We start from the raw sequence: 144,179 nt of genomic DNA on the forward strand, positions 1-144,179 counted from the left end.
GCTTAGGGGGGGATGTTGAGTTGAGGTGGTTTTCTTCTTCCACAAGGCTTGAGTTCCAAATGGAACCTTATTCCCTGTGTAGTGCATAGGGTTCCATTTGGAACTCAAGCCTTGATCTGAGGTAGGTTCCAGGCATCGCGTGACCGAGAGAGTGCAGAGCCAGATCACAGTTAACTGGCGTTGTCCTAGTCACTCAGGCTACAGTGAGCTCCAAAAGTATTGGGACAGTGACATTTTGTTGTTGTTGTTGTTGTTTTGGCGCTGTACTCCAGCACTTTGGATTTCAAATGATACAATGAATACGAGGTTAAAGTGCAGACTGACAGCTTTAATTTGAGGGTATTTTCATCCATATCGGGTGAACCGGGGGGGGGGTTTCAGATTATTTTGTGCCCAATAGAAATGAATGGTAAAAAATATATTGTGTAATTTAGGAGTCACTTTTATTGTAAATAAGAATATAATATGTTTCTAAACATTTCTACATTAATGTGGATGATTACGGATAGTGCTGAATGAATTGTGAATAATGATGAGTGAGAAAGTTACAGATAAATATGGGGCACTCAGAGACTGAGCCGGGCTCTTAGCCCTGACATGGGGCACTCAGAGACTGAGCCAGGCTCTTAGCCCTGACATGGGACACTCAGAGACTGAGCCAGGCTCTTAGCCCTGACATGGGGCACTCAGAGACTGAGCCAGGCTCTTAGCCCTGACATGGGACACTCAGAGACTGAGCCAGGCTCTTAGCCCTGACATGGGGCACTCAGAGACTGAGCCAGGCTCTTAGCCCTGACATGGGGCACTCAGAGACTGAGCCAGGCTCTTAGCCCTGACATGGGGCACTCAGAGACTGAGCCAGGCTCTTAGCCCTGACATGGGACACTCAGAGACTGAGCCAGGCTCTTAGCCCTGACATGGGGCACTCAGAGACTGAGCCAGGCTCTTAGCCCTGACATGGGGCACTCAGAGACTGAGCCAGGCTCTTAGCCCTGACATGGGGCACTCAGAGACTGAGCCAGGCTCTTAGCCCTGACATGGGGCACTCAGAGACTGAGCCAGGCTCTTAGCCCTGACATGGGGCACTCAGAGACTGAGCCAGGCTCTTAGCCCTGACATGGGGCACTCAGAGACTGAGCCAGGCTCTTAGCCCTGACATGGGACACTCAGAGACTGAGCCAGGCTCTTAGCCCTGACATGGGGCACTCAGAGACTGAGCCAGGCTCTTAGCCCTGACATGGGACACTCAGAGACTGAGCCAGGCTCTTAGCCCTGACATGGGGCACTCAGAGACTGAGCCAGGCTCTTAGCCCTGACATGGGGCACTCAGAGACTGAGCCAGGCTCTTAGCCCTGACATGGGGCACTCAGAGACTGAGCCAGGCTCTTAGCCCTGACATGGGGCACTCAGAGACTGAGCCAGGCTCTTAGCCCTGACATGGGGCACTCAAGAGACTGAGCCAGGCTCTTAGCCCTGACATGGGGCACTCAGAGACTGAGCCAGGCTCTTAGCCCTGACATGGGGCACTCAGAGGCCATAGCCGGTCTGTATGGGCCATTGCCCTTCTCCGCTCCACCATCACCCACCGTGACCGACATCTGCAAACGATTGCACCCCCTAATTATCCTCGGGTGAACCTCATGGAAAATGCGACACAAGCCATTGGAATGTAAACTCAACCCATTGAGAACTCCCATTGATGTTCTCTTTTGTTTTATATTTAAAACCAAATACTTTTAGACTTTTAGTAGTATTTTACTGGGTGACTTTCACTTTTACTTGAGTCATTTTTCGTTAAAGTATCTTTACTTTTACTCAAGTATGACTACTGGGTACTTTCTCCACCACTGCCTACTACCATACCCCGTTCAAAGGCACTTCAATCTTTTTCCACCACTGTGTAGAATCTATGCCAAGGTGCATTGAAGCTAGTCTGGCTCGTGGTGGCCCAACGCCCTATTAAGGCACTTCATGTTGGTGTTTCCTTTATTTTGGCAGTTACCTGAACCTCTTTTCAGTTTGCATTTCTCTTTGTTATTGAACATGTTTTTTTTTGGCAACGTGATTTTACAAGCGTCACGTTTTGGTGTGTGTGTGTGTGTGGTTCCCCTCGTGATGCTTGCACTGGCTGGCACTGGCTTGTCATGCAAAAGACACATAAGAAGCATAGTCCACTCTGATTTTGTGGCCTGATTGTTCATGGTACACTGACTACAAAATACTAAGGCGACCACAACAGCAAACACAACACGTGGGCACAATAGAACATTCGACCAAGGCTGCAGTACAGCTGTACTGGTTTGTGTCCCAAATGGCACCCTATTCCCTATCCCCTTGTCAGAAGTAGTGTGCTATTAAGTGTATAGGGTGCCATTTGGAAGCAAACCCGGTTATGTTGGCAACGTGCCTTCTCATCACAAAAAAGCTACTGATTTCCAAACCACTGCCAGAATCTTCCCAGAATCCAAAACAAGCAATTCTAGAGGAATGTGCACGGCACAACTATTCCAAATGCTGAAGCAATTATGGTGAGTCAACAGGGATGTTGAAGCCGTCATCAGAGCCTGCCTGTATACCCAGGCCAGTGATAAAACCTGCTCAGGCATTCAGACAGACAGGGAGGAGAGTGTATAGTACGGTGGTTGAGCTCTGCTACACCAACCACAACATGTGACAACAGAGACTGGTTAAAGACTGGAGTACAGGGGGTGAACAAGTCCAAGTAAGGGCTTCCCATGATCATGGTGTAGGTCTGGGTTAGAGCAGAAACCCAACCAGGTAGGGGTCTGGGTTAGAGCGGAAGCCCAACCACGTAGGGGTCTGGGTTGGAGCAGAAGCCCAACCAGGTAGGGGTCTGGGTTAGAGCAGAAGCCCAACCACGTAGGGGTCTGGGTTAGAGCAGAAGCCCAACCACGTAGGGGTCTGGGTTAGAGCAGAAACCCAACCACGTAGGGGTCTGGGTTAGAGCAGAAGCCCAACCACGTAGGGGTCTGGGTTAGAGCAGAAGCCCAACCACGTAGGGGTCTGGGTTAGAGCAGAAGCCCAACCACGTAGGGGTCTGGGTTAGAGCAGAAGCCCAACCAGGTAGGGGTCTGGGTTAGAGCGGAAGCCCAACCAGGTAGGGGTCTGGGTTAGAGCAGAAGCCCAACCACGTAGGGGTCTGGGTTAGAGCAGAAGCCCAACCAGGTAGGGGCCTGGGTTAGAGCAGAAGCCCAACCAGGTAGGGGTCTGGGTTAGAGCGGAAGCCCAACCAGGTAGGGGTCTGGGTTAGAGCAGAAGCCCAACCACGTAGGGGTCTGGGTTAGAGCAGAAGCCCAACCAGGTAGGGGCCTGGGTTATAGCAGAAGCCCAACCACGTAGGGGTCTGGGTTAGAGCGGAAGCCCAACCAGGTAGGGGTCTGGGTTAGAGCGGAAGTCCAAGAAAAGCTTGCTTAGTAGCGCAAGACAAATGTTACTTTGTCATGATGCAATCTTCTGAGAACTGGTTTTAATTGAATTGAGGCCTGGGTCTCCACTTATCTTGGTTTGCATTCAACTGAATAAGGATAATTTACATTACCATATTGGACCAGTTTTAATTACTCAAACTAAGTTAATGTAACGCTGAAAAATGAGAGTAGATCAAATAAGTATGCTTAAATCAAAACCATGGATGTTAAATGATGATCATACGGTCCCTTATTCGTAATAGTGTTTTATTTGAATTACTTAATGTGCAGCAAGGCAAAATGAAAACGCAGAAAGAACCCCTGGATCCTGACAGCAGGAATGACAGCTTGTGCCTTATGTTTTATATTTCTGTGTTTGTAATCTTTTAGTTCCAGATTTTTAACGGGTGAGGAGGGAGTGGGGCTGCAGCTGGATCAAATTCAAGCCTGGACGTTTGAAGAGAGTGAGAGAGAGAGAGAGAGAGAGAGAGAGAGAGAGAGGAGGAGGGGGGAGCTTTAGTCTGCATCCCAAATGGCTCCATAATTCCCTGTTTACTGCACTACTTTAAACCAGGGCCCATAGGGTGCCAATTGGGACATTACCTATTGTGTTCCTCCATATTGGGGGAAACCTGCCTGGTCGTAGTTGTCTTTAGCCAGTTTCCACTCTGTTCTGAATCCTCTAGCTAGCCTGGTAAATTAACAAGACGTCTACTGACAATGCAGGCACCGAAATACAGCATATGTAGGACACTGAAATACAGCATTATGCAGGACACTGAAATACAGCATATGCAGGACACTGAAATACAGCATATGCAGGACCCTGAAATTAAGCATATGCAGGACACTGAAATACAGCATATGCAGGACACTGAAATACAGCATATGCAGGACCCTGAAATACAGCATATACAGGACACTGAAATACAGCATATGCAGGACACTGAAATACAGCATATGCAGGACACTGAAATACAGCATATACAGGACACTGAAATACAGCATATGCAGGACACTGAAATACAGCGTATGCAGGACACTGAAATACAGCGTATACAGGACACTGAAATACAACATTATGCAGGACACTGAAATACAGCGTATGCAGGACACTGAAATACAGCGTATACAGGACACTGAAATACAGCATTATGCAGGACACTGAAATACAGCATATGCAGGACACTGAAATACAGCATATGCAGGACCCTGAAATACAGCATATGCAGGACACTGAAATACAGCATATGCAGGACACTGAAATACAGCATATGCAGGACCCTGAAATACAGCATATACAGGACACTGAAATACAGCATATGCAGGACACTGAAATACAGCATATGCAGGACACTGAAATACAGCATATACAGGACACTGAAATACAGCATATGCAGGACACTGAAATACAGCGTATGCAGGACACTGAAATACAGCGTATACAGGACACTGAAATACAACATTATGCAGGACACTGAAATACAGCGTATGCAGGACACTGAAATACAGCGTATACAGGACACTGAAATACAGCATTATGCAGGACACTGAAATACAGCATATGCAGGACACTGAAATACAGCATATGCAGGACACTGAAATACAGCATATACAGGACACTGAAATACAGCATATACAGGACACTGAAATACAGCATATGCAGGACACTGAAATACAGCATATGCAGGACCCTGAAATACAGCATATGCAGGACACTGAAATACAGCATATACAGGACACTGAAATACAGCATTATGCAGGACACTGAAATACAGCATATGCAGGACACTGAAATACAGCGTATACAGGACACTGAAATACAGCATATGCAGGACACTGAAAACGTGTGCGAGTCACAGCCAAGACATGTGAGCTCCACTAAGTAATGAAGGACTGGAGGTTTGTTTATTTTTTCCCACTCTGCCTCTTTTATCTTCCTTCTCATGAATCCCGTTGATGCAGAAAGAAAAATGGATGATTAAAGCTGGCAGCAATAAGAGGCTGCCATTAGCTGTCCTGTGAGTTAGCCAAGGATCAGGGAAGAGGGAAGTCAGACTTGAAGAAATCAAACATCAGATAAATCCATTGGTAGCTCAGCTCTTATGTAACTGGTGGTGAGCTTGCAAGAAAACAGAGCACATGTGTATGGTCTACTGTTGACAGTGAAAAAACAGAGCATGTGTGTATGGTCTACTGTTGACAGTAAAAACAGAGCATGTGTGTATGGTCTACTGTTGACAGTAAAAACAGAGCATGTGTGTATGGTCTACTGTTGACAGTAAAAACAGAGCTTGTGTGTATGGTCTACTGTTGACAGTGAAAACAGAGCATGTGTGTATGGTCTACTGTTGACAGTAAAAACAGAGCTTGTGTGTATGGTCTACTGTTGACAGTAAAAACAGAGCATGTGTGTATGGTCTACTGTTGACAGTGAAAAAACAGAGCATGTGTGTATGGTCTACTGTTGACAGTGAAAACAGAGCATGTGTGTATGGTCTACTGTTGACAGTAAAAACAGAGCACGTGTGTATGGTCTACTGTTGACAGTGAAAAAACAGAGCAGGTGTGTATGGTCTACTGTTGACAGTGAAAACAGAGCATGTGTGTATGGTCTACTGTTGACAGTGAAAAAACAGAGCACGTGTGTATGGTCTACTGTTGACAGTGAAAACAGAGCACGTGTGTATGGTCTACTGTTGACAGTGAAAACAGAGCACGTGTGTATGGTCTACTGTTGACAGTGGGGGCTGTTCAGTAAACCCAGAGTAAGGTGAGAAGTCAAGAAGAGATTATCAAATGAGAGAATAAATCCAGCTTGTTCTGTTGTTGAGACCGGGAATGAATCCAGCTTGTTCTGTTGTTGAGACCGGGAATGAATCCAGCTTGTTCTGTTGTTGAGACCGGGAATGAATCCAGCTTGTTCTGTTGTTGCGACCAGGAAAGAATCCAGCTTGTTCTGTTGTTGAGACTGGGAATGAATCCAGCTTGTTCTGTTGTTGAGACTGGGAATGAATCCAGCTTGTTCTGTTGTTGCGACTGGGAATGAATCCAGCTTGTTCTGTTGTAGAGACTGGGAATGAATCCAGCTTGTTCTGTTGTTGCGACTGGGAATGAATCCAGCTTGTTCTGTTGTAGAGACTGGGAATGAATCCAGCTTGTTCTGTTGTTGAGACCGGGAATGAATCCAGCTTGTTCTGTTGTTGCGACCGGGAATGAATCCAGCTTGTTCTGTTGTTGCGACCGGGCATCTGTGGGTGATCAGGGGCCGTCACACTGGAAGAAAACATGACATATTTACAAGACGCTGATCTTATGGTGTCCATAGTCACTGCAGTAAAAAACACCTACATCTAGACATTTTCACATTTCTTCATTGTTTTGTTTTTATACATTTATGGAGGATAAAGTAAAGTAAAGCTGGCTATACCTGGTTGTTTATTATCAGCATTCAATGGAAGCACAGACTGTGTCGTAACGCAACCTGTCACATTAATCAGCAACGACGTGTGTCAGAATGACACCTCTGAACAAAAGGGGTTGGGTGGGTGTAAAAACATGACGTGAGACACCTCCATAACGCAGGCTGAATGGTTACCAGACCAGGGCTGAGTCCCAAAGGGCACCTTATTCCCTTTATAGTGCACTACTTTTGACATTGGCCTGCTCAAAAGTAGCGCACTACATAGGAAATAGGATGCCATTTGGGACGCAGACCAGGATGTGACATAATGCCTTAGTACCATTGAGCGCCAACGCCCCGGCTGTTTCCCCTTGGCTAAAAGTGTCCCAAATGGCACCCTATTCCCTATGTAGTTCACTACTTTGGTCAAAAGAAGTGCTCCATAGGGAATAGGGTTCCATTTGGGAAGCATACTTACACAACCTCCCACAGAAATAAAGGGGCGTAATGTGATATCCGTCCTAATTAGGAGAAACCAAACGGCGTTCGTTCACGTTGCTGGGCATGGGACAGTTGCAGTAGTGGGACTCTCGTTCGCACCACAACTGAGGAAAGCCCCCCCCGAACTAACCACACACTGAGGAAAGGCCCCCCTGATCCATCCACACACTGAGGAAAGGCCCCCCTGATCCAGCCACACACTGAGGAAAGCCCCCCCTGTTTGGCCAGCACCACAGGAGTAGAGCTTGATCCATAAGAGTAGGACCTCTACATTGTGTCAGGAGCCAAAACCACAGGAGCAGAGATTGTTCCATGACGGTAGGACCTCTCCACTGTGCAAGTGTGAATATGTGAGGAGGGGAAAAGTGGCTTTTGCGACATGGCCCTGTGTTGCACCTTGGCCCTGTGCTGCGACTTGGCCCTGTGCTGCGACTTGGGACTTGGCCCTGTGCTGCGACTTGGCCCTGTGCTGCAGCTTGGCCCTGTGCTGGAGCTTGGCCCTGTGCTGCGACTTGGCCCTGTGCTGCGACTTGGCCCTGTGCTGCGACTTGGCCCTGTGCTGCGACTTGGCCCTGTGCTGCGGTGTAATGAGTGGGCCGGAGTGTACCATGTCATTTTCCACTTTTAACATTGTGTTCTCTCTGTCAATCAGGGAGGTGGTTTGAGACAGTGCCCTCCGTACCACCAACTTGGTGGAGTCAATCTTCGACTTTGCAGATGGTCTATGTACCACTCTGCAGTTCAAACTGCAGGCAATTAAAAAAAAACATTGGAGTAAAACAAGCTTGTATTGGGTTCTGAAGGGGTACGACAGTTGAACTAAGCTCAGGAACCATTTAAAAGTGATAAGAATACCATAAGCCGCCTCCAACGTCCAACCAGCTTCACAACCGCAGACCACGTGTTTAACCACGTCAGCCCAGGGCCTCCACATCTGGCTTCTTCACCTGCGGGCTCGTCTGAGTGGGCTGTGGAGTATTTATGTCTTTAATAAAGCCCTTTTGTGGGGAAAAACTCATTCTGATTGGCTGGGCCTGGCTCCCCAGTGGGTGGGCTTGGCTCCCAAGTGGGTGGGTCTATGCCCTCCCAAGCCCACCCATGACTACGCCCCTGCCCAGTCATGTGAAATCCATAGATTAGGGCCTAATTTATTCATTTCAATTGACTGATTTCCTTCTATGAACTGTAACTCAGTAAAATATTTGAAATTGTTGCGTTTATATTTATGTTCAGCGTAGATATCTTTGCCTTTTCAGTTTGATATTGTGTATTCTTGTTTAGCATTTTTCAAATTACCTTGCTAGTTACCTTAGCATTTTTTTAAATACTAGAATTGGCCTCTGGCATTGGTAATGAACCAGCTAACCTTAGGTATCTCCGTTGATATGAAGCCAGCTGCCACGATTGTTCTGTGCTATATACCGGATTGTAACCACTACTCCGATTAGCACACCTGCATTTTATCATTTTCTGACCTCTGTAATCGAGAGGCGCAAGGTAAGCCCTGTTTGCTAGCTGCTAACAAGTGATGTATATTCTTTAATAAATTAGAAGATAGAACTGGGTTAATCACGAACATTGAGTTAGAATTGTTTGTTACTGTGCAAGGAATTTTATTGGGGCATTTCACTGTGTGTGTGGGGGAGTAGAGGAAAACTGCCCTAGGGTCAAAGTGCTTGCTCTTACTTAAATCCATGGCTGCCTTTTGTCTCTCCCTTCAAACATTGTGAAGAGAGCGGCACCAGGGTTGAATAGAGTTTGGGCTAGACCTTTGTCTCCTTGGTATGTTCTTGATTGATTATAGCTTGAGGGGGTGAGATACAGGGGAGCGGGTGATTGGTTGGAGTAATAGTTCAGCCGTCCTCAGGGACAAAGGAAGTGGGCGGAGCAATAAAAGAGCGGGTAAACTGAAGAGGACTATATAAGATGGAGAAAGACCTTAAGAAGGGGTGCTCCTCTGCAGACGAGTATCGGCTTTGTTGGAAACTTTAATAGTCATTCCTTGGTGCAACAAAAACTCTGTAAGACCTTATTTGTAATAAAGTAGGGTGGTTATTTTCCACAACACAAGTTGTTTTGGTTAGGTCAAAGATCTGTGGTTAGCTAGGTGCTTATGAAAATGAGCTAGATACCCACCAACTGTAGTGACGTGTACAACCTACGTTACCTTCCTTACAAGTAAAAAGAAAACCAGCATAGGCTAGCATAATGACTGTTGTGACCTTTTTATTGACAAGTATGTAGTGAGCTAGCCAGCTAGTTCAGTCAGATTTGCTAGCTAACGTTAGGCCGGCACCATGGCAATGATAGTTGATTAGCTAGCATGTCACCACTTAGAAAAGTCTGACTACACGAACAGTGAGCTAATGTTAACTAGCTAGCTAACTAAATGTCGCCTGGTGGGCTAGCTAGTTAGGCACCTTGGTTGGCTAGTTAGCTACATTAGCTAAAGTTGGCTAGCTAACTCACAAAGGACTTGTATGCTCAATGTTTTCCCCATACAAAACACAAACGTATTAAATATGAAACAATATTGTGTAAAACATTGAACTTGTAGATGCATCGAAATTGACTTTATGTCCTCTTATCCCCATGTTTTAGACACGAGGCATGACATGCAGAACATCAGGCTCACCCCACTAGAAGCAGTGTGTGATCAACACCACCCTCAGCAAGGAGATCTGTTGGCAGTGATCTGCTCTCTCACTCTGGGGGGCAAGACATCATTTAAACATCACAGATATAACTTCCCACTGTGCTCATGATAAAATGCAATGTGAATTGTGTTGTATTACTGAAAGAAACTGTGAGGAGATGCACTCAGACGCGATTGAACTTCAGTTAACTACATTCCTTTAGTTGTAATATAACCTATTCTGGGAGCCTAGTGTGTGTATGAACTATGTGGAATATTTTTGGACCATTGGCTTCCCTGAAAACAGGTACTGACAGGAGGTGCGACGAGAACGCTGATCCAGTGGACCCTAAAAAAAAAAAACGATTGGAATAAAACCTCAAGGTAAGAACAAAAAATGATTTGTGTGCAAAAACTATTTACAAGATATTTAGATGTTCACTGTTGCCGTGCCAACTTTGGGAGCATGTGGTCCTTGAAAAACTCCTCTAGTCCAGCAACATGAGTCTGCCAGAGGTCAGAGGTCGTCACACTGGATGGGGACGGTGATGGAGGCGTTACCGAAATTACAGGCTAACAATGGACAGAGAGATAGGCCTGTGTGTTCATCTTATCATATTTCTCCAATGCCAAATCAGTGTGTCTTGTTTGCAACGAAACTGTAAATAATTAAATATGAGATGTCATTAGAGATCTGGGCATGGTACTTTCAAAAGGGGCGGCAGGTAGCTAAGTGGTTAAGAGCGTTGTGCCAGTAACCGAAAGGTTGCTGGTTCTAATCCCTGAGCCGACTAGGTGAAAAAATCTGTCGATGTGCCCTTGAGCTAGGCACTTAACCCTAATTGCTCCTGTAAGTCGCTCATTTAATATATATGTTTTGACCATGATAGTTTACAATCTAAGGTAACGCCAAGTAATTTAGTCTCCTCAACTTGTTCAACAGCCACACCATTCATTACCAGATTCAGCTGAGGTCTAGAACTTAGGGAATGATTTGTACCAAATACAATGCTCTTAGTTTTAGAGATGTTCAGGACCAGTTTATTAGTGGCCACCCATTCCAAAACAGATTGCAACTCTTTGTTAAGGGTTTTGGTGACTTCATTAGCTGTGGTTGCTGATGTGTATATGGTTGAATCATCAGCATACATGGACACACATGCTTTGTTTAACGCCAGTGGCAGGTCTTTGTTAAAAATAGAAAAGAGTAGAGGGCCTAGAGAGCTGCCCTGTGGTACACCACACTTTACATGTTTGACATTACAGAAGCTTCCATTAAAGAAAACTCTTTGAGTTCTATTAGATAGATAGCTCTGAATCCACAATATGGCAGAGGTTGAAAAGCCATAACACATAAGTTTTTTCAACAACAGGTTATGGTCAATAATATCAAAGGCTGCACTGAAATCTAACAGTACAGCTCCCACAATCTTCTTATTATCAATTTCTTTCAACCAATCGTCAGTAATTTATGTCAGTGCAGTACATGTTGAGTGCCCTTCCCTATAAGCATGTTGAAAGTCTGTTGTTAATTTGTTTACAGAGAAATAACATTGTATTTGGTCAAACACAATTTTTTCCAACAGTTTGCTAAGAGCTGGCAGCAAGCTTATAGGTCTACTGTTAGAACCAGTAAAGGCCGCTTTACCATTCTTGGGTAGTGGAATTACTTTGACTTCCCTCCAGGCCTGAGGACAAAGACTTTCCTCTAGGCTCAGATTAAAGATATGACAGATAGGAGTGGCTATAGAGTCAGCTACCATCCTCAGTAACTTTCCATCTAAGTTGTCAATGCCAGGAGGTTTGTCATTATTGATCGATTACAATCATTTTTCCACCTCTCCCACACTAACTTTACAAAATTCTAACTTGCAATGCTTTTCTTTCATTATTTGTTTTTTATTCATGAATAAGATGGCTCACTGTTCATTGTTGGCATTTACTGCCTAAGTTTGCCCACAAGTCTAGGTCCAAAAGACTTCTCAACAGCTTCTACCCCCAAGCCATAAGACTCCTGAATAGCTAATCATGGCTACCCAGACTATTTGCACTACCCCCCCCACCCCATCTTTTTACGCTGCTGCTACTCTGTTAATTATTTATGCATAGTCACTTTAACTCTACCCACATGTACATATTACTTCAACTACCTCAACTAGCCGGTGACCCCGCACACTGGCTCTGCACTGGTACCCCCCTGTATATATAGCCTCCCTACTGTTATTTTATTTTACTTCTGCTCTTTTTTTCTCAACACTTCTTTGTTGTTTTATTCTACTTTCTTTATTAAAAATAAATGCACTGTTGGTTAAGGGCTGTAAGTAAGCATTTCACTGTAATGTCTGCACCTGTTGTATTCGGCGCATGTGGCCAATAAAATGTGATTTGATTTGATTTGATTTGACTTTGCCAATTAAGTAATCAGTAAAATAATTGACAACATCAAATGGTTTCGTGATGAATAAGCCATCTGATTCGATGAAAGATGGAGTTGAATTTGTCTTTCTACCCATAATTTCATTTTTTTTTTCCATCATTCTTTATATCATTGATCTTGGCTTCATAATACAATTTCTTCTTCTTTTTGTTGAGTTTAGTCACATAATTTCTCAATTTTCAGAAAGTCAGCCAGTCAGATGTGCCGCCAGACTTATTAGCTACTCCTTTTGCACCATCTCTTTCAACCATATAGTTTTTCAATTCCTCATCAATCCATGGAGCCTTAACAGTTCTAACAGTCCGTTTCCAGACAGGTGCATGTTTATCAATAATTGGAAGTAGCATCTGGATGCTCCTTATTAATCACATCAGACCAACAAATACTTTTTACATCATCCACATATGAGTCACAGCAAAATCTTTTGAATGATCTCTTATACACTATTTTAGGTCCAGCTGTTGGAACTTTGGCTTTCCTGGATATAGCCACTATATTGTGATCACTGCATCCAATGGGTACGGATACAGCTTTAGAACAATGTTCTACAGTATTAGTAAAAATGTGATCAATACATGTGGATGAACTTGTTCCTGTAGTGTTTGTAAACACCCTGGTAGGTTGATTAACAACCTGAACCAGATTACAGGCACTGGTTACAGTAAGAAGCTTCCTCTTGAGCGGACAGCTTGATGAAAACCAGTCAATATTCAGGTCCCCAAGAAAGTAGACCTCTCTGTTTACATCACAGACACTATCAAGCGTTTCACAAATATTATTTAGATACTGACTGTTCGCACTTGGTGGCCTATAGCAACACCCCAAAAGAAAATGCTTTAGACGTGGCAAGACACTTGACATAAGATCTTCTCTAAGCATTACAGGGGTATGGCTCTGAATATATACAGCAACACCTCCCCCATAAGCATTTATGTCTCTTCTATAGATGTTATATTATTGTATTGCTACTGCTGTATCATCAAATGAATTATCTAAGTGAGTCTCAGAAATTGCTAATATATTAATGTTATCTGATGTTAGCAAGTTATTGATTTCATGAACCTTATTTATAAGGCTATATATACACTGCTCAAAAAAATAAAGGGAACACTTAAACAACACAATGTAACTCCAAGTCAATCACACTTCTGTGAAATCAAACTGTCCACAGAGGAAGCAACACTGATTGACAATAAATTTCACATGCTGTTGTGCAAATGGAATAGACAACAGGTGGAAATTATTAGCAAGACACCCCCAATAAAGAAGTGGTTCTGCAGGTGGTGACCACAGACCACTTCTCAGTTCCTATGCTTCCTGGCTGATGTTTTGGTCACTTTTGAATGCTAGCGGTGCTTTCACTCTAGTGGTAGCATGAGACGGAGTCTACAACCCACACATGTGGCTCAGGTAGTGCAGCTCATCCAGGATGGCACATCAATGCGAGCTGTGGCAAGAAGGTTTGCTGTGTCTGTCAGCGTAGTGTCCAGAGCATGGAGGCGCTACCAGGAGACAGGGCAGTACATCAGGAGACGTGGAGGAGGCCGTAGGAGGGCAACAACCCAGCAGCAGGACCGCTACCTCCGCCTTTGTGCAAGGAGGAGCAGGAGGAGCACTGCCAGAGCCCTGCAAAATGACCTCCAGCAGGCCACAAATGTGCATGTGTCTGCTCAAATGGTCAGAAACAGACTCCATGAGGGTGGTATGAGGGCCTGACGTCCACAGGTGGGGTTGTGCTTACAGCCCAACACCGTGCAGGACGTTTGGCATTTGCCAGAGAACACCAAGATTGGCAAATTCGCCACTGGCGCCCTGTGCTCTTCACAGATGAAAGCAGGTTCACACTGAGCACATGTGACAGACGTGACAGAGTCTGGAGACGCCGTGGAGAATGTTCTGCTGCCTGCAACATCCTCCAGCATGACCGGTTTGGCGGTGGGTCAGTCATGGTGTGGGGTGGCATTTCTTTGGGGGGCCGCACAGCCCTCCATGTGCTCGCCAGAGGTAGCCTGACTGCCATTAGGTACCGAGATGAGATCCTCAGACCCCTTGTGAGACCATATGCTGGTGCGGTTGGCCCTGGGTTCCTCCTAATGCAAGACAATGCTAGACCTCATGTGGCTGGAGTGTGTCAGCAGTTCCTGCAAGAGGAAGGAATTGATGCTATGGACTGGCCCGCCCGTTCCCCAGACCTGAATCCCAATTGAGCACATCTGGGACATCATGTCTCGCTCCATCCACCAACGCCACGTTGCACCACAGACTGTCCAGGAGTTGGCGGATGCTTTAGTCCAGGTCTGGGAGGAGATCCCTCAGGAGACCATCCGCCACCTCATCAGGAGCATGCCCAGGCGTTGTAGGGAGGTCATACAGGCACGTGGAGGCCACACACACTACTGAGCCTCATTTTGACTTGTTTTAAGGACATTACATCAAAATTGGATCAGCCTGTAGTGTGGTTTTCCACTTTAATTTTGAGGGTGACTCCAAATCCAGACCTCCATGGGTTGATAAATTTGATTTCCATTGATAATTTTTGTGTGATTTTGTTGTCAGCACATTCAACTATGTAAAGAAAAAAGTATTTAATAAGATTATTTCATTCATTCAGATCTAGGATGTTTAAGTGTTCCCTTTATTTTTTTGAGCAGTGTATATTCAGCAGTCTATTACTCAGTTGGTGTGTGTGTGTGCTGCGGGGTTGAAGCTACGAACCCATAGGCTTGGCTCTCTCATCCCTTCCAGGCTTCTGGACAATGAGCCTGTAATAGTGGATGTAAGCAATGTCCCCACGCGCTCTGGCAGCTTTCATGGCTGCGATAAGTTATTTCCTCTTCTGGCGCACAGCTTCAGCATTGTCCTTGTTGAGAAAGATGTACATTTCTCTCAAGTTGGCTCTTTCCAGAACAGCTACAGTGCCTTCCTATTTTGTTGCATTACAACCTGTAATTTAAATTGATTTTTATTTGGATTTCATGTAATGGACATACACAAAATAGTCCAAATTGGTGAAGTGAAATTAAAAAAATAACTTGTGGTGCGTGCATATGTATTCACCCCCTTTGCTATGAAGCCCCTAAATAAGATCAGGTGCAACCAATTACATTCAGAAGTCACATAATTAGTTAAATAAAGTCCACCTGTGTGCAATCTAAGTGTCACATGATCTGTCACATGATCTCAGTATACAGCTGAAGTCTGAAGTTTACATACAACTTAGCCAAATACATTTAAACTCAGTTTTTCACAATTCCTGACATTTAATCCTAGTAAATATTCCCTGTCTTAGGTCAGTTAGGATCACCACTGTATTTTAAGAATGTGAAATGTCAGAATAATAGTAGAGAGAATGATTTATTTCAGCTTTTATTTATTTCATCACATTCCCAGTGGGTCAGAAGTTTACATACACGCAAATAGTATTTGGTAGCATTGCCTTTAAATTGTTTAACTTGGGTCAAACGTTTCGGGTAGCCTTCCACAAGCTTCCCACAATAAGTTGGGTGAATTTTGGCCCATTCCTCCTGACAGAGCTGGTGTAACTGAGTCAGGTTTGTAGGCCTCCTTGCTCGCACACCCTTTTTCAGTTCTGCCCAAACATTTTCTATAGGATTGAGGTCAGGGCATTGTGATGGCCACTCCAATACCTTGACTTTGTTGTTCATTTTGCCACAATTTTGGAAGTATTCTTGGGGTCATTGTCCATTTGGAAGACCCATTTGCGACCAAGCTTTAACTTCCTGACAGATGTCTTGAGATGTTGCTTCAATATATCCACATCATTTTCCTTCCTCATGATGCCATCTATTTTGTGAAGTGCACCAGTCCCTCCTGCAGCAAAGCACCCCCACAGCATGATGCTGCCACCCCCGTGCTTCAAGGTTGGGATGGTGTTCTTTGGCTTGCAATTTCCCCCCTTTTTCCTCCAACATTCTCAAAAAATTATGATCTTTGTCCCCATGTGCAGTTGCAAACCGTAGTCTGGCTTTTTTATGGCGGTTTTGGAGCCGTGGCGTCTTCCTTGCTGAGCAGCCTTTCAGGTTATGTCGATATAGGACTCATTTTACTGTGGATGTAGATACTTTTGTACCTGTTTCCTCCAGCATCTTCACAAGGTCCTTTGCTGTTGTTCTGGGATTGATTTGCACTTGTCGCACTAAAGTACGTTCATCTCTAGGAGACAGAACGCGTCTCCTTCCTGAGCGGTATGACGGCTGCGTGGTCCCATGGTGTTTATACTTGCGTACTATTGTTTGTACAGATGAACATGGTACCTTCAGGCGTTTGGAAATTGCTCCCAAGGATGAACCAGACTTGTGGAGGTTTACCATTTCTTTTCTGAGGTCTTGGCTGATTTCTTTAGATTTTTCCATGATGTCAAGCAAAGAGGCACTGAGTTTGAAGGTAGGCCTTGAAATACATCCACAGGTACACCTTCAATTGACTCAAATTATGTCAATTAGCCTATCAGATGCTTCTAAAGTCATGACATCATTTTCTGGAATTTTCCAAGCTGTTTAAAGGCACAGTCAACTTAGTGTATGTAAACTTCTGACCCACTGGAATTGTGATACAGTGAATTATAAGTGAAATAATCTGTCTGTAAACAATTGTTGGAAAAATTACTTGTGTCATGCACAAAGTAGATGTCCTAACCGACTTGTCAAAACTAAAGTTTGTTAACAAGAAATTTGTGGAGTGGTTGAAAAACGAGTTTTAATGACACCAACCTAAGTGTATGTAAACTTCCGACTTCAACTGTATATACACCTGTTCTGAAAGGCCCCAGAGTCTGCAACACCAATAAGCAAGGGGCACCACCAAGCAAGCGGCACCATGAAGACCAAGGAGCTCTCCAAACAGGTCAGGGACAAAGTTGTAGAGAAGTACTGATCAGGGTTGGGTTATAAAATAATATCAGAAACTTTGAACATCCCACGGAGCACCATTAAATCCATTATTAAAAAATGGAAAGAATATGGCACCGCAACAAACCTGCCAAGAGAGGGCCGCCCACCAAAACTCACAGACCAGGCAAGGAGGGCATTATTCAGAAAGGCAACAAAGAGACCAAAGATAACCCTGAAGGAGCTGCAAAGCTCCACAGCGGAGATTGGAGTATCTGTCCATAGGACCACTTTAAGCCGTACACTCCACAGAGCTGGGCTTTACGGAAGAGTGGCCAGAAAAAAGCCATTGCTTAAAGAAAAAAATAAGCAAACACGCTTGGTGTTCGCCAAAAGGCATGTGGGAGACTCCCCAAACATATGGAAGAAGGTACTCTGGTCAGATGAAGCATGGTGGTGGTAGCATCATGCTGTGGGGATGTTTTTCATCGGCAGGGCCTGGGAAACTGGTCAGAATTGAAGGAATGATGGATGGCGCTAAATACAGGGAAATTCTTGAGGGAAACCTGTTTCAGTCTTCCAGAGATTTGAAACTGGGACGGAGGTTCACATTCCAGTAGGACAATGACCCTAAGCATACTGCTAAAGCAACACTTGAGTGGTTTAAGGGGAAACATTTAAATGTCTTGGAATGGCCTAGTCAAAGCCCAGACCTCAATCCAATTGAGAATCTGTGGTATGACTTAAAGATTGCTGTACACCAGCGGAACCCATCCAACTTGAAGGAGCTGGAGCAGTTTTGCCTTGAAGAATGGGCAACAATCCCAGTGGCTAGATGTGCCAAGCTTATAGACACATACCCCAAGAGACTTGCAGCTGTAATTGCTGCAAAAGGTGGCTCTACAAAGTATTGACTTTGGGGGAGTGAATAGTTATGCATGCTCAAGTTCTCTTTTTTTTGGGTCTTATTTCTTGTTTGTTTCACACAACAACAAAAAATGTGCATCTTCAAAGTGGTAGGCATGTTGTGTAAATCAAATGATAAAACCCCCCAAAAATTCATTTTAATTCCAGGTTGTAAGGCAACAATATAGGAAAAATGCCAAGGGGGGTGAATACTTTCGCAAGCCACTGTACCTTGTCCTTGAACCTCAGGAACTTGACCACTATCAGCCTGGGCTTGTCACATGGGCTGGTGGTGGGTTTTCCAGTCCTGTGGGCTCCACCTCAATCTTCCAGTGGTCCATCTTCAATTTCTCATAGATCATTTCCCTCACTTTGTCCTCAGACTCTGTCCAGGTCTCATGTGGAGATTCTGCATTTCCGTCCACAACCATGTTGTTACGCCTTGATTGTCCCTCGAGTCTGATTCATCCGTCATTGTTGTCATGGATTCACAGACAGAACTGATGTCCTCTCTCAATGATTTACAGATTGCTGTAATCTTGCCGTTCTCCTGTTACAACTCATCGAGCTGACCCTGGGAGAACTGCAAACTGTTCTTTAGGTCCTGGACCTCTCTGGTCAGGTCGTCCATTCTTTTATTAGTCTAATCCACCAGTATTCGGACAAAGCACTTGAAGCTATTTTCTTGTTGTTGTAATAATTGCTTGTAGAACTATTTTTGTTCGTCCTCGACAACGGCACTCCCGCCAGGCTTTGGTCGTTGTCATGGTAGCTAGCAACGTAGGTTACGCTGTTACTCCTCACAGTTACAGACAGGGCAGGTCACAGGGAAGATTGGAAACAACAAACAGCAGGGATCCACAAACCCGGGACAATCCGCAGTCCCCCCTTTGGAGTTGGTCCCCCCCTTTGCTGCTATAACAGCATCCACTCTTCTGGGAAGGCTTTCCACTAGATGTTGGAACGTTGCTGTGGGGACTTGCTTCCATTCAACCACAAGAGTATTAGTGAGGTCAGGCACTGATGTTGGCCGATTAGTCCTGGCTCGCAGTCGGCGTTCGAATTCATCCCAAAGGTGTTCGATCGGGTTGAGGTCAGAGCTCTGTGCAGGGCAGTGAAGTTCAAACCCTTTTCATGCTGAAACAGAAAAGGGCCTTCCCCAAACTGTTGCCACAAAGTTGGAAGCCCAGAATCGTCTAGAATGACATTGTATGCTGTAGCGTTAAGATTTCCCTACAGTGGAACTAAGGGGCCTATCCCGAACCATGAAAAACCCCAGACCATTCATTATTCCTCCTCCACCAAACTTTACAGCTAGCACTATGCATTGGGGCAGGTAGCGTTCTCATGGCATCTGCCAAACCCAGATTTGTCCATCGGACTGCCAGATGGTGAAGCGTGATTCAATGAGTCCAATGGGGGCAAGCTTTACACCACTCCAGCCGACGCTTGGCATTACGCATGGTGATCTTAGGCTTGTGTGTGGCTGCTCGGCCATGTAAACCCATTTCATGAAGCTCTCAACAAACAGTTATTGTGCTGACGTTGGTTCCAGAAGCAGTTTGGAACTCGGTAGTGAGTGTTGCAATGGAGGATAGATGATTTTTACGCGCTACGCGCTTCAGCACTCGCCGGTCCCGTTGTGTGAGCTTGAGTGGCCTACCACTTTGCGGCTGAGCCGTTGTTGCTCCTAGACGTTTCCGCTTCACAATAACATCACTTACAGTTGACCGGGGCAGCTCTAGCAGGGCGGAAATTTTACAAACTGACTTGTTGGAAAGGTGGCATCCTGTGACGGTGCCACGTTGAAAGTCACTGAGCTCTTCAGTATGGGCAATTCTACTGCCAATGTTTGTCTATGGAGATTGCATGGCTATGTGCCCGATTTTATACACCCGTCAGCAACGGGTGTGGTTGAAATAGCTGAATCCACTAATTTTCCAATACTTTTGTATTGTTTATTTCTGTATTTAATTTTCAATACATTTGCAAAAAATTTAAAAACATGTTTTGACTTTGTCGTTATATGGTATTGTGTGTAGATGGGTGAGAAAAAGATATATTTAATCCATTTTTAATACAGGCTGTAACAACAAAATGTGGAATAAGTCATGGGGTATGAATACTTTCTGAAGGCACTGTACAGTATGTCTAAACAGATGTTTAGTAGTTCGCAGCTCCTCCTTTAGTACTATTTTATTGTATTTTTATTTAACTAGGCAAGCCAGTTAAGAACAAATTCTTATTTTCAATGACAGCCTACACCGGCCGACGCTCGGCCAACTGTGCGCCGCCCTATGGGACTCCCAAACACGACCGGTTGTGATACAGCCTGGAATCGAACCAGGGGGTCTGTAGTGACACCTCAAGCACTGAGATGCAGTGCCTTAGACCACTGCGTCACTCGGGAGCCCAACTATAGATGTAGACACTTACATGTTCTACTCAGCCTGTAGTCATAACTGTTCTACTCAGCCTTTAGTCAGAGTAGCACTGACACCTACTGGCTGAGGTCATAACTGTTCTCCTCAGTCTTTAGTCAGAGCTGCACTGACCCCTGCTGGCTGAGGTCATAACTGTTCTACTCAGCCTTTAGTCAAAGCTGCACTTACACCTGCTGGCTGAGGTCATAACTGTTCTCCTCAGCCTTTAGTCAGAGTAGCACTGACACCTGCTGGTTGAGGTCATAACTGCTCTACTCAGCCTTTAGTCAGAGCTGCACTGACCCCTGCTGGCTGAGGTCATAACTGTTCTACTCAGCCTTTAGTCAGAGCTGCACTGACACCTGCTGGCTGAGGTCATAACTGTTCTACTCAGCCTTTAGTCAGAGCTGCACTGACCCCTGCTGGCTGAGGTCATAACTTCTACTGCGCATATAACGTTTTATGTTTTGCATTTCACCTTCTATAAAATAGAATGGCTTTAATTTTCCGAAGGGAATTTCAGTTGTGGGAAATTGGAAGACAGGTATACCAAACCTTTTTTTTTATGTACTCAGAGGACCATTATTAGCATGTTTTAACCACTCCAATATAAAGATCCAGTACATTAAAAAAATTGGAGGCCCCTTACACTTCAATGTGATGGAAAATATCTAGCAAAATGCATAGAATTAAAAAGGTATTGTCGGACATTGTTCATCCTAATCAGACAGGTTTTTTTACATGGACGATACATTGGAGATAATATAAGACAAGTACTGGAAACAATAGAACACTATGAAAAATCTGGGAAACCAGGCCTGCTATTCATAGCTGACTTTGAAAAGGCTTTTGATAAAGTATGACTGGAATTTACATATAAATGCCTGGAATATTTCAATTTTTGAGAATCTCTTATACAATGGGGTAAAGTTATGTATAGTAACCCTAGGTGTAAAATAATAAATAATGGCTACTTCTCAGAAATTATTAAACTGTCAAGAGGAGTAAAACAAGGTTATCCACTATCGGCATATCTATTTATTATGGCAATCGGAATGTTATCCATTAAAATCGGATCCAACAATAATATCAAAGGGCTAGAAATCCAGGGCTTAAAAACAAAGGTGTCATTGTACGCTGATGATTCACATTTTCTTTTAAATCCACAATTTGGATCCCTCCACAGCCTCATAGAGGATCTAGATAATTTTTCTAACCTCTCTGGATTACATCAGAATTATGATGTGTACTACTATATTACTATATTATTATTATGGGCCCTGTGTAGCTCAGTTGGTAGAGCATGGCGCTTGCAACGCCAGGGTTGTGGGTTCGATTCCCATGGGGGGCCAGTATGAAAAAAAAGGGGGAAAAAAGAAATGTATGCACTCACTAACTGTAAGTTGCTCTGGATAAGAGCGTCTGCTAAATGACTAAAATGTAAATATTACGTATTGGATCACAAAAAAAGACAACTGTTACATTACCGTGTAGTTTACCAATAAAATGGTCTGACAGTGAAGTGGACATACTCTGTATTCATATCCCGAAAGAAAGAAATGCTCTCACTACAATACATTTCAATAGAAAGTTTGCAAAAATAGATAAGATCTTGCTACCATGGAAAGGAAAATACCTGTCTATTTGTGGAATAATCACCCTGATTAAGTCTTTAGTCATATCCCAGTTTACGTATTTGCTTATGGCCTTGCCTACACCTAGCGACTTGTTTAAAAAAATGATATGAGCAAAAAATCTCATTTTATTTGGAACAGCAAGCCAGACAAAATTAAACAGGGCCTATTTATATAAAGAATATGAATTCGGAGGGCAGAAATGATTAAATATTCAAGCATTAAACCTCTCACTAAAGGCTTCAGTCATACAAAAGTCATACTTAAATCCGAACTGGTTCTCTAGCAGATTATTAAGAACGGCTCACCCCATGTTCAAGAATGGCCTTTTCCCCTTTATTCAGATTACAACCTCTCACTTTCGGATATTGAAAATGAAAATCATCTCCATAATATTGCTATTTTAAAACAAGTGATAGAAATGTCAGTTTAATCCACCAGAAAAGACATAACTATTTATTACAACAAATATTATGGTTAAACTCAAATATACTAATTCATAAAAAAACAATATTTAAAATAATAATACACAAGGTATAATCTTTGTAAATGATATCATGAATAGGACTGGTGGAGTTATGTCACACATGCAGCTAACAAAACAACAATGCATTCGGAAAGTATTCAGACCCCTTGACCTTTTCCACATTTTGTTACATTACAGCCTTATTCTAAAATGGATAAAATTGTTTTTTCCCCCTCATCAATCTACACACAATACCCCATAATGACAAATCAAAAACAGGTTTTTATAAATGTTTGCAAATTTATAAAAAATTAACTGAAATATCACATTTCAAATCAAATCGAATTTTATTGGCCTCATGCGCTGAATACAACAGGTGCAGACATTACAGTGAAATGCTTACTTACAGCCCTTAACCAACAGTGCATTTATTTTTAATAAAAAAGTAAAATAAAACAACATCAAAAGTGTTGAGAAAAAAAGAGCAGAAGTAAAATAAAATAACAGTAGGGAGGCTATATATACAGGGGGGTACCGGTGCAGAGTCAATGTGCGGGGGCACCGGCTAGTTGAGGTAGTTGAAGTAATACAGTGGGGGAAAAAAGTATTTAGTCAGCCACCAATTGTGCAAGTTCTCCCACTTAAAAAGATGAGAGAGGCCTGTAATTTTCATCATAGGTACACGTCAACTATGACAGACAAAATGAGAAAAAAATATCCAGAAAATCACATTGTAGGATTTTTAATGAATTTATTTGCAAATTATGGTGGAAAATAAGTATTTGGTCAATAACAAAAGTTTCTCAATACTTTGTTATATACCCTTTGTTGGCAATGATACAGGTCAAACGTTTTCTGTAAGTCTTCACAAGGTTTTCACACACTGTTGCTGGTATTTTGGCCCATTCCTCCATGCAGATCTCCTCTAGAGCAGTGATGTTTTGGGGCTGTCGCTGGCAACACAGACTTTCAACTCCCTCCAAAGATTTTCTATGGGGTTGAGATCTGGAGACTGGCTAGGCCACTCGAGGACCTTGAAATGCTTCTTACGAAGCCACTCCTTCGTTGCCCGGGCGGTGTGTTTGGGATCATTGTCATGCTGAAAGACCCAGCCACGTTTCATCTTCAATGCCCTTGCTGATGGAAGGAGGTTTTCAATCAAAATCTCACGAAACATGGCCCCATTCATTCTTTCCTTTACACGCATCAGTTGTCCTGGTCCCTTTGCAGAAAAACAGCCCCAAAGCATGATGTTTCCACCCCCATGCTTCACAGTAGGTATGGTGTTCTTTGGATGCAACTCAGCATTCTTTGTCCTCCAAACACGACGAGTTGAGTTTTTACCAAAAAGTTATATTTTGGTTTCATCTGACAATATGACATTCTCCCAATCCTCTTCTGGATCATCCAAATGCACTCTAGCAAACTTCAGACGGGCCTGGATATGTACTGGCTTAAGCAAGGGGACACGTCTGGCACTGCAGGATTTGAATCCCTGGCGGCGTAGTGTGTTACTGATGGTAGGCTTTGTTACTTTGGTCCCAGCTCTCTGCAGGTCATTCACTAGGTCCCCCGTGTGGTTCTGGGATTTTTGCTCACCGTTCTTGTGATCATTTTGACCCCACGGGGTGAGATCTTGCGTGGAGCCCCAGATCGAGGGAGATTATCAGTGGTCTTGTATGTCTTCCATTTCCTAATAATTGCTCCCACAGTTGATTTCTTCAAACCAAGCTGCTTACCTATTGCAGATTCAGTCTTCCCAGCCTGGTGCAGGTCTACAATTTTGTTTCTGGTGTCCTTTGACAGCTCTTTGGTCTTGGTCATAGTGGAGTTTGGAGTGTGACTGTTTGAGGTTGTGGACAGGTGTCTTTTATACTGATAACAAGTTCAAACAGGTGCCATTAATACAGGTAACGAGTGGAGGACAGAGGAGCCTCTTAAAGAAGAAGTTACAGGTCTGTGAGAGCCAGAAATCTTGCTTGTTTGTAGGTGACCAAATACTTATTTTCCACCATAATTTGCAAATAAATTCATTAAAAATTCTACAATGTGATTTTCTGGATTTTTTTTCCTCAATTTGTTTGTCATAGTTGACGTGTACCTATGATGAAAATTACAGGCCTCTCTCATCTTTTTAAGTGGGAGAACTTGCACAATTGGTGGCTGACTAAATACTTTTTTTCCCCACTGTATGTACATGTGTGTAGAGTTAAAGTGACTATGCATAAATAATTAACAGAGTAGCAGCAGCGTAAAAAGATGGGGTGGGGGGGGCAGTGCAAATAGTCCGGGTAGCCATGATTAGCTGTTCAGGAGTCTTATGGCTTGGTGGTAGAAGCTGTTGAGAAGTCTTTTGGACCTAGACTTGGCACTCCGGTACCGCTTGCCGTGCGTTAGCAGAGAGAACAGTCTATGACTAGGATGGCTGGAGTCTTTGACAATTTTGAGGGCCTTCCTCTGACACCGCCTGGTATAAAGGTCCTGGATGGCAGGAAGCTTGGCCCCAGTGATGTACTGGGCCGTACGCACTACCCTCTGTAGTGCCTTGCGGTCGGAGGCCAAGCAGTTGCCATACCAGGCGGTGATGCAACCAGTCAGGATGCTCTCGAAGGTGCAGCTGTAGAATTCTTTGAAGATCTGAGGACCCATGCCAAATCTTTTCAGTCTCCTGAGGGGGAATAGGCTTTGTCGTGCCCTCTTCACGACTGTCTTGGTGTGTTTGGACCATGATAGTTCGTTGGTGATGTGGACACCAAGGAACTTGAAGCTCTCAACCTGTTCCACTACAGCCCCGTCGATGAGAATGGGGGCGTGCTCAGTCCTCTTTTTTTTTCCTGTAGTCCACAATCATCTCATTTGTCTTGGTCACGTTGAGGGAGAGGTTGTTATCCTGGCACCACACGGCCAGGTCTCTGACCTCCTCCCTATAGGCTGTCTCATCGTTGTCTGTGATCAGGCCTACCACTGTTGTGTCGTCGGCAAACTTAATGATGGTGTTGGAGTCGTGCCTGGCCATGCAGTCATGGGTGAACAGGGAGTACAGGAGGGGACTGAGCACGCACCCCTGAGGGGCCCCCGTGTTGAGGATCAGAGTGGCAGATGTGTTGTTACCTACCCTTACCCGTCAGGAAGTCCAGGATCCAGTTGCAGAGGGAGGTGTTTAGTCCCAGGATCTTTAGCTTAGTGATGAGCTTTGAGGGCACTATGGTGTTGAACACTGAGATGTAGTCAATGAATAGCATTCTCACGTAGGTGTTCCTCTTGTCCAGGTGGGAAAGGGCAGTGTGGAGTGCAATAGAGATTGCATCATCTGTGGATCTGTTGGGGCAGTATGCAAATTGGAGTGGGTCTAGGGTTTCTGGGATAATGGTGTTGATGTGAGCCATGACCAGCCTTTCAAAGCACTTAATGGCTACAGACGTCAGTGCTACGGGTCAGTAGTCATTTAGGCAGGTTATCTTAGTGTCCTTGGGCACGGGGACTATGGTGGTCTGCTTGAAACATGTTGGTATTACACACTCAGTCAGGGACATGTTGAAAATGTCAGTGAAGACACTTGCCAGTTGGTCAGCACATGCTCGGAGTACACGTCCTGGTAATCCGTCTGGCCCTGCGGCCTTGTGAATGTTGACCTGCTTAAAAGTCTTACTCACATCGGCTACGGAGAGCGTGATCACATAGTCATCCGGAACAGCTGGTGCTCTCATGCATGCTTCAGTGTTGCTTGCCTCGAAGCGAGCATAGAAGTGGTTTAGCTCGTCTGGTAAGCTTGTATCACTGGGAAGCTCGCGGCTGTGCTTCCCTTTGTAGTCTGTAATAGTTTTCAAGCCCTGCCACATCCGACGAGCATCAGAGCCGGTGTAGTACGATTCAATCTTAGTCCTGTATTGACTCTTTGCCTGTTTGATGGTTCGTCTGAGGGCATAGCGTGATTTCTTATAAGCGTCCGGGTTAGAGTCCCGCTCCTTGAAAGCGGCAGCTCTACCCTTTAGCTCAGTGCGGATGTTTCCTGTAATCCATGGCTTCTGGTTGGGCTATGTACGTACGGTCACTGTGGGGACGACATCATCGATCCACTTATTGATGAAGCCAGTGACTGATGTAGGTACTCCTCAATGCTATCTGAAGAATCCCGGAACATGTTCCAGTCTGTGCTAGCAAAACAGTTCTGTAGCTTAGCATCTGCGTCATCAGGAGGATAGAGTTATGGTCAGATTTGCCAAATGGAGGGCGAGGGAGAGCTTTGTCTGCGTCTCTGTGTGTGGAGTAAAGGTGGTCTAGAGTTTTTTTTCCCTCTGGTTGCACATTTAACATGCTGGTAGAAATTAGGTAGAACGGATTTAAGTTTCCCCGCATTAAAGTCCCCGGCCACTAGGAGCGCTGCCTCTGGATGAGCGTTTTCCTGTTGACTTATGGCCTTATACAGCTCATTCAGTGCAATCTTAATGCCAGCATTGGTTTGTGGTGGTAAATAGACAGCTATGAAAAATATAGATGAAAACTCTCTTGGTAAATAGTGTGGTCTACAGCTTATCATAAGATACTCTACCTCAGGCGAGCAAAACCTCGAGACTTCCTTAGTATTTGATTTTGTGCACCAGCTGTTGTTTACAAATATACACAGACCGCCACCCCTTGTCTTACCGGAGTCAGCCGTTCTATCCTGCCGATGTAGCGTATAGCCCGCTAGCTGTATGTTATCCATGTCGTCGTTCAGCCACGACTCGGTGAAACATAAGATTTTACAGTTTTTAATGTCCCGTTGGTAGGATAACCGTAATCTTAGGTCATCCAATTTATTTTCCAATGATTGAAGATTGGCTAATAGGATTGATGGGAGCGGCAGTTTACTCGCTCGCCGTCTGATCCTTACAAGGCACCCCGACCTACGTCCACGATATCTCTGTCTCTTCCTCATGCGAATGACGGGGATTTGGGCCTTGTCGGGTGTCTGTAGGATATCCTTCGCGGCCGCCTCGTTGAAGAAAAATTATTAGTCCAATACGAGGTGAGTAATCGCTGTCCTGATATCCAGAAGCTCTTTTTGGTTATAAGAGACGATGGCAAAAACATTATGTACAAAATAAATTACAAATAACGCGGAAAAACACACATAATAGTACAATTGTTAGAGGGCTGTAAAACGGCAGCCATCTTCTCCGGCGCCATTCTTCTGTCTACATAAGTATTCAGACCCTTTACTCAGTACTTTGTTGAAGCACCTTTGGCAGCGATTACAGCCTTGAGTCTTCTTGGGTATGACGCTACAAGCTTGGCAGACCTGTATATGGGGAGTTTCTCCCATTCTTCTCTGCAGATCCTCTCAAGCTCTGTGAGGTTAGATGGGGAGCGTCGCTGCACAGCTGTTTTTAGGTCTCTCCAGATATGTTGGATCGGGTTCAAGTCCAGGCTCTGGCTGGGCCACTCAAGGACATTCAGAGACTTGTCCCGAAGCCACTCCTGCGTTGTCTTGGCTGTGGTCCTCTGTAGCTCAGCTGGTAGAGCACGGCGCTTGTAATGCCAAGGTAGTGGGTTCGATCCCCGGGACCACCCATACACAAAAAAAAATATATTATGCACACATGACTGTAAGTCGCTTTGGATAAAAGCGTCTGCTAAATGGCATATTATATTATTACTGGCTGGGCCACTCAAGGATATTGAGAGACTTGTCTTGAAGCCACTCCTGCGTTGTCTTGGCTGTGTGCTTAGGGTCATTGTCCTGTTGGAAGGTGAACCTTCGCCCCAGTCTGATGTCCTGAGCGCTCTAGAGCAGGTTTTCATCAAGGATCTCTCTGTACTTTGCTCCGTTCATCTTTCCCTCGATCCTGTCTAGTCTCCCAGTCCTTGCCGCTGGAAAACATCCCCACAGCACGATGCTGCCACCACCATGCTTCACCGTAGGGATGGTGCCAGGTTTCCTCCAGACGTGACACTTGGCATTCAGGCCAAAGAGTTCAATCGGGGTTTCTTCAGACCAGAGAATATTGTTTCTCATGGTCTGAGAGTCCTTTAGGTGCCTTTTGGCAAACTCCAAGTGGGCTGTCATGTGCCTTTTACTGAAGAGTGGCTTCCGTCTGGCCACTCTACCATAAAGGCCTGGTGGAGTGCTACAGAGATGGTTGCCTTCTGGAAGGTTCTCCCATCTCCACAGAGGAACTCTGTCATAGTGACCATCGGGTTCTTGGTCACCTCCCTGACCAAGGCCCTTCTCCCCAGATTGCTCAGTTTAGCCGGGCGGCCAGCTCTAGGAAGAGTCTTGGTGGTTCCAAAATTCTTCCATTTAAGAATGATGGAGGCCACTTGGGGACCTTCAATGCTGCAGACATTTTTTGGTACCCTTCCCCAGATCTGTGCCTCGACACAATCCTGTCTCGGAGCTCTACGGACAATTCCTTCGACCTCATGGCTTGTTTTTGCTCTGATATGCACTGTCAACTGTGGGACCTTATATAGACAGGTGTGTGCCTTTCCAAATCATGTCCAATCAATTGAATTTATCACAGGTGGATCATCTCAAGGATGATCAATGGAAACAGGATGCACCTGAGCTCAATTTCGAGTCTCATAACAAAGGGTCTGAATACTTATGTTAATAAGTTCTATTTTTAATACCTTTGCAAACATTTCTACAAACCTGTTTTTGCTTCGTCATTATGGGTATTGTGTGTAGATTGATGAGGAAATATTTTTATTTAATCCATCTTAGAATAAGGCTGTAACGTAACAAAATGTGGAAAAGTAAATTGGTATGAATACTTTCCGAAAGCACTCAAAATTACAACCATGTAATTGCAGCATTACTGCAAAAATGGAAGAAGCAAGTGGAAGGGGGTGAAAGTAAGGAACTTGCAAAATAGTTGGGAAGAGATTTTCGATGTACTGATTTCCATGGCACTTGGTTTATGAACTGACACACAAAACGACGCTGGGTTCAAAACTTAAGAGTTTTTCTATTTAAATTCTTATACAAAATTATTGCAACCAATAGAATGTTATATATATATATATAAAGGGAACACTTAAACAACACATCCTAGATCTGAATGAATGAAATAATCTTATTAAATACTTTTTTCTTTACATAGTTGAATGTGCTGACAACAAAATCACACAAAAATTATCAATGGAAATCAAATTTATCAACCCATGGAGGTCTGGATTTGGAGTCACCCTCAAAATTAAAGTGGAAAACCGCACTACAGGCTGATCCAATTTTGATGTAATGTCCTTAAAACAAGACAAAATTAGGCTCAGTAGTGTGTGTGGCCTCCACGTGCCTGTATGACCTCCCTACAACGCCTGGGCATGCTCCTGATGAGGTGGCGGATGGTCTCCTGAGGGATCTCCTCCCAGACCTGGACTAAAGCATCCGCCAACTCCTGGACAGTCTGTGGTGCAACGTGGCGTTGGTGGATGGAGCGAGACATGATGTCCCAGATGTGCTCAATTGGATTCAGGTCTGGGGAACGGGCGGGCCAGTCCATAGCATCAATGCCTTTCTCTTGCAGGAACTGCTGACACACTCCAGCCACATGAGGTCTAGCATTGTCTTGCATTAGGAGGAACCCAGGGCCAACCGCACCAGCATATGGTCTCACAAGGGGTCTGAGGATCTCATCTCGGTACCTAATGGCAGTTAGGCTACCTCTGGCGAGCACATGGAGGGCTGTGCGGCCCTCCAAAGAAATGCCACCCCACACCATGACTGACCCACCACCAAACCGGTCATGCTGGAGGATGTTGCAGTTAGCAGAACGTTCTCCACGGCGTCTCCAGACTCTGTCACATGTGCTCAGTGTGAATCTGCTTTCATCTGTGAAGAGCACAGGGCGCCAGTGGCGAATTTGCCAATCTTGGTGTTCTCTGGCAAATGCCAAAACGTCCTGCACGGTGTTGGGCTGTAAGCACAACCCCCACCTGTGGACGTCGGGCTCTCATACCACCCTCATGGAGTCTGTTTCTGACCGTTTGAGCAGACACATGCACATTTGTGGCCTGCTGGAGGTCATTTTGCAGGGCTCTGGCAGTGCTCCTCCTTGCACAAAGGCGGAGGTAGCGGTCCTACTGCTGGGTTGTTGCCCTCCTACGGCCTCCTCCACGTCTCCTGATGTACTGGCCTGTCTCCTGGTAGCACCTCCATGCTCTGGACACTACGCTGACAGACACAGCAAACCTTCTTGCCACAGCTCGCATTGATGTGCCATCCTGGATGAGCTGCACTACCTGAGCCACTTGTGTGGGTTGTAGACTCCGTCTCATGCTACCACTAGAGTGAAAGCACCGCCAGCATTCAAAAGTGACCAAAACATTAGCCAGGAAGCATAGGAACTGAGAAGTGGTCTGTGGTCACCACCTGCAGAACCACTTCTTTATTGGGGGTGTCTTGCTAATTGCCTATAATTTCCACCTGTTGTCTATTCCATTTGCACAACAGCATGTGGAATTTATTGTCAATCAGTGTTGCTTCCTCTGTGGACAGTTTGATTTCACAGAAGTGTGATTGACTTGGAGTTACATTGTGTTGTTTAAGTGTTCCCTTTATTTTTTTGAGCAGTGTATATATATATACAGTGGGGGAAAAAAGTATTTAGTCAGCCACCAATTGTGCAAGTTCTACCACTTAAAAAGATGAGAGAGGCCTGTAATTTTCATCATAGGTACACGTGAACTATGACAGACAAATTGAGAGAAAAAAATCCAGAAAATCACATTGTAGGATTTTTAATGCATTTATTTGCAAATTATGGTGGAAAATAAGTATTTGGTCACCTACAAACAAGCAAGATTTCTGGCTCTCACAGACCTGTAACTTCTTCTTTAAGAGGCTCCTCTGTCCTCCACTCGTTACCTGTATTAATGGCACCTGTTTGAACTTGTTATCAGTATAAAAGACACCTGTCCACAACCTCAAACAGTCACACTCCAAACTCCACTATGGCCAAGACCAAAGAGCTGTCAAAGGACACCAGAAACAAAATTGTAGACCTGCACCAGGCTGGGAAGACTGAATCTGCAATAGGTAAGCAGCTTGGTTTGAAGAAATCAACTGTGGGAGCAATTATTAGGAAATGGAAGACATACAAGAACACTGATAATCTTCCTCGATCTGGGGCTCCACGCAAGATCTCACCCCCGTGGGGTCAAAATGATCACAAGAACGGTGAGCAAAAATCCCAGAACCACACGGGGGGACCTAGTGAATTACCTGCAGAGAGCTGGGACCAAAGTAACAAAGCCTACCATCAGTAACACACTACGCCGCCAGGGACTCAAATCCTGCAGTGCCAGACGTGTCCCCCTGCTTAAGCCAGTACATGTCCAGGCCCGTCTGAAGTTTGCTAGAGTGCATTTGGATGATCCAGAAGAGGATTGGGAGAATGTCATATGGTCAGATGAAACCAAAATAGAACTTTTGGTAAAAACTCAACTCGTCGTGTTTGGAGGACAAAGAATGCTGAGTTGCATCCAAAGAACACCATACCTACTGTGAAGCATGGGGGTGGAAACATCATGCTTTGGGGCTGTTTTTCTGCAAAGGGACCAGGACGACTGATCCGTGTAAAGGAAAGAATGAATGGGGCCATGTATCGTGAGATTTTGAGTGAAAACCTCCTTCCATCAGCAAGGGCATTGAAGATGAAACGTGGCTGGATCTTTCAGCATGACAATGATCCCAAACACACCGCCCGGGCAACGAAGGAGTGGCTTCGTAAGAAGCATTTCAAGGTCCTCGAGTGGCCTAGCCAGTCTCCAGATCTCAACCCCATAGAAAATCTTTGGAGGGAGTTGAAAGTCCGTGTTGCCCAGCGACAGCCCAAAAAACATCACTGCTCTAGAGGAGATCTGCATGGAGGAATGGGCCAAAATACCAGCAACAGTGTGTGAAAACCTTGTGAAGACTTACAGAAAACGTTTGACCTGTGTCATTGCCAACAAAGGGTATATAACAAAGTATTGAGAAACTTTTGTTATTGACCAAATACTTATTTTCCACCATAATTTGCAAATAAATTCATTAAAAATCCTACAATGTGATTTTCTGGATTTTTTCTTTCTCATTTTGTCTGTCATAGTTGACGTGTACCTATGATGAAAATTACAGGCCTCTCTCATCTTTTTAAGTGGGAGAACTTGCACAATTGGTGGCTGACTAAATACTTTTTTCCCCCACTGTATACAGTGGGGAGAACAAGTATTTGATACACTGCCGATTTTGCAGGTTTTCCTACTTACAAAGCATGTAGAGGTCTGTAATTTTTATCATAGGTACACTTCAACTGTGAGAGACAGAATCTAAAACAAAAATCCAGAAAATCACATTGTATGATTTTTAAGTAATTAATTTGCATTTTATTGCATGACATAAGTATTTGATCACCTACCAACCAGTAAGAATTCCAGCTCTCACAGACCTGTTAGTTTTTCTTTAAGAAGCCCTCCTGTTCTCCACTCATTACCTGTATTAACTGCACCTGTTTGAACTCGTTACCTGTATAAAAGACACCTGTCCACACACTCAATCAAACAGACTCCAACCTCTCCACAATGGCCAAGACCAGAGAGCTGTGTAAGGACATCAGGGATACAATTGTAGACCTGCACAAGGCTGGGATGGGCTACAGGACAATAGGCAAGCAGCTTGGTGAGAAGGCAACAATTGTTGGCGCAATTATTAGAAAATGGAAGAAGTTCAAGATGATGGTCAATCACCCTCGGTCTGGGGCTCCATGCAAGATCTCACCTTGTGGGGCATCAATGATCATGAGGAAGGTGAGGGATCAGCCCAGAACTACACGGCAGGACCTGGTCAATGACCTGAAGAGAGCTGGGACCACAGTCTCAAAGAAAACCATTAGTAACACACTACGCCGTCATGGATTAAAATCCTGCAGCGCACGCAAGGTCCCCCTGCTCAAGCCAGCGCATGTCCAGGCCCGTCTGAAGTTTGCCAATGACCATCTGGATGATCCAGAGGAGGAATAGGAGAAGGTCATGTGGTCTGATGAGACAGAAATTGAGCTTTTTGGTCTAAACTCCACTCGCCGTGTTTGGAGGAAGAAGAAGGATGAGTACAACCCCAAGAACACCATCCCAACCGTGAAGCATGGAGGTGGAAACATCATTCTTTGGGGATGCTTTTCTGCAAAGGGGACAGGATGACTGCACCGTATTGAGGGGAGGATGGATGGGGCCATGTATCGCGAGATCTTGGCCAACAACCTCCTTCCGTCAGTAAGAGCATTGAAGATGGGTCGTGGCTGGGTCTTCCAGCATGACAACGACCCGAAACACACAGCCAGGTCAACTAAGGAGTGGCTCCGTAAGAAGCATCTCAAGGTCCTGGAGTGGCCTAGCCAGTCTCCAGACCTGAACCCAATAGAACATCTTTGGAGGGAGCTGAAAGTCCGTATTGCCCAGCGACAGCCCTGAAACCTGAAGGATCTGGAGAAGGTCTGTATGGGGGAGTGGGCCAAAATCCCTGCTGAAGTGTGTGCAAACCTGGTCAAGACCTACAGGAAACGTATGATCTCTGTAATTGCAAACAAAGGTTTCTGTACCAAATATTAAGTTCTGCTTTTCTGATGTATCAAATACTTATGTCATGCAATTAAATGCAAATTAATTACTTAAAAATCATACAATGTGATTTTATGGATTTTTGTTTTAGATTCCGTCTCTCACAGTTGAAGTGTACCTATGATAAAAATGACAGACCTCTACATGCTTTGTAAGTAGGAAAACCTGCAAAATCGGCAGTGTATCAAATACTTGTTCTCCCCACTGTATATGGGGGATACAACCATCCCAGCTCTGCAGATTTTGCTGTGAGGAGACAGAATCATTAGATAATTTGTTTTGGCTTGTTTTTGGTTGCAGGTTCAGGAATGGCTGAAGAATTGCAACATTTACCTGGAGCTAACTCTGTGAATAGCACTGCTGAGTAATTTAAAAAGGCATAGTCAATCGATCAATAATATAATAATAGCAAAAATGTTTATTTAATTTACAATCGGTAGAAACTATGAGAATAGAAAGGTTCCGAACTTTTGTGAAACATCATAGCACAGTTGAAAAATATATGGCAAATAGAAATCAAAACTGGATGGTGTTCAGAGATAGATGGGAGGGGTTAAGTGGAGCTGAAGGGTGGGACAAAAAATAATAATATAACTCATGTAAAATATACTGTGTCTGTAAAATGTATATAGGTTCAGAACATTTGTGAAACAGCACAGTTGGGTGGTCTTCAGAGATAGATGGGAGGGTTTGAGGGTTGCTGAAGGATGGGACTAAAAACAAGCAAAAGATAACTATTGTCAAATATACTGTGTCCGTAAAATGTATATAGTATGTATAAGCTGGAAGTAGAAGCCTAAGTGTTGTTGTCCATTAGTTTACTCCAATTAGGGGAGGGATGGTAGGGTTAGGGGAAAATAATAAAGGAAAATATATTTAAAAAACTATATATTTTACATACACTGAGGGAAAAAAGTATTTGATCCCCTGCTGATTTTGTATTTTTACCCACTGACAAAGAAATGATCAGTCTATAATTTTAATGGTAGGTTTATTTGAACAGTGAGAGACAGAATAACAACAACAAAATCCAGAATTTCTGGCTCCCAGGTGTCTTTTATACAGGTAACGAGCTGAGATTAGGAGCACACTCTTAAAGGGAGTGCTCCTAGTCTCAGTTTGTTACCTGTATAAAAGACACCGGTCCACAGAAGCAATCAATCAATCAGATTCCAAACTCTCCACCATGGCCAAGACCAAAGAGCTCTCCAGGATGTCAGGGACAATATTGTAGACCTACATAAGGCTGGAATGGGCTACAAGACCATCGCCAAGCAGCTTGGTGAGAAGGTGACAACAGTTGGTGCGATTATTCACAAATGGAAGAAACACAGAAGAACTGTCAATCTCCCTCGGCCTGGGGCTCCATGCAAGATCTCACCTTGTGGAGTTGCAATGATCATGAGAACGGTGAGGAATCAGCCCAGAACTACACGGGAGGATCTTGTCAATGATCTCAAGGCAGCTGGGACCATAGTCACCAAGAAAACAATTGGTAACACACTACGCCGTGAAGGACTGAAATCCTGCAGCACCCGCAAGTTCCCCTGCTCAAGAAAGCACATATAAAAGGCCCGTCTGAAGTTTGCCAATGAACATCTGAATGATTCAGAGGAGAACTGGGTGAAAGTGTTGTGGTCAGATGAAACCAAAATCGAGCTCTTTGGCATCAACTCAACTCGCCGTGTTTGGAGGAGGAGGAATGCTGCCTATGACCCCAAGAACACCATCCCCACCGTCAAACATGGAGGTGGAAACATTATGCTTTGGGGGTGTATTTCTGCTAAGGGGACAGGACAACTTCACCGCATCAAAGGGACGATGGACGGCGTCATGTACCGTCAAATCTTGGGTGAGAACCTCCTTCCCTCAGCCAGGGCATTGAAAATGGGTCGTGGATGGATATTCCAGCATGACAATGACCCAAAACACACGGCCAAGGCAACAAAGGAGTGGCTCAAGAAGAAGCACATTAAGGTCCTGGAGTGGCCTAGCCAGTCTCCAGACCTTAATCCCATAGAAAATCTGTGGAGGGAGCTGATGGTTCGAGTTGCCAAACGTCAGCCTCGAAACATGAATGACTTGGAGAAGATCTGCAAAGAGGAGTGGAACAAAATCCCTCCAGAGATGTGTGAAAACCTGGTGGCCAACTACAAGAAACGTCTGACCTCTGTGATTGCCAACAAGGGTTTTGCCACCAAGTACTAAGTCATGTTTTGCAGAGGGGTCAAATACTTATTTCCCTCATTAAAATGCAAATCAATTCATAACATTTTTGACATGCGTTCTTCTGGATTTTTTTGTTGTTATTCTGTCTCTCACTGTTCAAATAAACCTACCAATAAAATTATAGACTGATCATGTCTTTGTCAGTGGGCAAACGTACAAAATCAGCAGGGGATCAAATACTTTTTTCCCCCTCACTTTATATATATATATATATATATATATATATATATATATATATTTACGAAGAAATATATGGGGGATTGGATGCAGACAATTACATTGTTGGAAGCCACAATCTATCTGCAATATTAAAGCTGATCTACCCCCTAAAATAGAAAAAAAATATATATATATAAATATAAGTTGGATCAGAAAAAGATTAACAAATATGCACATGCTTTACAAGGTACAACGGTCATCATATTTACACTATTGTCTATTTGGAAGGAAAAGTCACGATAAAAAGTCTCACAAAAGGAACTTGTGTTTAAGACAATGTTTTTATTTTAAGCATAATGATAGAAGTAATATATAAAAAAAAACAATAAAAAAAAACAGGTAGACAATTACATTTTGTTTTGTTTTAAAACTGTGGTTGCATTTAACATATCTTTTTTTCTTAACCAGAATATTGTCATCATAATGGTTTATAGTCCAAGATTTTGGAATAAATACAAAGAGTTGCATCATAACGTGAACATCAGTCATAAACGCATTTTTACAGCACATCTACAACTATGATCATCTTATCCAGTGAACACCATCTACAACTATGATCATCTTATCCAGTGAACACCATCTACAACAGGGATCATCAACTAGATTTGAGCAGCGGGCCGATTTTTTGCTTGAGCGGATGGTCAAGGGGCCAGAACATAATTACAAATAATTTGAAGCTTAAATCTGTGTTTTTGGAAACTGCTTATAGAGGTTTGTTCTTTCAACAGTGTTTATAAATGTGTTTATTACGACCAGAGTTTGATATTATCATGTACACAGTTGGATAAAACAATGGTTTTTCTATCAGAACCTGATCTCACCTGAACAATTATAAGGACTATGGCCTGGTTTCCTGGACACAGATTAAGACTAGTCCTGGACTAAGAAGCAAGCTCAATGGAAAAATCTCCAGCGAAGATTATTTTGAGTCCATGACTAGGCTTAATCTGTGTCCAGGAAACCTCTCCTATAACTTGAATGGAGTGTGGCACTCTAAACTGTTTACATACCAGAAAGGTGCCGGAAATGGACAGGTTACCAAAATCATTTCCCCCCCCTAAAAACCCAGAGATTCATTTACATAAACAGTTGTATTTTTTTTCTCATATTGGTGTCTGTCCCCATTTCTTATATAATAGTTCATCAACAATGATATGTATAACAATAATTATGTGTTTGGAAATACAATGAATGTTAGTGTAGTAAATATCACAAGTAAAATGAAATGAAACAGAATATCTTTATATTAATCCACTCTCCCGCCCCATTTTACTCCAATACTCCTCTTCATTTGAATATAAATACTACTGCGCGTTGTCTCAGGGTAAATGAGAGAGGAGGTTAGCTGGAGGCCTTGAGCTCAGGTGGGGAATGTCAGGTAACAGGTAAGGTTACATCCCAGACCCATCCCTTTGCCCTGATGCCACTCCACTGACCCCTGACCCCTGACCCTGCCAACAGTGAGCTAGTCGGGGGGGATGAAATAAATAAAGATGTGAAAGATAGGAGGGTTGGGTCTCTCTTTTCATTTGGTGGCTTGCCAGATGATGATGCCCACTATGGTCAACACTATGGACAAGACCACAGCCAGGATACACATCTTCTTACGGGACTTTTGCTGAGGGGAGAAACAGAGCAGAGGGTTGGTGACAGTTGACGTGCAGAAACAGCATGGAGCCAATTCATTTAAATGTTACCTGTTACTGGGGATGAAACGCTCTATTTGACAGTTCAACGCTATGCGAGCCATTGTTTTCAAGCAGCAAACGCACAGCATGCTAGGTCGTGCTCAGTGGTGTAGTGGAGGGGATAAGCTGTATAGCCACTTATTTTTCAGTGGGCATTGCGTGTACTCACTTGTCAATCCCCACTGATGCGTATCAAAGTAGTGTAGTGCAGGGTGCACGCCGTATCAATCATGCACAACGTAGCCTACACAAATGCAAATCGGTAAAATGTTTGGCAATATATTGGTGTGAAAAGCGCGAGTGTGAAACCATAGAATAAGCTTATATTATTCAGCACCAGGTAATGTGGCTTGGGCCCGGCGCTGGTTGAACCGGCGAAAGTCGGACCAAAAGACTTCAGCACCGGACCGCTTCAGAGCTTCAGCACCGGACCGCTTCAGCACCGGACCGCTTCAGCACTGGACCGCTTCAGCACCGGACCGCTTCAGCACCGGACCGCTACGCACTCCGCTCTGTTCTGTTCTCAGACTCCTGACATTCACAAGGAGAACTGTGCATGTATCCCCATGTCACAAGAGTTCTACAGTTTAGACTCTTTGTTTTTCTTCACTATAGAAGAGCTTAGGGGACAGGCTATGGCGTTTAGACCAGGGTCCTGAGCTGAACAGATAGCCACCATTCCCCATCGTAGACTAAATAGCCTACAGAAATAATCTGGCAAAGACCACAGCCTAGAACAGAAAAGTTACACAAGAATAGTAATATCAGGGTAGAAATATGTGGAAACCATGGTGTATGGTAGTGAATGTACCCTAGACCTGGTTTTGTTTCCCATAAATCTCCTCTAGCACGATACAGAGATGACTGACTGCTCCCTTCAAGCGCTTCGTTGTAGGATACTGATCTCAGCAGCGACTAGCATCCGAGCCTTTAGCTGCTGTGACGTGTAGGAACTCCTCGAGTATCCCGTTCTCATGTAACGCACCACCACAGAAAGCTGTTCCTTTTCTTACCTCAGGTCCCTTAGCCTGACATAACAGCCATAAGGGATAGGCCTGTTATTTAATTCCGGATATCACGGTGGATGTATTTCTCATTGCCGTGATTGTAGGTCACTCAGAGTACGTCACTGTCTCTCATAATATTTCACACAGGTTGCCATTCCTACACCGGGCGGGCCATTTGGGAAATGAGAGTTTACCCACTTCTCGAGGCACCACTACACACCACTGGTAGACTACCAGTGCCAGTGCTAGGCATCAACAGCCAATCAAAGCACTATAACGATCCTCGATTGGTCAGCTGCACCATTATATAATCGTGCCATGATATCGCCGGGATATTTGCATAATGTTCTGCTTATTGTTCTGTTCACACTCAGTTCGGCGCGAGACGCTTTCCTTCTATTGAAAATGAATAGGCTCTCTCATTTTTAAAATCGGCAGCCATCGCTAGCTAGCAGTGGACACAGTGACTTACTCTGCAACAGTGATACTTCCTCTTACCTGATAGTACGCGGCCCTCTGGAGCTGTTCCGTCCCTCGGTCTACGTGGACCTCAGCACTCTCCACGTTGGCCTCTATGCTGTCTGTGGTGGAAACACAGAGGATTAGACACACAGGCTCAGCTTGTCACCGCCTCATGGTGCCTCAGCTTTGCTTCTTTAACACATATGTACATTGCCTTCAGAACGCATTCACACCCCTCTACTTTTTCCACATTTTGTTGTGTTACAGCTTGAATTTAAAATGGTTTAAATAGATATTTTGTGTCTATGACCTACACACAATGGCCCCATAATGTCAAAGTGGAATTATGTTTTTAGAAATTTGTACAAATTAATTAAAAACGAAAAGCTGAAATGTCTTGAGTCAACAAGTGTTCAACCCCTTTGTTATGGCAAGCCTAAATCAATTCAGGATTATTTTTTTTTAAGTGCTTAACAAGTCACATAAGTTGCATGGACTCACTCTGTGTACAATAATAGTGCTTAACATGCATTTTGAATGACTACCTCATCTCTGTACCACACACATACAGATAATTGTAAGGTCCCTCAGTCGAGCAGTGAATTCCAAACACAGATTCAACCTCAAAGACCAGGGAGGTTTTCCAATGCCTTGCAAAGAAGGGACCCTATTGGTAGATGGGTAAAAAAAAAGCAGACATTGAATATCCCTTTGAGCATGGAGTAGTTATCAATTACACTTTGGATGGTGTATCAATACACCCCAGTCACTACAAATATATAGACGTCCTTCCTAACTCAGTTGCCGGAGAGGATGGACACCGCTCAGCGATTTCACCATGTGACTTTTAAAAAATGACAAGAATTCAATGGCTGTGATAGGAGAAAACTGAGGATGGATCAACAACATTGTAGTTACCCCACAATCCTAACCTAATTGACAGAGTGAAAAGAAGGAAGCCTGTACAGAATACAAATATTTCAAAACACGCATCCTGTTTGCAACAAGGCACTAAAGTAATATTGCAACAAATGTGTCAAAGCAATTAACTTTTTGTCCTGAATACAAAGTGTTATGTTTGGGGAAAATCCAATACAACACATTACTGAGTACCACTCTCCATATTTTCAAGCATACTGGTGGCTGCATCATGTTATGGGTATGCTTGTAATTGTTAAGGACTGGGGAGTTTTTCAGGATAAACAGAGTGGAGCTAAGCACAGGCAAAATCGTAGAGGAAAACCTGGTTCAGTCTGCTTTCCACCAGACACTGGAATATGAATTAAACTTTCAGCAGTAGAGCTTGAAGAACTTAAAAAAGAATAATGGGCAAATGTTTTACCCAGAAAGACTCACAGCTGTAATCGCTGCCAAAGGTGCTTCTACAAAGTATTGACTCAGGGGTGTGAATACTTATGTAAATGAGATATTTCTGTATTTCATTTTCAATACATTTGCTACAATTTCATTTTTGCCATTATGGGGTATTGTGTGTAGATGGGTGAGAAAATAAATCAATTTAATCCATTTTGAATTCAGCAACAACAAAATGTGGAATTAGTCAAGGGGTATGAATACGTTCTGAAGACACTGTATATTCAAACATGACAATCAGCAGAGTGGCTAGAATAATACAGATGTTTTGGGGTCAGCAGTCTAACTTTAAGCATGTGCATAGAGGGAAACCAAATCTTATTTTTAGAGAGTTCAAATCATGTTTCAGAGCGGTGGTTTTTATGAAGGAAGTCACTGATTGGGCACTGGACTCCAGTACAACAACAGTGATTGGACTCACCAATCATCTCTCCCTGATCATGGATCATCACAGCTAGGTCCTTGAAGATCTGGTTCACATCCAAGATGTCAGACTGAAATAACACAACATAACTCAATAAAAAGGTCACGCTAAAACAACACAACTCAATAAAAAGGTAATGCTAAAATAACACAACATAACCAATAAAAAGGATATGCTGAAATAACACAACATAACTCAATAAAAGGTCATGCTGAAATAACACAACATAACTCAATAAAACGGTAATGCTAAAATAATGCACAACTCAATGAGAAAGGTAATGCATTCCTGTTTATGCCATGTGATGAGCCTAGGCATTGGTCTGCTCCCCAGGCACTGGCTGGCTGCACCCCTATTCCCCAGTGCATTAGTTTTGACCAGCGCCCCATTTAACAATGTAGGGAATAGGGTGCCATTTGATACCACCGTATCAGATTGGAGAGGGGGGGGGAGACAGAGAGAGACAGCGGGAGACTCACCTCCAGCTGTCTGATGTTGGTCTCTCTCTCCTTGATAAGCTCCAAGTCCTCTTCTGTTATGGCCTCCTCCGTCGTCTGTGTGGTTGTCTGACCCCAATCTTCTTGGCTACAGAAAAGAAAGAGTGAGAGAGAAAACACTTGTACGGAGATAAGGAGATACAAACAATATTTCAGAAACCAGGAACCATCCAGGAACCATATCCTGGAGTAGAAAAATATCAAAACAACCTCCTTTGAGAGAGAAGCTTGAACCTACTTATCAAAAGACACGAGCTGTTCCTCAGAGGTACCATCTTCAGCCTGACAGAGAGGAACCAGACATCACTTGAAGTTTGATCATAGAAAACCTGCCAATGGTATGACATAACTCAGCATTCCATCCATTTTTTCTATCTGCATTTTTCAAAGTCTTACAGAGAGACGGGAACCAGCTCTGGCTCTGGCCACAGACTCCTTCTCCTTCTCTGCCGCCTGGCGCTGTATGGCCTGGAAGTTGTTGAGGGCAGCGGAGAAATCACTCATCAGCCGTTCCTTCTGGATCTTCTGTTGTCTCTGTGGGTTGAGAGAAGAAGAAATGGTTTAATTCAAACACATTGTCACTGTGACAGAGTGGTGTAGGGTGGAGTTCCCCCTAGATACTGATCTTGGGTCAGTTTTGCATTTCCCCCACTAATGGGTAAGGTTAGGATAGGGGAGGAGAGGACGCTGATGCTAGATCTGTACCTATGGGAAACTTCAACCCGGAGCCATTCAAAACACACAAAGGTTACCCAAAGTCATTGTTGGGAAGTCCGTCCCACACACAAAGTCATTGGAACAGATACTGACCTGCTCCGAAGGTGCTGAAGATAGTGAGACGGCGCCCAGGTCTTTCAGGTGCTTGTTGGTCTCCTTGGCCAGCTGGTTGGTAAAGTGCTGTATCTGCTGCCTGAATGAACCGATGTCCAGAGTCAGTCAAGGAGATGGTCAACTCTCAGAGAGTAACATAGAACACACACACACACACACACACACACACACACGTTCTGTTCTGTATCCAGTGCATTCATATGTTTGTCAGTGTATGTGCTGTATGTATTGTGATGTCACGAGAGGCTGTGTCCTGGAGGGACGTTACATCCCCCTGAGGTGGCTGCAAACCCAGACAGCTATGGCTCCATCTGCTGGTATGGTCGGGAACTCCACCCCTCTATGGCCAATCTTCCCACGCAGCTGAAACAAATGAGGAGCTGATGAGCTGAAGGTTTGGGAAGGGAAGAGACACAGTCTCCAACCTGGGCTCTCTGGAGGACAAGAGTGCTGCACGTCCACTTCCATGAGGAATATAAGGATTTGGAGATACTTACCTTTGGGAAATACTCACCTTTGGATATATGCACCTGTGGAAATACGTGAGAGACATTTGGAAGGACTTTTTTGCTGGGTTGGCCACTAGCTGCAACGTGGACTACAGTAAGGCTGGGGAAAAGTTATCTGAGCGAGTGAGAATTATGATTTTGGATGTGGAAGAGACATCCCTGAACTGTTAACCCTTAAAGAGCCACAAGAGAACAGAATTTTGTTATATTTTCGTTAATTTCCCAAGACCTATAATAAAATCCTTGTTTTGTTTGAACCTTGTCTCCTTGCACTACTTGAGCAATCCCGCTGAAAGCTGTGTAGCCTCTCGTGACGTCACAGTATATTAATACATTTGTCACTGTATATATATGTACATTAATATGTTTGTCAGTGTATGTATGTACAAGCAAAAACATTTTGAGAAGACTTACAGACGGTCCTGCAGTTCGCTGGTGTCTTGCCTCGTCCCCAGCTGATTCACCATGCTCTTTATCTGAGCAGCTGGGGAAGGAGAAAATATACATCCTCTAAACTGTAGACTGTATATAGATACATCTAGCATAGATCATTACAAAGTATTGACCGAATGACCTTCATCACATCAACTCTTCTCTTTCTGCAGCAATACTTACTGTTCTGTGTGATCTTCTGGATGTTGGAGCTGCATGTCTGGATGAGGGTGTTGGAGTCCCGTGGCTGGGTGCGATACCCGTCTGCTTTACTGTAAGACATTGCTGCCAGTGTGGCGTGCTCTTAGGCCTCAGAGTGAAGACTGTTGGGGGGCTGCGTGGCATGTGTATCGGGAAAACTCTGGGAGAGGTCAAGTTGTTTTAGGTTTTGTTATCAAGACATCATTGAGTACAGAGATACACATAGGGTGCAATTTGGGACACAGCCTAAAAGTCCTTCCCAGCTGTTAATAATGGAGAATAGGCCATGATGTACATTCGGAAAGTATTCAAAACATACAGACCCCTTCCCTTTTCCCACATTTTGTTACTTTACGGCCTTATTCTAAAATGGATTAAGTTATTATTTTCCCTCATCAACCTACACACAATACCCATCATGACAAAGCAAAAACAGTTGGTTTTGTTATGTTTGCAAATTTAAATAAAATAAAAAAACAGAAATACCTTATTTACATAAGTATTCAGACCCTTTGCTATGAGACTCGAAATTGAGCTCAGGTGCATCCTGTTTCCATTGATCATCCTTGATATGTTTCTACAACTTGATTGGAGTCCTCCTGTGGTAAATTCAATTGATTGGATATGATTTGGAAAGGCACACACCTGTCTATATAAGGTCCCACAGTTGACAGTGCATGTCAGAGCAAAAACCAAGCCATGAGGTCGAAGGAATTGTCCGTAGAGCAATCCAAGAACCCGGTGGTCACTCTGACAGAGCTCCAGAGTTCCTCTGTGGAGATGGGAGAATCTTCCAGAAGGACAACCATCTCTGCAGCACTCCACCAATCAGGCCTTTATGGAAGCCACTCCTCAGTAAAAAGCACATGACAGCCCACTTGGAGTTTGCCAAAAGGCACTTAAAGGACGCTCAGACCATGAGAAACAAGATTCTCTGGTCTGATGAAACCAAGATTGAACTCTTTGGCCTGAATGACAAGCGTCACGTCTAGAGGAAACCTGGCACCATCCCTACGGTCAAGCAAGGTGGTGGCAGCATCATGCTGTGGGGATGTTTTTCAGCGGCAGGGACTGGGAGACTAGTCAGGATCGAGGGAAAGATGAACGGAGCAATGTACAGAGAGATCCTTGATGAAAACCGCTCAGGACCTCATACTAGGGCGAAGGCTCACCTTCCAACAGGACAACGACCCTAAGCACACAGCCAAGACAACGCAGGAGTGGCTTCGGGACAAGTCTTTGAATGTCCTTGAGTGGCCCAGCCAGAGCCTGGACTTGAACCTGATATAACATCTCTGGAGAGACCTGAAAAGAGCTGTGCTGACAGAGCTTGAGAGGATCTTCAGAGAAGAATGGGAGGAACTCCAAATACAGGTATGCCAAGCTTGTAGCGTCACACCCAAGAAAACTCGAGGGTGTAATCTCTGCGAAAGGTGCTTCAACAAAGTATTGAGTAAAGGGTCTGAATACTTATGTAAATGTGATATTTCTAAAAAACAGTTTTTGTTTTGTCATTATGGGGTATTGTGTGTAGATTGATGAGGGGAAAAAAACAATTTAAACAATTTTAGAATAAGGCTGTAACGTAACAAAATGTGGAAAAAGTCAAGAGGTCTGAATACTGTATGCACTGTATATACAAATATATGTGGACACCCCTTCAAAATGTAGGGATTCGGCTATCTCAGCCACACCCATTGCTGACAGGTATGCAATCAGCCATGCAATCTCCATAGACAAACATTGGCAGTAGAATGGCCCGTACTGAAGATTTTCAACTAAACTGTCTCTGGAAGCAACGTCAGCACACGTCGGGAGCTTCATGAAATGAGATTCCATGGCCGAGCAGCAGCACACAAGCCTAAGATCACCATGCGCAATGTCAAGCATCTGCTGGAGTGGTGTAAAGCTCGCGGCCATTGGACTGTGGGCGTCGCCCCAGTGATGTACTGGGCCGTACGCACTACCCTCTGTAGTGCCTTGCGGTCGGAGACCGAGCAGTTGCCATACCAGGCGGTGATGCAACCAGTCAGGATGCTCTCGATGGTGCAGGTGTAGAACTTTTTGAGAATCTGAGGACCCATGCCAAACCTTTTCAGTCTCCTGAGGGGGAATAGGCTTTGTCGTGCCCTCTTCACGACTGTCTTGGTGTGTTTGGACCATGATCGTTTTTTGGTGATGTGGACACCAAGGAACTTGAAGCTCTCAACCTGCTCCACTATAGCCCTGTCGATGAGAATGGGGGTGTGCTCGGTCCTCCTTTTCCTGTAGTCCACAATCATCTCCTTTGTCTTGATCACGTTGCGGGAGAGGTTGTTATCCTGGCACCACACGGCCAGGTCTCTGACCTCCTCCCTATAGGCTGTCTCATTGTTGTCGTGATCAGGCCTACCACTGTTGTGTCGTCGGCAAACTTAATGATGGTGTTGGAGTCGTGCTTGGCCATGCAGTCATGGGTGAACGGGGAGTACAGGAGGGGACTGAGCACGCACCCCTGAGGGGCCCCCGTGTTGAGGATCAGCGTGGCAGATGTGTTGTTACCTACCCTTACCACCTGGGGGCGGCCCATCAGGAAGTCCAGGATCCAGTTCCAGAGGGAGGTGTTCAGTCCCAGAGTCCTTAGCTTAGTGATGAGCTTAGAGGGCACTATGGTGTTGAACGCTGAGCTGTAGTCAATGAATAGCATTCTCACGTAGGCGTTCCTTTTGTTCAGGTGGGAAAGGGCAGTGTGGAGTGCAATAGAGATTGCATCATCTGTGGATCTGTTGGGGCGGTATGCAAATTGTAGTGGGTCTAGGGTTTCTGGGATAATGGTGTTGATGTGAGCCATGACCAGCCTTTCAAAGCACTTCATGGCTACAGACGTGAGTGCTACGGGTCGGTAATCATTTAGGCAGGTTACCTTAGTGTTCTTGGGCACAGGGACTATGGTGGTCTGCTTGAAACATGTTGGTATTACAGACTCAGTCAGGGACTGGTTGAAAATGTCAGTGAAACCACTTGCCAGTTGGTCAGCGCATGCTCTGAGTACACGTCCTGGTAATCCGTCTGGCCCTGCAGCGTTGTGAATGTTGACCTGTTTAAAGATCTTACTCACATCGGCTAAAGAGAGCGTGATCACACAGTCATCCGGAACAGCTGATGCTCTCATGCATGCTTCAGTGTTGCTTGCCTCGAAGCGAGCATAGAAGTTATTTAGCTTGTCTGGTATGCTCGTGTCACTGGGCAGCTCGCGGCTGTGCTTCCCTTTGTAGTCTGTAATAGTTTGCAAGCCCTGCCACATCCGACGAGCATCGGATCCTGTGTAGTACAATTTCATCTTAGTCCTGTATTGATGCTTTGCCTGTTTGATGGTTCGTTGGAGGGCATAGCGGGATTTCTTATAAGAGTCCAGGTTAGAGTCCCGCTCCTTGAAAGCGGCAGCTCTACCCTTTAGCTCAGTGCGGATGTTGCCTGTAATCCATGGCTTCTGGTTGGGGTATGTACGTACGGTCACTGTGGGGACGACGTCATCGATGCACTTATTGATGAACCCAGTGACTGATGTGGTATACTCCTCAATGCCATCGGAAGAATCCCGGAACATATTCCAGTCTGTGCTAGCAAAACAGTCCTGTAGCTTAGCATCTGCGTCATCTAACCACTTCTGTATTGAGCGAGTCACTGGTACTTCCGGCTTTAGTTTTTGCTTGTAAGCAGGAATCAGGATGATAGAATTATGGTCAGATTTGCCAAATGGAGGGCGAGGGAGAGCTTTGTACGAATCTCTGTGTGTGGAGTAAAGGTGGTCTAGAGTTTTTTTGTTGTTGTTATAAATTAGGTAAAACGGATTTACAAATACATTTGATTTTAGTGTGAAGCATGATGACATTACAACAGTATCTGTTAAAAGTAATGACTCCACACACTTATTTTGCAATCCATCCCGACCAGCTCAGAAATACCCTTAGTAGCAAACACTATCTAGCCATTTAGGACAATCATTGGGGAAATCGACTTTCTGTTCCTCACACCATTAGACAGGGGAGTTCCAGGGAACAAGCACCAAGTGAGACAGTGCCAGGCCAGTGTATTGAGTGACACACTATTTTGAAATAGCAGTTTCTCACTCCCAAAACATCATCAGACTGCCACATACCTACTCAATCTCTGGCTAGGTAGTTAGGCGATTAAGTTGACCACAAGCAAGCTTTAGACCTTGTTGCTGCCAGGTATTTCTTCAGAATTTAACTAGCTATGTATGTTTTGGTGGCTAGCTAGTTGGCTTGCTAGATGTTTTACAGCTGAAGTTAGCTAACTAACCAAACTTCCTTAAGCTTATGTAGCTAACTAGCCAACAAACTGACTGGCTTTCCACAAAACTAGACACCTGTTGTTTATTAATACAAAGTTAGTTAATGAGATGTTTCCAAATTGTATAATTTAATTGAGGAGTTGTATTGCCGACACAGGCCTGCTCTGATGACGCTGAAAATAGCCAGCTAGCAACGTTAGCTAGCTTGATTGCTAAAGTTAGCGTTGTTAGCACAGAGCCATCAGATGCGGAAATCGGCTCCCAGCAAATTGTAGAAACTTGTCAACAAAATGTGACTTTTTATTTCACAGCGAGTTATACATTAACGTAGGTTTAAACTGAAAATAACCCAATCTTACTTGTTTAGTGGGCTGTTGCACATACAACATCCGCTATGTTTCACTTTGTTCCTCCGTCAAGAAGCTAGCCTCCCAAAACTGCCAAATGACGTCATTACGTACAGACAAAACCGTTGGTTAGCGCAAGGCGTACGGTAATGAACTCGATATTCAATCAAATCTGTTTATAAAATGAGTTTTTAAAAAACAACTTTATTTTGTTAAAAACATTATGTACATACATAAAGTAAAATAAGATGAAGAGGCCTTTCACAACTGTTCCCAACTTTCACTCGGGAGCAGAAGAGGATTAGCTACAAAATCGTATTCAGAAACTAAACACACAAATTAGAGTAGGCCTCGTCATGCAAAATAATATCTCAAATCCTGTACACCCTGGGATTCATTCAATGGGCAGCCCATCCCTCCCGTTCAGTCACTGGGAAACCTTGTGACTCATGGTTTTCTGCTAATTGAAACAGCCATGCTGCGCCCTCTCACTTTGTGCAACAGAGACCCGGTGCACGTTCAGCAGTACACAACGTTTCGGAACGTTTAGATAGAAAAATACCTTGTACCTTGCTGAACTCTCGGCAGTCTATGGAAACAACTCGTGTCATTTTGGTCGGGAAATTTTGTAAGACATCTCTACCTGGCAACATGATACATATACAGTACCAGGCAAAAGTTTGGACACACCTACTCATTACAGGGTTTTTCCTTTATTTTTACTATTTTCTACATTGTAGAAAAATAGTGAAGACATCAAAACTATGAAATAACACAAATGGAATCATGTAACCATAAACGTGTTAAACAAATCAAAATATATTTTATATTTGAGATTCTTCAAAGTAGCCACCCTTTGCCTTGACAGCTTTGCACACTTGGCATTCTCTCAACCAGCTTCTTGAGGTAGTCACCTGGAATGCATTTCAATTAACAGGTGTGCCTTCTTAAAAGTTAATTTGTGGAATTTCTTTCCTTCTTAATGCGTTTGAGCCAATCAGTTGTTGTGACTAGGTAGGGTTGGTTGGTATACAGAAAATAGCCCTATTTGGTAAGAGACCAAGTCCATATTATGGCAAGAACAGCTCAAATAAGCAAAGAGAAATGACAGTCATCATTACTTTAAGACATGAAGATCAGTCAATACGGAACATTTCAAGTTTCAAGGTTTGAAAATGTATTCAAGTGCAGTCGCAAAAACCATCAAGTGCTATGAAACTGGCTCTCATGACGACCGACACAGGAAAGGAAGACCCAGAGTTAAATTCATTAGTTACCAGCCTCAAATTGCCAAGAAACACACGCAATGGACATGAGACCGGTGGAAATCTGTCCTATGGTCTGATGAGTCCAAATGTGAGAATTTTGGTTCCAACCTCTGTCTTTGTGAGATGCAGAGTAGGTGAACGGATGATCTCCGCATGTGGTTCCCACCATTTAGCATGGAGGAGGTGTGATGGTGCTTTGCTGGTGACACCGATTTATTTAGAATTCAAGGCACACTTAACCAGCATGGCTACCACAACATTCTGCAGCAATACGCCATCCCATCTGGTTTGCGCTTAGTGGGACTATCATTATATTTTCAACAGGACAATGACCCAACACACCTCCAGGCTGTGTAAGGGCTATTTTACCAAGGATAGTGATGGAGTGATACATCAGATGACCTGGCCTCCACAATCAACTGACCTCAACCCAATTGAGATGGTTTGGGATGAGTTGGACCGCAGAATGAAGGAAAAGCAGCCAACAAGTGCTCAGCATATGTGGGAACTCCTTCAAGACTGTTGGAAAAGCATTCCAGGTGAAGCTGGTTGAGAGAATGCCAAGAGTGTGCAAAGCTGTCATCAAGGCAAAGGGTGGCTACTTTGAAGACTCTAAAATAGAACATATTTTGATTGGGTTACTACATGATTCCATGTGTGTTATTTTCATAGTGTTGATGTCTTCACTATTATTCTACAATGTAGAAAACGTTTAAAATAAAGAAAAACCCTTGAATGAGTAGGTACGTCCAAACTTGACTGATACTGTACGTTTATTCCACCTTCACAAACACATATGGAAACAGAAGGCAGAGTAACACCACAGATAACACAACCACCTACTCCTCAATTGAGAAAAAATATTGTATCCCAAATTGCACTCTATTCCCTATATAGCGCAATACTTTTGACCTGAGTTCTTTGGGCCCTAGCTAAAAGCAGTGCACTAAATAGAGAATAGGATGCCATTTGGGACACGAGCTAAACTGCAAAGATGATGCAAAGCATAGCAAATGAAAACAGGAAGCTATTCTTAGGTACAGCATGTGCCAGGTGTCCACTGACTTTTATAAGAGGAGGCACAAAATAAAACTTGTCAATTAACACAAAAATAATGTCTGTAAGTAAATGGCAGTTATGGCCAAGGACTGGGGATGTGTCTTTAGCCTTTCAATGATCAAACATCTACAGAATATAATAGGAAAGTCCAAAGAACATGGCAAAATAGGATATTGCCATTCCATTGCATGCCTCAACAGTAGACAGGTTCTGGAAGGCTACTCGTGGTTCCAAAGGCCTGTTCAGAGGATTCCAAGGGTTGCCAGTGGCACTGGATAAGGGCATCATACAGTTCCTCACTGTGTTCCATAAACTTCCTGTTGGCTTCCACCACATCCAGCTCTGGGTTAGGATCTACAATGGAGGAAAAGGCTGGCAGTGATTATTTGTTGACTGCTGTCGTCAAAAGGTGGGATCTGAACCCCAGTCTTCTGTTAACCATTAGACCAAGAGGGGATACCCCCTTGGGTCGAGGAGCATGAGTCCGACTCCGCTAAATGACATATACTGGTAAATCCTCTGAACATGCAGGATATCAATCTAACTTAATTATGAAACACCTCAATTCCATCAAGTCAATGTCATCAAGAGCCTTTTAGATAAATTGGCCACACTAGTCCGGGGAAAAACAAGTAGGAAAAACCACCACCTACCTTCCAGACCATCATCTTCAACAACTTCATTTTCCTGAAAATGTTAAATGAGTTGGTTAATAAAATGATTGTGTATATTGAAAAGTTATAACTACATTAAGGAAAACACAAGGCATTAAGGTGTTAATATTGCATGTCTAAGTAGTAGTGCCGTTGAGCTACGTCACATATCCCCAGTAAAGGTGCCGTTGAGCTACGTCACATATCCCCAGTAAAGGTGCCGTTGAGCTACGTCACATATCCCCAGTAAAAGGGAAGCAGGGCAGCAATCTTACCTGTACAGGATTCTGAGTGTAATCATACTGGTTATAGTTGTAGCCGCCATAGTTGCCTCCATTCTGGTCGTAGCCCCATGAGCCCCATCCACCACCATACGGCTGCTGATTGTATTGATTCTGGTTGTGTCTGTAGCCTCCTCCATGTGACCCCCACCCCCTGTTGTCTGATTGATTATGACGCGTTCTGTGAGTGAGAGAGAGATAATTATTGGTAACCGAGGCATCGGACAGTGATTATTAAACCCATCTCTTTAGGAGTTGAAAAACGTATTTATTTTGGGGAAAGATACTCTGCTCAGGTCTTGCAAAAATCTGACCAACAAGGGGAATAGTCAAACAATATAGCTACAGTTTTATAGGCTATAAAAAGGTAGTTTGGAAAACGATTGGGTTATGCTACAACCCTGGTTTTTCGAATGGTATATACACACACACGCCATGTCTGGAGACGTCGTATAACATAGTAACACAGTGAGAACTGAAGTACAACTCACTTGTTAGCAGCTAGGCTCAGTCGTAGTGGTTTGCTCCCGAGCCCCACCGCTCCCTGACACTCCTCCAGCGCCAGCTTCTGAAGCCTCTGGTCTGGGAACTGGACGAACCCACAACCCCTGGAAACAAGAGAAACGTTCAGACAAGTAAATAACTAGAACGCTAGAGACCCGGGTTCGGTCCCGGGCTGTATCACAACCGGACGTGATTGGGAGTCCCATAAACCGGGGCACAATTGGCCCAGCATCGTCCGGGTTAGGGGAGGGTTTGGCCGGGTAGGCCGTCATTGTAAATATGAATTTGTTCTTAACCGACTTGCCTAGTTAAATAAAAATTAAATAAGACTGCTAAAAATTGTTAACCAAATTACGTTTTGAATACTTTTTTGGTAGTGGAAGAAGTTAAACATAAAATTGTTAGTGTAGAAGTTTTGACTATTATAAATAGTCGTGTAATAGTAACAGTAGATGTAATAATAATAATAATAATAATAATAATAATAATAATAATAATAATAATAAGCCATTTAGCAGACGCTTTTATCCAAAGCGACTTACAGTCATGTGTGCATACATTTTTGTGTATGGGTGGTCCCAGGGATCGAACCCACTACCCTGGCGTTACAAGCGCCGTGCTCTACCAGCTGAGCTACAGAGGACCATTGGAAATAGCCTTGTCAAATTGTACTCACATCCTATATTAAATCAACCTGGATGTATGGAAACCAGCTATAGTGATTATATAATATCCTCCTGGACTCACTTGGAGTTTCCCGTGCCGTCCAGCACCACCTTCCCCCCGCGACAGGATGGATAGCGGTTGTAGAAGAACTCGTACAGCATCCCGTCATCCACTTCAGGTGTGAGATCTCCAACGAACAGAGAGTAGAGTGGACTGCAGCGGAGAGAGAAAGGAGTTGTGTTCATTTCCAACGTTTCTCATGACATATAGTTTGACTTACAATCAAGCTTGTTGATATACCTGCTTTCTCCTTGCTTCCCAAAGGTGGCCCGGTTTAACTTGAATCTTCTAGCCTGGGAAGTACAAAAAGGCTTCCTTAAAAAACGCTCATTTACAATATGATGACACAATACATTAATTTATACAAGCGCTAATGAGGCAAATTGCATAAATATCTTGTTTGTCTCAGGCTACCAAAAAGCATTATGTATAAACTGCTACAATCTAGGTCTGCATCCCATTGGGCTCTGGTCAAAAGTAGTGAATTATTTAGGGGGATGTCGAGGGTGCCCTTTGGGACACATCCTAGAATCCATAACATCTAAGTAGTCTTGTTAAAATGGTATATTTACTGGTGTGGCTCCTGGTAGTGCTTTTCCATTGACTTTACGAAGACACCTCTCAGCTGTGGCTTCATCGGTCAGCTCCACGAAGCAGTAACCTGCTGCACCCCTACTGATGAGCAACACAGAGAAGGGATATCAGTACAATGTTGCAATCAAAAGGATTGCTTTTAACTGTGTATAGTGTGTAGCTATAATACAATGGTGTTAGCCTGGGTACCAGTCTGTTTGTGCCCTCATGCCACTCCTTGTCAGGTCAAAGGGCACAAAGCTCATCACTAAGCTCACGACTCTGAACGTCTCCCTCTGCAACTGGATCCTGGACTTCCTGACGGGCCGCCCCCAGGTGGTGAGGGTAGGCAACAACACGGGGCCCCACAGGGGTGCCTGCTTAGTCCCCCCCCCCCCCGTACTCTCTGATTACCCACAACTGCGTGGCCGCTCACAACTCCAACACCATGATTAAGTTTGCTGACAACACGACGGTGGAAGGACTGAACACTGACAACAATGAGACAACCTATAGGGAGGAAGTCAGTGACCTGGCAAGGTAGTGCCAGGACAACATCCCCTCCCTCCAGGTGCTGATCGTGGACTAAAAGGAAACCGAGGGCCGAGCACACCCCCATCCACATTGACAGGGTTGTAGTGGAGCGGGTCGAGAGCTTCTAGTTCCTCAGTGTTCACATCACTAAGAAATGAACATGGTCCACACACACCCAACAGTTGTGATGAAGGCACAACAAAGCCTCTTCCCCCTCAGGAGGCTGAAAATATCTGGCATTTTGACCAGAGCTCTGATCCTCAAAAAGTTATACAGCTGCACCTTTGAGAGCATCTTGACTGGCTACGTCACCGCTTGGGTACGGCAACTGCTTGACAACTGACTGCAAGGCGCTATAGCTGGTAGTGCGTACGGCCCAGTACATCCACTCGGGCCGAGCTCCCTGCCATCCAGGACCTCTATACCAGGCGGTGTCAGAGGAAGGCCCTAAAAATGGTCAAAGACTCCAGCCACCCAAGTCATTACTGTTCCCTCTGCTACCACACGGCAAGCGGTACCGATGCACCAAGTCTGGAACCAACAGGAACCTGACCAGCTTCTAACCCCAAGCCATTTAGGCCTCCTGAGTGGCACAGTGGTCTAAGGCACTGCATCGCAGTGCTAGAGGCGTCAATAGAGACCCGGGTTCGATCCCGGGCTGTATCACAACCGGCCCTGATTGGGAGTCCCATAGACCGGGGCACAATTGGCCCAGCATCGTTAGGGGAGGTTTTGGCCGGGTAGGCCGTCATTGTAAATATGATTTTGTTCTTAACCAACTTGCCTAGTTAAATAAAAAGAAATAAAAGACTGCTACATAGTTAACCAAATAGCTACCCAAATAAACTGCATGGACCCCCTTTTGCACTAACTCTTTTGACTCATCACATACACTGCTGCTATTGGTTATTATCCATGCTGTTGGCTAGTCAGTTTACCTCCATGTACATAGTGCCTTCAGAAAGCATTCACACCCCTTGATCTTTTCCGCATTTTGTTGCGTTACAGCCTGAATTTAAAATGGATAAAATTTAGTTTGTCACTGGCCTAAACGCAATACCCCATAATGTCAAAGTGGAAGGATGTTTTACACTTTATTTGACTAATTTATTAAATAAGTATTCAACCCATTTGTTACGGCAAGCATAAGTAAGTTCAGGTGTAACATTTAGCTTAAATAAGTAACATAAGTTGCATGGAGTCAGTGTGCAAAACATGATTTCTTTAACGACTACCTCATCTCTGTACCCCACACATACAATCTGTAAGGTCCCTCAGTCGAGCAGTGAATTTCAAAACACAGATTCAACCACAAAGATCAGGTGAGGTTTCCCAATGCCTCGCAAAGAAGGGCATGTATTGGTAGATGGGTAAACAAACATTGAACATCCCTTTGAGCATGGTGAAGTTATTAATTACACTTTGGATGGCATATCATAGGGTTGGGCGGTATCCAGATCCCGTCCTCTCATCCCGGGATTTACGGTATTACCGGCTTAGTACACAAGGGGACACAAAAAAATAAAACGCTAAAAAAGCCCATTGGCCATCTATTACCAGAAAGCTAACAAAATTAGTACAAGTAATAGCGATTTTCCATGGAGGCTGCTAGCTAAATATGCTAATGAAGTGAAAATGAAATGGAAAAACAATTGCTAAGACAGGCAATCCAGCTCATAAAAAGTCATACAAACAGTGCCTTCGGAAAGTATTCAGACCCCTTCACTTTTTCCACATTTTGTTACGTTCAAGCCTAATTCTAAAATGGATTATTATTTTTTTTATCCTCAATCTAAACCCCCTAATGACAAAGCGAAAAGTGTTTAGAATTTTTTGCAAATGTATATTAAAAATAAAATACCTTATTTACATAAGTATTCAGACCCTTTGCTACGAGACACGAAATTGAGCTCAGGTGCATCCTGCTTCCTTTGATCATCCTTGAGATGTTTCTACAACTTGATTGGAGTCCACCAGTGGTAAATTCAATTGATTGGACATGATTTGGAAAAGGCACACACCTGTCTATACAAGGTCACACAGTTGACAGTGCATGTCAGAGCAAAAACCAAGCCATGAGGTGGAAGGAATAGTCCGTAGAGCAATCGGGGGAGAAGGGCCTTGGTCAGGGAGGTGACCAAGAACCCGATGGTCACTGACAGAGCTCCAGTTCCTCTGTGGAGATGGGAGAACCTTCCAGAAGGACAACCATCTCTGCAGCACTCCACCAATCAGGCTTTTATGGTAGAGCGGCCAGATGGAAGCCACTCCTCAGTAAAAGGCACGACAGCCCACTTGGGAGTTTGCCAAAAGGCACCTAAAGGACTCTCAGACCATGAGAAACAAGATTCTCTGGTCTGATGAAACCAAGATTGAATTATTTTGCCTGAATGCTAAGCGTCACATCTGGAGGAAACCAGGCACCGCTCATCACCTGGCCAATACCATCCCTACGGTGAAGCATGGTGGTGGCAGCATCATGCTGCGGGGATGTTTTTCAGCGGCAGGGACTGGGAGACTAGTCAGAATCAAGGGAAAGATGAACGGAGCAATGTACAGAGAGATCCTTGATGAAAACCTGCTCCAGAGATATCAGGACCTCAGACTGGGGCGAAGGTTCACCTTCCAACAGGACAACAACCCTAAGCACATAGCCAAGACAACGCAGGAGTGGCTTCGGGACAAGTCTCTGAATGTCCTTGAGTGGCCCAGTCTCTGGAGAGACCTGAAAATAGCTGTTCAGCGACGCTCCCCATCCAACCTGACAGAGCTTGTGAGGAACTGCAGAGAAGAATGGGAGAAACTCCCCAAATACAGGTGTGCCAAGCTTGTAGCATCATACCCAAGAAAACTCAAGGGTGTAATTGCTGCCAAAGGTGCTTCAACAAAATACAGAGTAAAGGGTCTGAATACTTATGTAAATGTGATTTTAAAAGTTCATTTTTAATACATTTGCTAAAAATAAATAAAAAAAACTGCTTTTGCTTTGTCATTTTGGGGTATTGTGTGTAGATTGTTTCCCCCCCACCCCTCATCAATTTAATCATTTTTAGAATAAGACTAACGTAACAAAATGTAGAAAAAGTGAAAGGGTCTGAAAAATGTCCTAATGCACTGTATATAGGTAGGAGCTACAGATTGTCATTTTTGGTGAGTTGACTTTTACAAGCGAATGTGATCGAGAGACATTGTTCAAATGAACAGAACTACTGGCCCTGGAGCAGCCGGTGTTCTAGTGAGAAAGGAGAGGGCAAATAATACCAGGAAATGAAAAGATAGTGGCAGCTGTACAGATAACTCATCAAAAAGGGCTTTGACTTCTCGAACACGGCAGAAAGCAAACACAATATGATGCCCCGTCCACCTTTATTAATTCAGCCACTTACTTAGATAACTAGCAAGTTAAAACTTAGGGGGTCACGTTAAGGCAGAATTCTTCGTTTTTCACACAAGAAAAAAAAAGACAAAAACGCATAAGAAATATCTTGCGTTTTGTAAACGCAGTTCTAAAATGCTTCTTATTGTACTTTCTGCTCGGAATCAGACTAATTTTCTGCTTCAGTTGCATTTCTCCCCTGATGACAATTCACGAACGGGCCTTCTATCAACATATAGCGCTACTTTTCTCGGTGTAGCCTGCCTACAAGATTAACTTTAAGAAAAACATTACATGTAGCTGGATACATTCATTCTATGATAAACAGAAATATAAAACGGCCGTGCATAGCTTTTTCATTGTAAGCTCATTTAGCCTACTTGTGTGACTGCCAGCCAAATAGCGTTGCACTTCTATTGTCATCTGATGAAAATGAAGCTATTTTCTGCCGAATGTGTTGCACTTATGTATTTTCTGTAAAGGAAAACGAGTTGCACTTCCCTGAACACTCCATTGAAGCAACAAAAAAAAAAAACACTTGACTTTCAATATAAACCGCGACCCGTCAATACACACAGCTGGACTCACCCTCTCCCGCTTTCACCAGTTTACAAACAAACACGTGACTGGCTCAACTGTTCTGGGGAACTATGGTAAGCTTCATAATGGAAAATAAGAACGCAATCTGCTTTATCTCCTAACGCATTGCACTGCAGGTATTTACTTAAAAAAGTTGCTACAAATATTAAAATGTATAGAAAAACTTCAAATAAATAGTTTAAACGGTTAATTGCTCCTGTAAGTCGCTCTGGATAAGAGCGTCTGCTAAATGACTAAAATGTTAAATGTATTGAAAAACCATCCTGTGGCCATTTCCAAATACTCTGGTATACGGTATGTATGGTATACCGCCCAAGCCTAGTGTATCAATACTCCCACTTACTACAAAGATACAGGCGTCCTTCCTAACTCAGTTGCCGGAGAGGAAGGAAAGGATTTCACCACGAGGCCAATGGTGACTTTAAAACAGTTACAGGAGAAACCTGAGGATGGATCAACAACATCGTAGTTACTCCACAATACCAATCTAATTGACAGAGTGAAAAGGAAGCCTGTACAGAATAAAAAAAATATTCCAAAACATACACCCTGTTTGCAACAAAAGCAATAATGCAAAGAATGTGGCAAAGGAATTAACTTTTAGTCCTGAATACAAAGTGTTATTGTATTTGCCCCAACCATACAACACATTACGGAGTACCACATATTTTCAAGCATAGTGGTGGTGGCATCATGTTAAGGGTATGCTTGTAATCGTTAAGGACTGGGGAGTTTTTTGGGGGGGATAAAAAAAAGAAACTGAATGGAGCTAAGCATAAGCAAAATCCTAGAGGAAAACCTGGTTCAGTCAACTTTCCACCAGACACTGGGAGATGAATTCACCTTTTACCAGGACAATAACCTACAACACAAGGCCAAATATACACTGGAGCTGCTTACCAAGAAGACAGTGAATGTTCCTGAGTGGCTGAGTTACAGTTTTGACTTAAATCTACTTGAAAATATATGGCAAGACCTGAAAATGATTGTTTAGCAATGCTCAATAAACAATTTGACAAAGCTTGAATAATTTTTTGAAGAATAATGGGCAAATGTTGCACAATCCAGGTGTGGAAAGCTCTTAGCGACTTACCCAAAAAGACTCAAAGCTGTAATCGCTGCTAAAGGTGATTTCAACATGTATTGACTCAGGGGGTTGAATACTTATCTAAATCGTTATAAATTAGTATTTTATTTTTCATTTATACTTGAACTCTGAAGCATTTATTTGGGCTGCAATTTCTGAGGCTTGTAACTCTAATGAACTTATCCTCTGCAGTTTGTGTTTTATAACTGTTTTTATAATAGGGCTCCCTTTAAAAAGATACCCTAGCTCACAGGCCTCTAAATACATTTTAAACAGAATAGTTGAAGAAGCACGTGCAGTAGCTGATAGGGAAAACGGATCTGGCAACAAGAATAGGCTATAGTCTTGACCATTTGGGACCCCTTGGCTATTCCGCACAAGACAGGTTATAGCCAAGACTTAATAAAACATTTGTTTTGTCTCATTTATTGATCTGGATATAGCCTCTTCGTGACGCGGTTGTGCAAAGAGTGGAATTCACTAATACAACAGTCAAAATGCCTAATATAAGGCCTACAGTCCGTGCTCCCAAATACTAGAAAAGGTGTGATTCACTTGATTACATGATCACCACAGTAGCCCCACACGGCTATATAAATAAATTATGCAAATATATGGCCATTAAATAACACACAACAACATGGCGTATTTAGATAGCGGAATAAGCCGAAAGCATATTTACTTTCTATTTTGCAGCTCAGGCGGTTATTCTAAACAAGGCGCTGATCTTTATCATTCTCACAAGTAATTTTCTGAAGGCCCAAGCCTCTACTACGTCATCTACTGGTATAACGTCGTTGTCGAATGCAGTTCTAAAACAAGCTCTAGACTTGGAAATGAAACCGGAAGCTGCAAAGCTACTCTAACGTCTGGCCTAGAGTTGCTTGATTGACTAGCTAACTTCGACTAGCTACGTTCGGTTCGTGTCCTTTGCAGATGCCACATTACTGACAAAAGTTTGTATGCATAAAAAAAAAAAAAAAAGAGATCTGTAACCAAGTAAAGGGAGACGTAAAGTAATAATTGTACCGTGTAAATGTTCATTCATAGTCGTAACATCGGGTTTGTAAGTTTCCAGATCTAATTTACCGTGGCTGCCGCCACTGACAGCATCTTCTGACTGGGGGAGTTTTGTTAAGAGTTTCCCGACGCTTGCTCCAAACAATAACACGCATGCTTGTGGTAATTTTTTGGAAACATAAGGAACATATCAGCAAGAAATACATTTAACAAAAATAAGGTTAAATTACTACACACTTTTATAGGGTTAGTGCTCCCCCAAGGCTCTCTCTCCATGTTACATTGCGGAAGACATAAGCAGCTACCTGTGTTAATTAGCTAACTAGCGTCCTCTGAACACCGGTGTGTAAGCATAACTGGGGAGGAAGTGTAGTTGTCAACTGGAGGCAGACACAGCTTGTGGATCTGTGCAAAACTGCTACAGTAAGTGTATATTTCTTATTCGAAATATTCGTTATTGCTGATATGAAAGATATGGTGAATATATGTTTCGAAAACCGGTTTGAAAGCTATGATTTTTGACTTTTCTAAATTACATGGAGCCAAATGTGGGCGAATGTAACCGCTGAAACCCCTACATGCGGAGAAGAGGTTGGAGAGCTAGTGTAGCTATAGCCATACACTCAGGTCAAACGTCCTAGATAAAATACTCACCCGGTTACCTTGTTGCGTATAATCCGTACACTCACCACCAACTCCCCCATAGTGCCGAAGGCTCGGGTTATGAAGTTTTCGTCCATGTAGGGCTCCAACTACCAAACAAACACAGACAGACTTCATTATCATAACATGGTAAGGTTAGCTAACGCTAACTTAGCTAAGAGTTAGCTACCACATGTCCCTTGCAAATATTATAAAGGCTGTGTTTAGCTAGTAATTAGGTGTCAAATGTTCCATCTGCAACAAGTTAACGTAGCACTAATAAACCAAGTCGGTTAACTAGCTAGCCACCTAACGTTATGTAACTACTAGCTAGCTAGTATGCTAGCAAACATAACTTTCAAGTTGAAGCTAGCTAAACCTGGCTAGCTACTTAGATTCAACTAGCTACCTACAACCTGAAGTGTTAAAAATGTCGACTGAAATGGTTCGAGATACTCACGTTTCCCATCCATAGGGTGCTCATGTTTTAGACCTGAAGTTAAAGCTTTTATTATTTTTTACATTTAGTTGTTAATCCGCGAAATAACACGCATGCAGCCGTTTGCAAGTGTCGGAAGAGGCAACAGGGAAGTTTATGCGCACGCGCATTGAAAACAAGTACGACTGACCGCTCTAGCCTGGTCCCAGATCTGTTTGTGCCATCATACCACTCATGGCCCAAAAAAAAAAATTAAAAGATCAAATTGAACATATTTTTTGTTGTTGTAGTTTATTGATAAATCATCCATAAACCTCACATGGAATTACAAAGTGGGGAATAATGTGTGAATTGATAGTTTACATAATGTCTCACAGCAAGGTCATCACCTAGTTCTAGGACAAGGGGATAGGAGGGCCTATTTAGGTATATGACCATTCATGATGAAACAGGAAATTTGCAACTGTCCTCAAAATTACATTGTGAGTTAGATATTAGATATTTCACTTTGTTTAGGTTTAACTTTTTTTTTTCCTCCATCTGATTGGCTATAAGTATAACCACTTGATGTCAAGTTTTTAAAACTACTGTAGCAAGCTACTGATCCTGTCATATCTCTGAACCACTCAGTAACATATCCTTGCCAGCGTCAGTACTTGGGTATTTGTTCGTATTCAAATGGCCATTTATTTTCTTTTTACATTTTCTGAAGTTACACTGCACCAACTGGGAATATGGCCTTTCTACCAACCCAATATCACAGTGAGATGTGAAGTTTAGATAACTAGTTTCATAGTAACAGCCTGCCACTTATGTTTGCAAAATGTGAAAGTTATGAGGATTGACCATATTTAGGAATGTGTACAATTAACCTCAGTCAGTTGATTTACTGGCCAGGATCTTCAAAGCTAGCCTGGGTTCCAGTCTGTTTGTTAGGGTTTTGAAAACCAACCAAGATATGGTGATGGAGGGAAAAAAATTATCATGATTGAAAAATAAATCCACTACCACTACTAATCCATTGATGAATAGAACACAACCATATTCCAAAATAGAGAAATATTCAAAACATAAGCCCAAGATTGTTTCCAATCCCCATATAAAACAGAAATATTCACCAGGCAAATCATATGCCTTTAAATGCAGTTGTTGACTCACACGAAAGATCAGTAAACATTTCTTCTAAATTCTCATCCACATAAAAAAAAAAGCCCAGGCTAGCAAAGATCACTGCTTGATCTTTGCATTTAGTAGACTGCAACTAAGCACTTAGCATACAATCTCATTGTAAAATATACAGTATATATTATTACAAGGATATGTTAATGAAAACACAGATAACGATAGCTACTAGCTAACAGCAGACAAGCTTGAGTTGGTCCCCCTCTTTACGGTTACCACTGCCCAGCTAGAATAAAACATTAGTTCTAGCATGTCAACATGATTCTAAATTTAGCTAAAGCTTTAAAACTGCTTGTAGTGAATCACTGGCAGATTACAATAACACATTCTAAGGAGCAATGGAATTGCAATTTAGTTCTAAAATATTTACGCCATGACATCTCTACTTCTGTATTATCAATAAGTGCTCAACACTGCATATGCAAGATGGAAATCAGCACCGGAAAGCAGGCACAAAGGCATCGCAACATAAAATGGTCTACAATTCAATCTCTAATGAATACAGTAAGTCTAGAAACACCCTGAAAACCATTAATCATATTCAAAAATATTCAAGAGAATAAGGAATGATTCTTAAGTCCACCCCCTCACCCATGGAGAGACAAGCTTGTAAGGCAGTATCTAGATCAGTGTTTCCCCAACCCTGGTCCTCCAGTAACCCCAACAGTACAGATTCGTTGTAGCCCTGGACAAACACACCTCATTGAGGGCTTGATGATTAGTTGAGAAGTTAATTTAGGTGTGCTTGTCCAGGGTTACAATAAAAGTGTGTGCTGTTGGGGGTAGTCAGGGACCAGGATTGGGAAACACGGATCTAGAGCAGGGGTGTCAAACTCATTCCACGGAGGGCCAGTGTCTGTAGGTTTTTGGTTTTGCCTTTCAATTAAGACCTAGACAACCAGGTGCGGGGAGTTCCTTACTAATTAGTGACCTTAATTCAATAATCAAGTACAAAGGAGGGGAAAACCCGCAGACACTCGGCCCTCCGTGAAATGAGTTTGACGCCTGTGATCTAGATCAGTGTTTCCCAAACTCGATCCTGCCCCCCGGGTGCACGTTTTGGTTTTTGACCTAGCGCTACACAGCTGATTCAAATAATCAAAGCTTGATGATGGTTATTTGAATCAGCTGCGTAGTGCTAGGGAAAACCTTATCAAGAGCATAACAGTTCCAAAAGAATGTGAGGTCAACTAGAACACACTGACAAGACACGGCTATTATGACAGCTGGAAAATGCCCACCACATGACAACTATGGTATAGTGCAGGGCTCTCCAACCCTGTTCCTGGAAAGCTACCCTCCTGCAGGTTTTCGCTCCAACTCCAGTTGTAACTGGCCTGCTTCAACTTATCAACCAGCTAATTATTAGAATCAGGTGCGCTAGATTAGGGTTTGGAATGAAAACCTACAGGACAGTAGCTCTCCAGGAACAGGGTTGGAGAGCACTGGTATAGTGACTACTCTATAACCAACAATGAATGAACATTGAAAGATTTCTCACACCTCTCAGATCAAATACTATGTGCCACTTCACCATCACCAAGGTTGACCGACTACGCCAACCACCAACCCTCTCCAACACAGACAACAAAAAATAAATTAAACATAAGGTCAATACACGCCATGACTTAAGGAATGTGGGATAGGAAGGTGGCCAGAACTGAAGATGTGAGTGTCTGATAGGAGACTACAGTTTAGTGGGTTTAATGCCTGAAAAACAGGAGTTCTGGGTTACAGTAGAAACCCCAATAGAAACTCTAGGGCTACGTCCCAAATAGTACTCCATTAAAGTGCACTATATAGGGAATAGGGTACCATTTGGGACATAGCCCTAGGAGGACAGTGTGGAGAGCAGGTAAGTATAGAGTCAGAGCCTCGAGCAGCCGGGAGGAAGAAGAGGAAGAAGATGAAGAGGTATAGGGAGTCCGCTGGGCCGAGCTGCTTTCCACAAAAAAAAACACACACTCAGTCCATCTTCTCTTTCTGCACCAGTTTGGGGGCGTCCACAAAGTCACGGCCGTTGAAGACGATGACGGAAGCGGTGACGGCAGCAGCAGTGCCCCAGAACAACAAATACGCCAGGGTCTCAGTCCACGTGTCACCTGGGAAAGAGGGGGACACCACTCATGAGAACAACCAATATCAAGGACAGAAAGATAGTCAGAGACCATAACAAATACATTGATGTTTGTGACCAGAGATCAACACATTATAAGGATATAGACATAGAACACTAGGGCATGCTAGCTTGTTCTGCCTGAGGTTAATAGGGCTAGGGTTACAAGGCTCAAATTGACTTGTCAGAGGGAGATTTCAACAGTGGTTTTCTTACCAGCCATGAGGAGGCAGATGATACACATAGAGAACGCCACCACCATGATGATGGGCAGCTGCAAGACAAAGATACATTACTCATAGTTTGGGGGGAAGCAGAACTCAGTATTAAAATGGAGGCGAGGACCAGAGATGTAGTCATGTAAAGTGAACGACAAAACATGATGATCAGTCTGGTCATCCTGACTGGTGCCAGGACATCACAAAAAGGCCTCTGCCCACTTCTGACCCCGATGATACCTCTCTCCATCTCTCAGTAGTAATGGGGATGGAACTGACCGTGAGGAACTTCCAGTCCTTCTGGATGTGGAGTGGAGTGGGGCCGTCTGTTTCATCAACAGCATAGTTTCCAAGGAACAAATCAATGGAATCCTGGAGACAACACACATACCCTTTAAGGAACAAATCAATGGAATCCTGGAGACAACACACATACCCTTTAAGGAACAAAAGGGCTGACAACTAACACAGCAAAATATCGCCATGTCTCTGAAACACATGGATGAAGAATTATGTTCAGTTTTTGTAAAATTATGATTTGAGGAAAACAATAATTGGTCTATAGAAACAAACTTCTCAACTATACAGTAGATGTCTGATATAATAATGTATCACCTGACTACGTTATGTAGTTCACTAAATTAATTCATGTCATCTTTCTAGTCCTTTAAACTGAAAACCCAAAACGTACTTGTCTGAAGCCATCAGAGAAGTTGTTCTTGTAGTAACGAATGGCAGAGTTCACTCCGTCCATAACCAGACCCATCTGGGTCCTCTTCCCTGTCCTGATGGAGGACAGGAAACAACAACCATCAATAACATACGCTGTCAACACATGTCAAACTCTCCCAACAAGGACGAGCGATACAGTCACAAGTAACCAGACAGGCAGAGACAGTCTGCCATAATGTCCACATTGCAGTACTAATTGAATGGCATCAATCTGGTGTTGGGGAAATAACAACTATCAACCAACTACATCTCATGACCATGTACTTGTACACACCAAGCAGCTAGTACATAGACAGTCTGCATAGACATGAAACAAAAGTATCCCTCAAATTGAAGCCACACCAGGTGCAGCTGCACAACCAACAGTTGACCTTCAACCACACATGCATAGTGTCTGGAGACACGTAGGCTTGTAAACTCAGCAACAAAAAACGGCCCCTTTTCAGGACCCTGTCTTCCAAAGATAATTAGTGAAAATCCAAATAACTTCACAGATCTTCATTGTAAAGGGTTTAAACACTGTTTCCCATGCTTGTTCAATGAGCCATAAACAATTGATGAACATGCACCTGTGGAACGGTCGTTAAGACACTAACAGCTTACAGACGGTAGGCAATTAAGGTCACAGTTATGAAAACTTAGGACACTAAAGAGGCCTTTCTACTGACTCTGAAAAACACCAAAAGAAAGATGCCCAGGGTCCCTGCTCATCTGCGTGAACGTGCCTTAGGCATGCTGCAAGGAGGCATGAGGAATGCAGATGTGGCCAGGGCAATAAATTGCAATGTCCGTACTGTGAGACGCCTAAGACAGCACTACAGGGAGACAGGACGGACAGCTGATCGTCCTCGCAGTGGCAGACCACGTGTAACAACACCTGCACAGGATCGGTACATCCGAACATCACACCTGCAGGACAGGTACAGGATTGCAAAAATTGCTCTTCACTGACGAGTCACGGTTTTGTCTCAGGAGTGATGGTCGGATTCACATTTATCGTCGAAGGAATGAGCGTTACACCGAGGCCTGTACTCTGGAGCGGGATCGATTTGGAGGTGGAGGGTCCGTCATGGTCTGGGGCGGTGTGTCACAGCATCATCGGACTGAGCTGGTTGTCATTGCAGGCAATCTCAACGCTGTGCGTTACAGGGAAGACATCCTCCTCCCTCATGTGGTACCCTTCCTGCAGGCTCATCCCTCCAGCATGACAATGCCACCAGCCATACTGCTTGTTCTGTGCATGATTTCCTGCAAGACAGGAATGTCAGTGTTCTGCCATGGCCAGCGAAGAGCCCGGATCTCAATCCCATTGAGCCCATCTGGGACCTGTTGGATCGGAGGGTGAGGGCTAGGGCCATTCCCCCCAGAAATGTCAGGGAACTTGCAGGTGCCTTGGTGGAAGAGTGGGGTAACATCTCACAGCAAGAACTGGCAAATCTGGTGCAGTCCATGAGGAGGAGATGCACTGCAGTACTTAATGCAGCTGGTGGCAACACCAGATACTGACCGTCACTTTTGACCCCCCCCCTTTGTTCAGGGACACATTATTCAATTTCTGTTAGTCACATGTCTGTGGAACTTGTTCAGTTTGTCTGTTGTTGAATCTTGTTATGTTCATACAAATATTTACACATGTTAAGTTTGCTGAAAATAAACGCAGTTGACAGTGAGGACGTTTCTTTTTTTGCTGAGTTTATATTTTTCAGAGGTCAGCAGCACACTGACGTGCAATACCTTGTGAAGTCAGTCTTCAGGGCTCCCGTACCAGCGTACTGCTTGGCGCATGCATTGGCATTGTCAGCCCAAGCTAGCGAAATAAAACAGACAGACATTATTAGTGAGCAGAGAAATACCCAAATGCGGGACAACAGAATGATTTTGCGGGACAGTGTAGCCCACATGATACAAAGTGTTGGCACCACCAAAAATTCATGGGAAAAATGGGAATATGCATTTATATTTTCAATTACTTTTTCATGAGCAGATGCTGTTAAACTATATGGCCTTCCTGTATTTGTTTCAATCCAAGTAAAGATTTCCAAGTGACGTGCATTTGAGTTTTGGCTGCATGAGCATTTTTTTTTTGGGGGGGGGACTATTCAGCTAACCATCCTAAAATCTCATAAGAAATGAAAAAGGCGGTGTTTTTGGTATAACAGTAACATTATTATTATGTTATTATATTTGGTTCTGTTGTGTAGAACACTAATTCATCATTATGTGTTCTTCCTAGACATTGATTCAGCTTTGATCTAACTTTACTAAACCAGCACCACTGTGAGACACTCTAGCCTACTCTTTTGCCTCGCGCGAAACGTGATGATGCAGAAAGGAGACCACGTGCTGCTGTTTTATGAACGTCTGGGAATATTTGGCCAAGGAAACATTTCTGGTTGGTCTCAGGGAACGTAAAACAGTTAGGAAGGGAGGCTATTAAAAAACAGGATTGAGTGAAGTAGCAGCAAATATGTTGAATGAACAACTAACGAGCATGGAGAGCCTCACAAGTTTAATGAAATCACCATATATATAGATATATACAGCTGCGGAAAAAATTAAGAGACCACAGCAAAATTATCAGTTTCTCTGGTTTTACTATTTATAGGTATGTGTTTGGGTAAAAATTACATTTTTATTTTATTCTATAAACTACTGACAACATTTCTCCCAAATTCCATTTTTTTTTATTTTTTTATTTAGAGCATTTATTTGCAGAAAAATGACAACTGGTCAAAATAACAAAAAGATGCAGTGTTGTCAGACCTCGAATAATGCAAAGAAAATAAGTTCATGTTTATTTTTAAACAACACAATAGTAATGTTTTCACTTAGGAAGAGTTCAGAAATCAATATTTGGTGGAATAACCCTGATTTTCAATCAAAGCTTTCATGCGTCTTGGCATGCTCTCCACCAGTCTCTCACATTGATGTTGGGTGACTTTATGCCACTCCTGGCGCAAAATTCAAGCAGCTCGGCTTTGTTTAATGGCTTGTGACCATCCATCTTCCTCTTGATCACATTCCAGAAGTTTTCAATGGGGTTCAGGTCTGGAGATTGGGCTGGCCATGACAGGGTCTTGATCTGGTGGTCCTCCATCCACACCTTGATTGACCTGGCTGTGTGGCATGGCACATTGTCCTGCTGGAAAAACCAATCCTCAGAGTTGGGGAACAATGTCAGAGCAAAAGGAAGCACGTTTTCTTTCAGGACAACCTTGTACGTGGCTTGATTCATGCGTCCTTCACAAAGTCAAATCTGCCTGATTCCAGCCTTGCTGAAGCACCCCCAGATCATCACCGATCCTCCACCAAATTTCACAGTGGGTGTGAGACACTGTCGCTTGTAGGCCTCTCCAGGTCTCCGTCTAACCATTAGACGACCAGGTGTTGGGCAAAGCTGAAAATTGGACTCATCAGAGAAGATGACCTTACTCCAGTCCTCTACGGTCCAATCCTTATGGTCTTCTGCAAACCTCAGCCTGGCTCTTCTTTGCTTCTCATTGATGGGCTTTTTTCTAGCTTTGCACGACTTCAGCCCTGCCCCTAGGAGCCTGTTTCAAACCGTCCTCGCCGTGCACTTCACCCCAGCTGCCGTTTGCCAATCTTTTTGTAGGTCCCTTGATGTCATCCTACGGTTGTTGAGTGACATTCGAATGAGTTGGCGGTCATCCCGGTCAGTAGAGAGTCGTTTTCGCCCTCTGCCGGTCTGTAGCTTTGTTGTCCCCAATGTCTGCTGCTTGACCTTGTTCTTATGAACCGCAGTCTTTGAAATTTTAAGGATGGAAGCAACCTGACGATCACTGTATCCCTCTGCCAGTAAAGCCAGAATTGAACCCTTCTTTTCCTCACTCAACTTTCCTTTTCAACTCTTTTGGCATGGTCAATAGTAATTATTTGATTAATATTACTTTTGAGGTACTATTAGCACTGTTTTTGCCATCCAGCTGGTCCTATTGCAAGAGGATAGTGATGACCACAGCAGTGGTTTTTATACTTTTCCACGTTAAATAAGATTTGGTTCAGGTGAATCGCCTAATCAGTACCTAATTCAGTAGAATGAGGTGTGCCTGTGTTGGAATTCAACAGACGCTGGAATGGAATGGCTGTCATACATGTAGAGATGCTGATTTAAGAAATATTTGAAGTGGTCTCTTACTTTTTTCCACAGCTGTGTGTATGTGTGTATATATATATATATATATATATATATATATATATATATATATATATATATATATATATATACACACACACACACACACACACATACATACATACATACATACATACATACATACACACATATACACAGTGGGGAGAACAAGTATTTGATACACTGCCTATTTTACAGGTTTTCCTACATACAAAGCATGTAGAGGTCTGTAATTTTTATCATAGGTACACTTCAACTGTGAGACGGAATCTAAAACAAAAATCCAGAAAATCACATTGTATGATTTTTAAGTAATTAATTTGCATTTTATTGCATGACATAAGTATTTGATCACCTACCAACTAGTAAGAATTCCGGCTCTCACAGACCTGTTAGTTTTTCTTTAAGAAGCCCTCCTGTTCTCCACTCATTACCTGTATTAACTGCACCGGTTTGAACTCGTTACCTGTATAAAAGACACCTGTCCACACACTCAATCAAAACAGACTCCAACCTCTCCACAATGGCCAAGACCAGAGAGCTGTTTAAGGACATCAGGGATAAAATTGTAGACCTGCACAAGGCTGGGATGGACTACAAGACAATAGGCAAGCAGCTTGGTGAGAAGGCAACAACTGTTGGCGCAATTATTAGAAAATGGAAGAAGTTCAAGATGACAGTCAATCACCCTCGGTCTGGGGCTCCATGCAAGATCTCACCTCGTGGGGCATCAATGATCGTGAGGGATCAGTCCAGAACTATACGGCAGGACCTGGTCAATGACCTGAAGAGAGCTGGGACCACAGTCTCAAAGAAAACCATTAGTAACACACTACGCCGTCATGGATTAAAATTTGCAGCGCACGCAAGGTCCCCCTGCTCAAGCCAGCGCATGTCCAGGCCCGTCTGAAGTTTGCCAATGACCATCTGGATGATGCAGAGGAGGAATGGGAGAAGGTCATGTAGTCTGATGAGACAAAAATAGAGCTTTTTGGTCTAAACTCCACTCACCGTGTTTGGAGGAAGAAGAAGGATGAGTACAACCCCAAGAACACCATCCCAACCGTGAAGCATGGAGGTGGAAACATCATTCTTTGGGGATGGTTTTCTGCAAAGGGGACAGGACGACTGCACCGTATTGAGGGGAGGATGGAATGGGCCATGTATCGCGAGATCTTGGCCAACAACCTCCTTCCCTCAGTAAGAGCATTGAAGATGGGTCGTGGCTGGGTCTTCCAGCATGACAACGACCCGAAACACACAACCAGGGCAAATAAGGAGTGGCTCCGTAAGAAGCATCTCAAGGTCCTGGAGTGGCCTAGCCAGTCTCCAGACCTGAACCCAATAGAAAATCTTTGGAGGGAGCTGAAAGTCCGTATTGCCCAGCAACAGCCCCGAAACCTGAAGGATCTGGAGAAGGTCTGTATGGAGGAGTGGGTCAAAATCCCTGCTGCAGTGTGTGCAAACCTAGTCAAGACCTACAGGAAACGTATGATCTCTGTAATTGCAAAAAGGTTTCTGTACCAAATATTAAGTTCTGCTTTTCTGATGTATCAAATACTTATGTCATGCAATAAAATGCAAATTAATTACTTAAAAATCATACAATGTGATTTTCTGGATTTTTGTTTTAGATTCCGTCTCTCACAGTTGAAGTGTACCTATGATAAAAAGTACAGACCTCTACATGCTTTGTAAGTAGGAAAACCTGCAAAATTGGCAGTGTATCAAATACTTGTTCTCCCCACTGTATGTGTGCATGTGTGTATATATATATATATATATATATTTATTTCAGTCTAATACGGCTATTTACTTTTGTAGCTCTTCATCAGAAGCACGCTTTTTGTAAAGTAGTTAGGGACAAAAATCTACCTTTTTTTCTAAATTAGCAGGGTTTGAATTTGTTGACAAAATGCGGGACATTATTGTTTGGTTGCAGGACAAAGGGACAAAATGCGGGACTGTCCTGCACAATCCGGGACATGTGGTCACCCAAGAATAGTGTGAGAGGGACCACACAGAGCAACTTCATATGACACTCAAAAGCTGCGTTCACAAACTACCCTTAGCCCTGGGCTGACAGCCTCCTTAGCCCAGGGCTGACAGCCTCCTTAGCCCAGGGCTGACAGCCTCCTTAGCCCAGGGCTGACAGCCTCCTTAGCCCAGGGCTGACAGCCTCCTTAGCCCAGGGCTGACAGCCTCCTTAGCCCAGGGCTGACAGCCCTCTTAGGCCTGGGCTAATTTTAACTAAGGGGAAGCCCTTGGCTAAGAGAATGCACTGTGAAAAGGCCTAAAGTAGCTGCCATTCATGGGCTGTAGAGGGTGGTCACTTACCATTCTTGTAGATCTTCTCAAAATCAGCCTGCTCCTCAATCCGCTGGGCCAGATGCAGGACACCCATCCTCTGTGGACAAACACCAAACATAAGTCCATTTAGAAGAGGCTAGGGAACCAGGGACAGGGCTCAGTCATTCAGCTTGTTCTCTCAAATAAAATGCTCAATAATAAGCCAACTGTGTAAAACAGGAGCCACTGGTTGTCTTTGAGCAACCCTCTGCCTCCCACCTCTAACGGTCTCGTCAGAATGATGACCCCCCACAGTGTGTGAAACAAGGTGGCCCTCCTAGCTCCTACCTGTAGCTGGGACAGTATGGAGGTAAACTGGGGTACTCTTCCTGATCCATCGGAGTGTACTGCCTAACAACAACAAGCATATACCATCCACACACCTGTAGCTGGACCTGTATGGAGCGGCGGGCCAGCTCTGGAGGACTTCCTACCTGTAGCTGGGACTGTATGGAGCGGCGGGCCAGCTCTGGAGGACTTCCTACCTGTAGCTGGGACTGTATGGAGCGGCGGGCCAGCTCTGGAGGACTTCCTACCTGTAGCTGGGACTGTATGGAGCGGCGGGCCAGCTCTGGAGGACTTCCTACCTGTAGCTGGGACTGTATGGAGGCGGCGGGCCAGCTCTGGAGGACTTCCTACCTGTAGCTGGGACTGTATGGAGCGGCGGGCCAGCTCTGGAGGACTTCCTACCTGTAGCTGGGACTGTATGGAGCGGCGGGCCAGCTCTGGAGGACTTCCTACCTGTAGCTGGGACTGTATGGAGCGGCGGGCCAGCTCTGGAGGACTTCCTACCTGTAGCTGGGACTGTATGGAGCGGCGGGCCAGCTCTGGAGGACTTCCTACCTGTAGCTGGGACTGTATGGAGCGGCGGGCCAGCATGCTCTGGATGACGTTGGTGCGGTCCAGACAGTCCATGCAGTTACTGCGGAACGTCCCCTTCTGCTGGGACAACACCTTCCCCTCCGTGTCTACCATGAAGTAGCTGCAGGGAGAAGACAGAGAAAATACATCCACAGAACCAGTAACAGCACTGACGTTGGGACACCACCTAGACCTCCGCTACAGGGAGACAACAGAGGGGTCGTCATCAGAAGACAAGGCTAGGGTGTGAGTCCCAAATGGCACCCTATTCCCTATATAGTGCACTGTCTACTTGGGCCTCAATAGTAGGGTATAGGGTGCCATTTGGGATACAGCCTGGGAGAACACATATGCCCAGAGGAATTTCAGAAGTCACGTGACTGACTAATGTAATCACTGGCATTTGACCCTGAAGACAGACCAGAGATAAAGAGGAGAGGAGAGGAGAGGAAGCCTCTATGCCTATCCTCTGGCTAAAGGGGTGTAGACTAGCAGCTATGCAAAAGGAGTCAATAGGGAGTAATACCCGTATTCATCTTGTGTCTCAGCCACACTGTCCACCAGGATATTCAGACGATCCCATCTCATCCCACTGCACTCCTTGTGGAAGTCAAATGCTACGTACCTGCAGGCATAAGAAACAAGGAGTGGATGCGTTAGATCCATCCATTCATGCATCCATCTAAAATGTATAAATCATAGAGATGATAATAGGGTGGATGAGGGTGTTCAGGAGAGCGGTGGTCGGTTCCTACTTGATCATGCCGTTCTCCATGCCAGTCACCATCTTGGCAAAGGCTTGCTCCAGGGGCTTCTCTGAACCCTTCTGGTTGACCTGGAGGAAGAAAAACACCTCATCTTACACTGAACAAAAATATAAGAAAACGCAACATATAAAAGTGTTGGTCTATGTTTCATGAGCTGAAATAAAAGACCCCGGAAATGTTCCATATGCATAAAAAATGTATTTCTCTCACATGTTGTGCACAAATTTGTTTACATCCCTGTAAGTGAGCATTTCTCCTTTGCCAAGATAATCCATCCACCTGACAGGTGTGGCATATCAAGAAGCTGATTAAAAAGGATTGATAATTACTCAGGTGCACCTTGTGCTGGGGACAATAAAAGGCCACTAAAATGTGCTGTTCTGTCACACAACACAATGCCACAGATGTCTCAAGTTGAGGGACCGTGCAATTGGCATGCTGACTGCAGGAACGTCCACCAGAGCTGTTGCCAGAGAATTGAATGTTCATTTCTCTACCATAAGCCGTCTCAATGCTGTTGTAGAGAATTTGGCAGTACGTCCAACCGGCCTCACAACCGCCTGCCATCCCAGGACCTCCACATCAAGCTTCTTCATCTGAGGCATCATCTGAGACCAGCCACCTGGACAGCTGATGATACTGTGGATTTGCACAACCGAAGAATTTCTGCACAAACTGTCAGAAACCGTCTCAGTGAAGCTCATCTGCGTGCTCGTCATCCTCACCAGGGTCTTGACCTGACTGCAGTTCGGCGTCGTAACCGACTTCAGTGGGCAAATGCTCACCTTCGATGGGCCACTGGCACGCTGGAGAAGTGTACTCTTCATGGATGAATCCCGGTTTCAACTGTACCGGGCAGATGGCAGACAGGTATGGTATCAGGTGGGCTAGCGGGTTGCTGATGTCAACGTTGTGAACAGAGTGCTCAGCATATGTGGGAACTCCTTCAAGATTGTTGAAAAAGCATTCCAGGTGAAGCTGGTTGAGAGAATGCCAAGAGCGTGCAAAACTGTCATCAAGGCAAAGGGTGTCAATGTAAATCGTCCGGATGGCCATTAGATTAATTGTTCAGCAGTCTTATGGCTTGGGGGGGTAGAAGCTTTTAAGGAGATGCATAACTGTCTTCCCAGTCATGTGAAATCCATAGATTAGGCCCTATTTGAAATTGCTACATGTTGCATTTATATTTTTGTTCAGTGTATATCAATCTTTCTAATGCTTCTCTCTCACAATGCTGTGACAAAGGGATATGCTTTAGCCATTGTGAGGCTTAAAAAATGAAGGGGCCTACCAGGTTCAGAATGGTCTGCTTTCCATAGATGAGGACCTGGGAGTCAAAATGCCTCTGGAAGCCATCCATCTAGGAAGACAGTTGGGGGAAGAATTAGTTAATTGATGATTTGATAGACAAGAGCTGCAATAGATAAAAGGGAAACTGCCAGAAGATGTGAAAGCACTTACGTGATTGGTGTTCTTGCTGATCAGTGGTTTGGGCTTGTATTTCAGGTTGGGCCTCTGAGACCAGAAGAAGGGCATGGAGCCTCGTGTCTGTGGAGGGAAACAGACATTTAAAAATAAGCTCTTATTTCTCTGTGTTGGTTCAGAGTAGGGCAGTTGCGGTCATGAAGTTTTGCCAGGCGGTTATTGTCATGCAAAAGTCTGCCGGTCTCACGGTAATTGACATAAACACGTTCAGCATCTCCAGGCCTCCACGCATATAAGCTGAATACAAGCCGCTGATGTGAGCCTTTGGAACATCTACATTTTAAAAAAGTATAATAAATGAATTTAATATAAAACCATCAATATAAATCCATTATTTATTTTAGTCCGGTCTAAAGAAACATTATCATATGAAGAAAATGTATTTTTCGAAGAACAGAATATAAGTTGGCCTACTGTATGTTACCTGGCTATGCTCCATGCCATAGACTGTAGGCTTGTTCATTTAGCAGACAAGAAATGCTTATAAGTTCAATGCCATTATTTTATATTATATGATTTTATAGTAAGAAGAATATAATTGAATTTAGCTGAATAAAATCTAACGGCTATTTTTCCCATTCCGGTGCGCATATGAAGTGGCTATGTTGAGCGTAAAAGTGATCATTTGAAACAGGTCTTATGCACTAGATTTAGAGTTATTTGGCAACTTTAGTTGTTAATGATACAAACCTTAATGTCTTAGAAATTAAAACATATTATGGGCTACATGGTGCGACTATAGGCTATGGATGATTTGAGAAAGTCCTCGCCTCAGGCTGCACACGCTGCTCTCTCATCAAGTGATCAGATTTTTCACCCCATCAGACTATTCTCAATTGAATTCTCTTTACTAATATGTCAAATGTGGTTTGATTTAGAATGGCCCATTAACACATGGGCAGGAACGGGGGGCAGGATGAATAAAGACATGTCATCTGTATGCTCCGAATAGCGAATGGAGGCAGCACGTTTTCCCCACTAATCCGTTTTTTCAACGATGCGGGGTAGGCTACTTTTTATAGCGGAGCATGTGCTTAATATGAGCAGCAGAGAAATAACACTTTATTTCACTCCAGGCACCAACCACTGTTTGAGGAGCGACAGGTGATATTCTGCCCAGTACTCTGTATGCCATGGGCTCTCCAACCCTGTTCCTGCAGCTACCCAGTGCTTCATTTGGGAAACCCAAGTGAAACATTGATAGTAACATGTTTTCGCAAACAAAAACATATTTCACTAAACTGTTGACAGCCCCTCTGCACGCTCGAGAAAGGAATCAAGGAGAGAGAGGAGATGGAAACACATGGTGGTGAGATATTCTGTAGCTAAAAAGGTAATGGTTCAGCCTATTCATTATGAAAATATAAAAAATGCCCTATTACTAGGCTTTTCAAAATCAAATACAAAATTGCTGTTGCTGCTACTACTACTATTACTACTACTACCGCTACTACTACCACCACTACTACTACTACTGCTACTAACACTACTACCGCTACTACTACTACTAATAATAATAATAATAATAAGCCATTTAGCAGACGCTTTTATCCAAAGCGACTTAGTCATGTGTGCATACATTTTTACGTATGGGTGGTCCCGGGGATCGAACCCACTACCTTGGCGTTACAAGCGCCGTGCTCTACCAGCTGAGCTACAGAGGACCACTACCACCACTACTACTACTACTACTACTGCTACCACTACCACTACCACTACCACTACTACCACTACTACTACTACCACTACTACTGCTACCACTACTACTACTACTACTACTACTACTACTACCACCACTACTACCACCACTACTACCACCACTACTACTGCTACTACTACCACCACTACTACTACTGCTACTACTACTACTACTACCACCACTACTACTACTGCTACTACTACCACCACTACTACTGCTACTACCACCACTACTACTGCTACTACTACCACCACCACCACTACTACTACTACTACTACTACTACTACTACTACTACTACAACAGTGAGGGAAAAAAGTATTTGATCCCCTGCTGATTTTGTACGTTTGCCCACTGACAAAGACATGATCAGTCTATAATTTTAATGGTAGGTTTATTTGAACAGTGAGAGACAGAATAACAACAAAAAAATACAGAAAAACACATGTCAAAAATGTTATATATTTTTTTCCCCTCACTGTACCACCACTACCACTACTACTAACACTACTACTACTACTTCCAACACTACTACTACTTCCAACACTACTACTACTACTACTACTACTACTCACCTGTACGAATGAAGCCCTCCCTCCATTGTACAGGACTATTTGCTCCGTCTCCACAAAGTTAGCAGCGTGGCCCTCAGAATCGATACCTGAGGAAAAACGAATAATGATCACGAGAGAATGATTACGCATGTCCACAGGGCCATTACTGATTCAACATGCCAGTAATGCTGCTCAGTACAGTAGTATGGCCCCATCCCAAATAGCACCCTATTCCCTATATAGCGCACTACTTTTTACCAGAGCCCTATGAGCCCTGGTCAAAAGTAGTGCACAACATAGGGAACAGGGTGCCAACTGGGACGTGGCCACGTGTCTTACCTCTGACGTAGTACCTGACCCCAGCCCTGAAGCAGCTCCTTCTGGATATGAGGATCCATTCAAAGATCTTCCCGTTGACACGGCACGGCTTCATCACAATGACTGGATCAGGGTCATCAAGGACCTCACAGAATACAGCATCAGGCCAAAGGTCAAATTCTACTAAGGCAGCTTCCGAAATGGCACCCTATTCCCCATTTAGTGCACTACTTTTGACCAGGGCAGAAGTAGTGCATTATATAGGGAATAGGGTGCCATTTGGGACATGCCCAAAGCGGAGGATGCTATTGTACTTGTATTCTAAGTGGCGGATGTTTTTATTTTCTGACCTGGCAATGGCTTTCTAAAGTGGCCCCGAGGGAATTATTTAAGTTCCACTGAGTTGAAATTGGTTCTTGGAACACTCCGAGACCCATTCAAACTCTATGTTCTGAAGTGGGCCCATTGATTACTATTACACTAAGATCGGTGGGAGCAGAGCAAGACCATGGAAAGGATACATCCATGGACAACAGGGATCGCAAACCTGTGGAGCTGAAAGGGAAGAAAAGGTCACATTTAAAGAAAGGGATACGTCATCAGAACAAAGAACAAAAACTGTGGTCATCTACGGTGTGTTACAGTTCAAACACATAGTTAATTTTGGAGGGGTAAGGTTGATGTTATCTTCTCCATATTCTAATACACTTAACCTCTGGTACATTAGAATAAGAAAAACCAAAACGAAGACTGTGGACATTGTGTATTGTGTTATATGGCAAACGGAGGGGCAGGGGGGGTGTTGTGACGTTATAGTTGTCATATCACTCACCTCCGGCTGTGCAAGGAACTCTCTCAGGAGGCTTCCATTCCACACAAACCTCTGATCTGCCTAGAAACAGGAGAACCAACCAGTCAGTCACAGACTCAATCTAATTCCTCAATCTGTTCGTCAACCTGCAGTAAATTATCTCCACTCCATCCGTTTGAGGAGACAGTAGGCAGGTTTCCATTGAACCAGGTTTATCTGACAAAAGCAATGTCACAAAAAACAGCAACGTGTAACGGAAAAGGCAGATCTAGGAGAAACGTTCTAAAGATCGACAACATTTTCATCCCAGTCAACAGGGGTGGATTTTTATTTTGTCAAACTTTATTGTGAAAAATGATGGAAACAGTGTTTTTCGAATAAATGATTATTGCTTAATCATTTGGAAGGTACGCGGAGCACATGAGATCTCTGCTTAACTATAAAGCTCCACTCCACATTTAAATTCTAAATGCCTACTGCTATCAACATTTGTTCTACTACAAAAAGTGTTTCTTTGCAGGACAAGGATTGCCCTGACTTTCAAGAATGCCCGAATTGCTTCGCCTTGCTTTTTCTGGTTGGCTGGCAAGCGTCACCGTACAATTATTTCATATCTACAGGAGTACAAGTTCACCATGGCACGGACCGTGGCGATACGTTGGCACAAGAGAATAGTTAGAATATGGTAAATATTAGTACATTTTTGCATTCTATACATGCTGGCTTTCGCAGGCTATACCTGAGACATGAAACACATGTGTGAGGGCATACAGGCTGTCTCCAATTTATTAATGGTCCATTTTCCTAAATGGGTAATGGAAACCATTCAACCACTACATTTTTATTAGACGCTAGTTATTTTTGTGGTGTGACATTACGTCCAGCTGTTTTTAATTGACAAGATAGTTAAATGGAAATGCATCCTAGCAGGCAATTATCACATGTATTTTATATGCAAACTGGAAACATAGCTAGAGGCTTCATTCCAAATGCACCCCCGTTCCCTATATAGTGCATTACTTTGGAACATGGTCCATAGGGGACGGGATGGACAGACCGTGACGGTATGGACAGACAGTGACGGTATGGACAGACAGCGACGGTATGGACAGACAGCGACGGTATGGACAGACAGCGACGGTATGGACAGACCGTGACGGTATGGACAGACAGTGACGCCTGTTCCATCGCAAAACTACGGCACATGTTCTTCTCACCATCAAACCAGTTAGACAAGGTTTCAGTGGAGGAGAAAGTGAAGATACTGGACACAAGAGTAATGCCTCAGCTGAGACTGAGGGGGGTTGAAAAGGGGAGTGTGTGTGTGTGTGTGTGTTTACGTGAGTAAATGCATCTGTGTGTGTGTGTACACGAGGGCAAGGTGACTAGTGTGGTTTACATGCATGGCAGGAGCCCAAACACCACAGTTAATCTGGCAGTGACACTCCTCCAATATGGATGAGACCTGGATATCATCATCTAATGGGATGATACTCTCCGACCTCAGCCTTTGTGGTTGACTAGCTTGGTACGCAGTAGGAGGAAACTCTGGCCCTGTCCAAAAACAACTCTTATGCTCCTAAAATAAACACTTGATCTAGATTCTAAAGAACCGGTTAGTTATAAGCAATATGGTGGTAGCTGGACCTTGCCCTCTGATAGAGGTAGACAGTTTACCACACTGCTCATATCCAATCTTTCCAGGTCTACACAGGAGCCTAGAGGGCTAGGTAGGGTCGTTTCTGGACAAGGTTCCAGAGAAACAATAGTTCTCCCTCTCCTCTCCTACCCTCTCCTCCTCCTTTCCTCCCCCCTCCTCTCCTACCCTCCCCCCCTCTCCTACCCTCCCCCCCTCTCCTACCCTCCCCCCTCCTCTCCTACCCTCCTACCCTCCCTCCTCTCCTCTCCTCTCCTACCCTCCCCCTCCTCTCCCTCTCCTCTCCCCCCTCCTACCCTCCCTCCCTCCTCTCCTCTCCCCCTCTCCTCCCCCTCCTCTCCTCTCCTCCCCCCTCCCCTCCTCTCCTCTCCCCCTCCTACCCTCCCCTCCCCCCTCCTCCTTTCCTCCCCCCTCCCCTCCTCTCCTCTCCCCTCTCCCCTCCCCCTCCTCTCCTACCCTCCCCCCTCCTCTCCTACCCTCCCCCCTCCTCTCCTACCCTCCCCCCTCCTCTCCTCTCCCCCTCCTACCCTACCCTCCTCCTCCTCCTACCCTCCTCCTACCCTCCTCCTCCCCCCTCCTCCTCCTCTCCTACCCTCTCCAGCAGGCTCATCTCCTGGAAGTCGTGGCTGACGTTGGCCAGTCTCTGGACGGTGTGGGTCAGGTCATAGTCAGTGCAGAAGTAGAATCCATCTGTAGTCAGCACGTTGTTAATCATGGACAGGAACGTCTTGTTGTCTTGCGTCTGGAGAGAGGGAGGGGAGAAAATAGATTAGCTGGCTGGGCACAACTCATGACAGTGCAGTTTGCAGGAGTTGTGTGTGTGAAATGTGAGAAGAGGCTGTTAAGCCAGGGACGTTTCATATGAAATTAAACAGCATGCTTTACAAAACATTGAAGAAATCTTACTAGCTGACCAACAAACAAATTGTTATTGCATGGATGACATCTTTCACGTATTATAATAGCCCTCAGAGTTGATGGATTTCATTCTAAACCTTGTCCACTTCACCTCCCTCCCTCCCTCCCAGGGCTTTACTGCACGTGGAAGGTTAGGGTGCATAACCTCTAATGATCTCTGCGTCCCAAATGGCAGCCCCCTATTCCCTATCTGGTGCAGGTGTCTTACATCAGCTGCCGAGCAACCCCAGGCGTTAAGGCCCCTCCCTGCACATGTCTAATAGGATCTGTATTCTGGATGCTAAGCCGGTTAACCCACAGAGAGAAGGGGAGAGCGAGAGGGAGAGAGAGAGAGAGAAGACTGACATGAATGACTCTACGGCTCCGCCCACAACGATTTCTACTTTCTCCCGAAGTGTGCACTTCTCAATGGAGTCTTTCCGCAATCCCTCACATCCTATCTGCTTGTCTCCTTCTCAGCAGTATTGGAGAAGGTTCCTCCTCAAGTCTTCTCCAATGTGTTCTGAAGAAGAGGCTAGAGGATGCAAGGAAATAGAAATGAGAATGGTCCTATAGCTCCTCCCCCGGACGAGGCTGCAGCTTCCCTGCATGATGTCAGCACTTTATATCCTGTTTTTGTAAGTGAATGCAGTCTGCTGTTATTGTAAAGTGGAAACGTTTTGGCGCAACACTGGCTCAGCCGAGAAGTGGTAGGTCACACAAGCTCACAGAACGGGACCGCAGAGTGCTGAAGTCCGTAAAGATCATCTGTCCTCGGATGCAACAATCACTACCGAGTTCCAAACTGCCTCTGGAAGCAACGTCAGCACAATAACTGTTCGTCGCGAGCTTCATGAAATAGGTTTCCATGGCCAAGCAGCCGGATACAAGCCTAAGATCATCATGAGCAATGCCAAGCATCGGCTGGAGTGGTGTAAAGCTCGCCGCCATTGGACTCTGGAGCAGTGGAAACGCGTTCTCTGGAGTGATGAATCACGCTTCACCATCTAGCAGTCCGATGGACGAATCTGAGTTTGGCGGATGCCAGGAGAACGCTACCTGCCCCAATGCATAGTGCCAACTGTAATGTTTGGTGGAGGAGGAATAATGGTCTGGGGCTGTTTTTCATGGTTCGGGCTAGGCCCCTTAGTTACAGTGAAGGGAAATCTTAACGCTACAGCATACAATAACATTCTAGACGATTCTGTGCTTCCAACTTTGTGGCAACAGTTTGGGGAACGCCCTTTCCTGTTTCAGCATGACAATGCCCCCGTGCACAAAGCGAGATCCATACAGAAATGGTTTGTCGAGATCGGTGCGGAAGAACTTGACTGGCCTGCACAGAGCCCTGACCTCAACCCCATCAAACACAGAGCCCTCACACAAAGCTACAGACACACGAGCTAGCACACACACGTACATTGTAATATTGTTGTTTGATGGAATTATACATTTTGTACTGCAGATGTGTAGTGATGTAATAACATGATATAAATGTACGGTTTTATCTTTTGTTTTATATGTAATGTAAGTGCCTTAATGCATTTGGACCCCAGGAAGAGTAGCCGCTGCCTTGGCAGCAGCTAATGGGAATCCCTAATAAATACAAATACCTCATCAAATACCTTTGGGATGAATTGGAACGCCGACTGTGAGCCAGGGCTAATCGCCCAACATATGTGCCCGACTTCACTAATGCTCGTGGCTGAATGGAAGCAAGTCCCCGCAGCAATGTTCCAACATCTAGTGGAAAGCCTTCCCAGAAGAGTGGAGGCTGTTATAGCAGCAAAGGGGGGACCAACTCCATATTAATGCCCATGATTTTTGGAATGAGATGTTCGACGAGCAGGTGTCCACATACTTTTGTAGTGCATGTCAAATCTGTGTAGTTGTGATGTAAAAAGGTGTAAAAACAAAGTTTAATTTTGTCCTCCGAATAGGGGTGGTGGTGGATGCACCAAAAATAAAAAATAAAGTGTTAAACAAATCAGAATATATTTTATATTTGAGATTCTTCAAAGTAGCCACCCTTTGCCTTTGACAGCTTTGCACACTCTTGGCGTTCTCTCAACCAGCTTCACCTGGAATGCTTTTCCAACAGTCTTGAAGGAGTTCCCACATATGCTGAGCACTTGTTGGCTGCTTTTCCTTCACTCTGCGGTCCAACTAATCTCAAACCATCTCAATTGTGCTGAGGTCGGGTGATTGTGAAGGCCAGGTCATCTGATGCAGCACTCCATCACTCTCCTTCTTGGTCAAATAGCCCTTACACAGCCTGGAGGTGCATTGGGTCATTGTCCTGTTGAAAAACAAATGGCGTATCGCTGCAGAATGCTGTGGTAGCCATGCTGGTTAAATGTCTCTTGAATTCACTGCTTCACTGGTCTTCAAGGAGAGATACAAAAGCAATACATTGAAATGTAGACCTATATACACACACACCACTATGATTTATACCATATATATAGCATATTATATTATCTATAACATATTATCTATTCCATATTTTACTTCACATTTCAAATAGCTTCATACTGCAGTAGGATTGCCTGCAGGTTTCCATTGCTTCATTGATTATCAAGAGATCTGAAACCATTGCTTTGTATTGGAATGTAAATAAATCACTGACAGTGTCACCAACAAAGCACCCCCACACCATCACACCTCCTCCTCCATGCTTCACGGTGGGAACCACACATGCGGAGTTCATCCGTTCACCTACTCTGCGTCTCATCAGACAAAAGGACAGATTTCCACCGGTCTAATGTCCATTGCTCGTGTTTCTTGGCCCAAGCAAGTCTCTTCTTATTGGTGTCCTTTAGTGGTGGTTTGTTTGCAGCAATTCGACCATGAAGGCCTGATTCATGCAGTCTCCTCTGAACAGTTGATGTTGAGCTGTGTCTGTTACTTGAACTCTGTGATTTCTGAGGCTGGTAACTAATGAACTTATCCTCTGCAGCAGAGGTAACTCTGGGTCTTCCATTCCTGTGGTGGTCCTCATGAGAGCCAGCTTCATCATAGCGCTTGACGTTTTTGCGACTGCACTTGAACAAACTTTCAAAGTTCTTGACATTTTCCGGATTGACTGACCTTCATGTCTTAAAGTAATGATGGCTGTCGTTACTCTTTGCTTATTTGAGCTGTTCTTGCCATAATATGGACTTGGTCTTTTACCAAATAGGGCTATCTTCTGTATACCAACCCCACCTTCTCACAATACAAGTGATTGCCTCAAACACATTAAGAAGGAAAGAAATTCCACAAATTAACTTAACAAGGCACACCTGTTAATTGAAATGCATTCCAGGCAACTACATCATGAAGCTGGTTGAGAGAATGCCAAGAGTGTGCAAAGCTGTCATCAAGGCAAAGGGTGGCTACTTTGAAGAATCTCAAATATAAAATATATTTTGATTTGTTTAACCTCTTAAGGATCGGACCCTCCCCCCCACTTTCACCTAAAATGACATACCCAAATCTAACTGCCTGTAGCTCAGGACCTGAAGCAAGGATATGCATATTCATGATACCATTTGAAAGGAAACACTTTGAAGTTTGTGGAAATTTGAAATTAATGTAGGAGAATAACACACATAAGATCTGGTAAAAGATAATACGAACAAAAAAAAACATGCGTTTTCAATTTATTTATTTTTTCCATCATCTTTGAAATGCAAGAGAAAGGCCACAATATAATATTGCAGTTTAGGCGCAATTTAAATTTCGGCCACAAGATGGCAGCAGTGTGTGTAAAATTTCAGATTGATCCAGTGATACATTGCAATACTGGACTATTTTGTATCAAGTCTGCCCAAATGTGCCAAATTGGTCAATTGATATATTTTCAAGAACATAACTATAGAGAACATGCAAAAATGTTATGGTAATACCAACTGTAAGTTTACACACACCCAGGAATGTCATACATGATGGATCATTAGCTTATACACTAACTTTCACACATCTAGATGGCCGGGCGGGGTGGGTGTGGAGCCAGAGACAACAAGGGTTCAAACTGTTGAACCCAGTTCCTACATTTGAATATAAAAATTGATTTTATCAAACAAAACTATGCTACATTATATCTCTGGGACCCTTAGGATGACAAATCAGAGCAAGATTACTGAATATTAGTACATTATTTACCTTCAGAGGTGAATGTATCAAACCAGTTGCCGTGATGCGTTTTTTGTTGTTGTGCACTCTCCTCAAACAATAGCATGGCATCTTTTAGCTGTAATAGCTACTGTACATTGGATACTGCAGTTAGATTAACAATAATTTAAGCTTTCTGCCCATATAAGGCATGTCTATGTCCTGGAAAGTTTGATGTTACTTACAACAGTCATGCTAATCATGTTAGCTCAACTGTCCCGTATACGGGACACCGATCCCGTAGAGGTTAACAGTTTCTTGGTTACTACATGATTCCATATGTGTTATTTCATAGTTTTGATGTCTTCACTATTATTCTACAAAGTAGAAAATAGTAAAAATAAAGAAAAACCCTTGAATGTGTAGGTGTGTCCAAACTTTTGACTGGTACTAATATATATATATATATATATATATATATATATATATATATATATATATATATACACACATACATACACACACACACACGTGGGGAGAACAAGTATTTGATACACGGCCGATTTTGCTGGTTTTCCTACTTACAAAGCATGTAGAGGTCTGTAATTTTTATCATAGGTACACTTCAACTGTGGGAGACGGAATCTAAAACAAAAATCCAGAAAATCACATTGTATGATTTTTAAGTAATTAATTTGCATTTTATTGCATGACATAAGTATTTGATCACCTACCAACCAGTAAGAATTCCGGCTCTCACAGACCTGTTAGTTTTTCTTTAAGAAGCCCTCCTGTTCTCCACTCATTACCTGTATTAACTGCACCTGTTTGAACTCGTTACCTGTATAAAAGACACCTATCCACACACTCAATCAAAACAGACTCCAACCTCTCCACAATGGCCAAGACAATAGAGCTGTTTAAGGACATCAGGGATCAAATTGTAGACCTGCACAAGGCTGGGATGGGCTACAGGACAATAGGCAAGCAGCTTGGTGAGAAGGCAACAACTGTTGGCGCAATTATTAGAAAATGGAAGAAGTTCAAGATGACGGTCAATCACCCTCGGTCTGGGGCTCCATGCAAGATCTCACCTCGTGGGGCATCAATGATCATGAGGAAGGTGAGGGATCAGCCTAGAACTACACGGCAGGACCTGGTCAATGACCTGAAGAGAGCTGGGACCACAGTCTCAAAGAAAACCATTAGTAACACACTACGCCGTCATGGATTAAAATTTGCAGCGCACGCAAGGTCCCCCTGCTCAAGCCAGCGCATGTCCAGGCCCGTCTGAAGTTTGCAAATGACCATCTGGATGATGCAGAGGAGGAATGGGAGAAGGTCATGTAGTCTGATGAGACAAAAATATAGCTTTTTGGTCTAAACTCCACTCGCCGTGTTTGGAGGAAGAAGAAGGATGAGTACAACCCCAAGAACACCATCCCAACCGTGAAGCATGGAGGTGGAAACATCATTCTTTGGGGATGCTTTTCTGCAAAGGGGACAGGACGACTGCACCGTATTGAGGGGAGGATGGATGGGGCCATGTATCGCGAGATCTTGGCCAACAACCTCCTTCCCTCAGTAAGCGCATTGAAGATGGGTCGTGGCTGGGTCTTCCAGCATGACAACGACCCGAAACACACAACCAGGGCAAATAAGGAGTGGCTCCGTAAGAAGCATCTCAAGGTCCTGGAGTGGCCTAGCCAGTCTCCAGATCTGAACCCAATAGAACATCTTTGGAGGGAGCTGAAAGTCCGTATTGCCCAGTGACAGCCCCGAAACCTGAAGGATCTGGAGAAGGTCTGTATGGAGGAGTGGGCCAAAATCCCTGCTGCAGTGTGTGCAAACCTGGTCAAGACCTACAGGAAACGTATGATCTCTGTAATTGCAAACAAAGGTTTCTGTACCAAATATTAAGTTCTGCTTTTCTGATGTATCAAATACTTATGTCATGCAATAAAATGCAAATTAAGTACTTAAAAATCATACAATGGGATTTACTGGATTTTAGATTCCGTCTCTCACAGTTGAAGTGTACCTATGATAAAAATTACAGACCTCTACATGCTTTGTAAGTAGGAAAACCTGCTAAATCAGCAGTGTATCAAATACTTGTTCTCCCCACTGTATGTGTATGTGTGTATATATATATATATATATATATATATTTTAAACAGGGTGACGACTTCCATTTTCCATAATAAAATGCAATTCAGTGTAAACTTAGTCAGCCGTGTCGTTAGCCAGCGTTGTTCTGACTGTGTGCTATGGTGAATCTCTAAACTCCCCGGGGGAAGTTACAATGGTACCCTATTCCCTTTATAGTGTACTATAAAGGGAGTAGTATAGGGGAAAGGGTACCATTTGGGACATCACCTTATAGTCTCAAGCCAAGGCTGCTCTTTCAATTAGCACTACAGGAATAGCCAGCCTTGATGAATAATGTACATGGTCTGCTTCACTGAAATTAGACACTAACATCGTCACTGCGTGATTCCAACAGTAGGGGTTGGTTGTTGAAACAGGAGGTCCTCTAGTGCAAAGCTACTGTCTGTTAGCTGTACTAACGTTACTGTAGCTAGGTCCCCTCTAGTGCAAAGCTACTGTCTGTTAGCTGTACTAACGTTACTGTGGCTAGGTCCCCTCTAGTGCAAAGCTACTGTCTGTTAGCTGTACTAACGTTACTGTGGCTAGGTCCCCTCTAGTGCAAAGCTACTGTCTGTTAGCTGTACTAACGTTACTGTGGCTAGGTCCCCTCTAGTGCAAAGCTACTGTCTGTTAGCTGTACTAACGTTACTGTGGCTAGGTCCCTCTAGTGCAAAGCTACTGTCTGTTAGCTGTACTAACGTTACTGTGGCTAGGTCCCCTCTAGTGCAAAGCTACTGTCTGTTAGCTGTACTAACGCTACTGTGGCTAGGTCCCCTCTAGTGCAAAGCTACTGTCTGTTAGCTGTACTAACGCTACTGTGGCTAGGTCCCCTCTAGTGCAAAGCTACTGTCTGTTAGCTGTACTAACGCTACTGTGGCTAGGTCCCCTCTAGTGCAAAGATACTGTCTGTTAGCTGTACTAACGTTACTGTGGCTAGGTCCCCTCTAGTGCAAAGCTACTGTGTTAGCTGTACTAACGCTACTGTGGCTAGGTCCCCTCTAGTGCAAAGCTACTGTCTGTTAGCTGTACTAACGCTACTGTAGCTAGGTCCCCTCTAGTGCAAAGCTACTGTCTGTTAGCTGTACTAACGTTACTGTGGCTAGGTCCCCTCTAGTGCAAAGATACTGTCTGTTAGCTGTACTAACGTTACTGTGGCTAGGTCCCCTCTAGTTCAAAGATACTGTCTGTTAGCTGTACTAACGTTACTGTGGCTAGGTCCCCTCTAGTTCAAAGCTACTGTCTGTTAGCTGTACTAACGTTACTGTGGCTAGGTCCCCTCTAGTGCAAAGCTACTGTCTGTTAGCTGTACTAACGTTACTGTGGCTAGGTCCCCTCTAGTGCAAAGCTACTGTCTGTTAGCTGTACTAACGTTACTGTGGCTAGGTCCCTCTAGTTCAAAGCTACTGCCTGTTAGCTGTACTAACGTTACTGTAGCTAGGTCCCCTCTAGTTCAAAGCTACTGTCTGTTAGCTGTACTAACGCTACTGTGGCTAGGTCCCCTCTAGTTCAAAGCTACTGTCTGTTAGCTGTACTAACGCTACTGTGGCTAGGTCCCCTCTAGTTCAAAGCTACTGTCTGTTAGCTGCACTAACGTTACTGTGGCTAGGTCCCCTCTAGTTCAAAGCTACTGTCTGTTAGCTGTACTAACGCTACTGTGGCTAGGTCCCCTCTAGTGCAAAGCTACTGTCTGTTAGCTGTACTAACGCTACTGTGGCTAGGTCCCCTCTAGTGCAAAGCTACTGTCTGTTAGCTGTACTAACGTTACTGTGGCTAGGTCCCCTCTAGTGCAAAGCTACTGTCTGTTAGCTGTACTAACGTTACTGTGGCTAGGTCCCCTCTAGTGCAAAGCTACTGTCTGTTAGCTGTACTAACGTTACTGTGGCTAGGTCCCCTCTAGTGCAAAGCTACTGTCTGTTAGCTGTACTAACGTTACTGTGGCTAGGTCCCCTCTAGTGCAAAGCTACTGTCTGTTAGCTGTACTAACGTTACTGTGGCTAGGTCCCCTCTAGTGCAAAGCTACTGTCTGTTAGCTGTACTAACGTTACTGTGGCTAGGTCCCCTCTAGTGCAAAGATACTGTCTGTTAGCTGTACTAACGCTACTGTGGCTAGGTCCCCTCTAGTGCAAAGATACTGTCTGTTAGCTGTACTAACGTTACTGTGGCTAGGTCCCCTCTAGTGCAAAGCTACTGTCTGTTAGCTGTACTAACGCTACTGTGGCTAGGTCCCCTCTAGTTCAAAGCTACTGTCTGTTAGCTGTACTAACGCTACTGTAGCTAGGTCCCCTCTAGTGCAAAGCTACTGTCTGTTAGCTGTACTAACGTTACTGTAGCTAGGTCCCCTCTAGTGCAAAGCTACTGTCTGTTAGCTGTACTAACGTTACTGTGGCTAGGTCCCCTCTAGTTCAAAGCTACTGTCTGTTAGCTGTACTAACGTTACTGTAGCTAGGTCCCCTCTAGTTCAAAGCTACTGTCTGTTAGCTGTACTAACGCTACTGTGGCTAGGTCCCCTCTAGTTCAAAGCTACTGTCTGTTAGCTGTACTAACGTTACTGTAGCTAGGTCCCCTCTAGTTCAAAGCTACTGTCTGTTAGCTGTACTAACGTTACTGTAGCTAGGTCCTCTAGTGCAAAGCTACTGTCTGTTAGCTGTACTAACGTTACTGTGGCTAGGTCCCCTCTAGTGCAAAGCTACTGTCTGTTAGCTGTACTAACGCTACTGTGGCTAGGTCCCCTCTAGTGCAAAGCTACTGTCTGTTAGCTGTACTAACGCTACTGTGGCTAGGTCCCCTCTAGTGCAAAGCTACTGTCTGTTAGCTGTACTAACGCTACTGTGGCTAGGTCCCCTCTAGTGCAAAGCTACTGTCTGTTAGCTGTACTAACGCTACTGTGGCTAGGTCCCCTCTAGTGCAAAGCTACTGTCTGTTAGCTGTACTAACGCTACTGTAGCTAGGTCCCCTCTAGTGCAAAGCTACTGTCTGTTAGCTGTACTAACGCTACTGTGGCTAGGTCCCCTCTAGTGCAAAGCTACTGTCTGTTAGCTGTACTAACGTTACTGTAGCTAGGTCCCCTCTAGTTCAAAGCTACTGTCTGTTAGCTGTACTAACGTTACTGTAGCTAGGTCCCCTCTAGTTCAAAGCTACTGTCTGTTAGCTGTACTAACGTTACTGTGGCTAGGTCCCCTCTAGTGCAAAGATACTGTCTGTTAGCTGTACTAACGTTACTGTAGCTAGGTCCTCTAGTTCAAAGCTACTGTCTGTTAGCTGTACTAACGTTACTGTGGCTAGGTCCCCTCTAGTTCAAAGCTACTGTCTGTTAGCTGTACTAACGTTACTGTGGCTAGGTCCCCTCTAGTGCAAAGCTACTGTCTGTTAGCTGTACTAACGTTACTGTGGCTAGGTCCCCTCTAGTGCAAAGCTACTGTCTGTTAGCTGTACTAACGCTACTGTGGCTAGGTCCCCTCTAGTGCAAAGCTACTGTCTGTTAGCTGTACTAACGCTTACTGTGGCTAGGTCCCCTCTAGTGCAAAGCTACTGTCTGTTAGCTGTACTAACGCTACTGTGGCTAGGTCCCCCTAGTGCAAAGCTAGCTGTTAGCTGTACTAACGCTAGCTGGTCCTCTGTCAAAGCTACTGTCTGTGCTGTACTAACGCTACTGTAGCTAGGTCCCCTCTAGTGCAAAGCTACTGTCTGTTAGCTGTACTAACGCTACTGTAGCTAGGTCCCCTCTAGTGCAAAGCTACTGTCTGTTAGCTGTACTAACGTTACTGTAGCTAGGTCCCCTCTAGTGCAAAGCTACTGTCTGTTAGCTGTACTAACGCTACTGTGGCTAGGTCCCCTCTAGTTCAAAGCTACTGTCTGTTAGCTGTACTAACGTTACTGTAGCTAGGTCCCCTCTAGTGCAAAGCTACTGTCTGTTAGCTGTACTAACGTTACTGTAGCTAGGTCCCCTCTAGTTCAAAGCTACTGTCTGTTAGCTGTACTAACGTTACTGTAGCTAGGTCCTCTAGTGCAAAGCTACTGTCTGTTAGCTGTACTAACGTTACTGTAGCTAGGTCCTCTAGTTCAAAGCTACTGTCTGTTAGCTGTACTAACGTTACTGTAGCTAGGTCCTCTAGTTCAAAGCTACTGTCTGTTAGCTGTACTAACGTTACTGTGGCTAGGTCCCCTCTAGTGCAAAGCTACTGTCTGTTAGCTGTACTAACGTTACTGTAGCTAGGTCCCCTCTAGTTCAAAGCTACTGTCTGTTAGCTGTACTAACGTTACTGTAGCTAGGTCCCCTCTAGTGCAAAGATACTGTCTGTTAGCTGTACTAACGTTACTGTAGCTAGGTCCCCTCTAGTGCAAAGCTACTGTCTGTTAGCTGTACTAACGTTACTGTAGCTAGGTCCCCTCTAGTTCAAAGCTACTGTCTGTTAGCTGTACTAACGTTACTGTAGCTAGGTCCCCTCTAGTGCAAAGCTACTGTCTGTTAGCTGTACTAACGTTACTGTAGCTAGGTCCTCTAGTGCAAAGCTACTGTCTGTTAGCTGTACTAACGTTACTGTAGCTAGGTCCTCTAGTTCAAAGCTACTGTCTGTTAGCTGTACTAACGTTACTGTGGCTAGGTCCCCTCTAGTGCAAAGCTACTGTCTGTTAGCTGTACTAACGTTACTGTAGCTAGGTCCCCTCTAGTGCAAAGCTACTGTCTGTTAGCTGTACTAACGTTACTGTGGCTAGGTCCCCTCTAGTTCAAAGCTACTGTCTGTTAGCTGTACTAACGTTACTGTAGCTAGGTCCTCTAGTTCAAAGCTACTGTCTGTTAGCTGTACTAACGTTACTGTAGCTAGGTCCCCTCTAGTTCAAAGCTACTGTCTGTTAGCTGTACTAACGTTACTGTGGCTAGGTCCCCTCTAGTGCAAAGCTACTGTCTGTTAGCTGTACTAACGTTACTGTGGCTAGGTCCCCTCTAGTTCAAAGCTACTGTCTGTTAGCTGTACTAACGTTACTGTAGCTAGGTCCCCTCTAGTTCAAAGCTACTGTCTGTTAGCTGTACTAACGTTACTGTGGCTAGGTCCCCTCTAGTGCAAAGCTACTGTCTGTTAGCTGTACTAACGTTACTGTGGCTAGGTCCCCTCTAGTTCAAAGCTACTGTCTGTTAGCTGTACTAACGTTACTGTGGCTAGGTCCCTCTAGTTCAAAGCTACTGTCTGTTAGCTGTACTAACGTTACTGTGGCTAGGTCCCCTCTAGTTCAAAGCTACTGTCTGTTAGCTGTACTAACGTTACTGTAGCTAGGTCCCCTCTAGTTCAAAGCTACTGTCTGTTAGCTGTACTAACGTTACTGTGGCTAGGTCCCCTCTAGTTCAAAGCTACTGTCTGTTAGCTGTACTAACGTTACTGTAGCTAGGTCCCCTCTAGTTCAAAGCTACTGTCTGTTAGCTGTACTAACGTTACTGTGGCTAGGTCCCCTCTAGTTCAAAGCTACTGTCTGTTAGCTGTACTAACGTTACTGTGGCTAGGTCCCCTCTAGTTCAAAGCTACTGTCTGTTAGCTGTACTAACGTTACTGTGGCTAGGTCCCCTCTAGTGCAAAGCTACTGTCTGTTAGCTGTACTAACGTTACTGTGGCTAGGTCCCCTCTAGTTCAAAGCTACTGTCTGTTAGCTGTACTAACGTTACTGTAGCTAGGTCCCCTCTAGTTCAAAGCTACTGTCTGTTAGCTGTACTAACGTTACTGTGGCTAGGTCCCCTCTAGTTCAAAGCTACTGTCTGTTAGCTGTACTAACGTTACTGTGGCTAGGTCCCCTCTAGTGCAAAGCTACTGTCTGTTAGCTGTACTAACGTTACTGTGGCTAGGTCCCCTCTAGTGCAAAGATACTGTCTGTTAGCTGTACTAACGTTACTGTGGCTAGGTCCCCTCTAGTGCAAAGCTACTGTCTGTTAGCTGTACTAACGTTACTGTGGCTAGGTCCCCTCTAGTTCAAAGCTACTGTCTGTTAGCTGTACTAACGTTACTGTGGCTAGGTCCCTCTAGTTCAAAGCTACTGTCTGTTAGCTGTACTAACGCTACTGTGGCTAGGTCCCCTCTAGTGCAAAGCTACTGTCTGTTAGCTGTACTAACGTTACTGTGGCTAGGTCCCCTCTAGTTCAAAGCTACTGTCTGTTAGCTGTACTAACGTTACTGTAGCTAGGTCCCCTCTAGTTCAAAGCTACTGTCTGTTAGCTGTACTAACGTTACTGTGGCTAGGTCCCCTCTAGTTCAAAGCTACTGTCTGTTAGCTGTACTAACGTTACTGTGGCTAGGTCCTCTAGTGCAAAGCTACTGTCTGTTAGCTGTACTAACGTTACTGTGGCTAGGTCCCCTCTAGTGCAAAGATACTGTCTGTTAGCTGTACTAACGTTACTGTGGCTAGGTCCCCTCTAGTGCAAAGATACTGTCTGTTAGCTGTACTAACGTTACTGTGGCTAGGTCCCCTCTAGTTCAAAGCTACTTGTCTGTTAGCTGTACTAACGTTACTGTGGCTAGGTCCCCTCTAGTGCAAAGCTACTGTCTGTTAGCTGTACTAACGTTACTGTGGCTAGGTCCCCTCTAGTGCAAAGATACTGTCTGTTAGCTGTACTAACGTTACTGTAGCTAGGTCCCCTCTAGTTCAAAGCTACTGTCTGTTAGCTGTACTAACGTTACTGTGGCTAGGTCCCCTCTAGTGCAAAGCTACTGTCTGTTAGCTGTACTAACGTTACTGTGGCTAGGTCCCCTCTAGTGCAAAGATACTGTCTGTTAGCTGTACTAACGTTACTGTGGCTAGGTCCCCTCTAGTGCAAAGCTACTGTCTGTTAGCTGTACTAACGTTACTGTAGCTAGGTCCCCTCTAGTGCAAAGCTACTGTCTGTTAGCTGTACTAACGTTACTGTGGCTAGGTCCCCTCTAGTGCAAAGATACTGTCTGTTAGCTGTACTAACGTTACTGTAGCTAGGTCCCCTCTAGTTCAAAGCTACTGTCTGTTAGCTGTACTAACGTTACTGTGGCTAGGTCCCCTCTAGTTCAAAGATACTGTCTGTTAGCTGTACTAACGTTACTGTAGCTAGGTCCCCTCTAGTGCAAAGATACTGTCTGTTAGCTGTACTAACGTTACTGTGGCTAGGTCCCCTCTAGTGCAAAGATACTGTCTGTTAGCTGTACTAACGTTACTGTGGCTAGGTCCCCTCTAGTTCAAAGATACTGTATATAGGCAATTTCCTCAGACCTGTGGCTGTTTCCATGGGACTGTGCATTCTCTACTGACTGGCAAACACCAGGATAGATTCAAACCAAATTCTCCCTGTGTACTGACACAATGCAAGGTCCGATATGGATGGAGTGATAACATGCGACAACTATCAATGAATACATATACGGTATCTAGGAAGAGTTTCAAACAGAATCAACCGACTGGGCTGAGTATTGGAATAGGAAGTGGTAACGTTCCCGGCTAGTCACATACACGCTATTCCCCACCAGAGACTGGGGTTCAATCCCCACATCCACCCTTCCTACTGTTCTCTCACTTGCCTGTCTCCCCCTCTGTTTCGAACTATAGTCTAAAATGAAGCGGAAAAAAACTATCCCAAAAATGTGCATGAGTGTGTTTGTCACCTGGTTCTCAGTGAGGTGAAGCACAGTCTTTTTGTAGGAGATGACGTCAAAATCCACTGCCTTCCACACAGCGTGGCCCAGCAGGCTGCCCACATTCCTCTTCTTGGTAATGACGATCAGGTACATCCCTGTGAGAGGGGAAACCAAGGGTTAACATGGCAGCCTGGTCAGCACCACATATATAAACAGTGACGTGTTACATCTTGTTGAACAAGATGGAAGTTACTTCCAGATAATCTCTCCTTCCTTCCAAAGTGTACACTTGTTCACTTCCCACTGCTTTGAAGGGAAATTACTGCTACAAGGAATACGGTAGAACCTCCCACTAGCCCCGGCCTCCACCAATCCAATGTTTTTATAATATAAGGAATACGGTAGAACCTCCCACTAGCCCCGGCCTCCACCAATCCAATGTTTTTATAATATAAGGAATACGGTAGAACCTCCCACTAGCCCCGGCCTCCACCAATCCAATGTTTTTATAATATAAGGAATACGGTGGAACCTCCCGCTAGCCCCGGCCTCCACCAATCCAATGTTTTTATAATATAAGGAATACGGTGGAACCTCCCACTAGCCCCGGCCTCCACCAATCCAATGTTTTTATAATATAAGGAATACGGTGGAACCTCCCGCTAGCCCCGGCCTCCACCAATCCAATGTTTTTATAATATAAGGAATACGGTGGAACCTCCCACTAGCCCCGGCCTCCACCAATCCAATGTTTTTAGATTTGTGGAAAGTAGTAAACAAGTACACACTTCAGGAGAAAGGAGATATTGTTGGGGCGCACTGAGTGGTAGGCCTACATCTTGTGTGACAAGATAAGGACCAGCCCAGTGGTCAGGCTGAGGCCCTACCTGCCACCAGACGGACGGTCCCCATGATGCCACAGATGGGCCTGGTGTTCGCCGACGGAGGAACATCCTTCTTCCCTAAAGAAACAAGTAACAGGACAAACATCAGTGTTTCACCATAAATCATTTTTCAGTGTAATCATAAAACAACTCAAACCAGATATGAAGTATGTAGAAAAGATAATGGAGCTATATACACTACCGTTCAAAAGTTTGGGGTCACTTAGAAATGTCCTTGTTTTCAAAAGAAAAGAAAAAAAATTCTCCAAATTGATCAGAAATACAGTGTAGACATTGTTAATGTTGTAAATGGCTATTGTAACTGGAAACGGATGATTTTTAATGGAATATCTACATAGGCGTACAGAGGCCCATTATCAGCAACCATCAGTCCTGTGTTCCAATGGCACATTGTGTTTGCTAATCCAAGTTTATCATTTTAAAAATGATAATTGATCATTAGAAAACCCTTTTACAAATATGTTAGCACAGCTGAAAACTGTTGTGCTGATTAAAGAAGCAATAAAAATGGCCTTCTTGAGACTAGTTGAGTATCTGGAGCATCAGCAATTGTGGGTTCGATTACAGGCTCAAAATGGGCAGAAACAAATAACTTCCTTCTGAAACTCGTCAGTCTATTCTTGTTCTGAGAAATGAAGGCTATTCCATGCGAGAAATTGCCAAGAAACAGAAGATCTCGTACAACGCTGTGTACTACTCCCTTCATAGAACAGAGCAAACTGTCTCTAACCAGAATAGAAAGAGGAGTGGGAGGCCCCGGTGCACAACTGAGCAAGAGGACAAATACATGAGTGTGTCTAGTTTGAGAAACAGACGCCTCACAGGTCCTCAACTGGCAGCTTCATTAAATAGTACCTGCAAAACACCAGTCTCAACGTCAACAGTGAAGAGGCGACTCCGGGATGCTGACCTTCTAGGCAGAGTTGCAAAGAAAAAGCCATATCTCAGACTGGCCAATAAAAAGAAAAGATTAAGATGGGCAAAAGAACACAGACACTAGACAGAGGAAGATTGGAAAACATTTGTTATGGACAGACAAATCGAAGTTTGAGGTGTTCGGATCACAAAGAAGAACATTTGTGAGACGCAGACCAAATGAAAAGATGCTGGTGGAGTGCTTGATGCCATCTGTCAAGCATGGTGGAGGCAATGTGATGGTCTGGGGGTGCTTTGGTGGTGGTAAAGTGGGAGATTTGTACAGGGTAAAAGGGATCTTGAAGAAGGAAGGCCATCACTCCATTTTGCAACGCCATGCCATACCCTGTGGACAGCGCTTGATTGGAGCCAATTTCCTCCTACAACAGGACAATGACCCAAAGCACAGCTCCAAACTATGCAATAACTATTTAGGGAAGAAGCAGTCAGCTGGTATTCTGTCTATAATGAAGTGGCCAGCACAGTCACCGGATCTCAACCCTATTGAGCTGTTGTGGGAGCAGCTTGACCGTATGGTATGTAAGAAGTGCCCATCAAGCCAATCCAACTTGTGGGAGGTGCTTCAGGAAGCATGGGGTGAAATCTCTTCAGATTACCTCAACAAATTGACAACTAGAATAACAATGGTCTGCAAGGCTGTAATTGCTGCAAATGGAGGATTCTTTGACAAAAGCAAAATTTGAAGGACATAATTATTATTTCTATTAAAATCAATATTTCTAACCTTGTCAATGACTACATTTCCTATTCAAACTCATTTAATGTATGTTTTCATGGAAAACGCGGACATTTCTAAGTGACCCCAAACTTTTGAACGGTAGTGTATACATCTTTAAATATCATCTATGAGAACTAACAATAACCAAAATACAGACGGACAGGGAGAATCAACATTTCCGAAAAGGCCATGGAATGGGGCCCCCATTGATTTTGTAATAATGTTTGAGTCATACAGATAGCATAAGAACACAGCATAAGCCATAGCAAAATGTGTAGAATTGCAGGACATTTGCTTTAAAAACGGCAATTTCTTTTCTCAGCCCCATGACAAAATGTGTAGAATTGCAGGAAATTAGCTTTAAAAACAGCTAAATGCCTCTGCGGCCAAGAGGAGGGTCTATAAAATGTCGGTCAGAAACAGTGCCATTGGCCACGGCCACTATTCACAACTTCCTCACTTCAGGAACTCCATTAGCTCCCTATAAAAACCCTCTCGGCACTCGTACAGAGTATGAGAAGGAACCATTAAAGGGTCATGGCATGGTTAGAACCATGAGCAGGGGTCAACTATCTACATTGCAACTCAGAGCGTCTTCATGTTCATATTAACTGACAGGAATTCGAATGGAATTGACCCCCAACTCTGTTGACGCGCGCCAATCAATGGCAGTGTATTTCTGTTTTGTTTTGACACTCTTCCCATTGAAGCCACCAGGGTCGTATTCACTAGGATCCAAACGGAAACTGAAACAGGGAGCAACCTACCTGAATTAATCCAATAAGAAATGCTTGTTTTTGTTTCCTGATGCAAAACGTTTCGCTACGGTGTGCACTAAGTCTTACCAGTCAGGGTCATCTCATTGGACACCCTGTCGATGGCCAGAACTGCATCCGCCCCGTCATCACAGGCCTCAATATAGAACTTCTCTGGGGTAGTGTGCCTGTGGGAAGGCAGGGGGAATAATGAGGTTCAAGTATGTTGTGGAGTAGGACGAAGTACCTTGGGGAAACTTCACCCTGGAGCATGTTACAGAGAACGTCCAGTGACATGTTGGGTCAATAAAGAGCACCATGAGATGCAGCACATTAAAGAGATGTAACAATAACCCTGAGGTTTATTACAGGGCAGACAGTAAACTTAGATAATGACAACTGTGATTAACATAGGACTACAGTCTGTAGAAGCACTGTGCAGCATCGAAATCTAAACCGGAAGGACAATAGCTACACAGCGACTGTTAATGTTTTGCTTGCCAGTGCCACAGCGGTGACAGCAGACAAAGGAAATACCAGAATAAGTAACTTTCTGTCTCCATAGATACATGTTGCACTGCTTGTCCTATTTCTTGCTGAGGTTAGAGAGCATGGCATGTAATGACGTAAGCTTAATATCACAACAGATCAGCACCGTCAGATGTTGAAACAGGTTCGCTCAAGAGGACTGAGTATTGCCACTGTCTGTCTGCATTGAGGCAACACTCTTCTACACCACTGCCTGTCAGTGAGTATTGTACTGCATGAATCTCTTCCAATGATTAGGCCTAAAATGATGCATTCAGCAAGAGACTGAATGAAAAATTGCAACACTTGTCTTAGCCTAGGCCTGGTTTGACACACAAAGCAGAGTAGGCCTAGCCTACAAAAGCTCATTCACGCCTGTGCAAACAGAGAACATTTAGGCCTAAAAGGAACGGCAAAGAAGAACAATGTATTGTATAACAAAGGTGTTTCTCTGTCTCTGGCTATGATTGATTTCCTATTGCAGCATAAATGGGCTGAACAACTTAACCTGCAAGCAGGCTTGCTCAGAGCTGGAAAATCCTGCACCAGAAAAAAATGTGGCCTCCTTTCTGGGCTACAGTAAAGTCTGTAGAGTAGAGCGCCATCATGCACTGAGCCTTAAGTGAGGACTGAGGAGAAGTGGCTGCCAGACAAAAGCCTTATTGTTAGGGACTTTTGAACACATTCTCATGCCACAGGAAAGCCTTGGACAACCAGATATACTGCTGGCATAACAACCACTCCATATTGCCTGCTTGCACGACTTGACGTGATGTTGTGACTGAATTCAACAATCAAAAAGTAGGTTAGACCCTGTTCATGGCCCACGGCTATTGTTTTGGCACATACCTATTCTCAACAAGCTATCGGTGCCATCTCTGATACATCAGCAGTACTTTATGAGCACCGTTGTTCTGTTAATACATCTACTAGTGACTTCGCCCATTCCCTTGGAGCTGAGTAGACATGTCTTTTTGAGCCACTCAGTCAGGTATTCAGATCCCCACCCCAATGTTGCCCAATATGTCCTGTAAAGTGTCACACCCACTACAGCAGAGACAACACATTAAATTGAGCTTACACGACAAAACTGTCCATTTTTTTTTTTTTTTATGTAAAACTTGGACTGATAAAACCATTGGTCTGTTTGCCTGCCCTGTAGGCTACTCCGTGTACTGTATATCATATACTTGAAAGGACAGGCAACTGGTCATGCAACATTAATGGCATTTACTAGGTAGTTATAGACTGCATTGCCATTGGTTGTTGGCTTAGCTAGCATTCAGCAAGCAATCAGGCTAACTAGCTGATGTCAACCCGACTTTTGACAATCATGATAAGATAATGACACATGTCCACTGTACATCTCTGTGGGTGAAAACGCGGAACAGATATTGCTTATACTTGATTGGTGTCGTTTAATTACATTTAAAAGTGAAGCACAATACTTACAAATTGAACCTCTCGTAGGCAGTCGGCATCTTCACTTCTTGTAGCAGTCTGACCTCAGTGATCTTCTTCGGTGGTGTTTTAGGGCAGATTACACCGGAAATGGTGTAGCGCCGCCCACTACTGGTTGCGGGAAATAAATGAAAAACGTAAAAACCTCAGCAAACTCAATGCACTAAGGCAGGGTTCTTCAATTCCGGTCCTGGAGGGCCGAAACACCTCTGTTTTTCATCCTCTCCTTCTAATCAGGGGCTAATTCAGACCTGGGACACCAGGTGAGTGCAATTAACTACCAGGTAGAAATAAAAAACAGAAGTGTTTCGGCCCTCCAGGACCGGAATTGAAGAACCCTGGAATGGACCCACGACTTCTCTACTTGTAGCCCCACACTGAGCCCAAAACCTCAGCAAACTAAATGCACTAAGGTATTAGAGAGGAACAGGAAGAGAGAAGCCCAACTCGGCGGAAAATCGGTTTCCCTCCAGCAGATGGAGATGTTTCGTTGTTAAGCCCTCCAAGCATTGAGTTTTTGAATAGAGATCAATCGGTGTCGAATTTTGTAAACAAAAACAAAAAGGCTTATTTGATAGAAGTTTCGTAACGCTTAAGTTGTTACGAGTGTACTGATATAAGTAGGACACGTGACATCCCAGCAACTTTGAGAATAAACACTTTATTTCAGAGTTGTCTCGAGATGGCTATGCATATTCATGACATGAGGCTGGTTGAATACAGACGGTTGACGTCAACAACCTTCATCGAATATTCCGAAAAGGATTATAATAATGAGATGTATCCACCAATCCAAAGAACGAATAGACGGGCGCTAGACAGCCCGCCGTGCCGCTTTGTGGATAACGACTTCCATTGTTAGGGCGGAGAGACGTGTATTTTGTCAGTATATTCAAAAAAGGGGGGCTTGCCAGAGGGTGTGGTTTGTAGCCCTGTCATGGATATTTAGGGAGAAAATACGCCACCTAGTGTCGGAGGTTTAGAAATCTCAGAACTTTTCTATATTTTCCAGTTTATCTGGCTGTCACCTTGTACATATTTACCTGAAAACAAACGTGGAAATATAAACAGTACAATATTGTATCTAAACATCATTATGGTATATGTATGTATAACAACAGGGAGTATATGTGCTAGCCGTAAAACTGTAAGGACCCAGCCGTATAAATACAACGCACCCTCTCTCCAATCAAGTCGCTTGCTTTAGTCGTCAAGGGAGATGAGAAAAATATGCATTACATTTATGTCAGGAAAAATACAACCCAGATGGGTTGGCAATGCGTGTTATAAAGACGGCGAGTGTGGCTGAGCGGTTGCCCAAGTCACAAGAAGTTTGCAAGGTAAATTTACCAACTAGTTATCTACCTACTTTAGCTAGCTGAATCGGCCAACCTTAAAATCTATAAAGCAAGCTATGTGGATTGAGTGTAATCAAGGTGAGATTGTTAGATAACGCGAATAATTAAATGTGCCTGGAGATTGGAGTGTTTATGATGATTTACTAGACTAGAGTCTCTGATTTACAGTGATGTTCTTTCACAGTGTACTGACACACTTCCCTCAATGATGTATAACTACATATTGAGTTTAAAGAGAATTGAACTAACGCAACACGTTTGGTTGTCTCTCAGGAACGAGAGTTGCCAGCAGTGGTCGATCATTTCATGGTGAGTTTTTGTGGCATCTGGAGGGAGACCAATAATGCGAAGTCATGGAAGTTAGATCCATTGTTGTATGCGTACCGCCCGCAAAGGTCGTCAAGTGTACTCAGCATTAATGTCGAAGTCTCATTACATTTTGCATGTTAGAAAGGCCACATTTAACGTGTGAATGTGCTGCACGATGTTCCAAGAAATTTAGTTTGTTAACCATGGCATTTTGTCAGGCCAGTATTGGATGGCATTTACGAGTAAGTTAGATAACTAACGTTACTAGCATAACTCTGTTGCATCCTAGGTGGTCATCAGAATGGCTAACAATTAACCGAGTTATTGGTTAAATACAGTGGCGGCTGGCCGATAGAGGGCGCTAGGGCGCCGCCCCCTTAAATAAAATTATTTAAAAAAATAAAATAAAAAATAAATACAAATAATAATAATAATAATAAAAACATCAGTATGTCAATATTTGTGTGTTTGAAATATGGAATGCACACAGTAATATGTGTAAGATATGATAGAAAATCATATTCGCAACCTTTCCTCTGCCTGTCAAACGCCTCGTCAGCTCTGGGCGATACAGAAAGTGCCCAGAGGAGGCGGGTCTACGTAGCAGTTAAGCCAATTGCTAATTTAAGATATGAATGTATGACATAAAATGTAGCCAATCAGCGATCTTAAATCGAATCCAAGGAGGGCGATTATTTTATCGCCCCCAAGCTCGCCCTGATAAAATAAGGACCGGGCTCCAGTGGCGCCATTTTTACTAGACGACAATGGCGAGCGCAAACGCATACTCCTCCAAGACCCAACCCTAACTCGGTGAAATCTCTCCTCCAAGATCCGTTTGAGAGGAGAACTTTGTCAGAGAAAGTTCGGGTGAAAGAGCTGGGCCCAGATCAACCTGACCTCTCAATCAGACAGCAGGCTAGCGAGAAAGGGAAGCAGTATATGCGCGGCTTCTCCCGTAGCTGGTACACCAGGAAGGCTTGGCTAGCTGGGTGCACTGATGCTAATGCTTTATTTTGCTTTCCGTGCTTGCTTTTTAAAAACGACGGGTCAGATTCAGCATGGACAGGTACCGGAGTGAGGGATATGAAGCACCTGTCAGAGAAGGTAAAGAAACATGAGAACACCAGGGCACACATGGACAACTCTGTAAAGCTAGCTGTATTAGGAAGGGTGAACATTGCTACGCAGCTGGATGACGGCCACAGGATTGCGGTGAGGAAACACAATGAGGAGGTGGATAAAAACAGGCACATTCTATCCAAAATTATCGATTGTGTGAAGTTCTGTGGGGCTTTTGAGTTGGCCTTGCGTGGGCACGAGGAGACTGACTCTCGGACAACCCCGGCATTTTCCGGGGCTTAGTGGATTTTGTTGCCTCCCTCGACAGTGTGCTGGAGGAGCACCTGAAGACAGCTACCGTTTTTAAGGGCACGTCAAAGACGATACAGAACGAGCTGTTGGACTGTATGCTGTCAGTGCTTAAGGATTACATCCTGGAGGAAGTAAAGAGTGCTGATTTTATCGCCATTCAAGCTGACGAGACGACTGACGTTTCCACCCACTGCCAGTTGGTGCTTGTGATACGCTACATCGATGCTAAAAGTAACGTCCAAGAGCGTTTTTCGAGTTCATTTTGATCGAGAACGCAACCGCCCGACACCATCGCTACAGCGCTGCTGGAGAGGCTCAGCACCATACTCTCACATGGACAAAGGCCAAACTTATTGCCCAGGCTTACGACGGAGCAAGTGTGATGAGGGGAGCCACCGGCGGAGTGCAGCGTAAAATAGTGGATGTGTACGAAAATGCGCACTACGTCCACTGCTATGCACATCAGCTGAACCTCATCATGCAGCAGGCTACTTCACGCATCCCCAGGATCGGCACTTTCTTTTCCGACCTTGCAGGATTTTCTGCTTTCTTCTCCAGGTCTCCCAAGCGAACCACCGTGCTTGACGAAGTGGTTGCGCATAGACTCCCAGAGCCTCTACAACACGGTGGAACTTCCACAGTCGCGCTGTAAACACTGTGTACGAGTACAGGGATGACCTCCTAACGTGTTTCCAGACCATCAGAGACTCTGGGAACTTTGATGCCCCCGACTGTCAGAGAGGCGGGGGGCTTTGTGAGGATGCTCGAAGACGAGGCTTTCTGTTTTTTCCTGGCACTGTTCCACAAGATCATGCCAAATGTGGACATGCTTTTCAGCCAGCTGCAGAAGAGGAACATCGACCCTGTCTTCATTAAAGCACTTGTCCAGAGGTTCACAGACAGCATGCTAACAATCAGGTAAATAACTATATTTACTATTGGCTGATAAAGATGTTGTTAGAAAGATGAATAGTTCACTTACAACAGTTTAAAAGCCTAAATGTGTCTGGTCATCAAAGTGAGTGATTATCATAGAGCCGTCACAATTATATTTGTTTTAGTATTTTAAAAGGAAAGAGAAGACACAATCAGACGTTGATAATAATGCAGGAAAGTACTACACAGTTTGTAATAATTATTCAGGTGTCCACCAGGTCAATTTCTAGAAGAGGCCTAGTTGTTATTGAAGATTAACTTTATTGCTAAGTGCACAGCAGAACAAAATGATGTTGCATCCCTCTCACAAATGTAATAGAAAAAGGCTTTAAAACGTAATAACATCAGTTAATTATGTACATCACAGGTTAAAAGCAGTTACTAGACATAGTTTGTGTGTATATACACACTATCTGTCTGTCTGTCTGTCTGTCTGTCTGTCTGTCTGTCTGTCTGTCTGTCTGTCTGTCTGTCTATATATATATATATATATATATATATATAAGTCACTGGTTGTGTGTTGAGGGGGAATTACAGTGAGTTAAGAAGTCTGATTGCAAGTTATCAAATTAAACTTTATTTTTTGGACCTAGGGCCTCAATTCCCTCTTTGTGTGGGGACAGCGCATCTGACGAGCAGCAACAGCCCATCAAGCGACGGAGGATGCTGGGACCAGGAGAACAACAGAGGTTGGCTATAGAGGTAAGTTGTGATGTAATTGTCAGTGTTTCCCCCTATAACTTTTTTTCAGGCCTGGTAGTATGTAGCCAAAACCCTGAACAATCAGCACCTTGGTAATCATATACTTGAGTTGGACATAGGCATGTGTCAGTCAGGATCACTTGCATCAAAATAGCTTAATTGCAAATTAAAGCTGATGATGTATCTTTTACAGGTATGTGATACCATCCTGAGTCATGCCAAAGAGAGGTTCTCCTTCACCCAGCACCTCATCAGCGCAACACTATTGCACGGAGAGTTGTTCCCACAACACAGTGTGAAGTTCCCCGATACAGCGCTTGAAACAACCGTGGAGGCGTACCCCATGTTGAACAAGGCCAAGCTCAAAACCGAACTGTCCCTCATCTATGAGAACAGTGAGTTCAAGGCTTGTAGTGGTGCAGTGCCCCTGTACCAGTTCTTCATGGAGAACAACCTTCAGAGCACTTTCACAGAGACTGCCAGCCTCCTCAAGATCCTCATCACCACACCCATGACAACTGCTGAGTCAGAAAGGTGCTTCTCTACACTGAAAAGGATCAAGACCTTCCTGAGAAACAGCATGACACAGGATCGCCTGAACGCTCTGGCCATGCTCTCCATGGAGAAGAAACTTGTCAGGGACATTCCTGACTTTAATCAAAGGGTCATTGAGAGGTTTGCCACTCAGAAGGACAGACGGGCAAAATTCCTGTACAAATAAGATGACAGACACACACACACAGAGCAGCTCTGGCCGCATGTTTCTTTGTATATAGTTGACCTTAGCATAAAAAAATCCAGTTATATATGGTACTCTAGAAAGTCTTAATAGTGTCTTTGCTAATATTACTGTATATATGTTGTTTTGTATCAATTAATTGTTGCAGTTCTGGAGCACATTAACAATTAGTCACATTTAGTATGATCATAAAATACTGTATGCTATTCTTCCAGTCAAAGGTTTGAGTTCATCCACTTGATATCCATTTCTATATTATACATCCTTTTATACAGTGTAAGATTTCCTATAAACTTTATAATAATTTCATGTTATTGTCCACTTTCCACTCTGTTCTGACAGCATGCCTGTTGCGTTGCCTGTTTACTACCAATGGTGAAAAGTTCACTTTAAATGCAAATGAAAGGCTTGGGTTTGTGTAATATGTTTTTGTGTAAGAATGCCTCAACTTTTTAATATTGGCATTAAATAATTACTGAATGTTTCACTGAGCACTGCTGTCCTGCAGTTTGTGTTAAAATATATCGCGATGGTTACAGGAAAAAAAAAAGTATGGCACAGCCCCACCGAGAATATTTTTCACCAGCCGCCACTGGTTAAATATGATGATTCGATAAAAGACAGTATTTCGCAGCCGTCTTCATCGACCTGGCCAAGGCTTTCGACTCTGTCAACCACCGCATTCTTATTGGCAGACTAAATAGCCTTGGTTTCTCAAATGACTGCCTCGCCTGGTTCACCAACTACTTCTCAGAGTTCAGTGTGTCAAATCGGAGGGCCTGTTGTCTGGACCTCTGGCAGTCTCTATGGGGGTGACACAGGGTTCAATTCTCGGGCCGACTCTTTTCTCTGTGTATATCAATGATGTCGCTCTTGCTGCTGGTGACTCTCAGATCCACCTCTATGCAGATGACATCATTTTGTATACATCTGGCCCTTCATTGGACACTGTGTTAACAAACCTCCAAACGAGCTTCAATGCCATACAACACTCCTTCCGTGGCCTCCAACTGCTCTTAAACACTAGTAAAACTAAATGCATGCTCTTCAACCGAATACTGCTTGCACCCGCCCACCCGACTAGAATCACTACTCTCGGCAGGTCTGACCTAGAGTATGTGGACAACTACAAATATCTAGGTGTCTGGTTAGACTGTAAACTCTCCTTCCAGACTCACATTAAGCATCTCCAATCAAACGTTACATCTAGAATCAGCTTCCTATTTCGCAACAAAGCCTCCTTCACTCATGCTGCCAAACATGCCCTCATAAAACTGACTATCCTACCGATCCTTGACTTCGGCAATGTCATTTACAAAATAGCCTCCAACACTCTACTCAGCAAATTGGATGTCATCTATCACAGTGCCATCCGTTTTGTCACCAAAGCCCCATATAATACCCACCACTGTGACCTGTACGCTTTTGTTGGCTGGTCCTCACTACATATTAGTCACCAAACCCACTGGCTCCAGGTCATCTATAAATCACTGCTAGGCAAATCCCTGTCTTATCTTAGCTCACTGGTCACCATAGCAACACCCACCCATAGTATGCGCTCCAGCAGGTATATCTCACTGGTCATCCCCAAAGCCAACACCTCCTTTGGCCGCCATTCCTTCCAGTTCTCTGCTGCCAATGACTGGAACGAACTGCAAAAATCTCTGAAGCTGGAGACTCTTATCTCCCTCACTAACTTTAGGCGTCAGTTGTCAGAGCAGCTTACTGATCACTGCACCTGTACACAGCCCATCTGTAATTAGCCCACCCAACTACCTCATCCCCATAGTTATTTATTTTGCTAATTTGCACCCCAGTATCTCTTTGCACATCATCTTTTGCACATCTATCATTCTAGTGTTAATACGAAATTTTAACTATTTTGCACTATGGCCTATTTATTGCCTTACCTCCATAATTTAATACAGTCGCACACACTGTATATATATTTTCTGTTTGTATTTTTGACTTTGTTTTGTTTATTCCATATGTAACTATGTTTTTATCGCACTGCTTTGCTTTATCTTGGCCAGGTCGCAGTTGTAAATGAGAACTTGTTCTCAACTGGCTTACCTGGTTAAATAAAGGTGAATTTTTTATATATCTATATATCTATATCTCTATATCTGAATGGTTTTGCAAACTATGCTGAAATTTGACGTTTCTTTTGGTTATCAGATGAACCCCTGTTGACACTATACACATTCAAAGTTACAGAATGTTGGGTTCTACAGAATACCATGTGTTAACTCTTTCGCCATCTCTAACACAGCATGCTTAGGTTCCAGAAGAGGCTCGTCTCCTGCGCTGTGGGAAGAAGACATGGCTGGATCACAATGAGAACGCCAACTCCCCGCAAGTGTTCAGCCAATCGGTGAGAGTAATGCAGAGCAGTCAAATGGCAGTTGGATCCCATCAGTGTGTGCATTCATGATTTCCCAGACTAGTCTCTGAGAACATCGTGAAGTTAACTTCCCAGTGCTCTGGAAATGCATGCTGGGTATCATGCCATTTGAGGAAGTGCACGTTCCTATTGATTCTAATGCTTTTATTCCTTTCTAGACTGACAACGATTGATGGATACTTTCTGTTGCAAGTCTCTTACCCCTTGATGTGGAATGATACTTGCTAAGCATTAGTCTTCATTGAGGTTTAGTGACTCCTCGCCTCGGAGTACTAGTGGCTGTGAATAAATGCCCTAAACCGTAGCTAAATGTATTTATCCAAGTACATATTTTTGCTTGTCAGTGATGTTTACCACAGTAACATTTGAGTTAAACGCCCATGAGAATACTTTACATGCACTACCATCTGAGACATAAAAAGCAACATTGTTGAATCATTTGAAAGTCAGGTTGTGGCAAATATCTTATGACTTGCTGTGTTACCTTTCCAGGTTCTGCTGCTTGATGGCAGAGGGCATTTAATTTGTCCACTTGCTGCCATTGTGGCAAAGCAAGTTCTGCTGGGTGAGTTTTGAAGTCAAATATTTATTTTGATCCATTAATGCCTATCTAGTGACTGATCATTATCCAGTCCGAGGATTTCATGTCACTTGACCTGTGTAATTACACCTTGATATTGACCTAGCTATGTTTAACGTATAGCTTGCTACAGCTGTCGGTGATGCTGCTTAACCTACATTGCTTGAGTAAACTACTATGATAACTCACATTACCATCTGAGACAGTGGATATTATATAGTGGGCCTGTGTACTTGTCCATGTTTCATTACGTAATCATGATTTCTCTGCATGCAGGCCACAAGGTGGTAGTTGAGGGTATCAACGTATTTGGAAACTTTTAGTGTAACAAATGTAAGTAACTGACACACTGTATATTGTTAGGTTGACCTTTTTTTGGTGTAATTAATGTTTTTTTTAGGGATAATGCCTGTAGCGTCTATATTGTCTATGATTTGGGTTCCTGAATTAAACTGATGCTTTCTCGCAGCGCGCTGAGACACTGACGTGTGAAATGTCAAGAGTAGGCAGATCAAGTAGTCTTAAAAGGAGATTATATTCCTGTTCTCATATTGCAAACATCACTACTTTTTTTTAAATGTCTTTAAGGGTGACTGAGACATCAGTGGTCTGCATTTATGGTATCTATTCTGGAGGAAGACGATGCAAAGTCTTGTATGTTAGATCCATCTGTATGCATTACTGATGATTTCCTAGACTAGAGTCTCTGAATACAACATGAAGTTCACTTCACAGTGCTCTGATAAGGCATATCTGGTATCATGCCATGCAGAAAGTTCCAAGTGAATCCAACTTCACTAATTTCTTCCCAGTCTTAGACTGTGGGGTGGAGACCTTAATTTAAGGGGCCCTATGTTTTGGTAAGTAATGCACTTCTGCCTCAGGGCTGCGTCCCAAAGGGCACTATTCCGTACATGATGTACTACTTTTGACTTAAGGCCCAAAGGGGTGCCATTTGGGACAGCGGCTCCTTTGAGAACTCAGCCAGTGGGTTGTTCTGGTGTGAAATGACAACTTACTAGCGTTGCTGACTAAAGCATGAAGTTATTTCACAGTGCACTGACCATAATTGTAATTTGCTTAATATTGGGTGTTGCTGATGGTATCTTCTGACAGTAATTCTTGGCCATGAAATCGGTTGCAAGGCACATTGTAATGGAGGGAGTAACTGCTTCTTTTTCATTTCTTGAGGTTTGAAGTGTTGCTGCATTCTCCTGCCCAGACTGCAGATAACACCAGGATCACTTGTGTACGTTGACAGGTCAGTACAAAAGACAATTGTTTTCTTGCTGTGTCTTTTGTGATGAATATACTAGATGAAAGTGTCTGATTTACCATGACGCTCTTTCACAGTGCACTGACACATTGCAATTTGTCATAAGTTGTTCCTAATATCATGTTATGTGGTTGAAACTGAAATGTTGGTCTTTTTAGGCCTGGAGGATCTTGAAAACGATGGGAGATTCTTCAAGGGCTTCAGTTGTGAAATGAAATGCTTCTAAGTAAACATTTAGTTGATTGGATTGTAAACTTTGCTGTATCCTGTGCATATGACCAATATTAACTTGGATTTGATTCCCCAAAGTTGCCAAGGCAACAGTCAAGGAATGTTGGTGATATGACATGTCCCTGGACTCCTTCCTACCAGAGTTTTCCTAAGTAAAACGCTTTGTGTCAACTGCTGATGTAAAAAGGGCTATCTAAATAGAATTGTTAAAGTCCATTGCCACTAATCAAGTAATTTGTGCTTGCAGCATTTGAATAAAAAAATGAAGTCATCCTTGTACTGTGTATTTTTGTTTGTTTTTACTATGGGGGGGGGGGGTTTGTGATGGGGTTGGGCTTGCAAATTGTTTAGTATTATATCTAACACGCAACCATAGGTTTTATAAGGTTGCCCTTGTAAGAGGTTACTAACCAACACCTAAGTGTTCAATGTCGAAGTTTCACATGAAGACTAAATGCATCCTACATTTTTGAATGTAGTCTTCAAGCAGTAGGGAATTAAATATAGTTCCTTACAGTGACTAAACAATTGGGGGTATTTCACCGGCTGTGTAAATGCGAAGCATCCGGTTCGCGGTTCCCCTCACTACCAAATTTGGTGCTGGAGGAAGCCCAATATCATTGGGAGAAGATGGATTTTGGCCGAGAGTCTGCAAATTTTCTGATCGATTAAACATTTGATCTCCATACGGTTTAATTTCCAAAACTAGAATCTGTAACCAACAGTGGACTGGGTTTTGTAGACTTTAACCTTTGCCAAAGTAGAAAATAAAGGCGTGCAAGTGCTAATTGAGTTATTGCACGCACGCACTTCACAGATTAGGTGTTCCTAAAAGGAAATATGCAAATAAATGCTAGAACGCGCCAACAGGATCTCACTAGCCTGTTCTTGGCTTTGCCCACCTTGCTTGTTCTGCCCGCTATGATTCATTTGCTCCCATTGGAAACGAGAGGCTCTGGTGTATCTTGGGTTATTTATGCACATCTTTGGGACAGTTATCGTCCCTTTGCTGCTTTCACTCGGCTCGGAAGTATGCCAGCTATTTCCGGTTCCAGGTGCGTTCTATTGTATGCTAACCAGTTAGCAGCTTCAATTACTATGCAGCTAATCGGCGAGTTGGCAGTTTGGAATAAACATCTAGCTAATGTCGTATGGACACCACTGTAAAATATGCCAGTCGATTGAGTGGATACATCCGCAACGTTTAGATAAAAGTTAATTACATATGGTACGCAAATAAACCTATTTTGCCAATAAATTGTCGATAGCTAGCTACGCTACGTGGATGTTGTCGGATCTTGGCTAGCTAACAAACAGTCATTGGGGACAAGGTGAGCGAGTGTTGCTTTACCAACTCCACAATTTGATGCGAGTGACAACTGTCTAATAACTTAATTTAACAAGACTACCGTTTAGATAGCTAAACGTAACATTTGCTTGGAATTGTATTGTAGTAAGATTATCTAGCTCCTAGCTGGCTAATGTTAACAAAAATAGTAGTAGCTAACAAGTTAGCTGTGAATTTGTGAACTAATTTGTTAGCTAATTTATGAAGAGTTATAGCTAGTTATGTTGTAACAATGAGTTGACTCATATTTTAATGCCCCCCCCAGGATCAAGAAGTGGAAGAGACTACACGCAGTTTGATTTGAAGATATAATATTTCCTGTTTATCCTTAGGCTGAAGAACTCCAGAGAAACACATTGTCAGAGTTTAAGATTTGCTTGCTACATTCCTCCTCTAAACAAGAAGAAAGTATTTACCCTGTGAAGTTAGTTGGACATGTACTTCAGAAAGTACCAGAAAATATTGTAACCAAGTATAGTTATGTATAGATTATAAGAGAGACAGTTTTACATGTCTACGGTGTAAAGATTAGGGATTCCATTTTAAGCTAAGTTATTTGTATTACTCCAAAAGTGTATTTTGGTATAGTTTATTTGTTTGTATATGACACTCACTGTTATAAGAGCAAAATTGGCTAAAGCAAGGTGAAAGTCTATTTGGGGAAGACATGTAGCTAGTACCTCACATTGGAATTTTCCCTTGGGCGTTGGTGTTGCGCTTTGTAGGGACCGTATTGTTGGTTTTGATATAACGTTGAACACACATACAGGTCTTTCATGTCCTGAGGTGCACACCCTCTTAATTCCTTGTATCTAACGACAAGGAGAGTTAATTTGACTCATTAATCTAATGTACTATATACTCTAACAAAACCTTTCAACAAAATCTTAGAGCTGATAGAAATAATATATAAAGTTTAACCCATTATTACATTCTTGATAAGTTCTTTAGTCTAAAATCCAGACAGAGTTAAGGGCACTAAACTAAGGTAGCTGACATGACAGCTGTAGTAGGAAGGGTTTGGGGGTGGGTGCGTCCAGCAATCTCCTACCGGCCCTGGGGCAGCAAAGCAGCACCTGACAAAACCATGAGGGAAGAGAGGCAGACGAGAGGCAGCTGGGGCTTGGGAGGGTTAACAACCTGGGTTTGGGGAGCCGGACAGAAAAGGCAAACAAGTGACCAAACAACCTTGATTGAGGAGTACTGGGAAGCAAGTGAGGAGAAAATCCAGTCCATGGACATTGGAGATCTGGGCGTGGCCAAGCAGGAGGCTGAAGGGAAAGCAGAACATGGTGGCTCCAGATGGTGGAATAAAATTCTGCGGTCCTCAGACTTCCTCTGGCCAAAAACAGCTGAACCTGGTGGCCTCAGGCAGAGGAAATGTGTTGGCGGAGGATGGGACTCTGACAACGATGGGGAGTATTCTGACTATGGAACCCCTCCACCATCTCCCACACCTACCTCTTCCTCAGCCTTCCGGTTCTTTGCACGTGCCTGGAATGGGGAGATAGTTCCGGAACACTACGAGATCTGCTTCAACCTCCTTCGCCACCTGTTTGACCTGTTTGTGGTGGGTTTCCTGTGGACTGTGTCCCCCCCTACCAAGTTGGTCCTGGAAGTGCTAGGGGTCCAAGGAGGACTGAAGTTGTGGCTCCATGGAATGGCCATGTTTTCCGTCTCCACTGTTGGGATGGCAGGACTGCTCTGGTTGGTCCAGGAGTATCTTCCACAGTTTGCTCTGGTGTACGGCATCGTGCAAGCACTGGTCATCTCTGTCAGCGTCCGGCAGAGTGTGATCTTAGGAGAGGGGGATGAGGTGGAGGAAGAGAAAGTGGAAAAGGAGGTGGAGGATGAGGAAGTGGGAGACGATGGGGAAGTTACAGAGATGTACCTGACTACAAAATAATACATCAAAGGAAAGATGATCCTTGAAAGAAAGTTTGTTTTGGTAAGTTCTTTCAGTCTCTTCTCCCTCTTTCTGTTGGATTTTTCTGGTCTCTCTCACTGTCCTGATCTGCACAGTTTTCAAACTACTACAGCCTTGGGATGTCAAGTGTGAGTGTTGGTTAACGAAACGCTCTTAACCGCTAGGCTACAGACCGCCCTGCTTGGAGCTATTTTAATCTGTAGCCTGCCACTAGCGGCTCTGCTTGGAGCTAATTTAATCTGTAGCCTGCCACTAGCGACTCTGCTTGGAGCTAATTTAATCTGTAGCCTGCCACTAGCGGCTCTGCTTGGAGCTATTTTAATCTGTAGCCTGCCACTAGCGACTCTGCTTGGAGCTATTTTAATCTGTAGCCTGCCACTAGCGGCTCTGCTTGGAGCTATTTTAATCTGTAGCCTGCCACTAGCGGCTCTGCTTGGAGCTATTTTAATCTGTAGCCTGCCACTAGCGACTCTGCTTGGAGCTATTTTAATCTGTAGCCTGCCACTAGCGGCTCTGCTTAGAGCTATTTTAATCTGTAGCCTGCCACTAGCGGCTCTGCTTGGAGCTATTTTAATCTGTAGCCTGCCACTAGCGGCTCTGCTTGGAGCTATTTTAATCTGTAGCCTGCCACTAGCGACTCTGCTTGGAGCTATTTTAATCTGTAGCCTGCCACTAGCGGCTCTGCTTGGAGCTATTTTAATCTGTAGCCTGCCACTAGCGACTCTGCTTGGAGCTATTTTAATCTGTAGCCTGCCACTAGCGACTCTGCTTGGAGCTATTTTAATCTGTAGCCTGCCACTAGCGGCTCTGCTTGGAGCTATTTTAATCTGTAGCCTGCCACTAGCGGCTCTGCTTGGAGCTATTTTAATCTGTAGCCTGCCACTAGCGACTCTGCTTGGAGCTATTTTAATCTGTAGCCTGCCACTAGCGGCTCTGCTTGGAGCTATTTTAATCTGTAGCCTGCCACTAGCGACTCTGCTTGGAGCTAATTTAATCTGTAGCCTGCCACTAGCGACTCTGCTTGGAGCTATTTTAATCTGTAGCCTGCCACTAGCGACTCTGCTTGGAGCTATTTTAATCTGTAGCCTGCCACTAGCGACTCTGCTTGGAGCTATTTTAATCTGTAGCCTGCCACTAGCGACTCTGCTTGGAGCTATTTTAATCTTGCAACCAGAGAAAAGGAACTGTGACCTTCTCCAAGTTGTGTGAAACCAGCTTGAACTAATGACATATTTTTTTGGGGGGGAAATACATGTCATTACAGTTTACATAGAGCGCAATGATGTAGGAAGAAAGGACGGGGTTTTATTTGCCAGAAGGGGTGCTGCTATAACAGCCACAAGCAACAGCAGGCCCACTGGATCAAAGTGAGGGTTCTGTCCCTTTAATAGGGTCTTATTGGAGCTCAGCTGGTAGAGCGCGGCGCTTGTAACGCCAGGGTAGTGGATTCGATCCCCGGGACCACCCGTACACAAAAATGTATGCACGCATGACTGTAAGTCGCTTTGGATAAAAGCGTCTGCTTAAATGGCATATTATTATTTATTATTATTATTCAGAAGTGCACTTTTGTGCCTGAAAATGAAAACAGGTGTTTATTTTTGGGCAAGTTGAGGTTGTCCCTGCCTCTATCAGTCTGTTTTCTTCAGGTTCTGCCTAGTGAATACAACCCAGACATTCAGTCTGTTTTCTTCAGGTTCTGCCTAGTGAATACAACCCAGACATTCAGTCTGTTTTCTTCAGTTTCTGCCTAGTGAATACAACCCAGACATTCAGTCTGTTTTCTTCAGGTTCTGCCTAGTGAATACAACCCAGACATTCAGTCTGTTTTCTTCAGGTTCTGCCTAGTGAATACAACCCAGAGTTTCAGTCTGTTTTCTTCAGGTTCTGCCTAGTTAATACAACCCAGACGTTCAGTCTGTTTTCTTCAGGTTCTGCCTAGTGAATACAACCCAGAGTTTGTCTGTTTTCTTCAGGTTCTGCCTAGTGAATACAACCCAGACTTTTACAGCTACCAGTTTAGTTTTTCAGCTGTTTTCATCTCCTGTTGTTATCCTAATGACCTTCCCATATCATGTTGTCATGGTTACCTTTAGGCTAATTTAAAGCATTTTAACCACAAACTTTTTACTGATCATTAGCTTTTTTTTCCCCACAGGCAATCATCTGACATGGAGGAAAGTTGGAGGGAAGACGGATGTTTGGGGGAGGGAGGGAGGGAGGGAGGGGGGGTTGTTGTTTGTTTGTTTCGAGACCCTGACGTGGAGGGACTAAGGAGTAATGTTTCGAGAGCCTATCAATGCAAAGACAGTCACACGAAGAGAGCTGAGCCCAACAGACACAGAATGCAATGATGAGAGGCTGGAGGACTTGAAGCTACATTTCACCTCACTGCTGTGATGTTCAATAGAGCTGAGGCAAAGTACATCCACTGCAATCTTGGTCATATAGGCCCAGTGATAACGCTGTTGTCATCTCTCAGTTCTATTGTTCTGCCTTTTAGTATCAGAGTCCTGTTTCCCTCCCCCTAAAGTACTTTTCTTTGATACTCAAATTCATACAATGACGTTTTATTAGACATGGCAAGAGGGATTATTTTGTTTTGTTCAGATTAATTTTTGAATATCTACTCGACAGATACCAGCACCTTTTTTCATAGTTTTCTTTCAAGGCTTGATGTTTGTTTTTGGACATGAGCTTTATTTGCCTTTTTATGTTCATTTCCTGTGCCATAATACTGCATGTGTGGTAGTTCAACTTTACAAGTATGCCTTAGTACATTATCCCTGTCTTTCTCCATGATAATCATATTGTTAATAGCATTGTAAGTACACTAGAAATTGAACACATATTTATGTATTTATCTGTCTTGACACACTTCCTGTTTGGAAAAGTAGCTTACAGACTTACAGATCAGAAACATTCAACGGGAACCTTTTTGAAAGAAAATGTTTTTATATGAAACTTGGTCTTACAATTGTCCAGTAGCAAGTTTTGCACAATCCCATACAAACCAACAAGGAAGCTCAGGAACACTGAATTCTACTACATGCAATATTTTCTTCTCTCTCAGCATGTGCCACAATCTACAGTATGCATGCGTAAGAGGGTTCTTACCCACAGTGCCCCTGTGTTATGAAAGCGTTGAAGAATGTTTTGTAGTTTCTACAATGGCCTTTTTAAGATATTTTTTTATCGTAGCAAAACAGATACAGCTATCACAACTTCACAGTGATACAGAAAGTTATACGATACCCCTCATTTGTGTACTGATATTGGGGACCTGTAAACAGTGATACCATATCTGCAATTCCTCTCTGCCTTTTATCTCTTGTGTGTTTTGACTTGTTACTCCATGTGTTGATTATAAAGAAAGATGTTTTGTAATGAGAATGTGCAATGCCCCCAGACAAGTGCTGGATCACTGTCAAAATGACTCTAGAATCTGATTCTCAAAATTAATAAGGCAGCAAAACGTTCACATGGAAACCCACCATGGCCACATTCAGTAGCCAAACATTGATCAATGTTGCAAATAGAAATGCCATGAAAAGAGTGACATGATAGCTCATAAGGTGTGTTTATCCTAAAAGGCATTCCATTACCCACAGTGCATTCAGAAAGTATTTAGACCCCTTTTACTTTTTCCACATGTTGTTACGTTACAGCCTTATTCTAAAGTAGATTAAATTGTTTTTTCCCCTTTGTCAATCTACACCCAATACCCCATAATGACAAAGCAAAAACTGGTTTTTAGAATTTTTTTAGAATTTTGAAAAATTAAACGGAAATCTAACATTTAAATAAGTATTCAGACCCTTTACTCAGTGCTTTGTTGAAGCACCTTTGGCAGAGATTACAGCCTTGAGTCTTCTTGGGTATGACGCGACAAGCTTGGCACACCTGTATTTGGGGAGTTTCTCCCATTCTTCTCTGCAGATACTCAAGCTCTGTCAGGTTGGATGGGGAGCGTCGCTGCACAGCTATTTTCAGGTCTCTCCAGAGATGTTCGATCGGGTTCAAGTCCGGGCTCTGGTTGGGCCACACAAGGACATTCAAAGACTTGTCCCGAAGCCACTCCTGCGTTGTCTTGGCTGTGTGCTTAGGGTCGTTGTCCTGTTGGAAGTTGAACCTTCACCCCAGTCTGAGGTACTGAGTGCTCTGGAGCAGGTTTTCATCAAGGATCTCTGTACTTTGCTCCGTTTATCTTTCCCTCGATCCTGGCTAGTCTCCCAGTCCCTGCCGCTGAAAAACATCCCCACAGCATGATGCTGCCACCACCATGCTTCACCGTAGGGATGGTGCCAGGTTTCCTCCAGACGTGACGCTTGGCATTCAGGCCAAAGAGTTCAATCTTGGTTTCATCAGACCAGAGAATCTTGTTTCTCATGGTCAGAGTCCTTTAGGTGGCTTTTGGCAACTCCAAGTGGACTGTCATGTGCCTTTTACTGAGGAGTGGCTTCCGTCTGGCCACTCTACCATAAAGGCCTGATTGGTGGAGTGCTGCAGAGATGGTTGTCCTTCTGGAAGGTTCTCCCATCTCCACAGAGGAACTCTGGAGCTCTGTCAGGGTGACCATCGGGTTCTTAGTCACCTCCCTGACCAAGGCCCCTTCTCCCCCGATTGCTCAGTTTGGCCGGGCGGACAGCTCTAGGAAGAGTGTTGGTGGTTCCAAACCTTTTCCATTTAAGAATGATGGAGGCCACTGTGTTCTTGGGGACCTTCAGTGCTGCAGACATTCTTTGGTACCCTTCCCCAGATCTGTGCCGCGACACAATCCTGTCTCGGAGCTCTACAGACAATTCCTTCGACCTCATGGCTTGGTTTTTGCTCTGACATGCCCTGTCAACTGTGGGACCTTATATAGACAGGTGTGTTAGATATTACTCCACTGTCGGAGCTAGAAGCACAAGCATTTCGCTACACCCGCAATAACATCTGCTAAACACGTGTATGTGACCAATAAAATGTGATTTGTGTGCCTTTCCAAATCATTTCCAATCAATTGAATTTACCACAGGTGGACTCCAATCAAGTTATAGAAACATCTCAAGGAAGATCAATAGAAACAGGATGCACCTGAGCTCAATTTCGAGTCTTATAGCAAAGGGTCTGAATACTTATGTAAATAAGTTACTAAAAACCTGTTTTTGCTTCGTCCGTATGGGGTATTGTGTGTAGATTGATGAGGAAAACAATTTAATCCATTTTAGGCTGTAACGTAACAAAATATAGGAAAAGTCAAGGGGTCTGAATACTTTCCTGGTCAAAAGTAGTGCACTATGTAGGGAAGGGAGTGCCATTTGGGATGCACCCAAGGCCATGTGTTAGGAATGGGAAGCTCTCTGTCAATAGGATTCATACTTTTGGCAGCAGGACAGAAAGACCAGAAAAACCTCACTGACGCAATCACAGCAGGTCCCTGAATGTGACCTGATCATTTTACTTATTATTTATTTTTACTACCGTTTCCATGGCCACCAACCACTAATTCAGTCTTCCTCTGCGTTGACCTACTTTGTGAACTACAGTGAGATGAGGTAACTAAGGTACAGTACTGGAAACCGGAACTATCTTGTAGGTGGGGTTGATGGGGAGATCCAGGGGTTTATTCATTAGTGCACAACGTAGCAAAACATTGTGCAGCGGAAATTAGTTCTGGTAGTCTCCCCCTTTCGGCCTGTTTGCCTACGTTTGGTTGCTAGTGAATACACCCCTGGCCTGAACTATCTCAGTATTGTAGGAGAGATTGTTGGGAGATGGAGGTCCAGAACGAATAAAATAATAAACCAATATTCACATTTCCATGCAGCCTTGAAGAATCTTTCTTTGTGCTATAACATACACATACATCTCAAGTTCAACTCGTGTAACACACTTGGACAAAGTGATTTAATCTTTTATTCACATTAAATCTGCTCTCATACGTATTTTATGTACAGAAAGGTGCTTTACCAGTACAGGAACATTGTATGTGTGTATCTGTTATAGAAAATGGTGGCATATGGTGAAATTGTGTGTAATCCTTTATACATAGGGTATGTTGTCACAGATCAAGCAGTACTATGGTGTTTGGAACCACAGAGGATGAAGCCCTAGACACTGGCCTTTTCTCAATGGCATACTCCTCACGTCCTCTCGCTTGTCTCCTTCTCAAAACCCATTGGATGAGAAAGCCAGAGGTCCTGCCCCTCTGACCGTCTCCTCCGATTGGGTTTTGAGAAGAGAGGATGCGAGGAGTATGCAATTGGGAAACGTCTAGGGCATTATGACATTTGGTCATTTGAGACACTCACGAACACAGCACGGGCCAGCAATTCGTCATGCACCTTCTCCCTATCCATTCAAATACTATCTTTCTGCCTGATCTGGACCACTGTTTATGTTCAGTGTAGTAAGGAAAGTACACAGCAGCACCAAATAAATGGCATTTATCTCCTCTCATTGAAACAAAAATGATCTTCTGCCGATCACAGCAGATGAAGCGTAATAGGTATGATGCAAATATATATATATATATGATGCAAAGCCTATGATTTAAAATGGCAACTTTTTTCATAACCAACCATCATGCAGCTGAAGTTAGTGCCAATGTTGCCCTGGTGAATTCATTCTCAGAGGGAGAATGAATTAAATTAGTGCACCAAAAAAAGGATGTACAGTGAGCTACAAAAGTATTGGAACAGTGACAACTGTTGTTTTGGCTCTGTACTCCAGCACTTTGGATTTTAAAGGATGCAATGACTATGAGGTTAAAGTGCAGACTGTCAGCTTCAATTTGAGGGTTACAGACGCACAAATATCATACCCCAAGACATGCTAACCTCTCGCCATTACAATAACAGGGGAGGTTAGCATTTTTAGGGGTGGGGGTATGATGTGTGTCTAACTTTCTCACTCATCATTATTCACGATTCATTCAGAATTATCTGTAATCATGGTAGCACCCACATTAATGTAGAAGTGTTTAGAAACATTTATTATTTACCATAAAAGTGACTCAATACATTATTTACCATTAATTTCTAGTGGGCACAAAATAATCTGAGACACAACCAAACAGCAAATGAATCCAACAAATTTGTAGAGTCACAAGCTTGATGTAGTCATTGCGTTCTATGAATATGAGACCAAATCCCCTAAAATGGCGGGACTATGTACAAAAAGTGCTGTAATTTCTAAACAGTTCATCCGATATAGATAAAAACAACCTCTAATTAAAGCTAACAGTCTGCACTTTCACCTCATAGTCATTGTATCATTTGAAATCCAAAGTGCTGGAGTACAGTCAAAACAACAACAAAAATGTGTCACTGTCCCAATACTGTTGTAGCTCACTGTATCTCATTTGTTGCATATGCATGGTTTTTGAGCTTTTTCTGATTCTTGGTATGTTGACATTATCGCTCACCTCAACCTCATAAATACAAAAGAACATATCCTTTCAACATCTTCTTAGAATTTAAGGCAATTTGCCACCAATTCTATTGTTATTTGAAGTGCTGAGACTACTGTACTCAACACTTCTGAGGATTGTAAAGGGCGGAGAGAGGATTGTGCATCAACACATTTTCACCGCACTCAAGTAAAAGGTGATACGTAACGACTACAGCAATGTTACGTGAAAAATAAGAAAAACAAGACTTGCTTTTCCTTAAGTGTCCTAAATACTCCCCTAATCTTCTTACATGTTACCCGATAGACTGTTTGTATGTAAAACATTGTGTCCATAACATAAGAGTGTTCGCTGTTTAAGTATTCATGGAGGCTTTTATAAAACCATTACTTTGAAGTAGAGATACAAGAGGCTGTGTCCCAAATGGCAGCCTATTCCCAAATGGCAGCCTATTCCCAAATGGCACCCTATTCCCAAATGGCACCCTATTCCCAAATGGCACCCTATTCCCAAATGGCAGCCTATTCCCAAATGGCAGCCTATTCCCAAATGGCAGCCTATTCCCTAAAAAATGCAATACTTTTAACCAGGGCCCTAATATAGGGAATAGGGCAGGGCTCTCCAACCCTGTTCCTGGAGAGCTACCCTCCTGTAGGTTCACACTCCAACCCTGTTCCTGGAGAGCTACCCTCCTGTAGGTTCACACTCCAACCCTGTTCCTGGAGAGCTACCCTCCTGTAGGTTCACACTCCAACCCTGTTCCTGGAGAGCTACCCTCCTGTAGGTTCACACTCCAACCCTGTTCCTGGAGAGCTACCCTCCTGTAGGTTCACACTCCAACCCCAGTTGTAACTAACCTGATTCAGCTCATCAACCAGCTAATTATTAGAATCAGGTGTGCTAGATTAGGGTTGGAGCAGAAAACCTACAGGACTGTAGTTCTCCAGGGACAGGGTTGGAGCAGAAAACCTACAGGACTGTAGCTCTCCTGGAACAGGGTTGGAGAGCCCTGAATAGGGTGTCATTTGTGACCCAACCCTAGTGGTAGTCTGGGTACCAGACTATATTGGCTCTCTACAAATGTTACTTCATCGTCTTTCAAAATCCTTGTTTGCCAAGCAGGAACGGACTGTCTGGCACACAGGCTAAGATACTGCAACATAATGAAGTAAAATCAAGTATTTAGACAAATAAATAAGGAAAAGTATTCTTTATAAAAAAAGTAGTAAAATGATTGTACAATATACTCCCAACAGCACCCCTTTTTCTTCTCAAACAGGTTGTGTTGTTTCCTTTGTTCTCGCTCTCCTAATCTTTATCTATCTCTTCCTTTTCCTCCCAGTACTGCAGTGACTGAACTAAATGAGAGCGTGTGTAGTAGTATAATGTGTCGTTGTCATAGACAGAAGAACCCCCAGGCTCCACTCCTCCCTCAGCACCACTCCTAATCATTAGTGGGTGTGTGATCCCCCGGAGCTGGGAGGCACCGTACTCGCCCCGCCCCCTCCACTGTGTCCATGCCTGTCTTTCCCATGTCCCAGAATGCAGTGTGCACTTCCACAGCCTTCGTCGCCGTCATCTCCCTCGCTTTCAGAGGAGGACTCTCCGAACTGTTTGGGTTTCTCGTAGACGCAGCAACCTGTGAAGGTGTCAGAAATCCTCAGTCATCAATAACACCTACAATTGCATGCATATGTGTGGAATAAATACTCACACTTGGAGGACCTCCTTCCCAGATGCTCGTTGTCCACTGTGTCGCTGGACCACTCCACCTTCTTGTCAGTCTTCCTCTTCCTCAGCTTGATGGTCAGGCTACGTCCCTCCTGAGAGATACAAACAGGAGACTATGTTTCAGCTTCATACATGCATTGGGTGTTTCTCTTGTCAACGGGTTCATGTAGCCAGTCGACATCACATTTGCTAGTTAGTTGATGGTCTGGTACAACTGGCAATGTACTACACTTGACAGCTAGGATCAAATAATATGAGCTAGTTAGTTAGGGGCAATTCCATGGTAACAGCATTACGCCGAAACTCAGATTATTTACTTTTAAAATGTATACCAAACAAAAAACATTGATTTCAAAGTTGAACAAACCATAGACCTCTATGCACAATTACTATTTTGAACAATTTGCACGGAAAATTTGACAAAAAAACATTTACAGGAAGAACTGTGCAGATACACATTTTGGCAACATAAAACCGAGCGAGGAAGATTTGAACGCAATTCTGTTAGCTTCCAAACTTTTCATCTGCACAGTTTTTCCAGTAAATGTTTTATTTATTTACTGTGTAAATTGTTCAAAGTAGTCATTGTGCATAAAGTAGTCATTGTGCATAAAGTTGTATGACTTGTTAAACTTTGAAATCAATGGCTTTTATTTGGCATACATTTTAAAATGGAAAAATCGGTGTCTGTGTAATTCCGCATCACTACGGAATTGCCGGCTTTAGCTAATGGATGGCTTTTAGCTATTGTAACTAGGTAGCAAGCTAGTTTGCTCCAAACTCTGAACTGCGGCCTCTGCATGCATATTGGACTCGATTCCAAACAGTCTATTCGTTATCTTCCTGTATCTACTACTTAACTAATTATTTCGGTTTCTATAGCTAGCTTACCTGCTGGGGCGGTGGCGGTGTTTCAACTTGAATGGTCTCCGTTATCGTCTCGTTAGAAGTACCTGGCGCCTCCGCCATCCTGAGGATGTTGGTTTGGTGGTTTTGAGCTCGCGCCAGCCGTCAACAAACGTTAACGTTATTTTAGGAACAACAACCACCCTGTTTCTTCAACACTAAACAGACTCGTTCTCGTTGGATGTTCGGCGAGAAGCTGTATCAGAGAGTTTCAAAAAAATAAATACTGTACGGTCTTTGGCTGTATGGAGGAAGTAATTCCTAGACGGACCCCTTCCGGTAGCTCTGCGCACAAATGTGTTCGACGGAAACATCGATTGTTGTATGTTTGCTGAAGTTACCTACACGAAAATAATGATCAAGGGAAAACGCTGTTTAAAAACTGTAGTGTAATTCTACATAAGTGATAATGTGTCAACTTGTAAAAGAATATAGTGAACACAAATGAATTCATATTCCGTTAGGTCGTAGTTGAAAGGTCACACGTAGCTGACTAACGTTAAACATGTCTGCGTTTAAGCACAGATGCGCACGACTCATGGCAGTCATCTGCGCCCATTCAACATTGCCTAGATTTACGTTTTTATTACTTCTAAACAAAATAACTCTTGGGGGGTTCTCATACGCGTACAATGATGTTTTGATTCTTGCTTGAACAGTCGCTAAGATTATATTTGGTTGTGATCTTTGCAGGATAACTATTTTGGATGCAGCAGTTGTTAGCTAGAATGCTAACGCTCGTTGATATAGGCTGTAGCAACAGCTAGCCAAAGAGCCATTTTACTGGTTGAAGTTAAAGCAGTTGATTTGCGATGATGACACAAACATTATATTAAGCAGGACATTCATACGAGCCTTAAAATCCAATTATAATCCAGAAATAGTGTGAAATGCACTCATAAGCAACATGTAAATAGAGGCTTTTGCTGGCGTTCTATAAGAACTCCCCCTTGTTCTGCCACCAACTCGCGCCCATCGCCATCGTTCGGCAATGTTCGTAAACACAGAAAGGGCTCTAATACTAGAATTTGTAGCACGCAATCACCATTGGTCATTAAGTATGACTGTTCTGCATAATTTATGTGACAGAGCAACAGTCTTTGAAAAGGTGCAAATATTCTCTGTACTTACTCCCACAGCTCTCATGTTCTTAGCTATCAAGGCAGAATAAAAACAGCAAATGCCTAGAACTATGTTATGTTTGAAATGGGTAAGGTTAAATAGATTGGAATTATTATTTTTACAATGATTCGTTGAATGAAGGTGAGCAGTGACTCATGCACGAGGAAGAAGTTGCTTACATGCTTTACTTTGATTTACAATTACACTGAAGTGTTGGTCCCATGTTTCATGAGCTGAAGTAAAAGATCCCAGAAACGTTCCATATGCACAAAAAGCTTATTTCTCTCGGATTTTGTGCACAAATTTGTTCACATCCATGTCAGTGAGATTTTCTCCTTTGCCAAGATAACCCATCCACCTGACAGGTGTGGCATATCAAGAAACTGATTAAACGGCACATTAGAGGCTGCTGCCTATAGACATAGACTAGAAATCACTGGAAACTTTAAGAAATGGAACACTAGTCACTTTAATAATGATTACATATCTTGCATTACTCATCTCATATGTATATACTGTATTCTATAATATTCTACTGTATCTTAGTCCATGCCGCTCTGTCATTGCTCATCCATATATGTATATATTCTTAATTCCATTCCTTATTTAGATTTGTGTGTATTGGGTATATGTTGTGAAATTGTTAGATATCAATGCACTGTCAGAGCTAGACGCACAAGCTTTTCGCTACACCCGCAAGAACATCTGCTAAATACGTGTATGTGACAAATAACATTTGATTTGATTGGATCATTACACAGGTACACCTTGTGCTGGGGACAATAAAAGGCCACTCTAAAATGTGCAGTTTTATCACACAACACAATGCCACAGATCTCTCATGTTTTGAGAGAGTGTGCAATTAGCATGCTGACTGCAGGAATGTCCACCAGAGTTGTTGCCATGGAATTTAATGATTATTTCTCTACCATAAGCTGCCTCCAATGTCGTTTTATACAATTTGGCAGTATGTCTAACTGGCCTCACAACCGCAGACCAAAACACGCCAGCGGTCTACTAAGCTAACATATGGAATTTAAAAAAAGATAGTCATACCATGGATCATTTAGCTATTTGATTTAAAATTGTAGGTATAAAACAAATATATACACATTGAATAACACATTCATAAATGGCAAAAAAGACAGTCAAAAAATAAATCATAACCAATAAGGTTTTGAAGTGTCTGTCCTATATGTAGGAGATGTAAGACAGATCAGGAAATATATATATATACAGTACCAGTCAAAAGTTTGGACACACCTACTCATTCAAGGGCTTTTCTTTATTTGTTAAACAAATCAAATTATATTTAGTAGCCACCCATTGCCTTGATGACAGCTTTGCACACTCTTGGCATTCTCTCAAACAGCTTCATGAGATAGTTCACCTGGAATGCTTTTCCAACAGTCTTGAAGGAGTTCCGACATATGCTGAGCACTTGTTGGCTGCTTTTCCTTCACTCTGCGGTCCAACTCATCCCAAACCATCTCCAACGGCGGTTGGAACCAAACATCTCACATTTGGACTCATCAGACCAAAGGACAGATTTCCACCGGTCTAATGTCCATTGTTCGTGTTTCTTGTCCCAAGCAAGTCTCTTCCTCTGATTGGTGTCCTTTAGTAGTGGTTTCTTTGCAGCAATTTGACCATGAAGGCCTGATTCACACAGTCTCCTCTGAACAGTTGATGTTGAGATGTGTCTGTTACTTGAACTCTGTGAAGCATTTATTTGGGCTGTAATCTGAGGTGCAGTTAATTGCCCATATCTGAGGCTGGTAACTCTAATGAACTTATCCTCTGCAGCAGAGGTAACTCTGGGTCTTCCTTTCCTGAGGCGGTCTTCATGAGAGCCAGTTTCATCATAGCGCTTGATGGTTTTTGCAACTGCACTTGAAGAAACGTTCAAAGTTCTTGAAATTTTCCGGATTGACTGACCTTCATGTCTTAAAGTAATGATGGACTGTCGTTTCTCTTTGCTTATCTGAGCTGTTCTTGCCATAATATGGACTTGGTCTTTTACCAAATAAAAAATAGTAAAAATTAAGAAAAACCCTGGAATGAATACGTGTGTCCAAACATTTGACTGGTACTGTATTATATATTTATTTTTTACACATATTTAACCCCTTATTTTTGCTGGTACAAAACTACCTCCATACTTCCATGAATTTGTATGGGTTACCTTCAGAAGTGACACTTGTGGGGGTCGTAGAGCAAAACAGAGAACACCATCATGTTCGTGAGAGTCTCATCGTTTTTGTTAGAAGACCGATTTTCGGGATGTCTCATGGTCTGACAAACACCGCTGTAGCTCGGCTACCTTCCACCGCAGATGCTGAAGGCCGACATAGGCTGATGCCGCAGATTGAAACGCAGCCTGTGCAAAAAACAGAAATCACTCCACCATTTCCTGGTTGCTAAAATTCTAACAGTTCACCTAATTTCAGTTTATGTGACAAAACAAGCAGTCATTGTTGGACCATCTAAACCAGTGGTTCCCAAACTGTGGGGCACTTTCAAAATACCTTTGATAGTTGTAATAGTAGAATGCACAAAGGTGCAATTTCGAAATTGGGTAGCACATCATCAGCTTTCCTCTTGTCATTGCACACCTTATAACTTTGCCATGTTGTGTATATCAAATGATACAAACCCCCCCAAAAAATCCATTTTAATTCCAGGTTGCAAGGCAACAAAATAGGAAAAATGCCAAGGGGGGTGAATACTTTCACAAGCCACTGTATAAGATGAGACCCCTACTGTTTGTGTGTTAGCATGTCCCTTTAGCAACGTCATCATCTTTTCTATGTGCTACAGAGCATGATGCACAGCTTCAGTTTGCACAAATGTTTTGTCTGCAGTTAAACATGGTTTTATTTTCAAATTGTAAACTTGAGATGATAGATCATCTTGGTGTTTATTTGAGAGGTTTATTGATGCTGTCTGCAGGTCGACTCTAAGCAGCTGTCTGGAAGAACCCTGTCTGTCCTGGTACCAGAAGTAGGTGGAGTTTGGGACCATGGTCACCTTTCACCACCCAAATGGTAGTTGGTTGGGTCTGTGTCCCAAATGGTACCCTATTTACGGCCCATAGGGCTCTGGTCTAAAGTAGTGCACTATATAGGGAATAGGGCTCTGGTCTAAAGTAGTGCACTACATAGGGAATAGGGCTCTGGTCTAAAGTAGTGCACTACATAGGGAATAGGGCTCTGGTCTAAAGTAGTGCACTACATAGGGAATAGGGCTCTGGTCTAAAGTAGTGCACTACATAGGGAATAGGGTTCTGGTCTAAAGTAGTGCACTACATAGGGAATAGGGCTCTGGTCAAAAGTAGTGCACTACAAAGGGAATAGGGTTCTGGTCTAAAGTAGTGCACTACATAGGGAATAGGGCTCTGGTCTAAAGTAGTGCACTACATAGGGAATAGGGTTCTGGTCTAAAGTAGTGCACTACATAGGGAATAGGGCTCTGGTCTAAAGTAGTGCACTACATAGGGAATAGGGCTCTGGTCTAAAGTAGTGCACTATATAGGGAATAGGGCTCTGGTCTAAAGTAGTGCACTACATAGGGAATAGGGCTCTGGTCTAAAGTAGTGCACTACATAGGGAATAGGGCTCTGGTCTAAAGTAGTGCACTACATAGGGAATAGGGCTCTGGTCTAAAGTAGTGCACTACATAGGGAATAGGGCTCTGGTCTAAAGTAGTGCACTACATAGGGAATAGGGCTCTGGTCTAAAGTAGTGCACTATATAGGGAATAGGGCTCTGGTCTAAAGTAGTGCACTATATAGGGAATAGGGCTCTGGTCAAAAGTAGTGCACTATATAGGGAATAGGGTTCTGGTCTAAAGTAGTGCACTATATAGGGAATAGGGCTCTGGTCAAAAGTAGTGCACTATATAGGGAATAGGGCTCTGGTCTAAAGTAGTGCACTATATAGGGAATAGGGCTCTGGTCTAAAGTAGTGCACTACATAGGGAATAGGGCTCTGGTCTAAAGTAGTGCACTATATAGGGAATAGGGCTCTGGTCTAAAGTAGTGCACTATATAGGGAATAGGGCTCTGGTCAAAAGTAGTGCACTACATAGGGAATAGGGCTCTGGTCTAAAGTAGTGCACTACATAGGGAATAGGGTTCTGGTCTAAAGTAGTGCACTATATAGGGAATAGGGCTCTGGTCTAAAGTAGTGCACTACATAGGGAATAGGGTGCCATTTGGGTTTGTTTTCAAATTCTTTGTGGATCTCTGTAATCTGAGGGAAATATGTGTCTTTAATATGGTCATACATTTGGCAGGAAGTTAGGAAGTGCAGCTCAGTTTCCACCTCATTTTGTGGGCAGTGTGCACATAGCCTGTCTTCTCTTGAGAGCCAGGTCTGCCTACGGCGGCCTTTCTCAATAGCAAGGCTATGCTCACTGAGTCTGTACATAGTCAAAGCTTTCCTTAAGTTTGGGTCAGTCACAGTGGTCAGGTATTCTGCCACTGTGTACTCTCTGTTTAGAGCCAAATAGCATTTTTTTTGTAAATTCTTTCCAATGTGTCAAGTAATTCTCTTTTTGTTTTCTCATGATTTGGTTGGGTCTAATTGTGTTGTTGTTGGAGCCCCAGGACCAGCTCTCTCTCTCTCTCTCTCTCTCTCTCTCTCTCTCTCTCTCTCTCTCTCTCTCTCTCTCTCTCTCTCTCTCTCTCTCTCTCTCTCTCTCTCTCTCTCTCTCTCTCTCTCTCTCTCTCTCTCTCTCTCTCTCTCTCTCTCTCTCTCTCTCTCTCTCTCTCTCTCTCTCTCTCTCTCTCTCTCTCTCTCTCTCTCTCTTTCAGGCAACAACTGGTCTGTTTGTTTGTCTTAATGCTGGACTGGCTGACGTCCGTGCTAAGCAATACCAGGCCTTGACATCTTTATTGTTTTATTGTTGCTCTTTGTCCCCTGGTTCTATTACACTGATGTCATAAACAAGTCCTTGTTATGACTTATGTGGTCTGTTTATGTTTTCCACATCAGTGATTGGTGCATTTCCAGGAAGCTTTGGTGGGGTCATCAGATTCCAGCCTATCAAGTGACTCTCCCAGATTCTACTGACACACAGGAGGTGGGGCTTAGTGCTTTAAAGTTATTCCACTTTCAAACCTCGAGAGTTTGTATACAAATCAACAGGAAATGTATTACCACAGCAAATGCTTAGTGACATGCCAGTTTACCAATGCATTTTCCAAGCTGGATTTCACACTCTCACAAGCACTGTCACACTTGTCACCTGATGCATTTACAGTGCCATATTTCTGTATTCTAAACAACACTATCTATTGTGTGTCTGTTATTGCCCTTAGGAGCTCTGGGTCTGGGGCAGGAGTGAGGCGGAGGCCAGAGAGCGGGCTGCTGTAAAATATGGTGTGACTGCTGACACCATTACACTGACTCAGGGTGACTGCTGACACCATTACACTGACTCAGGGTGACTGCTGACATCATTACACGGACTCAGGGTGACTGCTGACACCATTACACTGACTCAGGGTGAGTGCTGACACCATTAGACTGACTCAGGGTGACTGCTGACATTATTACACTGACTCAGGGTGACTGCTGACACCATTACACTGACTCAGGGTGACTGCTGACACCATTACACTGACTCAGGGTGACTGCTGACACCATTACACTGACTCAGGGTGACTGCTGACACCATTACACTGACTCAGGGTGACTGCTGACACCATTACACTGACTCAGGGTGACTGCTGACACCATTACACTGACTCAGGGTGAGTGCTGACACCATTAGACTGACTCAGGGTGACTGCTGACATCATTACACTGACTCAGGGTGACTGCTGACACCATTACACTGACTCAGGGTGACTGCTGACACCATTACACGGACTCAGGGTGACTGCTGACACCATTAGACTGACTCAGGGTGACTGCTGACACCATTACACTGACTCAGGGTGAGTGCTGACACCATTAGACTGACTCAGGGTGACTGCTGACATCATTACACTGACTCAGGGTGACTGCTGACACCATTACACTGACTCAGGGTGACTGCTGACACCATTACACTGACTCAGGGTGACCGCTGACACCATTACACTGACTCAGGGTGACTGCTGACACCATTACACTGACTCAGGGTGACTGCTGACACCATTACACTGACTCAGGGTGACTGACAACATTACAGTTACTCAGGGTGACTGCTGACACCATTACACTGACTCAGGGTGACTGACACCATTACACTGACTCAGGGTAACTGCTGACACCATTACACTGACTCAGGGTGACTGACACCGTTACACTGACTCAGGGTGACTCACCTTAATAAGTCTCTCTGTCAGGAGATCTGCTTTACTACCATTAAATAAACCCATTGAATTATTTACAACACAACAATGACTCATCAGAGTCCCTCTGGTGCCCACATGTCTTTCAGAGGAATACACACTTGAAGCCTGTTGTGTTGTGAGAGCATTGATGTTTGTTTGTTTTCCATTTGATCATTCTCTCTCTCCCACTCACTCTTTCTCTCTGTCTATCTCTCTGTCTCTCTCTCTCTCTCTCTCTCTCTCTCTCTCTCTCTCTCTCTCTCTCTCTCTCTCTCTCTCTTCTCTCTCTCTCTCTCTCTCTCTCTCTCTCTCTCTCTCTCTCTCTCTCTCTCTCTCTCTCTCTCTCTCTCTCTCTCTCTCTCTCTCTCTCTCTCTCTCTCTCTCTCTCTCTCTCTCTCTCTCTCTCTCTCTCTCTCTCTCTCTCTCTCTCTCTCTCTCTCTCTCTCTCTCTCTCTCTCTCTCTCTCTCTCTCTCTCTCTCTCTCTCTCTCTCTCTCTCTCTCTCTCTCTCTCTCTCTCTCTCTCTCTCTCTCTGTCTCTCTCTCTCTCTCTCTCTCTCTCTCTCTCTCTCTCTCTCTCTCTCTCTCTCTCTCTCTCTCTCTCTCTCTCTCTCTCTCTCTCTCTCTCTCTCTCTCTCTCTCTCTCTCTCTCTCTCTCTCTCTCTCTCTCTCTCTCTCTCTCTCTCTCTCTCTCTCTCTCTCTCTCTCTTCAAAATATCTGTCTCTAATATGGTGATACATTTGGCAGGAGGTTGCAGAAGTGCAGCTCAGTTTCCACCTCATTTTGTGGGCAGTGGGAACATAGCCTGTCTCTTCTCTCCGTGTCAGACCCTGATGTATTGGACACCTGGTTCTCCTCAGGGCTCTTCCCCTTCGCCATGTTGGACTGGCCACAGCACGTACTTGACTTGCATTCCTTCCATGTGTGTTACTCTTCACAAACAAAAACATGCGTGCGTCCCAAATGGCACCCTACTCCCTATATGGCTCTGGTCAAAAGCCGTGCACTATGTAGGGAATAGGGAGCCTTTTCAGAGACATCCAATGTATTGCCTAGGGCTCTCATGACATCAACCCACTAGAAAATGTCCCATAAAGTGCCCACACTTCCTTGCGCTTATTGGCCAAGTTGTGTCCCCTATAAATATGCCCCCAACAGAGGCAATTATACCCCCAACACTATCTTGGAAACAGGAAGTGACCTCATCTACTTCTGGGTGGTCTGGATGGTAATGCTTGGCACAGCACTGACTGGGCAGCTGCCCTTCAAACAGGTAGATACAACCTCATAACACCCAGTCTAGACTAACTGCACCAGCGACAACAGGTAGATACAACCTCATAACACCCAGTCTAGACTAACTGCACCAGCGACAACAGGTAGATACAACCTCATAACACCCAGTCTAGACTAACTGCACCAGCGACAACAGGTAGATACAACCTCATAACACCCAGTCTAGACTAACTGCACCAGCGACATTCAGTGTCTGATATTAATGGCAACAGTGTCTGGAAGAACCCTGTCTGTCCTGGTACCAGAAGTAGGTGGAGTTTGGGACCATGGCCACCTTTAACTACCCTGCGATGCAGTGCCTTAGACCGCTACACCACTCGGGAGGCCACAGTTTCTGATATTAACGACAACAGGGTCTGATATTAACGACAACAGGATCTGATGTTAACGACAACAGGGTCTGATATTAACGACAACAGGGTCTGATATTAACGACAACAGTTTCTGATATTAACGACAACAGGATATTAACGACAACAGTTTCTGATATTAACGACAACAGGGTCTGATATTAACGACAACAGGGTCTGATATTAACGACAACAGGGTCTGATATTAACGACAACAGGGTCTGATATTAACGACAACAGGGTCTGATATTAAAGACAACAGGGTCTGATATTAACGACAACAGGGTCTGATATTAACGACAACAGGGTCTGATATTAACGACAACAGGGTCTGATATTAAAGACAACAGGGTCTGATATTAACGACAACAGGAAATTAACGACAACAGGGTCTGATATTAACGACAACAGGATATTAACGACAACAGGGTCTGATATTAACGACAACAGTTTCTGATATTAACGACAACAGGGTCTGATATTAACGACAACAGGGTCTGATATTAACGACAACAGGATCTGATATTAACGACAACAGGGTCTGATATTAACGACAACAGGGTCTGATATTAACGACAACAGGGTCTGATATTAACGACAACAGGGTCTGATATTAACGACAACAGGGTCTGATATTAATGACAACAGGGTCTGATATTAACGACAACAGGGTCTGATATTAACGACAACAGGGTCTGATATTAAAGACAACAGGGTCTGATATTAAAGACAACAGGGTCTGATATTAACGACAACAGGATATTAACGACAACAGGGTCTGATATTAAAGACAACAGGGTCTGATATTAAAGACAACAGTTTCTGATATTAACGACAACAGGGTCTGATATTAACGACAACAGAGTCTGATATTAACGACAACAGGGTCTGAATCACTGCCCCCTCTTCTTACCGTCTCTATCTCTCCCTCTCTCTTTCCCTCTCCCCCCAACTCTCCCCTCTCTCTTCCTCCCCCCTCTCTCTATATATCTCCCTCTCTCTCCCTCTCTCCCCCCCTCCCCCTCTCCCAGGTGCTCCTCCACTCCCTGGTGAGGGATAAGCACGGCAGGAAGATGAGTAAATCTCTGGGAAATATCATGGATCCTTTAGCCGTCATCTCTGGTGTCTCTGGAGGCACACACACAGTCGGCCCTGCCCAGCCTAGCCTGCCCAGTCGGCCCTGCCCAGCCAGCCTGCCCAGTCGGCCCTGCCCAGTCAGCCCTGCCCAGTCGGCCCTGCCCAGCCAGCCTGCCCAGTCGGCCCTGCCCAGCCCAGCCTGCCCAGCCAGCCCTGCCCAGCCAGCCCTGCCCAGCCAGCCCTGCCCAGCCAGCCTGCCCAGTCGGCCCTGCCCAGCCCAGCCTGCCCAGCCAGCCCTGCCCAGCCAGCCCTGCCCAGCCAGCCCTGCCCAGCCAGCCTGCCCAGTCGGCCCTGCCCAGTCGGCCCTGCCCAGCCAGCCCTGCCCAGCCAGCCCTGCCCAGTCAGCCCTGCCCAGCCAGCCTGCCTGGAGATATACAACTTTCTTATGAGTAGCGGCACAATTTATTACAGGGAAGATCAGCAGAGCACTAAACCCTGGGGATGCTGGAAGGACACTACTGCCATAGAATTGATCATCTTGTTCTGGGCTGTAAAAACAACTGGGGGAGAAGGGAGAGGATGGAGGATGTCATGCTGCAGTGAACTTTCCAATGAAACCTGGAAATATGAACTTGGCAAACAACCCGTAGTGGAGCTACTCTGTCATTATAATTATTAATTTAGCAGGATTAAAAAGTAAATGTCACACATCACAAAATTACACAATCTCACTCTTCTCTCTCTCTCTCTCTCTGTTCTCTCTCTCTCTCTCTCTCTCTCTCTCTCTCTCTCTCTCTCTCTCTCTGCCTCTCTCTCTCTCTCTCTCTCTCTCTCTCTCTCTCTCTCTCTCTCTCTCTCTCTCTCTCTCTCTCTCTCTCTCTCTCTGTCTATCTCTCTGTCTCTCTCTCTCTTTCTCTTTCTCTCTCTCTCTCTCTCTCTCTCTCTCTCTCTCTCTCTCTCTCTCTCTCTCTCTCTCTCTCTCTCTCTCTCTCTCTCTCTCTCTCTCTCTCTCTCTCTCTCTCTCTCTCTCTCTCTCTCTCTCTCTCTTCAAAATATCTGTCTCTAATATGGTGATACATTTGGCAGGAGGTTGCAGAAGTGCAGCTCAGTTTCCACCTCATTTTGTGGGCAGTGGGAACATAGCCTGTCTCTTCTCTCCGTGTCAGACCCTGATGTATTGGACACCTGGTTCTCCTCAGGGCTCTTCCCCTTCGCCATGTTGGACTGGCCACAGCACGTACTTGACTTGCATTCCTTCCATGTGTGTTACTCTTCACAAACAAAAACATGCGTGCGTCCCACATGGCACCCTACTCCCTATATGGCTCTGGTCAAAAGCCGTGCACTATGTAGGGAATAGGGAGCCTTTTCAGAGACATCCAATGTATTGCCTAGGGCTCTCATGACATCAACCCACTAGAAAATGTCCCATAAAGTGCCCACACTTCCTTGCGCTTATTGGCCAAGTTGTGTCCCCTATAAATATGCCCCCAACAGAGGCAATTATACCCCCAACACTATCTTGGAAACAGGAAGTGACCTCATCTACTTCTGGGTGGTCTGGATGGTAATGCTTGGCACAGCACTGACTGGGCAGCTGCCCTTCAAACAGGTAGATACAACCTCATAACACCCAGTCTAGACTAACTGCACCAGCGACAACAGGTAGATACAACCTCATAACACCCAGTCTAGACTAACTGCACCAGCGACAACAGGTAGATACAACCTCATAACACCCAGTCTAGACTAACTGCACCAGCGACAACAGGTAGATACAACCTCATAACACCCAGTCTAGACTAACTGCACCAGCGACAACAGGTAGATACAACCTCATAACACCCAGTCTAGACTAACTGCACCAGCGACAACAGGTAGATACAACCTCATAACACCCAGTCTAGACTAACTGCACCAGCGACAACAGGTAGATACAACCTCATAACACCCAGTCTAGACTAACTGCACCAGCGACATTCAGTGTCTGATATTAATGGCAACAGTGTCTGGAAGAACCCTGTCTGTCCTGGTACCAGAAGTAGGTGGAGTTTGGGACCATGGTCACCTTTAACTACCCTGCGATGCAGTGCCTTAGACCGCTACACCACTCGGGAGGCCACAGTTTCTGATATTAACGACAACAGGGTCTGATATTAACGACAACAGGATCTGATGTTAACGACAACAGGGTCTGATATTAACGACAACAGGGTCTGATATTAACGACAACAGTTTCTGATATTAACGACAACAGGATATTAACGACAACAGTTTCTGATATTAACGACAACAGGGTCTGATATTAACGACAACAGGGTCTGATATTAACGACAACAGGGTCTGATATTAACGACAACAGGGTCTGATATTAACGACAACAGGGTCTGATATTAAAGACAACAGGGTCTGATATTAACGACAACAGGGTCTGATATTAACGACAACAGGGTCTGATATTAACGACAACAGGGTCTGATATTAAAGACAACAGGGTCTGATATTAACGACAACAGGATATTAACGACAACAGGGTCTGATATTAACGACAACAGGGTCTGATATTAACGACAACAGGATATTAACGACAACAGGGTCTGATATTAATGACAACAGTTTCTGATATTAACGACAACAGGGTCTGATATTAACGACAACAGGGTCTGATATTAACGACAACAGGATCTGATATTAACGACAACAGGGTCTGATATTAACGACAACAGGGTCTGATATTAACGACAACAGGGTCTGATATTAACGACAACAGGGTCTGATATTAAAGACAACAGGGTCTGATATTAACGACAACAGGGTCTGATATTAAAGACAACAGGGTCTGATATTAACGACAACAGGGTCTGATATTAACGACAACAGGGTCTGATATTAACGACAACAGGGTCTGATATTAACGACAACAGGATCTGATATTAACGACAACAGGGTCTGATATTAACGACAACAGGGTCTGATATTAAAGACAACAGGGTCTGATATTAATGACAACAGGGTCTGATATTAACGACAACAGGGTCTGATATTAACGACAACAGGGTCTGATATTAAAGACAACAGGGTCTGATATTAACGACAACAGGGTCTGATATTAACGACAACAGGGTCTGATATTAACGACAACAGGGTCTGATATTAACGACAACAGGATCTGATATTAACGACAACAGGATCTGATATTAACGACAACAGGGTCTGATATTAACGACAACAGGGTCTGATATTAACGACAACAGTTTCTGATATTAACGACAACAGGGTCTGATATTAACGACAACAGTTTCTGATATTAACGACAACAGTTTCTGATATTAACGACAACAGGATCTGATATTAACGACAACAGGGTCTGATATTAACGACAACAGGGTCTGATATTAAAGACAACCGTTTCTGATATTAACGACAACAGTTTCTGATATTAACGACAACAGGATCTGATATTAACGACAAAAGTTTCTGATATTAACGACAACAGGGTCTGATATTAACGACAACAGTTTCTGATATTAACGACAACAGGATCTGATATTAACGACAACAGGGTCTGATATTAACGACAACAGGGTCTGATATTAAAGACAACCGTTTCTGATATTAACGACAACAGTTTCTGATATTAACGACAACAGGATCTGATATTAACGACAACAGTTTCTGATATTAACGACAACAGGGTCTGATATTAACGACAACAGGGTCTGATATTAACGACAACAGGGTCTGATATTAACGACAACAGGGTCTGATATTAACGACAACAGTTTCTGATATTAACGACAACAGGATATTAACGACAACAGTTTCTGATATTAACGACAACAGGGTCTGATATTAACGACAACAGGGTCTGATATTAACGACAACAGGGTCTGATATTAACGACAACAGGGTCTGATATTAAAGACAACAGGGTCTGATATTAAAGACAACAGGGTCTGATATTAACGACAACAGGATATTAACGACAACAGGGTCTGATATTAAAGACAACAGGGTCTGATATTAAAGACAACAGTTTCTGATATTAACGACAACAGGGTCTGATATTAACGACAACAGAGTCTGATATTAATGACAACAGGGTCTGATATTAACGACAACAGTTTCTGATATTAACGACAACAGGATATTAACGACAACAGTGTCTGATATTAACGACAACAGGGTCTGAATCACTGCCCCCTCTTCTTACCGTCTCTATCTCTCCCTCTCTCTTTCCCTCTCCCCCCAACTCTCCCCTCTCTCTTCCTCCCCCCTCTCTCTATATATCTCTCTCTCTCCCCCCCTCTCTCTCTCCATCGCTCTCCCAGGTGCTCGTCCACTCCCTGGTGAGGGATAAGCATGGCAGGAAGATGAGTAAATTTCTGGGAAATATCATGGACCCTTTAGACGTAATCTCTGGTGTCTCTCTGGAGGCACACACCACAGTCGGCCCTGCCCAGCCAGCCCTGCCCAGCCAGCCCTGCCCAGTCGGCCCTGCCCAGCCAGCCCTGCCCAGCCGGCCCTGCCCAGTCGGCCCTGCCCAGTCGGCCCTGCCCAGCCAGCCCTGCCCAGCCAGCCCTGCCCAGTCGGCCCTGCCCAGCCTAGCCTGCCCAGCCAGCCTGCCCAGCCAGCCTGCCCAGTCGGCCCTGCCCAGCCAGCCCTGCCCAGCCAGCCCTGCCCAGTCGGCCCTGCCCAGTCAGCCCAGCCTAGCCTGCCTGGAGATATACAACTTTCTTATGAGTAGCGGCACCATTTATTACAGGGAAGATCAGCAGAGCACTAAATCCTGGGGATGCTGGAAGGACACTACTGCCATAGAATTGATCATCTTGTTCTGGGCTGTAAAAACAACTGGGGGAGAAGGGAGAGGATGGAGGATGTCATGCTGCAGTGAACTTTCCAATGAAACCTGGAAATATGAACTTGGCAAACAACCCGTAGTGGAGCTACTCTGTCATTATAATTATTAATTTAGCAGGATTAAAAAGTAAATGTCACACATCACAAAATTACACAATCTCACTCTTTTCTCTCTCTCTCTCTCTCTCTCTCTCTCTCTCTCTCTCTCTCTCTCTCTCTCTCTCTCTCTCTCTCTCTCTCATCTTCTCAGAGGCTCCAAGAGAAAGTGAAGGAGGGCAACCTTGACCCCTGTGAGTGCGTGGTTGCCATGGAAACACAAGTCAGTCAGTTGCCCTCCACCGTCCCTCGACTCCCTCCTCTCAGTTCTATCAGTTATTTCTGGTAGTTCCGTCTGAGTGGGTATGTTCATTACATCATCTGTGATCTCTCCCTGGCTACGTCCCAAATGGTATCCTATTCCCTATGTAGTGCACTAGTTTTGACATCCTATTCTTTATGTAGTGCACTACTTTTGACCAGGGTCCATTTGGGATGGAGCCCCTAACTCCTGTCTCTCTGTCTCCCCTGTGACGTCCAGAGGAAAGACTTCCTAAGGGGATCAGACATGCTCCGCTTCGCTCTCTGATCTTACAAGGCCCAGGGTGAGTTACTCCCTCCCTCTCTTCAGGCGTTTCACCTGATGACCCTTTCAAGTTTTACTTTTGAGAATAGCCCAGGTAATCTGAAGGAGTTTAACAATAACATTTGCTCCATGATAATGACAAAGCAATTCGTTCCTGGGCAAGTTTTTCCATAGCTACAATATCACAGTCTCTTATGTTAATGGATCTGTCTGTCTCTCTCTCTGTCCATCCATCCATCCGTCCGTCAGGTGAGGACATCAGTCTGTCTGTGTTCCAGTGTTGAGCTGTAGAAACTTCTGTAACAAGATGTGTCAGACAGTGAGATTCACATTGGGTGTAGTGGAGGACAGAGGGGCTGAACCGGGAACCCTGGCACAGGTAAACTGTACTGGAACACCAGCAGACATGACATTATTTTATCCATATTCACGTCACATTTTCACTTAGTCATGCATTAATGTCAATGGGAACCTAAAATGTGACTGGAAGTTAGGATTCACCCATAATGATCACTGATCCGTGGGCCATGTTCAAGTCCAAAAATGCTGTTATAGCATGAAATACATCTGAAATATTTATCTCCCTCTATCCCTCTCTCTCTCCTCTCTCTCTTCCTCCTCTCTCTCTCTCTCCTCTCTCTCTTCCCCTCTTTCTTTCGCCTTCCTCTCTCTCTCTCTCTCCCTCCCCTCTCTCCCTCCCTCCCCTCTCTCTCTCTCTTTACTCTCTCTCCTCTCTCTCTCCCTCTCCCCTCTCTCTCTCTCCCCCTCTCTCTCTCTCTCTCTCTCTCTCTCTCCCCTCTCTTTCTCTCTCCCTCCTCTCTATCTCCCCCCTCTCTCTCTTTCTCTCTCCCCCCTCTCTCTCTCTCTCTCTCTCTCCCTCCCCTCTCTCTCTCTCTCCCTCCACTCTCTCGCTCTCTCTCAATTTAATTCAATTCAATTTAAGGGATTTATTGGCATGGGAAACATATGTTAACATTGCCAAAGCAAGTGAAGTACAGTGAGGGAAAAAAGTATTTGATCCCCTGCTGATTTTGTACGTTTGCCCACTGACAAAGACATGATCAGTCTATAATTTTAATGGTAGGTTTATTTGAACAGTGAGAGACAGAATAACAACAAAAAAATCCAGAAAAACGCATGTCAAAAATGTCATAAATTGATTTGCATTTTAATGAGGGAAATAAGTATTTGACCCCTCTGCAAAACATGACTTAGTACTTGGTGGCAAAACCCTTGTTGGCAATCATAGAGGTCAGATGTTTCTTGTAGTTGGCCACCAGGTTTGCAGGTATTTTTTCCCACTCCTGTTTGCAGATCTTCTCCAAGTCATTAAGGTTTTGAGGCTGACGTTTGGCAACTCGAACCTTCAGCTCCCTCCACATATTTTCTATGAGATTAAGGTCTGGAGACTGGCTAGGCCACTCCAGGACCTTAATGTGCTTCTTCTTGAGCCACTCCTTTGTTGCCTTGGCCGTGTGTTTTGGGTCATTGTCATGCTGGAATACCCATCCACGACCCATTTTCCATGCCCTGGCTGAGGGAAGGAGGTTCTCACCCAAAATTTGACAGTACATGGCCCTGTCCATCATCCCTTTGATGCGGTGAAGTTGTCCTGTCCCCTTAGCAGAAAAACACCCACAAAGCATAATGTTTCCACCTTCATGTTTGACAGTGAGGATGGTGTTCTTGGGGTCATAGGCAGCATTCCTCCTCCTCCAAACATGGCGAGTTGAGTTGATGCCAAAGAGCTCCATTTTGGTCTCATCTGACCACAACACTTTCACCTAGTTCTCCTCTGAATCATTCAGAAGTTCATTGGCAAACTTCAGACGGGCCTGTATATGTGCTTTCTTGAGCAGGGGGACCTTGTGGGCGCTGCAGGATTTCAGTCCTTCACGGCGTAGTGTGTTACCAATTGTTTTCTTGGTGACTATGGTCCCAGCTGCCTTGAGATCATTGACAAGATCCTCCCGTGTAGTTCTGGGCTGATTCCTCACCGTTCTCATGATCATTGCAACTCCACAAGGTGAGATCTTGCATGGAGCCCCAGGCAGAGGGAGATTGACAGTTATTTTGTGTTTCTTCCATTTGCGAATAATCACACCAACTGTTGTCACCTTCTCACCAAGCTGCTTGGCGATGGTCTTGTAGCCCATTCCAGCCTTGTGTAGGTCTACAATCTTGTCCCTGACATCCTTGAAGAGCTCTTTGGTCTTGGCCATGGTGGAGAGTTTGGAATCTGATTGATTGATTGCTTCTGTGGACAGGTGTCTTTTATACAGGTAACAAGCTGCGATTAGGAGCACTCCCTTTAAGAGTGTGCTCCTAATCTCAGCTCGTTACCTGTATAAAAGACACCTGGGAGCCAGAAATCTTTCTGATTGAGAGGGGGTCAAATACTTATTTCCCTCATTAAAACGCAAATCAATTTATAACATTTTTGACATGCGTTTTTCTGGATTTTTTTGTTGTTATTCTGTCACTCACTGTTCAAATAAACCTACCATTAAAATTATAGACTGATCATTTCTTTGTCAGTGGGCAAACGTACAAAATCAGCAGGGGATCAAATACCTTTTTCCCTCACTGTAGATAATAAACAAAAGTGAATTAAACAATAACAATTTACAGTAAACATTACACTCACAAAAGTTCCAAAAGAATAAAGACATTTCAAATGTCATATTATGGCTATGTACAGTGTTATAATGATGTGCAAATAGTTAAAGTACAAAAGGGAAAATAAATAAACATGTAAATATAGGTTGTATTTACAATGTTGTTGTGCTCCACTGGTAGGTGTTTGTCCACCTGTGTGCTGAGGGTGTCAGGTTCTTGTCCAGTTCTGGCATTTACAGTGGTTTGCGAAAGTGGTTTTACAGTGGTTTGCCTTACAACCTGGAATTAAAATTGATTTTTTGTATCATTTGATTTACACAACATGAAGATGCAACATATTTTTTCTTGTGAAACAAACAAGAAATAAGACAAAAAAAAAACAGAAAACTTGAGCGTGCATAACTATTCACCCCCCCAAAGTCAATACTTTGTAGAGCCACCTTTTGCAGCAATTACAGCTGCAAGTCTCTTGGGTTATGTCTCTATAAGCTTGGCACGTCTAGCCACTGGGATTTTTGCCCATTCTTCAAGGCAAAACTGCTCCAGCTCCTTCAAGTTGGATGGGTTCCGCTGGTGGAGTTGTGGGCCAGGTAGACATTTGGTTTTGAGGCACAGTCATGGGAAATTCTCTCTCTCTCTCTCTCTCCCTCCCTACCCTCTCAATTAAATTAAATTCAATTTAAGGGCTTTATTGGCATGGGAAACGTATGTTAACATTGCCAAAGCAAGTGAATTAGATAGTAAATAAAAGTGAAATAAACAATAAATACTAACAGTAAACATTACACTCAGAAGTTTCAAAAGAATAAAGACATTTCAAATGTCATCTTATGTATATATACAGTGTTGTAACAATGTGCAAATAGTTAAAGTACAAATGGGAAAATAAATAAACATAAATATGGGTTGTATTTACAATGGTGTTTGTTCTTCACTGGTTGCCCTTTTCTTGTGGCAACAGGTCACAAATCTTGCAGCTGTGATGGCACACTGTGGTTTTTCACCCAGTAGATAAGGGAGTTTATCAAAATTGGGTTTGTTTTCGAATTCTTTGTGGATCGCTGTAATCTGAGGGAAATATGTGTCTCTAATATGGTCATACATTTGGCAGGAGGTTAGGAAGTGCAGCTCAGTTTCCACCTCATTATGTGGGCAGTGTGCACATAGCCTGTCTTCTCTTGAGAGCCAGGTCTGCCTACGGCGGCCTTTCTCAATAGCAAGGCTATGCTCACTGAGTCTGTACATAGTCAACGCTTTCCTTAAGTTTGGGTCAGTCACAGTGGTCAGGTATTCTGCCACTGTGTACTCTCTGTTTAGGGCCAAATAGCATTCTAGTTTGCTCTGTTTTTTTGTTTGTTCTTTCCAATGTGTCAAGTAATTCTCTTTTTGTTTTCTCATGATTTGGTTGGGTCTAATTGTTTTGTTGTTGTTGTTGTTGTTGTTGTTGTCCTGGGGCTGTGTGGGGTCTGTTTGTGTTTGTGAACAGAGCCCCAGGACAAGCTTACTTAGGGGACTATTCTCCAAGTTAAGCTCTCTGTAGGTGATGGCTTTGTTATGGAAGGTTTGGGAATCGCTTCCTTTCAAGTGGTTATATAATTTAACAGCTCTTTGATTTAGATAATTAGCGGGTATTGGCCTAATTCTGCTCTGCATGCATTATTTGGTGTTTTACGTTGTACACGAGGATGTTTTTGCAGAATTCTACATGCAGAGTCTCAATTTGGTGTTTGTCTCATTTTGTGAATTCTTGGTTGGTGAGCAGACCCCAGACCTCACAACCATAAAGGGCAATGGGTTCTATAACTGATTCAAGTATTTTTAGCCAGATCCTAATTGGTATGTCGAATCTTATGTTTCTTTTGATAGCATAGAATGCCCTTCTTGCCTTGTCTCTCAGATCGTTCACAGCTTTGTGGAAGTTACCTGTGGCGCTGATGTTTAGGCCGAGGTATGTATAGTTTTTTGTGTGCTCTAGGGCAACGGTGTCTAGATGGAATTTGTATTTGTGGTCCTGGCAACTGGACCTTTTTTAGAACACCATTATTTTTGTCTTACTGAGATTTACTGTCAGGGCCCAGGTCTGACAGAATCTGTGCAGAAGATCTAGGTGCTGCTGTAGGCCCTCCTTGGTTGGTGACAGAAGCACCAGATCATCAGCAAACAGAAGACATTTGACTTCAGATTCTAGTAGGGTGAGGCCGGGTGCTGCAGACTGTTCTAGTGCCCT

At 43.9% G+C, this 144,179-nt stretch overlaps 5 protein-coding genes, 1 long non-coding RNA gene and 1 other non-coding gene across 9 annotated transcripts; 3 read left to right on the forward strand and 4 right to left on the reverse strand.

Moving 5' to 3' along the window:
• Positions 1 to 37,120: 37,120 nt before the first annotated feature.
• On the reverse strand, positions 37,121 to 48,860 carry LOC121572244 (syntaxin-12). Its single transcript, XM_041884201.2, has 10 exons — positions 48,787 to 48,860; positions 44,116 to 44,293; positions 43,915 to 43,984; positions 42,971 to 43,070; positions 42,557 to 42,694; positions 42,399 to 42,442; positions 42,143 to 42,248; positions 41,661 to 41,733; positions 39,902 to 39,984; positions 37,121 to 38,326 (listed from the first exon to the last, which is right to left on the reverse strand). The coding sequence occupies exons 2-10, from the start codon at positions 44,213 to 44,215 to the stop codon at positions 38,234 to 38,236; spliced, it is 807 nt and encodes a 268-aa protein (XP_041740135.2). The 5' UTR covers positions 44,216 to 44,293; positions 48,787 to 48,860; the 3' UTR covers positions 37,121 to 38,233.
• Positions 48,861 to 50,797: 1,937 nt separating this feature from the next.
• Positions 50,798 to 61,697, reverse strand: LOC121572243 (tRNA selenocysteine 1-associated protein 1). 2 transcript variants are annotated; one of them, XM_041884200.2, is made up of 9 exons: positions 61,558 to 61,697; positions 61,110 to 61,207; positions 53,838 to 53,937; positions 53,506 to 53,558; positions 53,287 to 53,418; positions 52,527 to 52,643; positions 52,030 to 52,216; positions 51,755 to 51,788; positions 50,798 to 51,455 (listed from the first exon to the last, which is right to left on the reverse strand). In XM_041884200.2, the coding sequence occupies exons 1-9, from the start codon at positions 61,579 to 61,581 to the stop codon at positions 51,295 to 51,297; spliced, it is 906 nt and encodes a 301-aa protein (XP_041740134.1). In that variant the 5' UTR covers positions 61,582 to 61,697; the 3' UTR covers positions 50,798 to 51,294. The 2 variants fall into 2 exon arrangements, with proteins under 2 accessions (XP_041740134.1, XP_041740132.1); XM_041884198.2 differs by having other exon boundaries at positions 53,838 to 53,940.
• Positions 61,698 to 63,777: 2,080 nt separating this feature from the next.
• On the reverse strand, positions 63,778 to 100,673 carry LOC121572242 (phosphatidylinositol-3-phosphatase SAC1-A). The gene is made up of 20 exons (XM_041884197.2): positions 100,454 to 100,673; positions 98,564 to 98,661; positions 96,047 to 96,121; positions 95,187 to 95,314; positions 81,029 to 81,178; positions 78,801 to 78,860; positions 78,490 to 78,523; positions 77,990 to 78,091; positions 77,672 to 77,757; positions 75,376 to 75,462; positions 75,206 to 75,274; positions 73,903 to 73,982; positions 73,674 to 73,772; positions 73,130 to 73,268; positions 72,275 to 72,344; positions 67,519 to 67,591; positions 65,744 to 65,837; positions 65,332 to 65,424; positions 65,051 to 65,108; positions 63,778 to 64,820 (listed from the first exon to the last, which is right to left on the reverse strand). The coding sequence occupies exons 1-20, from the start codon at positions 100,480 to 100,482 to the stop codon at positions 64,684 to 64,686; spliced, it is 1,761 nt and encodes a 586-aa protein (XP_041740131.1). The 5' UTR covers positions 100,483 to 100,673; the 3' UTR covers positions 63,778 to 64,683.
• Positions 100,674 to 101,692: 1,019 nt separating this feature from the next.
• On the forward strand, positions 101,693 to 110,626 carry LOC121573014. Of its 2 annotated transcripts, XR_006001949.1 has the most exons (7): positions 101,693 to 101,802; positions 102,094 to 102,129; positions 108,153 to 108,254; positions 108,777 to 108,849; positions 109,141 to 109,197; positions 110,056 to 110,125; positions 110,299 to 110,626. It is a non-coding gene; the product is annotated as an uncharacterized LOC121573014 (long non-coding RNA). The 2 variants fall into 2 exon arrangements; XR_006661367.1 differs by lacking the exon at positions 109,141 to 109,197 and having other exon boundaries at positions 101,694 to 101,802.
• Positions 108,621 to 108,701, forward strand: LOC121573128. The gene has a single exon (XR_006001994.1). It is a non-coding gene; the product is annotated as a small nucleolar RNA Z195/SNORD33/SNORD32 family (small nucleolar RNA).
• A 647-nt stretch (positions 110,627 to 111,273) lies between the features above and the next one.
• Positions 111,274 to 115,853, forward strand: LOC121573013. The gene is made up of 3 exons (XM_041885049.1): positions 111,274 to 111,702; positions 111,985 to 113,667; positions 115,805 to 115,853. Exon 2 carries the CDS (start codon positions 112,717 to 112,719, stop codon positions 113,623 to 113,625), a length of 909 nt encoding a protein of 302 aa, XP_041740983.1. The 5' UTR covers positions 111,274 to 111,702; positions 111,985 to 112,716; the 3' UTR covers positions 113,626 to 113,667; positions 115,805 to 115,853.
• Positions 115,854 to 122,237: 6,384 nt separating this feature from the next.
• LOC121573012 (E3 ubiquitin-protein ligase PPP1R11-like) lies at positions 122,238 to 123,984 on the reverse strand. Its single transcript, XM_041885048.2, has 3 exons — positions 123,665 to 123,984; positions 122,757 to 122,865; positions 122,238 to 122,681 (listed from the first exon to the last, which is right to left on the reverse strand). Exons 1-3 carry the CDS (start codon positions 123,740 to 123,742, stop codon positions 122,494 to 122,496), a joined length of 375 nt encoding a protein of 124 aa, XP_041740982.1. The 5' UTR covers positions 123,743 to 123,984; the 3' UTR covers positions 122,238 to 122,493.
• Between the last annotated feature and the right edge of the window lie 20,195 nt (positions 123,985 to 144,179).

The sequence above is a fragment of the Coregonus clupeaformis genome, chromosome 8, assembly GCF_020615455.1.
Source record: "Coregonus clupeaformis isolate EN_2021a chromosome 8, ASM2061545v1, whole genome shotgun sequence".
NCBI classification, from domain to species: domain Eukaryota; kingdom Metazoa; phylum Chordata; class Actinopteri; order Salmoniformes; family Salmonidae; genus Coregonus; species Coregonus clupeaformis.

Coding starts and splice junctions, on each gene's coding strand:
- LOC121572244 (XM_041884201.2), bottom strand. CDS start 44,215: ATGTCTTACAGTAAAGCAGACGGGTATCGCACCCAGCCACGGGACTCC. Junction 41,734..42,142: donor CCAACATCAGACAGCTGGAG/GTGAGTCTCCCG, acceptor GTGTTATTTCAG/TCTGACATCTTGGATGTGAA. Junction 39,985..41,660: donor TGATCAGGGAGAGATGATTG/GTGAGTCCAATC, acceptor TTTCCACCACAG/ACAGCATAGAGGCCAACGTG.
- LOC121572243 (XM_041884198.2), bottom strand. CDS start 61,581: ATGAGCACCCTATGGATGGGAAAC. Junction 53,419..53,505: donor GGGAAGCAAGGAGAAAGCAG/GTATATCAACAA, acceptor TCTCCGCTGCAG/TCCACTCTACTCTCTGTTCG. Junction 51,456..51,754: donor TGAAGATGATGGTCTGGAAG/GTAGGTGGTGGT, acceptor CCTCCATTGTAG/ATCCTAACCCAGAGCTGGAT.
- LOC121572242 (XM_041884197.2), bottom strand. CDS start 100,482: ATGCCGACTGCCTACGAGAGGTTCAATTT. Junction 98,662..100,453: donor GCCTACGAGAGGTTCAATTT/GTAAGTATTGTG, acceptor GCCTTCCCACAG/GCACACTACCCCAGAGAAGT. Junction 67,592..72,274: donor TGAGAAGATCTACAAGAATG/GTAAGTGACCAC, acceptor TTATTTCGCTAG/CTTGGGCTGACAATGCCAAT.
- LOC121573013 (XM_041885049.1), top strand. CDS start 112,717: ATGACAGCTGTAGTAGGAAGGGTTTGGGGGTGGGTGCGTCCAGCAATC.
- LOC121573012 (XM_041885048.2), bottom strand. CDS start 123,742: ATGGCGGAGGCGCCAGGTACTTCTAACGAGACGATAACGGAGACCATT. Junction 122,866..123,664: donor CACCGCCACCGCCCCAGCAG/GTAAGCTAGCTA, acceptor TGTATCTCTCAG/GAGGGACGTAGCCTGACCAT. Junction 122,682..122,756: donor GGGAAGGAGGTCCTCCAAGT/GTGAGTATTTAT, acceptor ACACCTTCACAG/GTTGCTGCGTCTACGAGAAA.